The sequence below is a fragment of the Mus musculus genome, chromosome 7, assembly GCF_000001635.26.
Source record: "Mus musculus strain C57BL/6J chromosome 7, GRCm38.p6 C57BL/6J".
NCBI lineage: Eukaryota > Metazoa > Chordata > Mammalia > Rodentia > Muridae > Mus > Mus musculus.
In genome coordinates this window covers 126545619-126647902 of record NC_000073.6, presented here as the reverse complement: position 1 = coordinate 126647902, position 102284 = coordinate 126545619, and the positions used below count along the sequence as shown (strand labels likewise).

Genomic DNA, 102284 nt, shown 5'->3' with positions numbered 1-102284 from the left:
ACCTAGCTATAGGGAATTGTCTAATGGATTATATAGGATTATAGGAGTGCACTACCACGTTACCATGTTAATTCATACAGAAGGCCCAGCCACTGTAGGTAGCACCGTTCTCTGGGAAGGTGATCTTGGACTACATGGAAAAGCTAGTGGCATTTAGAAGACAGAGACAGGTAGATGTCTATGAATGAGGCTAGCTTGTTCTATATAGGGAGTTCAAGACACCAGTGAGACTAGTCTAGGAAGAAAGAAAGAGAGAAAGAAAGAAAAAGGAAGGAAGGAAAGAAGCTAGCCAGGCATGGTGGCACATGCCTTTGATTCCAGTGCTCAGGAAGGAGAGGTGGATTTCTATGACTTTGAGGCCAGCCTGGTCTACAACTCGAGTCCAGGACAGCCAAGGCTATCACACAGAGAAACAGTGTCTTGTTGTTGTTGTTACAAGTGGCAGGGGGCATCAAGACAGGGTTTCTCAGTGTAGTCTTGCCTGTCCTGGAACTCACTCTGCAGACCAGGCTATCCTTGAACACATAGAGATCCACCTGCCTCTGCCTCCCAAGTGCTGGGATTAAAGGTGTCCATCACCACTTGTAGTTCTTATCAAGGTGCAGTGAATGGCTCTATCACCCATCCTGTTTCAGTTCTACATCTGTGAGTTTGGGAAAATCATATTATGAAGAATTCCAGAGTCAAGTGTGATAGCTCACTCCCCAGCACTCAAGAGGCAGAGGCAGGAGGATATCTGTGAGTTTGAGGCCAGCCTGGTTATTCAGAGAGCTCCAGGACACCCTGGATATCCTAGAAAAGCAGGATACACTGGCTCAAACAATTACACAGTTTTTACGGTTTGGTATAGCAGGCCTTTCCACCTGCCAGTGGTATAAGTAATAACACAGAGGCTTTTTAATATTTTAAAGTTTAGGCCTTTTAGCTAGAGCAGTCCTCCAGCAAGCCATGTAGTTTATTTAACCCTACTAACCCTGGAACTCTGTCCTGACACCTGGCTAGCTCTGCCTCTCTGTTCTACTCTGATTTGTCCATTTACCTTTGTATACCTCTCGATTCTCAATTCTTTTCTCAGTGCCTCTGTGTCTGTCTCTGCCTCTGTCTGTCCCTCCCTCTCCCCACCCCTCCCTCTCTCTCTTTTTCTCTCTCAGAAGTTTCACCCTTTGCTTCCTGCCAGCAATTGGCCTGCCATCAGCTCTTTATTACAGGCAATAAGATTCAATCTAGATTGTCCGTAGCTACTGAGGAAGGATGAATATTTATAAAATATGAGGACTGTAATGGGCCATAGAAGTAACAATACCAAGATAGTGTCAGGGTTTAGCTCTCTTCAGGTACAACATCAACAATTGAATATTCAGAGGCACATCTTCACACAACGTGCCCTAACAGTTTCATTTGTTGTTTGTTTGTGTTTTGTTTTGTTTTGAAACAAAATTTCACTATGTAGTCTTGATTGGCCTGGACCTTGATCTGTAGATCAGGCTGGCCTTGAACTCAGAGACTTGCCTTTCTCTGCTACCTCCCTGTTTTGTTGCTTGAGGCAGGTGGGCCTTGCACTGGTGATCCCACTGCCTCTGCCTCCCCGTGCTGGGATAACAAACCTAGGGCACCATGCCCTCCTACAGATTTTCCATTTGCCAAGAGCAAAGCAACTGTCTTTCCTGAGTGTTAAATATGGACATAGCTGCTCATCCTGAGACATTTAGGGTTCATAATTGTGTTTTTTGTTACTTTTCCTGGTGCTGTGATTTAAAATATCCTTTAAAAGGTGATGTAAGGAAGAAAGTTTTATTGCGTTTAGTGTTTGGTCAGGACTGATCAAGGTGATGTGAAAAGAGACCTTCCTGCAAAGAAGCAGATTGCCTTTCATTAGCACGATGGAGGCAGCAGCAGTCTTGAGAGTGGAGATTGCACAGAAGCACAGGGGACTTGGGAGTTTCAGAAATGTTGGTACATGATTTCATATGCAGATTTCCCACCTATGTTGGCCTTCCTGTTTACTGGCTCGGAACTTCCTGCGGAAGCTATCTGCTGTCAACTTTTGGGTCAAGAATTTCTTAGCTCCCCTGAGGCTTTAAGTCATTAGCCATTAGCTACAGTTGGGGAAGTCCGAGCAGCAGGAGCCAGGGTCACAAGAACCTGGGTTAAGAAGCAGAGTTGCTTGCTGGTGTCATTAACCCTTCACTCTGGAGGCAGGGGCTCTCTGTAACTTTAAAGCCAGTGTGTAGCAAACCAGAAGCTACATTGCTATTAAGGAGCCACATTGTTATACATTGTTACTAAGTCTCCATACCTTACAAAAATAAGTTTCCATTTCCTAAACCTAAGTATCCTGCAAACTGATAGGTTATTTCTCCACCTCAGAATGTATGGATTATATTGGCAGGAGCCTCTGGGTCCCTGGGCTGGAAAGTTCAAGGTTAGGGGCAGAGACTGAGGGATGCTGGGAAAACCTGGAGGCCAGATCTGCTTTGATATGTAAAATATGCTCCTCCAATCTCTTTTCCCAGGTCAAAACCAAGCCATAATTTTCAACCTACCCTGAACCTGTAACCCCATGATGTGTGCCCACGCCTTTTTCTTGATAAACTCCTGAGCCTGTGATATGTGATCATCCTTTTGCTTTACTAAAGTGTGTCTTCCCAGGTACCTTGATGGCTCCCCTTTGACATAATGTGTTCTTGCTCTTATTTTTATTGCTTCCATTCTAGCAGCCTCATATCCTGACAGCTGTTTCCTGTCACAATTATCTACCCCAAGGCAGCCTTGAGCCCTGAGTGCCCCCATTCTCTGCCCAGTGCTAACAGCCAATTATCAAATTGCTAATTATCTAGCTGTTAATTAATAATTATCTAGCAGCTGTTTTTTTTTATCAACCCAATAAAAAGCCAGGGAGGGGCTTCTATCTGAAATACTGATTTGTGGTGAGGCAGCTGTCTGGTGGATCCCTTGTGCCTTTAATTCCTGATTTTCTATATATGTTAATGGTTTTGTTTGTTTGTTTGTTTGTTTTTATTATTGTTTTATTTAATCCTTATTGTTCACATCTGTAGTCCCAGCTACTTCTGAGGAAGAGGCAGGAGGATTATTTGTTTCTGTTTTTGTTTTTTGTTTGTTTTTAAAGATTTATTTATTTATTTATTATATGTAAGTACACTGTAGCTGTCTTCAGACACTCCACAAGAAGGTGTCAGATCTCATTACGGATGGTTGTGAGCCACCATGTGGTTACAGGGATTTGAACTCAGGACCTTCAGAAGAGCAGTCAGTGCTCTTAACCGCTGAGCTATTTCTCCAGCCCCCGGGAGGATCATTTGTACCTAGGGGTTAAAGGCCAGCTTAGAGGAAAGAGGTCAAGGAAGAGGGAGGAAGCAGTGTGTGTGTGTGGTTATAGAGTTTTCCTCCTCATGTGTCTCAAGACAGACAAACAAACTGGGCATGGTAGTGCATGTCCTTAGTCCCATAATCTGGGAGGCAGAAGCAGAAGGAACTCTGAGTTTGAGGTCAGCCTATCTACATAGCAAACTCCAGTACAGTCAGGACAATAGAGATCCTGTCACAAAACAACACAAAATACCATCCTATCCTCGGTTTTCATTTTGTTGCCTCTCACTTGACATGCTATCCAGAGCCAGAGCCTGGAGTTTGTCCTTAACATCCCCATTTCCCTCCAACCTTACAGTCAGCACACCAAGGGCCTGTAAAATAAAAACATGTTTGTCTGTCAGGCTTCTGGCCCTGCTGGAAATGCTTTGCATGTCTATTCAGTTGTAGAGCACAATTCTTCTACTTTCCATATCCATGGAGTCCACTGGCCTCTGCTGTTGCAACGACAGATTTTTCTAATGTCTCCAGCCTGGTGTGGTGGATGGAGCATACCTCTAATTCCAACACTCAGGAGTCTGCGCTGAGAGTCTGAGGAAGAGCAAGATGGTGCAGCAGGTACAGGCACTTGTCACCAAGTCTGACTGTGAGGCTTCGAGCTCTAGAACCCATATGGTGGAAAGAGAAGTCCAGCTCCTCCAAGATGTCCTCTGAGCTCCACACTCATGTCACAGCAGACATGCGTCTGTGCGTGCACACAATAAATAAACGTGACATGTGATAAAACTTGAACTAAGGCTGGGAGTGGGGGCACATACGTTAGTCCCTCAACTTAGAAGGCAGAGGCAGGCAGTTCTAGACCAGCCAAGGCCACATAGCCAGACCCTATCTTTGAAACACACACACACACACTAACTAGAAGAAGATGTTGTCCACCATAACAACTGCAGCACTCAAGTGCCTACATGCACAATATACACAAAGTAAAAATATATCACAAAATAATTTTTTAAAAATGTATTCTTAGAGGGTTAGAGAGATGGCTCTGGCTGCTCTTCCAGATATCCTGTGTTTAATTCCCAACAACCACATGGTGGCTCATAACCATCTGTAATGGGATCTGGTGCCCTCTTCTGGGCTGCAGGCATACATGCAGGCAGAATGTTGTATACATAATAAATAATCTAAAAAATTTTTAGGGCTGGTGAGATGGCTCAGTGGTTAAGAGCACCGACTGCTCTTCTGAAGGTCCTGAGTTCAAATCCCAGCAACCACATGGTGGCTCACAACCATCCGTAACAAGATCTGACACCCTCTTCCGGAGTGTCTGAAGACAGCTACAGTGTACACACATATAATAAAATAAAATAAATCTTTAAAAAAAAAAAAAAAGAATTTTTATTCTCCTTTCATATATCCCCACCGAAGTTTCCCTTCCCTCTTCGTCAGTCACAGTGATGCCTGTGTGGCATTCATCAGCCAGAGCGATGGAGCTGTGCTGAGATCACAGGAGAACCCGTGGGAGCAGAACCTCACTACCTTGTGGGTATTCAGATCAAATTTAGGTCAGCAGTCTTGGTAACAAATGTTCTACCTTCTACTCAATCTTGCTGATCCCATTATCTGGTTTTGATTAGTAAGACTGGCCTGGAATTCCAGGGCTAGAACCATCCTCCAACCTCAGACTCCTGAATAGCTGGGGTAGGGTGTAGAGGGTCACACCCAAGATTCCCAATTTGGGGATATATGAAAGAACAATAAAAATTTTTTAGATTATTTATTATGTATACAACATTCTGCCTGCATGTATTCCTGCAGCCCAGAAGAGGGCACCAGATTAACCCAGGTTGCTTGTTTGTTTAAGGCAAGGTCACTCTATATAGTCCTGGAGTTAAATATATAGTCCAGGTTGGTCTCAAACTCCTTCCACCTTTGCCTCCCCCGTGCTGGGACTAGCATGCACCAGCACACCTGGCTTCCTTATGTCTTTTTCATTTCTTTTGTTTCTAAACCTGTCCTTGTGTCTATATTTTTAAACTTTATTTTTAATTTTTATCTTATTTTATGTGTATGGGTATTTTGCCTTCACGTATGCCTATGTACTGCCACTCACATGCCTGGAGCCTACACAGGGCAGAAGTTGTCAGATCCTCTAGAATTGGAGTTATGTATGACTGTGAGCCACCACCTGAGTACTGGCATCAAACCTGGGCTGTCTGAAGAGTGCCCTTAGCCACCGAGTCATCTCTCCAGCCCTGTGACTTACAATTACTGTCATTTGTGTCTTAGAACAATTATTGCCATCCTTTTTTTTTTTTTTTTCTGTATTTTTAAGACAGATGAGCTAGGTAGTCCAGGCTGGCTTTGAATTTGCATTCTTTCTGCCTCCTGAATGCTGCTGTCACTGGCCTGTGCCACCAAGCTTAGTTTTGAAGTTATTTGGACCCCTGATAAAGGATAATTGTATCCAACTTTTGGAGGTCACACACACTGCCATGTTGAGCAACCTCATGCCTGTTCCCTTGTGGCCTGTAAGATTTCTCTAGAACGTATATCTACTAGTAAGAGAGAACAATAAGATCTTCAATAGTCTCAGAGTCTATCTCACCAGAGTGGTCTTTTTGAAATGCAGGAGTGTTCATGTCCTAGTATCCCTATTTCCTGTTCCACTTCCTTCTCTCCCAACCCAACCCTGATCCACATTAGCAGCTGCTCCAAGCAGCACACCAGCAGATTGGCTCTTCTTCAGCACTCCCCTCCCACAGAGCTTCTGTAAAGGCTCAGAGAGCATTTCTCTCCCTCCCTCTTTTCTTCTTCTTCTTCTTCTTTTTTTTTTTAAGATTTATTTATTTATTTATTTATTTATTTAATGTAAGTACACTGTAGCTGTCTTCAGACACTTGTTAAGGATGGTTGTGAGCCACCATGTGGTTGCTGAGATTTGAACTCAGGACCTTCTGAAGAGCAGTCAATGCTCTTAACCACTGAGCCATCTCTCCAGCCCCCCCCTTCTTTTCTTCTTATTCCTTCTCCTCAGCCCCCTTCTCCCTCTCCTCCTTTTTCTATGACTCATTTATTTTTAAATTTTTGTTTGTTTGTTTGTTTGTTGTTTTCAAGACAGGGTTTCTCTGTATAGCCCTGGCTGTCATGGAACTCACTCTGTAGACCAGGCTGGCCTCGAACTCAGAAATCCACCTGCCTCTGCCTCCCAAGTGCTGGGATTAAAGGCGTGTGCCACCACTGCCTGGCATTTTTTTTTTAATTTTTATGCACATGAGTAAACACATGTATGCACTCGTACATAGTTGAACAGCACCCAGAAGAGCACTTTGGATCATCTGGACCTGGAATTACAGATGGTTGTAAGTTGTCATATAGGTGCTGGGAACCCAAGCCAGGTTCTCTGAAAAAGCAGAGGATACTCTTAATTGCTAAGCCATCTCTCTCTCCAGCCCCATCTCTCCCTTCTTTACCTCCATGGCTCTTACACACTACAGATCCTCCTGACTGGGTCAACCTCTCTTCCAGTCTCTCACAATATTGTGTAGATCTGTCACTGTTTTAGGCAGTGGAAGCATAGGCCATGGTAGAGGTGTGTGTTTCTGGGAACTGAACTCAGGGCCTTGGACAAGCTAGGCAAATACTCCTAAGCAAGAAGTCATAGCTTCGCCAGGCATGGTGGTGCACGCCTTTAATCCCAGCACTTGGGAGGCAGAGGCAGGCGGATTTTTGAGTTCGAGGCCAGCCTGGTCTACAAAGTGAGTTCCAGGACAGCCAGGGCTATACAGAGAAACCCTGTCTCAAAAAAAAAAAAAAAAGTCATAGCTTCTGCCTAACAGTTACCGTATTTGATTCACGTCTGTCTATTATTCCTTGGATATTAAATTTGTGAAGGCTAGGCTCCTTTCTGCATTCTCAGCATGGCATTTATGAAAATATTTCGGTAAGCCAGGCAGTGGTGTACTTGGCAGGCAGAGGCAGGCCAGTCTCAGAGTCGAAGGCCAGCTTGGTCTACATAGTGAGAAATTTTCTTCTTACTTACTTATTTAATTTCTATGGGTACACTCCCATAGAAGTCAGACACACCAGAAGAGGGCATCGGATCCCTTTACAGATGGTTGTGAGCCACCATGTGGTTGCTGGGAATTGAACTCAGGATCTCTGGAAGAACAGCCGGCACTCTTAACCATTGAGCCATCTCTCCAGCCTGAGACATTTTCTTCTTAAATAAAAGAGCACATGAAGATGCGGTTCTTGCTTGGGAAGGCTGTGGCAAGCGGCGTTTTGGTGGAAGATCTGGTACAGACTTTGTTCTTCAGCTTTGCAGGACCAGGAATTGATTGCATTCTATCATCGATTTCTCAGGATAGATTCCCAGTAATGGGAGAGATTGAGTCCGCTGAGTCATTTGGGGAGAAGAGTGGAACTTACCAGAATATTCCCTTTTCCTGGAAAAGCCTCGGCATGTAAGGAAATCAGTTTCTCTGTGCAATCCTCTCAAATGTCACGGGCACAGAATGTTACATTCAAATCCTTCTCCAAAGAAACTTGAAACATCATAGAAAAGGCAGGCATGGCAGCCCATGTCTGTGATCTCAGCACAGGGGAGGCAACTTCAGGAGGACTGTGAGTTTGAGAATATCTGGGTTACACAGAAGATGCCAGGCAAGCATACGCTATGTTGCAAGACTGTCTCAAACATTGGGTGGGAAATAAAAATGTTGTACTGGAATGCAAAGACTTATGTTCACTCCTTAGCACAGTGGGCCTGGGGTTGGGAGTGGAGGTGTTACAGAGAAAGCGCACTGAGACATTCCAGAGCTGCTTTACAGAACCCCTCCTGTTGCTGAGTTCCACAGCAAAAGCTTTGCTCACAGCATCACTCTGCTTTCCTCTTACCGGGAAACGTCCTTACGCCTGAAGGCTGTGGGCATCTCTCAGTCTCTCCCTCACCATGACCACACAACACTCATTTCATCATATATGGCCTCCCTTGGCAGGCTGGTAGAGGAGAGTAATTTTAATTTAATGAGGTTGGAGCCTGGTGCACAGACAAAAGTCACATTATAACCAGAAGGTGTCATAGTATGCATGGAATCCAAGGACAGAAGGAAGGGGTGAAACAAGGAATTCATGACAGTTGCCTTATGTCTGCTTCTCCTTTACAAACTTGGACAAAGTCTGCAACCAACAATACATAGTGGAGAAAATAAACTTCTCCATAACCCAGCCTAGGCTATAGCCACTATAGAGAGTCTGGTATATAGTTTACCGCCTCTCCTTTTCATGCTCAGTAAATGAAAAAAACATTTTTTTTGTATAAAAACAAAACAAAACATTTCAAAGCCAGGTGTGGTGTCACATGCCCAGAATCAACCCCAACACTCTGGAAGCTAAGACAAGAAGATCAGAGTTCAAGTCAGCCTGGGCTACAAATCAAGACTGTTCAAAGACACAGACAGACAGACAGGTCTATGGAAGCCTGCTGGGTGTGTTGGGTAGTGTTTAGGACCAGGGTGTGGAGGCAGTGTTTAGGACAGGTTCCTCAATGCTACCCTGGGCATCCCTACCCTCCAGAAACACACCCTGGCAAAGCCGCTGCATTGTTAGCTTTTCCAAGAAGCCTTCACAAAAAAAATTAGCAGTGCCATGCTACCCACATACCTCTTGCCCTGGCACTGAGCACTTAAGTCTCCTCCAAGATGGGGCATGGTGGCACAGGACTGTAATCTCAGCATGCAGGAAGCCAAGGAGGATAGCCATTTAGAAGACAGGTTCAGTCTGGACATGGAGGTACATGCATTTAATTGTAGCACTCTGTAGCTAAAGGCAGAACAGTGCTCTGTAAGTTCCAGGCCAGCCTGGTCTACACAGTGAGTTTCAGGACAGCCAGACCTATATAATGGAGAGATGGTTTCTGAGAGGTATCGCACTGTATCTGTTTCTCAGTCCCCAAAGTGTAATCTAAAATCTAAATATAACCAAAAACTGCAGTGTCTTTCTGCCCATGTAAAACTAGTAGAACTAATTGCTCAGAAATGTAACTTGGCGTGGGAACCCGAGAATCCACCCTCAGAGGAATGCCTATGTAAGATTACAGCCTGATAAGCTATGGTGGATTTCTTTTTTTGTTTGTTTGGTTTGGTTTGGTTTTGGTTTTTGGTTTTTCAAGACAGGGTTTCTCTGTGTAGTCCTAGCTGTCCTGGAACTCACTCTGTAGACCAGGCTGGCCTTGAACTCAGAAATCCTCCTGTCTCTGTCTCCCGAGTTCTGGGATTAAAGGCATGTGCCACCACGCCCAGCCTATGGTGGATTTCTGTTTGTGGCTCACATCCCATAGCATTAGCCTGGCCCCAGATCATGATTTTATTAGAGTTCTCCTTATTAATCTCTAAGTGCATTGGAGTGATTTCTCACCTTAAAGTTGGCTACAGCTGGACATGGCTATAAAGCTGGAGCCAGATAGCATCATTTTAGGGAAATGAATATAATGTTCTCTCCTTTTCTTTTCTTTTCTTTTCTTTTCTTTCCTTTCATTCTTTCTTTCCCACAATTTATCTTATTTTTGTATGGGCATAATGGCATATACTTTTAATCCCCACAGAGGTAGGTGAGTTTCTGTGAGCTCAAGGCTAGCCTGGTCTACATAGTGAGTTCCAGACCAGCCAGGGCTTCAGAGTGAAACCTGCCCCATACAAAAGCAGAAAGAGGGGGGCTGGACAGATGGTTCAACTGTTAGACCATTTACTGCTCTTGCAGAGGACCCAGGTCCAGTCCATATAGCACCCACATCGCAGCTCACAACTATCCGTGACTCCAGTTCTAGGAGACCAATGCCCTGTTATGATTTCCTCAGGGACCAGGCACACACAATAAACATACACATATACAAAACTCCATAAAGCCAGAGTAACTGGCCATTGTGAGCTCTGAGAACCAAATTTGGGTTCTCAGAGCAACATGTACTCTGAGAGCCAGCCATCTCTCCTGCCTTTTGAGACAAGATCTCACCATGTAATTCATACTGGCTTCAAACTCGCCATCCTCCTGCCTCCACCTATAACGAATGCTGGGCGATCTGTTTTTTATTTTCCACCCCTATGCATGATTTTGAATCACCATGATTTGAAACACCACCATGTTTAGGTGTTTTTATTTATGTGTATGTGTGTGTGTTCCCTGGGGGGCCATGTAGGTACATGCATGAACCAGAACCAGGGGAAGTGTGATTGCAGATACCCTAGGAGGCCAGAAGAGGGCACAAGATGCCCTGGAACTGGAATTTCAGGTAGTGGTTCACTGCCTGAAATAAGTGTAGGACCTGAACTCTCCCTTGGAAGATCTTAACTTCTTAGCGATTGCTCTAGTCCTGGGGTCCCATTTTTTATTACTATGTAGATATGTACATTTTATTATGTGTATGTGTATGTATGTGTGTATATATAGATATTAAGGTCTATGGGAGCAGTTTGCCCTGGCAGAGAGCAAGAGAGCATACAGATCTTGTAGTGTCACTACTGAGCATTGAGAGCAGCTCCAGGCTGATTAGATCAGACTTATTAAATTCTTGCCAGGTGTGTGGTGACACAGGCCTGCAATACCAGTTTCTTCAGAGTCTGAGCCAAGTAGATCACCTGAGCCTAGAGATTCAAGGCCAACCTGGACAACATAGAGATATCCTGTTTCAAAATCAAACAAGGTTAAGTGCCTTATAAACAGCAACCTCTTTATTGACTGTAGCAGGCACCTGACACTGTTCCCACGTAGCCACAGTGTTTCTACAGGGAACAGACTTGATGAATACAAACATTTTTAGCTCAAGTAAAAGTCTATGCTATGAAGGAACTACTTCTCTAAAAATCATAACATTTAAAATAGAGGGCTTGCAAATCTCAGTATCTACTCCTGCGTAAGAGCCTGCATGTGCTGATCCTTGTCAGTGAGAGGAGAGAGATAGTACTTTTGTTATTGGTTATTGGGTTATTTATTATGTGAGTGTATGTGTAGTGTGTGTGTGTGTCAGGGGGTTTCAGGTCACAGTACACACATGTGGAGGACAGAGGACAAATTGCAGGAGCTGGTCCTTGCCCTCCACCTGAGATGGGTCCTGAGAATGGAAGTTAGGCTCTTAGGTTGGTGGCCCAGCACTTAGTTGTTGAGCCAACTTGCTGGCCTGGGCATGCATTCATTCATTCATTCATTCATTCATTAGACCTGGCTGGTCTCAAACTCCCAGAGATCCATCTGATTCTATCTGTGAGTGAAGGGATTGAATGTGTGCATCAGCATGCTCAGCCTACTTTTGTGTTTCTGAGACAGGGTTTTGTTAAGTTGACCAGGCTGGCCTTGAACTCATGATCTTTGTGCTTCAGCTTCCTGAGAGCTGGAATTACAGGTGTGTACCACTATAGTGAACTTGACAGGCTGAGTTTTTAGAGCTTCCCTGAACTGAGATTTCTGAGATTGGGTTATTGCCTCTGAATCCAGGATTAGAATTCCCTATACTAGGCTTCTTTGATTAACTAAACTCTTCTTAATTTCCTGAGACACTTCCTGGATGTTGTGGTCCAGCTGACTTGCACTGTCATTTTTTCCATGGCCTTCTCTGGGACAGGTGTATATCAAGCAGCCCATTACTCACTGTGCTGTGTGGTAATTTCCTCCCCGGACACTGTTCCCACCATCCAGTCTAGAAGCTCCTAGAGTACAAGGTACTGAGAGTTGCCCATTTTTTCTTTTTTGTTTTTGGTTTGTTTTCATATCCTCAGCACCAAGCAAGGGTCTTGCAATAGCCCATGCCCAAACACTCAAGCAGTAGAGAATGCCTCTCTGGATCTTATTTTCTTTTTCTGTGTCTTGCAGATCTAGACATTGACATCTGGTCTTCTCAAAGCTAAGGGCAGGCATGCTCTGGCCTTGAACTCCATGCTCAGCCCTAGTCCTTCCTTTCTTCTTCTTCTTCTGTTAAATGGGGTTTGATTTCTTTGTCTGATAAATGAGGCTGGGAGGGAGGGAGAGATGATGACTCAGCAGTTCAGAGCTCTTACTCTTTCAGAGGACCCAGGTTTGATTCCAGCACCCACCTGGTGGTTCACAATTGCCCACAATTCCAGGGTGCACATGATACAGACAAAATTCAAGCAAAATAGTCACACACACACATAAAATACACTAAATAAATCTTTTCTGAAAAGACTAAAAGGGAATTGTGATTGCTGGTCTCTTGGGCTACAGCCAGGAGCTGCATGTTTATTCTGTATTCTTCTAGTTTGTTGCTCTATTTGCCCACTATTTTTTTAGTTACCAGGAAAAATGTATGATAGCTATATTTTGCTGAAATATGTATAACGCATAGGCACTTGTTCTTAAATTTCATGCAAATAGTATTACCTGGTTGGTTGGTTGATTTGAGAAAGCCTTGATAATCATGTAGCCCACTCTGGCCTGGAACTTGCTATGTAGCTGTTGTGTCTGTCATTGTCCCAGCCAAGCAACTGCAGTCTTGAGGAGTTCAACTGTACCCCCTTGCAAGAAAAAAAAAAGTATCCTAAGCTGGGCTTTCTTGACTCTGTACACCTCCTCATGAAGGAGTGAGGAGGCTTGTGAGACCCTCACCTGTTCCTCCAGGTAATAAAACCCCAGTCCCTGTTGTTTGCAAGTCTGCCTTAATTGCACATGACCTGGGAGGAGGCTAGAGTATATAGGCCAGGGGAGCACAGAGGAAGGGGAGCCCATCCTTGTGGGATGGGTAGGAGAAGGAGCATCTATGCCCAGGTAGGTAACACCCCTTACCTCTCTGCTCTGGAAGGAAGCCCAAGAAATGCATTGTTTCCCTAGGGTGAGCTTTGGCAGAACCACGCCTTCCTTTGATGGGGGACCTTAAAAGAAGAAGTAGACTTTGTGTTTATGTCTCCAGGGAAGGAATTTTAACCAAAGTAGCTGGGATAAGCTTGAACTCAGGTGTGAACTACCACACCCAGTTTATGAAGTTCTGGAGATAGAACCAAGAGCTTCAGGTATGCGGGGCAGGAGCTCAGCCAAGTAAACTGCATCCACAGCCCTCGCCTCTTTACTTGCTGTGAGAAACTCTGCACGTAGAACAGAGTATCAGGGAGGTTTGTACAATTCGGGATCTCACCAGGATCCCCTAAGCACGTGTTAACAGCAGCATCCAGTCTCAGAACCAAGAGAAATTAATTCCCAGTGCAGCCCTGGGTTTAAGGGTTTTATGGACCAGGCACAAGCTGTAATTACTGGGCTGTGCTAGGTATTCCTGGCAACCACCTGGAAAGTTATAAAGGTGTAATGAGTGATAAATAGCAATCTCCCTCCCCCCAAACAAAACAAAATCCCAGAATGGACTACCTGGAGGCCACAGGATGTGGAAACTTAACTCTTCATTTCCCAATGAGTCACTTTTGAATTCCTACTGATCTGAGTGGAGTTTAAAATTTTTCCACAAATCCTTTTCTCAGGTTTCTATTCTTTCACCCAGCACCTACCCCTTTCTCCCTTCCCCTAGTGTTTACATTTCCTTTCTTTTATTCCTGCAAGTTCCCAGCCAGAAACCCTTACCCTTACTCCATCATCACAGAGTCTCCTAGGATCTTGGAGGTCCTCTGTGAGGTCTGCCTCTTCAGAGCAGAACATCTAAAAGTTGGACACACAATCCTGAGGCACCTTGTCAGAGTTTGTGTGTTTTGGGTTGTCATTTGCTGAGCTGGGTGTTCAAGACATGGAGATTAAGCAAATTGCCTGCCCTAGTGAATAACAATACTATCTTCAAGGCGCTGTGCTAATAAGCTCCCCTCACCCCCCAGTTTTTTCTTCTTAAGACGGAGTCTTAGCTGGGTGTAACGGCCTGTAATCCTAGCACAGAGGCGGTAGCAGAATCAGGAGTCCTAGATCGGCCTACGATACATAGTAACCCGAGTCTTAAAAGAAAAGAAAGCATGCTGAGTATGGTGGTGTATACCTTTAGTCCCAGCACCCCAGCACTATGGAAGTAGAAACAGTCAGATCTCTGTGAGTTTGAGGCCAGCCTGATCTATATAGTGGGTTTCAAGATAGTAAGGGATATGTAGAGAGAACTTGTTTCATATACATACCCACAAGCAAAGCCAGGCTAGGTGGTGACTGCCTTAAATGCCCCAGCACTCAGTGTTAGCTCAGGCTTAATGAGATGATGTGAAAATAAAAAGGGAGAGAAGGATGAGGAATGGGAGCTTCCCTTGCCAAGGAGACGCAGATCTGTTCCCTGCAGTCTCATGGTAAATAAAACTGAGGTTTGGTTTGGCTTTTCGAGACAGGGTTTCTCTGTGTAGCCCTGGCTGTCCTGGAACTCACTTTGTAGACCAGGCTGTCCTCAAACTCAGAAATCTGCCTGCCTCTGCCTCCCGAGTGCTGGGATTAAAGGCGTGCGCCACCACGCCCGGCACAACTAAGCTTAAGAGAGGTGGACTTCCTTGTCAGGCAGCTGTACTCATCAGAAGCTCAGGCCAGAGTTGCTCAGATCACCTGAGGCTCTTTGTTTCATGGACTCCTCACTCCAGGAAGCAGAGGATCTCTGTGACTTTAAAGCAGGTGTGAGACAAACCAGGAGCTATATTGTTATACATTGTTATTAAGTCTCCATTCCTTACAAGAATAAGTTTCTCTTTCCTAAACCTAAAGTATCCTGCAAACTGTTTTCAATCTACCCTGAACCGGGCCCACTCTTTTGTCTTGATAAACCCCTGAGCCTGTGATAAGTGATCACCCTTTTGCTTTATGAAAGTGTGTCTTCCCAGGTACCTGATGGCTCCCCTTTGACATAATGTGTTCTTGCTCTTATTTTTATTGCCTCCTTTCTAGCAGCCAGTAACCACAGCTGTTTCCTATTACACTTATCTACCCCAAGGCAGCCTTGAGCCCTGAGTGCCCCCATTCTCTGTCCAGTGCTAACAGCCATTATCTTTACCGCTGTCTTTTCTTTTCCTTTTCTTTTGTTGCCCCCCCCCCCCATTTTGTTTTGCTGGCCTTAAATTCAGAGACCTGCCTGTCTCTGCCTCTCATTATAGGCATGAGCCACCACTGCCCAGCATGGACAGCTGTGTCTATCAACCCTAACCCATTCCTCATAAAAGGGTTCCCAAAAGCCAGTGAGGGGCTGTTCTCTGAAACCCCAACTTAGGGTAAGGCAGCCATCTGGCCAGTCCCTTGTGCACTTCTCAATAAAGCTCTCTTAATCAGACAGTTGTGGAAATGGTTTTTTTCTCAGATCTAACACCAGTTGGTTCTACACAGTGAATTCCGTGCCAGCCAGGGCTACAAAGTGAGACTTTGTCTCAAAGCAAAAGAAAGAGAAAGAAAAAATAATGTGGAGAGGAGGAGACAAGATCTTGCTGTGTGTTCTAGGCCAGCCTCAAACTTGTGATCCCCTTCTTCAGCCTTCCAAACAGCTGAGATCACAGGCATGCACCACAGCACCAAACTAAGAGTTCTGCCCCTTGGAAGTTAGAGGGAGGGAGTATATATGCATGTGCATATGCATGTGTATGTTCAAGAGCGCCTTGGGGGCAGAGGGTTGGGGAAGAGGCACACAAGTATTTCACAGAGCTCGTATATAGGTTAGAAGACAATCTATGGGAATTGGTTTTCTCCTTCTGCCACGTGGGTCTTGGTAACTGACCTCAGATCCTCAGGGCTGACAGCAAGTGTTTTGATGTGATGAGCCATCTCATGAGCCCCAAGAATTATCCTTTTAAAGCTCCCAGAGACCCCACTGAAATCTACGAATGGGGAAACAAAGACACAGAGAGGTTAAATAACTTGTTTGATGACACACAGCCAACAAAGGATGGAACTAAAACCTTGGCTCCAGGCAGCCAGATTCCAGAACCTTCTCCTTTAACCACTGTCTAATCAATAATAGTTTGATTCTAATAAAGACAAATTTCTAAAAAGTGAAAAAGATACTTTATTTTGTTTGTTTTCCTCTGTGTAGCCCTGGCTGTCCTGGAACTGGTTTTGTAGAGCAGGCTGGGCTTGAACTTTGAGATCTACCTGCCTCTGCCTCCAGAATGCTGGGGTTACTGGCGTATATCATGCCTGGTAAGATACCTTGTTAATGCTAAGTGGATGCTGTGCAGATAGTAAACTAGAGCAAGGTGGCGCAGGACTACAGCTGCTGGTGTGTGTGGAGGTTTTGTGTTTGGCCTGGGTTTGTCTGTTATTTGTTTTTGATAAGGGTTCATTATGTGGCCCAGGCTGGTCTTAAACTTGAGATCCTCCCGCTTCAACCTCCTGAGTGCTTGGGCTACAGGCATGTGTTACCATGGTTGGCATATATGTGGTACTTTGAACAGGGGTGTGTACTGCTACATTGAGCATCTATCTCCCTACGTCATAGAGCTTTCAAAAGGTATATGATGTTCTCTGCAGGCTCTGTACAAGGCCTGGTCCAGGGAAGACTCAAATGCCTGGGAAGGAAGGGAGTGCAGAGGGAGAGGCCTGGCAGGTGACTCAGTGCAAACCCTTGTCAGTGTTTGCCCAGCTGGGGTCTGTGTGTAGATCATGGGTCCTGTGACTTTGAAACAGATACCCCTGGAGCCTCTTTGAGGAATAAGGAAATAACATGATGTCACATGTTGGCTCTGGGCTAAGCCCTGTCACACACATAGAGGTGTTCTCATTGTCCTGGAATTACACAGGAACAAACTGAAACTTGGAAGTTGACAGCATGGTGTGCCATGATGAAGCAGGGAGTTCTGTGTGCCTTTAGGAAGGAAAATAAAGGTAGGACAGTTGTGTGTCCATGTGTCCCACATCCTGACTGTCCTGCTGTCTTCCTGGACATTCAGGACACTAGTAAGCTTTTTTACAGTCTGTTTTCCTATAACCTGATGTCAATCTATTTCAAATGAGAGGAAATATTTTCTGTCATGATGATAAAGGACAGGTAACAAGGACATCATTTTCGGTACCTTTGTCTTGATACGTTAGCCCTGGGTTTTGTTTCTTTGCTTATTTTTTTTTTTTTTTTTTTTTTTTTTTTTTTTTTTTTTTTAAAGATTTATTTATTATATGTAAGTACACTGTAGCTGTCTTCAGACACTCCAGAAGAGGGAGTCAGATCTCGTTAAGGATGGTTGTGAGCCACCATGTGGTTGCTGGGATTTGAACTTTGGACCTTTGGAAGAGCAGTCAGGTGCTCTTACCCACTGAGCCATCTCACCAGCCCCTCTTTGCTTATTTTAACTTTTTTTTTTTAAATATTGATTTGAGGTCAGGGTCTCCCTGGGTAACCCAGGCTGGCCTTGTTAATCTTAGTATCACATTAAAGAACTTCACAAATCAGACATAATCCAGCAAAGCAATTTCTTTTTATAGAGTCGTGACCCAAACCAGGCTAGCAAGCACACCGGAGCAGGAAGTTCACTTAATTGTTATTCTAACGCAAGTATTGACTGAGTCACCTCTCATTGGTGCAGCTTGGCCTCATAATCTGAAAAGACTGGCTAATTTATAATCACACACAAAGGAATTGAAAGAACAGAGGGCTGTGTGTCATCACATTCTGGGACTTAGTGAGGTTTTGTATAATAAGAGTTTCAGTTGGGCATTTTACATTGTGGGGAGATTTATGGCACACTGGCTCTTGGTGGGCTAACCACATTAGGTGGAAAAAAAAAGATTCTCGGAGCCTTGGCTTTGAGATCTTGTGGTGGTGGGATTTCAAGCCGGCACCACCACACCCAGAGCTTTGTTTCAAGGTTTCTTCCCTTGTGTTTATTTCCACCTTGGGATTAGACCCAGAGCCTCAAACCTGCTACTCTCTACTCTCTGTCCCTAGCCTTCTTCTAACTTTCTGCCTTGGGACAGAGTCTCACCAGGTTTCCCAGGCTAGACTTCAACTCATTTTGTAGCCCAGTCAGGCTTTAAGTTTGCCTTGTTTCCTCAGTAACTGAGATCTCTCATTCTCAACACCAGAGTCAGGCTCCATAATGTTATCCTCTCTGGAGTCTCCTCATAAGGTTTCCAATTAGCCCAGTACTGCTCTGATTCAAGCAACTTGCTGGTTTTACTCTCATATCCTAGGTTTACATTTTGATTTACCCTATCTGTCTGTCTGTCTGTCTGCCTACTTACCATATGTTTGTGTGGGACTGTGATGTAAGCACTGCCTCTGTGGGCATCTGTGTGTTTGTACACATGTGTGTGTGTGTGTGTGTGTGCTTATGTATATGACTGTGTAATGTGCTTGCCTGTGTGTGCACACGTGTGCACCTGTGTGTATGCTCGTGTGTATACCTGTATGTGTGTGTGCCTGAGTGTGTACACCTGTGTGTGTGCATGCCTCTGTGTGTGTGCCTCTGTATGTGTGTGTATGTCATTAGTATTCTGTCTAAGCTCCACCCCACAGTTACCTGGCAACAGCCAGGTAGGCCTGACTCACTATAAAAGGGGCTGCTTGCCCCCTCCTCCTTCTCTTGCTCTTCCCTTCTTGCTCCTGCTGTCTTTCCTCCCTACCCCTCCAGTCCCTTCTCCCCTCTCTTTCCATGTGCTCATGGCCAGCCTCTACTCCTGTTCTCCTCTACTTCTCTCTCTCTACCTTTCTCTGCCTCTACTACCCTCTTAACCCCACCCCCACCCCATGCCCTGAATAAACTCTATTCTATACTATACCATCCTGTGGCTGGTTCCTCAGGGGGAAGTGCCTTAGCATGAGCCCACGGAGGCACCACTTCCCCCATACCTCACCACACCTCCATAGAACATATCTCCCTTTTCTTTATTTTTTGTTTTTGTTTTTATAAACATATCACACGTGGTAGCAGGAGGATGCTTTATTCCCTGAAACAGGGTCTGTCACTGAACTTGGAGCTAGGCAGCAGCTAATAAGCAGTCCTTCTGTCTGCTTCACTAGTGTCACAGTGCTGGGGGCAGAGGTGTGCACATGGCCGTGCCTGGCTTTTAACCTGAGTGCTGGGATCTTAGCGCGGGCCTTCTTGTGCAGCAGTGCTCTCACCCACAGGCCATCTCTCCAGGCCCTGGGCCGGAGCTTTAAAGCAGCGCTGACACAAGAATCTGGAAAACAGATGCTTGGTTTTGTTTATGTTCAGGGGAGAAAGCCGCAAACAGAAACACAGCCTCTTCTTAACCAGGGCAACCAGGGCCTGCAGCAGGCCTGGGGTCACATCCGAGCCTTGTGCTGACACGGAGGGAGGTTCACAGCCCGTGGACGTGGGCAGAGGACTTGATGTCTGGCCAGGGTTGAGAGGGTTTGGTTTTTCTGGAATCCAGTTTTGTTTTGTTTTTAGATGTGGAATGTTTTGTCTAACTCCCTGCCTGGAGACAGCAATGCAGATAGAATTGGTGTGGGCACCCTTTCTGGGCTAACATGACTCACAGGGTTCATATCCTTCCATCAAGAGTAGGAAATTCCCCTTTCCTCCGAGCTCAGCAGCTCTGTGGAAGAGGAGGTGGAAAGATTGTAAGAGCCGGGGAGTGTGGATACCACGAAGGAAACAGTGTCTTCCAGACACAACAGGACTGATTGATACACATATGAACTCAACACGCTGGCAGCCTGCCTGCGCCTGCCCAGGTTCAAGCCACATGGGGTCACAGCACTGAGAGGGGAAAGTGGACATGGACTCCCACCCCTAACCAAATTGACACCTGCTTACAAAGGAAAACTTAGTTTCCTCCAATAGAGTCTCACTGGCTGCATTAACCCCAGGTAAGGGTCAGCCCCATGGCCAGCAGGAGATGCCAACACAACAGTACTTTTATCGGCTTTCTTTTCTCACGGTGTTTTCATCAGACATGTTTTGGTCTTATTGGTCCTTTGTTTACATATTATAGTTTCTGATTTTGTGTTTTTATGGATTTGTGTGTGTGTGTGTTTTGTTAGGACTCAACCCCTGGACAAATGGCTAACTGAAGTGCCTATTAACATATCAGGGCAGATGCTGTCAGCCTGCCTCTCTCAGCATTGCCAGCACCTATTACGGAGCTGTCCTGGCTGGTATACCCCACATGCTACCCTAAACTCTCCCTTCCCACAGTTTCTCTGATTCCTAAATAAGATGACTATGCTAGTATCTTTGCCTTTTTATTACCTCTTGGTCTCTGGGTTCTCAGGTTTTTTTGTTTTTTTGTTTGTTTGTTTTTTGCCTCTTGGCCACTTGGTCCAAGGTTCCTCTGTCGACCCTCCTCTCTTCTCTTCCCCCTGTCTCTTTCTCTCTCTGTCTCCCACAGGCCCTGTTAAGTCTGCTGGCCATGTTCACTCTGGACTCTTGCAGATAGCTCTGCTTGTGCTCTCCCTCATGTCTACACTAAACCTTCTCCACCATACCCAGGAGCCGCATGGCCTCTGCTTTTTAATTTTTTCATTCATATTTCTGACGACGACGACGGTGACAATGATGATTCACCTGTTCGTTTCCTATAGAGTAAAATTTGGGGGCATGGGGAGGGTCTGGGAGGAGTTGGAGAAAAGAAACCTTGATCAGAATACATTGTATGAAAACTTTTTTTAAAATAAAAAAAAAGTAGAAAATTTCATTTCACATGCTTTTTATTTGAACTTAAAATTCATACTAATTCTTATCAAACAACCCAAGGGAAGCTAGTATGGACTGAAAAAGCTTACTATTAGTTCACACTTGATTCATACTGGCTGGGTGTGGTGATGCACACCTTTAAACCTGGCACTCAGGAGTCAAAGGCAGGTTGATCTCTGAGTTCAACACTAGACTCAAATCTGGCCTACAGAGCAAGTTCTTAGCCAGCCACAGCTAAAACAGTGAGACTGCCTAAAAAACAAGGCAGGGGGTATCAAAGCACAAATACCTGTTTATTTCATTCTGCCCTCAATATATTATTTAAATTTTAGAAGTCACACGTATTTATTGTGTGTGTACATGGATAGGAATGTGAGGGTCAGAGGACAATTTATGGGACATTTTTCTCTCCCATACTGTATGGGTCCTGGAAACCGATAAACTCAGGTTGTCAGGCTTGGTGGCAAGTACTTTACCCATTGAGTCATCTTGCCAACACACAATATTTTATTTTAAATTCCTTTTCTCCACCCTTTTTTTTTTTGAGGGGGGAGGGTCAAGGCAAGGGCACTGTATGGGAACCCATGGGAAGTTGTGACTAATCCTTACACTGTTCCCGCTTGTGAAGGTTTTCCAGGCCTCATGAGTCTGCAACCTCTCACCAACAGAGCCAGATAGAGTTATCCTCTGTTAAAGGGGGAACCTGAAGCAATCAGAGAGGGAAAGTGACGTGTCCAAGGTCACACAGCAGGAAACACTGGATCTGAGCTGACTTGTGATCCCAGCATTTAGGATGAGGAGGCCAGAGAATTGCAAGTTCAAGGGCTAACCTGGGCTCCATAGAAGGATTCTGTCAGAAAGAAAGGTAGAGGGAGGTGGATCAGGAATCAGAGTGTGGAATCCAGGGTATTTGCTGTCTCTACCAGCTAGCTATCCTCCATCTTGCATGAGGAAGAAGTCCCTGGGGACTCTGTTGAAGGGGACTTTTCACAAAAATAGAAGCCTTGGGTGTGACAGGAACTGCTGACCAAGCAAGAAGTGGGTCAGTGTCCCTCCTCCCTCCCTTTTCAGTATGTATGCTGCCACTACCTCCTGAATCTGAACCAGACTACAGTGTGTGTGTGTGTGTGTGTGTGTGTGTGTGTGTGTGTGTCTGTCTGTCTGTCTGTCTGTCTGTCTAACTATGACCCAGGCCCAGGAGGGGCTTGTGGCAGAGGCTGAAATGATAGGAAGGACTGGCCTATCTGAGGCCCTCTGCTCTCCCTGGCCAATATCCCAAAGACTGTGCCCAGATCCTGTCTGCTTCCTCCGCCCCTGAGGCGAGAGCTTTCCACGTGGAAAAACACAGCTGTGCTTGGGTGAGTCCTGTGAGGGAGGAGGGAGGGGAGGGTGCTCCTCTCTGCTCAGGACTGCTGTCTATGGGCCCAGTTCTGGGAAAGGGCCAGATTGCATCAGACAGGGCTTGGAGGGCGGGGGCCAACCCCGTGGTTTAGGGAGGAGACAGCGTTATAAGTAGGGTGAGAAACTGGGAGAGGGCAGACATTCAGACAAGGAGACACAGGCAAGACTTTGGAGAGAGCAGACTAGGCATAATGGCCACCTTGCCACCAACAGCCAACCCTTCCCAGCAACCTCTAAACCTAGAGGATGAAGATGGAATCCTGGATGAATATGATCAGTACAGCCTGGCCCATCCCTGTGTCGGTAAGGTTTTCGTGGTAGCTCCTTGGTCAGCCCATCTGCTTCTCACTGGGTACCCCGGTTTACCTTTCCTAGCTAATCTATTCCCAACTCCCAAGTAACCCCTTCTAGTCTCATCTACTGAGTTCTGTCTCCCTTAGCCCCAAGAACTCACAAGTGAGCATCTCTCATTCTATACTTGAGTAAACAGCAAGGATAGAGTGCTTCAGACGTGAAGACGTGACCGCCCCACTCTGGCCATTTATATGCCTGTCCTAACCTCACACACCTCCTCTACCTCCTGCTCCACCAGTCGGGGGAGGTCGGAAAGGTCGGACCAAGAGAGAAGCTGCTGCCAATACCAACCGCCCTAGCCCTGGCGGGCATGAGAGGAAGCTGCTGACCAAGTTCCAGAACTCTGAAAGGAAAAAAGCCTGGCGCTGAGACGGAGCTGGAGGTGAGTCGGGAGAGCCGGGCCTAAGTGTGCCGAGCGGGAAGCGGGGAGCCAAAAGCTGGTCCTGGTGAGATGGCGCTGCAGGTAGAGGCTCTTGCAGGCAAGCAGGACAACCTGTGCTTGATCTCTGGGACTCGAGTGATGAAAGGGGAGAGAACCAACTGCAAGCTGTGTTCCCAGGGAGCCCTGCAGATAGATGTCCAGGCAGGGAAGTGATAAGAATGAAAACCCCATTCAGACCGAATTCCATCAGCTTGGATCAGATTTCAGGGCATCTAACGCCAGGCGGTTCACTGTCAGCATATTTAAAACACAGTACAATTTGGGAAGAGGTTTCTAGGCAACAGTCAGGTCCATCAGTTCAATTCCAGGAGCACAATAAAGCTTGAGGTGTGACTACACTGAAACTCCATGAGGGTGGGTTCTAGAGCTAAAGGCCTAGAATCTAGAGTGGTCTCTGACCAATAGCATGGAGGTCATCAGGCAGATGTGACATCTCTCCTAAGAGTGGGTAATGGTCTAGGGAGGGGAGAGTCTGGGATTATCATTCTGGAGAACTTGAGTGAGGTCGGCTTCTATAGCAAAAGCTGGGGAGGTCTGACTCCACACAGAGCCAAAAGCTCACCAGGTTGTTAACAAAATCCACTCTCAGATTTCTGAGTGGAATGCAGGTATTTGACTTTATCTCCTGCATTGAGGAGACACACGGCATGATTAAAACTTCTGGTTCTTAGTGCTTCTCTTGAGTACAAGGACCTCTGTGCCCCCAATGTCCACCGACTTCCATATGCTCAAAGTAGCACACGAGAATACGCATGTGCGCACATGCATGCAAACACATTGGCATATCAATAAATGAAAAAAATAGTGTTGGCCGGACAGTGGTGGCACACGCCTTTAATCCCAGCACTTGGGAGGCAGAGGCAGATGGATTTCTGAGTTCAAGGACAGCCTGGTCTAAGAAGTGAGTTCCAGGACAGCCAGGGCTATACAGAGAAACCTGTCTCGAAAAAACAAAATACAAAAAACAAAAACCAAAACCAAAACAAAACAAAACAATAGTGTTGTGACACTATTTTTATTCTACATCTAAAATAATATGAGACCCGTATTTGACTGAGCTCCCTGGTAACCAGAGGTGGGGGGAGTTCCCATGGAGCCTTTCCAATGGAGAGGAAGTTTGGTTTATGGAAAGGGAAACTGAGGCAGATAGAGTCAAGTACTTCTCTAAGGTAATAGCAAATATGAGTAGGAAAGGTGGAAGTCAAACTCTGATCTCTGTCCCTTTCGTTGCCTGCTTTCCCTCTGCACAGATAAGGCCAGACCACAGACACCACACCCAGCAATGGATACAGGACATCACACCCAGCAATGGATACAGGACATCACACCCAGCAATGGATACAGGACCTTGGAGAAATTAGGAGTTGTAAGCAGGACCTAGGCCTGCTTGATTCTTTCCCACCTAAGTGAGGTTCTGGAGAGGGAGCCCTTCCACCCTTCCAGACCCAGCAAAAGGGCAAGATGGGAGCAAGAAGCAGAGGGTAGACGGGCAGAGCTAGGAAGACAGCCCCCAAAAGAACTGTGGGGGAAATAAATCGGATGCCCTTGGGTGGCAGCAACAATAAATCGTACAGCAGTGACAGCTTTGGCGTGTGTTGTGTGCCTTTGTTTTGTTTGGGTGTGTTGTGTCTGGCTGTGTCCATTGTGTGTCTCTCTAGGAGGCTGATCTGGAAAGGGAGCGTCCTTATTGCGTAGCATATGGGCTTGAACGGTTCTCCGTGATTGTTGCCTTGTTCTAATGTATGCAGATGCTTTGAGGAGCCTGTTTCTATGGTTTCTTCCAGGGAAGTTGCTTTGTTTCTTTGCAGTGCTGTCCCAGAGACAACCTGTGGCCAGTCCCCTACATATTCTTGAGCACCATGAGGTCCTATTATATAGAGCTGCTTTTGGAAGAGAATGTTTCTGTTAATACCATTTGCAAAATGAAAAAAAAAAAAAAAACCCCAGCATCCATGATTTAAAACATGCAGAGGATTTGTTTTAAGCAACCGAGGGCTCAAATTCAGTCATGAAATACCAGGCTGGCTTCCAGGATGGGGTGCTTGGTGAGCTGGTGAGAAAGCTCTCCCTAAGCATGGTGGGCCGATGGGTCTCAGGACCAGAATTCCAGGCAAATGTGAAGCAAATGAGAAGATGGTTGAACCAAGTGTAGAGTGGCCTGAGGTCTGAGTTTGGAATGTTGCAATTTTACTCAGACGAAACAATGTTCTTTCTCACACACAAGTTCTATGAGTAAATACTCCTAAGTAACACAGGTGGCAAGTCCATTTTCTTGAGGCTGGTCTCAAACTCCTGAACTCAAGTGGCCCTCTAAGCCTCAAATTCTAGGCACCCGTATCACCACTCCCACTTAGCCTATTCGTTCTTAAAAAGAATTATTTATTCATTTTCTGTATATGAGTACCTGGTAGCTGTCTTCAGACACACCAGAAGAGGGCATCAGATCCCATTACAGATGATTGTGAGCCACCATGTAGTTGCTGGGAGTTGAACTCAGGACCTCTGAAAAGCAGTCAATGCTCTTAACCGCTGAGCCATCTCTCCAGCTCAACCCTATTTATTTTTAAGGATACCATTTGATAGTAGAACGCATAGCACCTGCTCACAGTTTAGTCACATGCTTGAAGAGAGAGGCCGGGGAATGCCATTCTTGGCTGCCAGCCATTTGCTAACCCAAGCTGAGGTGAGGGCAGAGTTTTATTAGAGGAAGAAGATGGAGCATACTGGAAGAAATAAGCAGAAACATTACTCAACACTCAGACTCAGCCAAAGTGGGAGGAAAGAGCCCTTGCTCTAGCTCTGGGCTGAGCCTTTGTCCCTTCTCACTAACCCAGCTTGTAGAGCCTGGAGCCCATTGCACTTAGATGGAACCGGAAGCTAGGGTACTTACGGAATCAGTGGCCTCACAGCAGGCTGTGGGTCAGCTGCAACTCTCAGGGACATATCCAGCCACCTCCTGTGCAGCTGGGAACATTAGGACAATTTCTGGTCTGGCTGGGCATGGTAGCTCACATCCGTAGTCCCAGCATTCGGAAGACAGAGGCAGGCAGAGTTTATGAGTTTGAAGCCAGCCTAGTTTATGTAGTTCCAGGCCAGCCAGGACTCATAGCGACACCCTATCTAGAGAAGGGGGTTGGGGGCGGAGGGAGGGAGTAAAAGCTGCTTCTGGTCCTATCTCAGTACTCCAGGCCAACCAGGACTCAAAGTGACACCCAATAAATCAAGCAACCAAGCAAGCTTTTGGTCCTATCTCAGTGTTCTCAGGAATGTCTGGTTTCCTTAGTGCCAAGAAGAACAAGAAGAATAGGACTGGCTTCCTTGAAGGCTGTCCAATTCTACCTCAGGGCAACTGCTTTCTGTGGACTACCAGCCAACCACCTGCTCTGGAAGGTTCTGCTTCTCTGTTCAGGATGCCCGTGACGCCACCCAACCTGCAAGGCTGAGTCAAAGGCCTTGTCTTCAGCATTCCTCTGCTGGGCCCTCTCCCCTCCTTCTGTTGATCTCTCCTCTGGAATGCCACACCAGCTAACAGGCTCACGGATATTTCTTTTGGCAGGTGGTTTTGTGGAAATTGTCCTGGTGGCAATGGAGTGGGCCTTTTATTTTTAAATAGGATCTCACTCTGTAGCCTTGTCTGTGCAGGAATTCTGTAGACAAGTCAGGCCTTGAACTCATAGAGATCTGCCTGCCTCTGCCTCTCTTGAATGCTGATATTAAAAGTGTGAGCCACCCTACCTAGCCCAAATCATTCATTGCTTTGACATCTGTTAGTTGCTTGTTATTTTACCAGGGCAGGGCCGAAGCACAGACTTTGTAGAGAGGGACACATGGTACAGCTTTTAGCTTTAGAACCTAAAACAGCACCACCTCTGGGCAGCATGCTTGCAGCAGTATACATCTGGGTGTCCGGCTTCAGAAATGACAGCGCCCATATTTTGGGTGCCTGCCCTAGGACAGACAGGTGTGTTCATTTGTTTGTAGCGTTTGTTTTCTGCGGGGCATCAAACACAGGGTTACATGCTAAGATGACAGTCTGACCGTGGCATCTGTACCTGCCCTGCAATAGGATTTTACAGTTATGTCTCCATTTAATCTTTATAGTAACCCAATAGGACACACTACTAGTGTTCCTGTTTTTCCAAACAGAAATCTAAGGCCCAGAGATTTGCAAGTTCATACTAGACCACATATAGTAAGTTACATTGTATTTCATGGCTCATTTAGAGACACGCAGACTCAATCAATACCACATGAGACTCTGAGCTCAGGTTTTCCAACCTCTGACCTTTTCCCCTTTGATGGTGTGCCCAAGAAACACGGGGTTCTGGGCAATGAGCAACCCTAGATTGTAGATCTTCTAAGGATGGGTTCGAAAACAACCTTCCTTCCGTCAGACAGAAAATTAAGGTCAAGAACACCCGTCCTCAGTGTCAATGGCCAGTCCTAGCTGCTGGACCCTTGAGCACCTGCTTCTTAGGAGATGAACACGCCACCACTTACTCTTAACCTTTGATTGACAGCCCTCTGCCTCACCTGTCTCTGGCACAGCCTCTGTGCCAGGAACTGTTACAGCAATTCTTAGAACCTCGGAGATCTCAGATCAGGAAGGACCCTGGGCAGAATGTCCCTCTTTTCCACCCCGTTTTCATCTCGTGCATATAATGTCTGATTCTCTCAGTTTCGGGGATTCCTTAGTAGAACTAGAGAAATCACTGACAGAATCTTTCCCTTCAGGGCCTTCCAGAAACTTCTCAGATTTCCGTAGCTGAAAGGATTCCCAGCCTCTTGCAGAGAATTGAGAAACTCACTTTTTTTTTTTTTAACTCTTGTGGTTCCTTTCTCAAAAATTCAAGGCTTGACTGGCCATATATATGTGTGCCTGTGTGTATGTGTGTACATATATATGTATATGCATGCATTCATATAAATTTCAGGATGACTCAAAGTTAATTTTCAACTAATACCCCTTAAAGATAATGCTAGTGACAGTCATAGCCGTAGCAACTGCTATGCTGGGTGCCATGGGGATTCCCCAACGTCATCTCTCACACAGCGTTCCTTCCAGGTCTGTCCCCTGAGGCTCACGTGCTATATTGTATCTACTTGGCATTGAAAAACCACCCCTTTACCTGTTTTACTCAAGCGCATTTAAAAAGGAAACTATGTAACCACCCTAACTAGGAAGCCATGTGCTGCTCATAAGCACAAGTTCACTCTGGCCAAGTCCAGTGCTTGCCACTGTAAGCCTGACTTTAGGGGGATGGAGGCAGGGGGATTGCAATCTCAAAACACAAGACAAACAAAACTTATATACAAATTTAACTTCTTTTAAAAGTTCATCGAAGCCAGCCAGGATGGCTCATGACTTTAATCCCAAGCACTCAGGAGGCAGAGGCAGGCTGATTTTTGTGAGTTCAAGGGCACCCTGGTCTACATAGAGAGTTCCAGGCCAGTCAGGACTATATAGTGAGATCCTGTCTAAAAACAAACAAACAAACAAATACAAAAAACAAGAACAAAAAGTTTATGTGCCTTTCTACAATGACCAAGAGTCACAATTGTGCACACTAGGAAGACACAGTGCAATGTGGTACCAGAACAAGAAAAAGTATACTTGGTGTGACCATGGATGGATGTCCTCCAACTTACAATAGTTCAACTTGTTCATTTTGAGGCAAGGTCTCACTCACTACATAGCCCTAGCTGGCATCCTCCTGCCCCTGGCTCCAGAATGCTGGAATTAATGACACGTCAGGCCTCTGTTACGTTACAGTGGTGTAAAAGTCATTCACACTCAACAGAAAGTATACTCTTGTTTCTGTTTTTGTTCTTGTTTCTGTTTTTGAGACAGGGTTTCTTTGTGTATCCCTGGCTGTCCTGGAACTCACTTTGTAGACCAGGCTGGCCTCGAACTTGGAAATCCACTTGCCTCTGCCTCCCAAGTGCTGGATTAAAGGCATGCAACACCACTGCCCGGCGTGAAGACAGTCTCTTGGTACCCAGGCTGTGAACTTGATATTTTGTTGAGCATGACCTTGAACTTCTTTAAGTATCATTGTTGAGGGGAGGCCTAGATGTGTGTGTGTGACATCAGAGGACAACTTTGTGGGATCAGTTCTTTCATTATACTTTTACAAGTGTTCTAGAATTAACTAGGGTTAAAACTGCCTGGCACGTGCCTTTTATCCACTGAGTTGTCTTGCTGCTCCAAACTTTGGGCTTCTGAACTTTTTGCCTCCATCATCTGAGTGCTGGCATTATAAGTGAACAGGACTGGCCCAGAATGAGAACACACTCTTAATCCTAGCACGTGGGAGGCAGAGGCAGGTGGGTCTCCGTGAGTTCAAGGCCAGCCTGAACTACAGAGTGAGTTTGAGGACAACTGGGGCTATATAGAAAGATTCTGTCTCTCCCACCCACCCCAAAAAGGCACACACCACTGCTCCTCATTTTATTAGGCGATGAGATCAAACCCAGGGCTTCATGCACGCGAAGCAAGCACTCTATCAACTGAGCCATAGCCTCCAAGTCAGCATTTAAACTTTTTTTTTTTTTTTTTGGTTTTTCGAGACAGGGTTTCTCTGTGTAGCCCTGGCTGTCCTGGAACTCACTCTGTAGACCAGGCTGGCCTTGAACTCAGAAATCTGCCTGCCTCTGCCTCCCGAGTGCTGGGATTAAAGGCGTGTGCCACCACGCCTGGCAGCATTTTAACTTTTTAAAAATTACACTTATAATATATTGTGTGTATGGTACATGTGTGACAATCAGGACAACATTCAGAAGTCACTTCTTGCCTTCCACAATGTAGGTCCTGGGGGATTGAACTTGGGCTTGGCGGCAAGCACCTTTACTTGCTGAGCCATTTTGCTACCTCTCCCTAGTTTTTTTTTTTTTTTAGATTTATTTATTTATTATTATAAATAGGTATACTGTAGCTGTCTTCAGATGCACCAGAAGAGGGCATCAGATCTTATTACGGGTGGTTGTGATTGCTGGGATTTGAACTCAGGACCTCCGGAAGAGCAGTCAGTGCTCTTACCCAGCCAGATTTCTTTCTTTCTTCTCGGTTTAAACTTTGCCTGTGTGGCAGTGCACACGAGTGCAGGTGCCGAGTTGCTCCCCACTGGAGCTGGAGTTTAAAAGTGGCCACGAACTGCCTGATGTGGGTGCTGGAGTCTTCTGCAACCCAAGCTGGAGTCTTCTGCAACCCAAGCTGGAGTCTTCTGCAACAGTAATATGTGCTCTCAACCACTGAGCACAGTTCCCTCAGTCCCTCAGCCAGCTTGTGCAGCCTGGACTCACCTACTGAGGGATGCACTCACAGAGAGCTGCCCCCCCCCACATCAATCAGCAATCAAGAAAACAATCCACAGACACATCCACAGGCCAGTCTGATCCAGACACTTCCTCGGCTGATGTTCGCTCTTCCCAGGTTTGTGTCAAGTTGAAAATAGAACTAACCAGAGCACAGGTTTTACAGTGTAGCCCAGGTTGGCCAGGAATTCATGGTTCCCCTGCTTCAAGCTCCCCATGCTAAGGTTGCAGGTGTGTGATGACACCCCCAACTTTTGCATTTCCTATTTATATTTTCATCTTACAATGGACTCATTGAGGCATGAACCCATCATAAATTGGGGAGCACCTGAACCCAGTAAATGAAGTGTTGGGTGCTCCCATTGCCTCCCACTGTTCTCTATATTGACAGACAGCTTCTACCCCAAATCCATGCCAACAGTGTACACTTCTCTGTGGACACCTACAGCAGGTCGTGTGATTTAACCTGATACTGTTAGGATATGAATTTAGTGCAGACTCTACAGTATAGGTCAAATTCTACAAGAACATAGAAGCCAAGTCAAAGCCTAGGCCTTCCTTACTTCTGACCCACTGAGATAGGTCAGGGACTGCCACAAGAGGGCACAAAGGCAAACTGGCCCTGAGCCCTGTGCAAGGAAAGCATGATGTGTGGTTGCCTTCACCCTGGCACTCTCCAAAAGCTTTGCCATAAGACATTTGATTATGCCGGGTGGTGGTGGTGCATGCCTTTAATCCCAGCACTTGGGAGGCAGAGGCAGGCAGATTTCTGAGTTCGAGGCCAGTCTGGTCCACAGAGTGAGTTCCAGGATGGCCAGGGCTACACAGAAAAACCCTGTTTTCATCAGGACAGAATGCTTACAGTAGAGAAGCCGCTTGTGATGTACCCAAGCTAAAATTAGACGTAGCAATACAAATGACAAAGGCGGAAGAGAATTGTTATTGAGGAAAAACTTTGTCCCATAAAATATTCTTGGTAAACCCCCCAAATCAACTCAGATTTCCAGCAATCTGTCAGAGCAAAACCCACAAAGCCTCTGTGTGTGTGTGTGTGTGTGTGTGTGTGTGTGTGTGTGCATGCATGTGTGTGCTTCTGTGCATGTGTGCATGCATGTGTGTATTGGTGCTGGGGATGGGATTGAACCGAGGGTCTTGACACATGCTATAGTTATTCCACTGAGCTAAGCTCTCAATTCTTGTTTCCTCTTTTTTAATTCTTTTTTTTTTTAATTTATTTATTATATGTAAGTACACTGTAGCTGTCTTCAGATGCACCAGAAGAGGGCATCAGATCTCATTATGGGTGGTTGTGAGCCACCATGTGGTTGCTGGGATTTGAACTTCGGACCTTCGGAAGAGCAGTCGGGTGCTCTTACCCACTGAGCCATCTCACCAGCCCCTCTTGTTTCCTCTTAATTGACCTAAAAATCACTGTTTGGAGGTAACACAGCAAGGCAATGAATTGCTGACTCTGAATCCCGTTAGCCTTGACATCGCTAACTTGTGGCCTTGAGGACAGTTGCTTAGGTTCCTTTGCAAAAACTTAAAGGCTGCTTTTGCATTGGGATCGCGTGAGCCTGTAGATGGACCATAGACATGAGATAAGAAGCTCGGCTGGTCTCCTCTCCTGTTGTTCCTGCCCCTTTTGCTCTCTTACACTTGGAACTAAATTCTACTCTGCTTTGCAGATAGACAAGCTGCTTATGGGAGAAATGTTTAGTCCAAGACTATAAGAGAACTTGGGACCGGGCAGTGGTGGTGCATACCTTTAATCCCAGCACTTGGCCTATTTCCCATTGAATCATTTCTTTTTTTTTCACCCTTGGGCTTTCTCTGCAGTGCAGCAGCTAAAGACTGTACAGTCTTTCGGCCTTATCCTTAGGCTGAAACCAATCCTGAGGACAAAGCATTTATGGAAGAGGATGACATCAAGCCAGGTATGGTGGCCTGTGAGCTCTGCCATGGTAAGGTAGAGATGGGAAGATCCAGAACTCAAAGCCAGTCTTGGATATATAGTAAAGTCCAAGGCCAGGCTGAGTTGTCTGAGATGGGAGTGGGTAGAGGAGTGAATGGTGGTACATGCCTGCAATCTCAACTTTTAGGAGGCAGTGGCAGAAAGGTTGCAATATGTATAAAGCAAGCCAGGAGGAGACAAGGCAACTATATCAAGAAATCAAAGACAGAAACTGAGCTGTAGCTCTAGTGGCAGAGTGTTTACCTGGTATGCTCAAGGCCTTGTACTCTCTTCCCTGTATCCCAAAAAACAGAGATGTAGACGAGAGAGTTGGGAGTGCAGGGTCCTCTAGCTGTATAGTGAGTTCAAGGTCAGCCTAGAAACCATGAAACCCTGTCTCAATAATAATAATAATGACATCAACAACAGAAGCAGCTCAGCTTCTGGGGTTAAGCTACGGATTCCAGGTTAGGATGGTTGAGGTTGTGCAGAGCAAGGAAAAACTCCTTGACTTTCAAAATTCTGCCCTGACCACTGCTTTAGTTCAGTCTAGAAAACCAAATCTGTTGTCTTCACTAAGCGAGCAGCTTTTTCACGTATTTGGCTTATACCAGCTCCCTTCTACTCCAGAGCTGAAGTCCCTTCAGGAAGCCTTGTCACACAGCATGTCCTCATTTTGAAGGCCCCATGTCAGCAGAGCCTGCCTCCTGGTAGCGACAAGTCTGGCTGTATTCCCAGACTTCCCAGAAGCCTCTTCTTGAGCTCCATCCTTTGCTGAAAGGGTCCACAAAACTCAGGGACACATCTGCTTCTGAGGAGTGGTTTAGGCAAAGGTGAGCACTCAGAATCAGCCAGAGCACAGGGAAGATGAGGAGGTGAAGGCCCTCCTGTGTGACCCCTTCCCAGGCTCTCCATAGGGTCTCTACATCTCTTTTTCTGCTTCTATGATCAGTTCTACCTCAGAGATTAGCTCATTTGCCTTTGAAGATTAACTCACCTTCTGGTCCCTTCCACTCTCTGGAGGTTGGTGGGGAGGTGAGAACTAAGAGTTCAACCTTCTAGTGTAAGGGTCCATGATTTGCCGAAGAATGACACCCCAGACTCAAATAGTATGTAAACACAAAGAGTGTTTTATTCTGCAGAAGTCCAGCATGCTGGGACCTCCCATTACCAAGATAGAGAAACAACCAAGCGAGCTCGAAGGCCCAATTTAAAACACCTTAGGGGAATCGGGAGGCCGATGGGCTTTGTCTTACTCCGTCTCTAAGGTCATTCTGTCCCTGGGGCATGAGGGCTGGCTGGAAGCTGCTGACCTATTGTCCTCGTTTCAGGCCAGGTGATGGGGCAGTTTCTGACTAGCTGCCTGAAGTTTGGGTTTTTAGGTCTAGTCTCTTTAACTGCCAATTTGAGGCCTGTCTTGGAATCAGCCTAGCATTCTCACCAAGTCAGGATGGGTTCCACTGGTGGCCAGTCCCATTTTCCAGAAGCCACCCCAGTAGGATAAATGCAGCTATGACTGAAAAGGCTAAGAAAAGAACACTAGCCTCTGTTCTTATTGCTGGGGAGAAAACTCAAGGGTTTCAGGGGCTCTGTGCCCGGACCTTGGGAAAGAAGGCATGATTGCTTAGATTGAAAAGATCTGGCCGGGCGTGGTAGCACACGCCTTTAATCCCAGCATTGGGAGGCAGAGGCAGGCGAATTTCTGAGTTTGAGGTCAGCCTGGTCTACAAAGTGAGTTCTAAGAAAGCCAGGGCTACACAGAGAAACCCTGTCTTGAAAAACCAAAAAAAAAAAAAAAATCTGAAGGAGCTTCAGGCAAATAAGACAGACTTTATTCAGTCTGGCTGAAGGTTGCTGGGAAGGCAGTCACTAGTTGGCATTCTTTCAGCAAGCACCCAGGCACATGTACGAACTGCACACAGGCAGATACAACTACAGACAGATACTCACAGGCAGACAGTTGATGTTGGAGGAGAGGGACTATAGGTGTACTTGTGGGCTACTTCATTGGATTATTTTACTACCACCTTTCTCCTCCCCTGTTCCACCCTAATCCCTTCCAATCCCCCCAACACTAGGTAGATCTCTCTAGACTATTTCCTGCTGATTAAAGGCATCAAGTCCCTTGGGGCAAATCCAATCTTCATCCTCAGGATATCTCCAACCAGCAATCGCAAAAGCAGCAAATGCAACTGCAGGAATCGGCAGAGGCAGAGCTGAAGTAGTGGGAGTAGCAGCAGCCACCTCCACAAGCCCTCTCAGGGCTCTCACATTTATACCCTCTCAAGGGTTACCAGAATTCCAAATGTAAACTATCTGCTGCTGACAAAAATTACGCCCCTCCTAGAGCACAAGACAAATCATAGCGGCTGTCTGAGTTAGGGTTTCATTACTGTGAAGAGACACCGTGACCAAGGCAACTCTTATAAAGTGAAACATTTAACTGGGGCCTGGCTTACAGTTTCAGAGGGTCAGTCTATTATCCTCTTGGCGGGAAGCAAGGCAGCTTGCAGGCAGATGTGGAAGAGCCAAGAGTTCTACATCTTGATCCTGGCAGCCAGGAGGAAGGTCTCTTCTGTATTGGGCGGAGCTTGAGCACTAGGAGCCCTCAAAGTCCACCTACACTGTGACTCACTTCCTCCAACAAGGCCACACCTATTCCAACAAGGCCACACCTCCTAATAGTGCCACTTTTCATGGGCCAATCATATCAAACCGCCACAGTGGCTGTGGACAATCTGAAGCAGCCCCACATCCCACACCTGGGGTTAAAACAAAAACATAATCACATAACATAACTGTGTTTTTCAAGAAACCAAAATTTTCACTACAGTGAACTCCTACCTCAAGGCCATCATAAACCTGAACCTAGCCTCATCTGAGAGGCTTTATCCAGCAGCTGATGGAAACAGATGCAGAGATCCACAGTCAAACATTAGGCAGAGTTCATGGAATCCTGTGGAAGATGGAGAGGAAAGATTGTAGGAGCCAGAGGGGGTCAAGGACACCTTAAGAAAACAGACCACAGAATCACCTACCTGAGGCTCACAGAGGTTCACAGAGACTGAATTGACAACCAGGGAGGCTACACAGGTCTGACCTAGGTTCTCTGCATATATGTCATGATTCATAACTTGGTGTTCTTGTTATAACAGTGAAACTAGGGCCTATCTCTGACTCTTTTGCCTGTTTAGGGGACCCTTTTCCTCCTACTGGGTTACCTCATGCAGCCTTGATATGAGAGGAGGTGCCTATCTTATTGCAACTTGACATGCCATGTTTGGTTGATATCCCTGGGAGGCCTTTCCTATTCTGAAAGGAAATGGAGGAGGAATAGGTCTTGGAGAGAGAGAGGGTTGGAGAAAGGGGCTGGGAGGAAGGAACTGGAAAGAGTGGAGGGAAGGGAAACCACAGTCAGGGTGTAATGTATGAGAGAAGAATAAAGTTTAAAAAGTAGCACTCTGCCAAAATTAAGTAATAGCCTCCATTGTCACAAGCTGCCTGGTGACATTTCTTTATATATATATATTTTTTTATTAGGTATTTTCCTCATTTACATTTCCAATGCTATCCCAAAAGTCCCCCACTGGTGACATTTCTTGTCATGATATATTCTCAGCACTTAGGTAGAAGCAGAAGAGTCAGAAACTCAAGGCCAGCCTGGGCTACACAGACCTTGTTTCAAAATTTAAGGTAGAGAAGATTGGGTGTGGTGGTACATGTCTTTAATTCCAGCACTGAGAAGGCACAGGAAGGTGGACCGCTGTAAGTTACAGGCCAGCCTGGGCTAATCATATCTCTAAATAGTAAGGGTAATAATAAAGTGGAGAAAATTGAGGAAGATGCCCGACATCAACCTCTGACCTCTGAGCAGACACATACACAAGCAGATATGTGCACCTTTGCATACACAAACATGCATGGGCACCTACACATATACAAACATGTACACACACAATAGCAACAAAAGTCCAAGCATTGGGATGTAGCTCAATGGTCACTCCCTCAGCATGTGTGTTGGGAGAGTTTTCTCCAAGGGGAGAAAGGGATATATAACTTCAATCCTGCCCCCTTTTCCCATGCCCCAATAACAAACCAACTTTCAATGTACCGGCCCCCCTCCCCCGGGAAACCAATCATTTATTGGGTTTACATAGAGCTGTGAGAAGGGTTATGGGAGGAAACATGGTGATCCTAAAGCAACCTCTCTGGAAGGTCTGTAGTTGCCATAGATGGTAGTTGCCCCATAGTTACACATATGGAGCCTTTCCTAGTCTATAGACTCTAGCTCCTCCCCAAGACCCCAGGGAAATATACAACTAGGTCAGAATTATATAAAACTGGTTGGGAGAAGTGCCTGGATATTCAGGTGAAGGTCCCATGACCCTTTCCACTCTCCTGCTAAGAGAAAACTTCAGTAGTCAAGAAAAAGCCTGAGTGTGGTGTCAATGAAGATGGTGGCTTTCCAGAAGACCGTGCTGTGCCACACTGTAGAAGTTCTTAAGTTTGCTTCCTAGCACTGAGGAGATTAAAAAAAGGAGAGAAGGGCACCCCATGCATTCATTACCTTACACTCCAGGGTCCTTGAGACTTAGCTTCAGTCTAGTTTCATCCCAGCCGAAAACCACGGAGCCACTGTTAGCCTCCAGACTCGAGACTGAACAGAGAATGCAAGTGAGTTCAGTCCTGGCTGGGTAGTTACCTCCAACAACTGAAGATCTTCAGAGAAGGTCCAAGATATCTCAGGTCTAGTTTGCTCGGTTGTTTGGTGGGTTCTTCAAGACAGATTCTCTCTGTATAGCCTTGGCTGTCCTGGAACTCACTCTGCAGGCCAGGCTGGCCTCAAACTCACAGAGATCTACCTACCTCTGCCTCTTGAGTGCTGGAATTAAAGGCGTGCAGCACCACTGCCTAGTGGCGGGCCTAGTTCTTGACACACAGATCCATGCGTGTGATCAAGTGTTTGCATGCTGTATTACACTGCACTGGTTTAATTCCCCTGAAGAGCCATGGTGGTTTGAAGAATGGTCTCCATAGACTCATATTTGAAAGCTTATGGAGTGTCATTAGGAGGTGTGGAGTAGATGTACCCTATTGTTGGAGTATGTGTCCTTATTGTTGGAGTAGATATGTCCTTACTGGAGGAAGTGTGCACTTTGGGGTTTCAAATACTCAAGCTAGACCCAGTGTCACTCTCTCTTCCTGCTGTCTGTGGATCCAGATGTAGAACTCTAGTTTCTTCTCCAGCACCATGTCAGTCTGCATGCCCCCATGTTTTCCACCATGATGATAATGGACTAAACCTCTGAACCTGTAAGCCATTCCCAATTAAATATTTTCCTTATAAGCGTTGCCATGGTCATGGTATCTCTTCACAGCAATAAAAACCCTAAGTAAGACAAGACCCATATCCTCTGGGGTTGTTTTATCGTCAGAGGGTCTGAAAGCAGCTAACTTCCAGACATCCACATTGCTTGTCAGAGGCAGAGACATCTGTGGACAAGACATCTGTAGGTCTGAGCTGTCAGAGGATGAGCGCTCGCTCTTAGTTCCCTCCTCTGGTGAGGAGAGCTCTATGGACTGAGAGCCCTTCCGTCAGGTTGTGTATCTCTCCCCCCTGTATGCGTTCCCTTGAAGACTGGATGTAACATTTCCAGGTTCCATGTGTAGTCTTCAGAGGACTTCTCCAGTCACTCTGACCCAAGGGAGCAGTGGTATGTGGCATTATATAGTTATAGTTTGGTCCATTAACAGTGATTTGAGATTTTTTTTTTCAGTTTTTATTGATTCTTTGTGAATTTCACCACGCACCCTATTCAAGTCTGAACAGCATGCAGAAGTCCAAGCAGCAAGGGGGACACTACAGCAATCCTTAAAGAGAGGCCACAGATTATACACTCGTGGACTCTTGGATCTTAGCAAATGGTATTGCAATCTGGTCTTTAAAAATAGAAAGAAAAAGAAGAAAAGAAAAAGACCTTTGGCCTAAAGAGGACTGAATTTTTCTTCTTTTTGTTTATTTGTTTTTGTTTATTTGTTTTTGTTTTTTGTTTGTTTTGGTTTTTCATGGTTTCACTATGTAGCACTAGCTGTCCTGGAACTTGCTCAAATCTGTATCTGATACAGATTTAGTTCAAACCCTCTTAGTCCACCCACACAGCAAACAGCTCCTAAATACTAGCCCATATGAATGGCTTCTCTGTTCCTTTAACAGCTTGATGTCCTAGTGTACTATAATAAAACTATATCTGATAAAGACAAAGATCACACACAATCATATCTTAACCAAGAATGCATCCACTTAATTGGACCTTGGGAAATATATATTAATAGTTGTTATCAAATATCCCTTTTTCATTTGATATGTAACAGCACTGCTGAAACTTTAAGAGGCCATGACATCCCCAAATCACTTGAAAAAGTCCTACGACAAATCTCAAGTAGCCTAGAAGATGACTAAAAAGCAAGTCATAAAGCAGCTCAAACACACCATGAGAGCCTAAGTTCCTGTGCAGCCCAAACACATGGCTTTACCGCTGTGGTCCGTGTCCTCAATATAAAGGCTTAGCAGTTTGTTAAAGGCATCAGTGAACCGTGCCACTTAACTCTACGCCATCCATGACTCTCTGGACTTGCTTCTAATAAGGGCTCAGGCTTGGATTTCTCACCCAAGTTTGGTCTTGGCTTTGGAACACACAGACTGGTGACACTATAAAACTTCTGAGTTTTGCCATGTTATTGTTTGCATTTATTTATATGCAACGGTAGTAAGACATATTATTCCCAAACCCCTAAATGTTAGGGCATTCTGGGAGCCAGGGACATCACAGAAGACTATGGAGCATCTTAGATTGTAAGGTGTACCAAATTATCTTTTTGTTTTGTTTTGTTTTGCTTTGTGTTTTGAGAGAGTCTCTCTATGTAGTCCTGGATGTCCTGGAACTCTCTCTGCAGACCAAGCTTGCCTTGAGCTCACAGAGATCTGCCTGCCTCTGTCTCCCAGATGTTGCTATCAAAGGTGTGCACACCCCACCCAAGAAGACTGCATACACTATTCTGATACTTGCCTTGAGCAAGGCTATGTAGCTCAAGATAGTTATCAAGGGGATGGAAAGCAAGGAATATGACGTAAAACAGTATTGTGTGGCTCAAAAATCATTTGTTGTGACGTGGAATGATATAGTGCACACGAGATAAAAGTTTGCCACCAGAGGGCTCTGATAAGAGATAGGCCTTAGAAGCAAGCCCCTGGCAGGGCACCAGGCAGCTCAGATACCAGCCTAGCTCAGGGCAGAACCTTAATGTGCTAATGAACTAAACTACAGGTGACATTCATACGCTAGTGAACTAGTCCCAAACTGTGAGCCCTGGTAGTACAAAGCTACTCCCCAATGAAATGATACAGAAATCAGAACTTTGGGGATAGTCTTTAAAATCACATTGCCATACTCTGAGACATGGCTTCTCCAGCCTGTGTTGCTACCCATCTGCAACAAGATTTGAGACTGTGCACGGCCCTGGCCTCAGTGACCGTTGGACTTCATGTGCTGCCACAGGGCCCACACAGGCCGGTCTATCAGTACTAGCAATTAGCCCAGGTTTTCAAGGACTTCCTGGACCTCCAACAGTGCCATCCTCCCAGCCTGACATAGCTGAAGGACTGTGGGTTGACCCCAAAAGCTCCCCAAGAGCCCTGAGAAGATTCCCCAGGGGAACCCTGCAGCCAAATTTCTGCATAAGCAACCGTTCCTCTCTTGGTGAGACGTCTGCTTAACCTTTATATCAGCGGGGTAGTATGAGCAAAGTCTGTATGAATAAACCGAGGACACTGAAAGGCAAATCTTATGCTAGACATCCTAATTGCTGGATGCCTTTCAGCCCATGGGCTGTGAGCTCTGCATTCAGGCTGACCTTGAACTTCTAATCCTCCTATTGTACCTCCAAGTGCTGGAATTACAGGTTTATGGCTGTACACCTGATGACTGCTGGCCATTTTTCATCTGGTTTGTTTTGTTTTGTTTTCCCTACAAATCAACACTCAGTATGTAGCCTTGGCTGGCCTGGAACTTGATCTGTAGGCCAAAGCTGGCCTCGTAGAGATCCATCTGCCTCTGCCTTCTCAGTCCTGAGACTAAAGACGTGCACTACCATAGTCCAGGGCAGGTAGCAAAAGAGAGGTGCTACAGGAGTGCTCCCCATTCCCCCAACCCCAATGACCCAGAAAGCTGGTGCTACCAGTGGAGGCCACTCCCCAGGGCAGGGGCCCACAGCCGGCTCTGTCATCTGGACACATTCATTTTCCTTTTCTGACCACTAAGCTCATCTGGCTACAGATCACAAGGGAATCTCCAGGCTTTGGTCCAGCCTCTGTCCCTTGACTAAATGGGCCCTCCTCCCAGCTCTTGCAAAATACACTTCAATTATAAAGTTAACCCTCTGCAATCCCACCATGAAGCGTTCTAGCTCAGGGCAACCTTATCCTAGCTCTCTTTTCTGAAAAGCCATTTGGGAGGGTGTTGTTAGTTTGATTTTTAACTGTTTGGGGAAAATGAGCATTTATTATTTAATGCATCTCTCCTGAGTCCCTACAATATCATATGCACTATACTAGAAGCTACAGGCACAGCAGTAACTAGAGAAACACTTCCTTCTTCTTGGAACTTTCATGAACAGCTGAGGACAATTATGAAAGCGCAAACAGATAAGAATCTCAAGGCGCTATGCTTTTTACAGTACCTTGCTTAGCTAAGAGGAGTTTCATCGAGAAGCATTTAAGCAAGGCCGGAAGGAAGGCCTGTGGTGCAGCAATTCTTGTTTACGGCTTAAGAGGGTATTGGTATGCATCTGACACATCACACTACAATGTATTTATTGAGTGGCTGTTTTGTCCTCTACCATATCTTTGCTGCATGGACATAGTGATGCTTAATAAATATTCACTGACTAAATGAATAATGTTAGGCATTAAATGCCCAAAGCTGGTTGTTGTGGTTAATGCCTTTAATTCTAGCACTTGGGAGTGTGAGGCCAGCTTGGTCTACATAAACAGTTCAGGGACAGCCAGAACTGCATAATAGAGAGACTCTATGTCAAAAAGACAAAGACAAAGAATAAAATAAACAAAACAATGTGATTGATATTGATGGATGAAAGAAGAAGACAGAAAGTACTCTTTCTTTGGAGACACTGAGGCAGGAGGATTATGTGCTCTGGGTCAGCCTGGACAACACAGTGAGACCACTCATTTCAGACTGATGCAAACATAGCCGGGTGGGGGCGGTGCACATCTTTAATTCCAGCACTTGGGAAGCAGAAGGAGGTATGGTACGTGTCTGCGTTCTAGGACAGCCTGGTTGATAGAATGAGTTCCAGGACAGCCAGGGCCATACAGGAAACTCTGTCTTGAAAAAACAAACAAACAAAAAACCCTTAAACTAAACTAAAAGAATAATGCAAACAAACAAAATCAGAAAATTTTTATTTTGTGTTTTTAGTGCTGGGCGATATGTTATATGTCGACGGGCTAGGGTCTGTGTTGTATGGCTCTGTCTCCCAGTCCCTCACATCTCATAATCCTGCAATCAGGGTGCAAGGAGAGGGCTGAGGTCTTAAGGCTCAGTACTGGGGAATCTGTTCCCTTACTCTGTATAAGCAGCAGGCCTTGAAGCCCCATTTACTACAATCAGACATTTTGGTTTTGTTTTAAAGTTATTTATTTCTTCCTTCTCTGTTTGGGTGTTTTGCCTGAATGTGCCCTCAGAGGTCAGAAGAAAACAGATAACCCCCTGGAACTAGAGTGGCAGACAATTGTGAGCTGTCTGTGATATGGGTGCTGGAAGTCAAACCCAGGTCCTCTAAAAAAGCAACAAGTGCTCTTAGCTGCTGAACCATCTCTCCAGCCGCTACCGATCAGCTCTTAGTGTGTTGCTATTTAAAAACAAAACAAAAAGACTGGATATTTTAATTTAAGAAGGAGCTTAATCAGAGGAGAGGAAAAACCAATCAAAGTTTTTTATCTCTTAGGAAGCTGAGGAGGGAAGATCTGTTCAAGGACTAGATTACATACAGAGCAACTTCATTTAAGAAAAATTAGCACAATATACCCATGGAAGGAGTTACAGAGACCTAGTTCAGAGGAGACTGAAGGAATGACCATCCAGAAACTGTCCCACCTGGGGATCCATCCCATAAACAACCACCAAACCCAGACCCTATTGCAGATGCCAACAAGATTTTGCTGTCATAGCTGTCTCCTGAGAGGCTCTGCCAGTGCCTGGCAAATACAGAAGTGGATGCTCACAGTCATCTATAAGATGGAACTCCTTCCCAATGAAGGAGCTAGAGAAAGGACCCAAGGAGCTGAAGGGGTCCGAAGGAGGAACAATATGAACTAACCAGTACCCCCAGAGCTCCCTGGGACTAAACCCCCAATCAAAGAAAACACATGGTGGGACTTGTGTCTCTAGCTGCATATGTAGCAAAGGATAGCCTAGTCGGTCATCAATGGGAGGAGAGGCCCTTGGTCCTGTGAAGGTTCTATGCCCCAGTATAGGGGAATGCCAGGGCCAGGAAGCAGGAGTGGGTGGGTTGGTGAGGGGGGGGGGGATAGGGGATTTTCAGAGGGGAAACTAGGAAAGGGGATACCATTTGAAATGTAAATAAAGAAAATATCTATTTAAAAAAAAGAAAAATTAGCCAGCTATGAAGGATATGCCTTTAATCCCAATAATGGAGAACAGAGGTAGGCAGATCTCTGTGAGTTCAAGGCTAGCCTGGTCTACATGGTGAGTTGTTCTAGAACAGCCAGAGTTACATAGTGAGACCCTGCTTTGAAAAACCAATGAATAAGCAAACAAAAAAAATGTTTGTTTTCCAAATAAAAGAAAAAAGGATTATTTAGCTTGTGGTTTTTATGGCTGGGATATCAATCAGGGTGGGAGCAGTATCTGGTAGGGGACCTCAAGTTGTGTCACAACATGAAGGTTGACATCACGTGGGGCGGGCAGAGGTCTCACATGGTAAGAGAAGAGTCAAGGTGTGAGGTGTAGCCATGTAGCCCGCTCCCTCTTCCTCCTCCTTTGAAGATAAGATCGAACCATGCAGCTCTGGCTACCTGTGACCTCACAAGACACATTCCTACCTTACTCTCCTTGCCGGGCTTGTGGGCACCACTGGACCTGTGGACTTGCTATTATGTAACAATCACCCTACAAGAGACTCTCCCGTTCCTGGAGGACTGTCACAGCTCCCTTATTCTCTTTCTTAGACGTGAGTTACAACGTCTAGTCTGTCCCTGTCACTGTCTGCAATGTGCAGAGAGAACTGTAGCTTAGGCCTTATGGCCCTGTCACACTCAAGAGGACTGACTACAGTCAAAGGATGCAAATAAGCCGGGCGTGGTGGCACACGCCTTTAATCCCAGCACTTGGGAGGCAGAGGCAGGCGGATTTCTGAGTTCAAGGCCAGCCTGGTCTACAGAGTGACTTCCAGGACAGCCAGGGCTACACAGAGAAACCCTGTCTTGAAAAACCAAAAAAAAAAAAAAAAAAAAAAAAAGGATGCAAATAGCCTGGCTTCTGAGGTGGCACCAATGCTTAAATGAGGTGGGGAAAAGAGAGAGGAAGTCACCACACCACTATTTAGATAGGAATGAAGTTTGAAATGACTACTCTATAACACAGAAACAATGACTAATAAGCCAGTGAACATTGAAGCAATATCTGGCCAGCACAGGACATAACAGCCATTCAGGACGCTCTACCCCCACTCTGACAATGACCCATGTTTGTAGGCTGCAATGCAATTCACAGCAACAGACAATCCAGAATAGAGTGAGCTTAGTCTGTGCTGAGCCAAAGGTTAACTACAGATAAAAACCGAACTTGATTTCCCTCATCCCTCAACCTCCTGAGCACCGAGGTTATAAGCACGAGCCACAAGAACAGCTGGCCATGGAATTAAGGGATTCCCATGAAGTAGAGAACTTCCCCAGCCCAGGACTCTCTAGCAGTAGGCCAGTCCATGCCCTCTTGTACTACACAGTGGCCCCAGTTTATAGACTTCTTATAAACTTAGCAGACTGTTTCTGCAGATATTCCTGTATTCTAAGAGAGGATAGAGAAACAGAAGCTGTGGAGACATAGGCAGGAAAGGGGGCCTTCACTCCAGAGTCTGGTTGAAGCCTGCTGCCTCCTGAAAATCAAGTATTCTAACACAGTTAGCTGTGAATGCTGCTGGGATAGGGACAATATAGAGCTGACGAGACGCACAGTGTTACCCAGGTGCTTGCTGTGATGCTTGACAACCTGAGTTTGGTCCCCAAAACCTATGTGGTTTAAAGAGAGAACCAACTCCCATAATTCGTCCTCTGATGTCTACATGCACACCCGCCAATCAGTCAATCAATCAATCAATCAATATGACCAGACACTAGTTAGAACGGTAGGATAGATTTTGTTTGTTTTCAAAGTGCTGGGGCTTAAACCCAGAGCCTCACAGATCCCAGGGAAATGGTCTGTTACTTAGGCACATCCCAGGCCTGATAGGGACAGATCTGGATCAGTAATAAACTGTTGCAATTGAGTTCAGAATGACTTGAAATCAACTCTGGTTTCTGCAGAGCAGAGTGAGGGGACCGGGAAGAGACCCATGGTGAGCTCAGCAGAAGTGAACATTACAAATGCTGGAAAGGAAGTATTGGTTCATGTGAAACCCACTGGGGTTTGGTTAAGTGGTGATGATCCTTCAAGGCTGGGGAACAGACGTCAGATTGTAGCTGGAACAAACAACATTGTTCTCATGTCCACACATGCTCACATGCTCATATCCTTATGTAGCTCAGGATAGCCTTGAACTTGCAATCCTCCTGCTGGGTTTATAGGAATGTTCGTCTATGTACCTGAATGTGCCTGACTTCAACAAGTCAGACAGGCAGGTGACTGACCAAACGTAAGTGTGTATATGTGATGTACACTCGCACATATACGCATGCACATGCATGCACACGCACACGCAGAGAGAGAGAGAGAGAGAGAGAGAGAGAGAGAGGAGGAAGGGGGTGGCTTTTTGTGTCAAAGTCTTACATGGAGCCAAAGTGAACCTGGAACTAGCCATCCTCCTGCCCCAGCCTCCTGGGTGATAGCATCCCAGGTGGGTGCCTCCATGCTCAGTAACAGTAAATTCTTTGGCTGCCTGGAGTTTTCTGGGGCAGGCACTGTAAGTGGAGATGGGGGAACATTAGGGATCATAACCTGAGCTGCTAGAAGCTTAGTGTTGGCTCAGATCTTTGTAAGTTGGGTTCCAGTGGAGAAATGGCTCAGAGGCTGGGATTTGGTTTCCTCCCAGCTCAGGTGAAAAGATCAGAGGTCAGGGTCACTCCTCCGAGTGCTCCATCCTCTCACTGAACTCCAGGTCTGTGCCCTCTTTGTTCAGGACAGCCTATATTAGGGTGTTTGTGTCCACATCTGCCCTGTGAAGGAAGTAAGAAGTGGTATCAGAATGACTTTGTGGTTTCTATTGGAGTTGGCAGGGCCTGCTCTATTCTCCTCCCGGAACAAGGGGTCTTCTGGGCTCACACCAGCAAGGATGGCAAGAGGCCACTGAAGACCTAACTAACCAGTCGGGGAGGGGGGGGGCGGGGGGGGACGACAAAACCAGTTTATCCACAAGACCTACACCCTGCAGAGCAAGTGAGACTCAGGATGGGCAGGGAGGGACCTTGATGTAGCTCCCTGGCGGAAGAATGCATCGGCCCCCAGGGGGCTGGGAGACATCAGAGCTTCCACGCTGTCTCCTTTGCCAAGCTGTGCTTCTCAGTCCCCCCTCTGACTTCTGCTGGGCACAGTCATCACAAACACATCTTCAGTGGCAAGGAACACCACCACCTACTGTGGGACCGTGAAAGGCAGCCTGTTTTCTGTTCGAGCTAGGTTCAAACCCGGGAGACCCAGGAAATTAATCTGCAAGAGACAGAAAGTTCCTTTGCCATGCTCCCAGACACTAGGTTCCTGACAGAGGACCCAGCTCCATCACTCTGTGGCCATCAGTCATGTAGGCTGTCCATATTCCACCCCCACAATTAACTGGCAATATATTGCCAGGTATGCTCCTCCCAACAGTTACTGGGCAACAACAATGTAGCCCAGCCTATCACAAAAGGGGCTGCTTGGCCCCTCCTCTCTCTTGTCTCTTCTCTCTCCCTTTAGCTCTTCTTGCTCTTACTCTCACCTTTCGACCTCCTTCTTCCACCCTCTTCTCGCCTCTCTCCACATGGCCATGGCTGCCCTCTACTTCTCTACTCTTCTCTCTCTCTGCCTTTCTACAATAAACACCTTGAAACCATGGACCGTCTCTTCTCATCAGGATCCCCTGGGCTGGAGAAATGGAACAGGTTTCCCTCTAACAAGCAGCGCATTTAACCTCCAACCGTGAGGCCTTCCTGTGCTCTAGCCACGGCTGCCAGCCAACCCAAGCTGTCCACCGAGCTAGCAGCCTGAGCTAACCAGACTCTCACCTGCCCAGAAACCACCGAACGCCTTCCCCACTGCCCTGTCTCCCTTCAGCCCCCAGGCTGACCAAGCTACCCATCGGGCCTCCACTTTGTTCTCAGCTCTTCCGTGACATCCAGCAGCATCTGGGATGTCCAAGACTGAGAACCTGTTGTCTCTGGCCTCAGTGAGGCCCAGAGACCCCAGAGCCAACTCTTCGGTACCCAGCAGTCTGTGGTGCCTGAGAATCTGAGCTGAGACTGCGCTCGCCCCGCCTATGCCTTCCAAGTGCTGGGATTAAAGGCGTGTGCCACCACCACCCGGCCCTTTCTCCTTTTCAGTGTGTGAGATTATAGGGTGGTTCTGGAGGTGCCACAGACAAAATTGTAATTAGATAAAATAAAACATGGAACAGAAGGGTCCCATGAAGGAGTTAAATGTCTTTTCCTATCAGTGGGTTTTCTTGTGATAGTCCTAGGAAAGTGCAGGCTTATAGCTAGGAAAGGAGAAAGGCCACAGGTGCTTAGTCCATAAGCAGGATTCTTTAATATTTTCAACATTCATTTGAAATATCTCTATGTGGGAAAAAAAAACTGTTTCTACATAGGCAATCTCCATAACAAACATCATTAATTCTAGTGGAATTTTAAAAACATTAGGCTTATTTTATGTGTATGAGTATTTTGTTTGTGTGTATGTTGGTGTGCCATGTGCATGCAGTACCCATGGAGGTCAGAAGGCTTCCTGATATCCTAGAACTAGTTACAGGTAGCTGTGAATTATATGTGTACTGGAAATCGAACCCGGTCCTCTGAAAGTGCAACAACTGTTGAGCCATCTCTCCAGCCTCAAATATTGAAAGTCTTGACAATTAAACCGGATTCTCAGGTTCCCCCACCCCGCCCCCTTCTGCTCTGCATCTGACATTTATTCCCAGTCGCCATCACCCATTTCCATTTTTCCACTCTGCCTGCCACCTAAGCATACCTCCGTGTGTCACACTGATCAAAATATTAGAAAACTTGTGGTGTGTTTTTGTTTTTTTTGTTTTTCGAGACAGGGTTTCTCTGTATAGCCCTGGCTGTCCTGGAACTCACTCTGTAGACCAGGCTGGCCTTGAACTCAGAAATCCGCCTGCCTTTGCCTCCCAAGTGCTGGGATTAAAGGCGTGTGCCACCACCACCACCCAGTTAAGAGTCCTTTTTTATTGCTTTTGTGTGTATGGGTGAGCATTTTGCTTGCGAGTGTGTCTGAGTGGATGCCTGATATCTGGGGAAGGCCAGACGAGGGCATAGGCTCATCTGGAACTGGAGTTCCAAACAGCTGAGGAGTGAATGTCTGGGTGGGTGCTAAGAATCACTCCGGGGGCCCCTGGAAGAGCAGCAAATACTTTTAACCAAATACTTTTAATACTTTTCTCTCCAGCCTCCACTGAGCTATCTCAGCAGACTCAATCCAATCTTTTGAGTGCCAACATGATGTCACCGTGGGAAGTTCCACACTTGACCTTATGTGACTCCACAGAAAGCATGAGAGGACTGAAAATACATAACGTTACTACTTCTTGGCCTTGTGGATCAAGATAAAGGATGTAGCATTCCTTCTGAGTGTGTGTATCAGGCACATAGGAAAGAAAGAAATGTATTTGGGCTTTTGACCTTTTCTCAGGAGTCTCCTTGTGCAGTGGTCTCTGCTCCTCCCAGCCCCCTGTTCCTCTGAGAAGGAAGCTTCTGCTTGCTGGGCCCATTCTTCAAGGGAAGAAACGAAGACCAGAGAGTGATTTTCAAGGGTTTCCCAGAAAGTTGCAAGCTGCGTGCCTTGTTTGGCTCGCCTCTCAGATTAGCAACAACTGGTATTTCTTGCTGCTTCCTGTGAGTCAGGCCTTGTAATACCTACTAATAGCTGAACCCCAGTCTTACCAATGCAGGGCCCCTGCTTAGTGTTTCATACTCAGTAGTGTGGTGAACCCCTAATGCTCTGGCAGTTTGCATTCTCTATCTCACACACAGATGGGGAAGCCGACAGATAAGTCGGGAACCTGCTACCCAGTAGCAGTGCTGACTTGCTCTATTCATTCATTTATTTCTGAGACACTCACCATGCGTCCTTGGCTGTCCTGGAGCTCACTATGTGACTTCCATCCTAGGCCTAAACATAGTGTCATTGAACAAATCACCTTGGAGGGCAGGAGGTAAAGCCTCCATTTTTCCCAGTAAAGGGGCTTTGTAAAGTTAGGTCTAGGAATGCAGGTCTGTTTAGGTACAGGATGCCGGGGTGGTGGGGAGGGGTGTGGGAGCATTGGGGAGGGCTGGACAGTGAAGTCCCCTGCTTTTTCAGTGAGTAGACACGGTGAGGCCGCATTTCTCCCTATGGACAGAAAGTGTAGCTAAGTGGTAGAATGAGGAAAAAAAAGAATCCTAGCTAGGCGTTAGTGTTATATGCCTAGAACCCCAGACCAGATGGGAAGTTCCAGACCAGTGTAGGTTATATGGCAAAATCCTATATTTAAAAAAAAGTTGTGTGTGTGTGTGTCTGGCATAGTGGCAAATGCCTTTCATTTCAGCACTCAAAAGTTAGAGGCAGGTCACTGTGAGTTCTAGGCCAACTTGATCTACATAGACAGCCATGACTACACAGTGAGACTCTGTCTGAGTGGTAGCTGGAGAGCTGTCTCAGCAGTTAAGGGAGCCTTCTGATCTTTCAGAGGACACTAGTTCAGTTCCCAGCACCTATGTTAGAGAGTGCAATTGCCTATAATCCTGGTTCCAGGGGATTGAATACATTCAGCTTCTGTGAGTACACACATGATATATACAAACCCTGATACACACACACACACACACACACACACACACAGCACAAAAAAAAAAAAATAAAACAGATATTTAAATCAAAAACAAAACAAAGAGATGGCATGTGGCCTGATGCGGCCTCACCTTCTTCCTGTCCGAGGGAGGGAGGGCTACGCTGGCATCAGGGGCTCTCCGCCTGGCTCAAAGCCTCCAGGTAAGGTTCAGTGCCTCCCTCACAGGCCATCTTAGTGGCACCACGGGGCTAGTTCTGAGCTTTGGCACTGACATCACGGAACCTAGGGATTCCCCGGTAAAGCCCAAACTGGAAACGTGGAGGCTGAGTTCCATTCTCCATTCTGTTACTGCTCTCCACGTGCCTCCGCTAAGACTTCTCTCCCATGGCTCCACTGAAGTCAGCAGATGCTGCCCCCAAGCTCTGGAGAACCCGGAGGGTGTGGGAAAGAACTAGAAACTTGGTGGGCAGTTCTTTCGATCTTGCTCTAGGTTTTCATTTCTTTTGTAAGTGCAGTGGCTACCGGTGAAACTAGCTGTCAAGTCACAGTGAGGAAACTGAGATCCAAGATAGGCAAGTCACGCCCCAACCTTCCTAGTTTCCATTTCTCACCTCTTACCACATCCCTTACATTTCCTGTTGGCTCCAGCCTAAGCCATAGCACTCGGGATACTGAAGCAGGAAGAATTCAAGTTTGAGGCTGCTCTGGGCTACATAATAAGACTGTGTATTTTTATTTTTATTTCATTTTTTCTTTACATTTTAGTATATATGTGTGTGTGCATGTGCGCATATATGCATGTGTGTGTGTGTGTATGTAAGTGTATATATATATATATATATATATATTTGGAGACAGGGTCTCACTGTGTAGCAGTCCAGGGCAACCTCATAGAGATCTGCCTGCCTCTGTTCCCAAGTACTGGGATTAAGTGTGTGTGCTGCCATGCCTGGCTTAAGGTCTGGTCTTGCAAAACATTGATGGATGAATAGATAGATAGATAGATAGATAGATAGATAGATAGATAGGCAGGCAGACAGACAGACAGACAGACAGGTGAAACTGAGAACTATAGCAGGGAGGGCTAGTAAGGTGGTTTAGTGAGTAAAGCATTTGCCATATAAACTTAAGGATCTGGACTGGACCCCTGAGACTCTCATAAAGGTGGAAAAAGATAACTGATGCCACAAAATTGTCCTCTGAATTACACACACACACACACACTAATCAGGAAAAGGATAGAATCTGCAGAGATAAGTGGGTGCTTTTGGTTGGGTTTCAAGGGGCATGGTGTAGCTCCCACCTGAGGGGGTACTGTATTGGGTGAGCCATCTGAGGTGAGGCAGAAGGCAGGGATCTTTTGAAGAGTAAACTCTTCAGCATCTGAAGAAGGGAAGAAGGAACAGCCAGGGTAAAGGCCCGAGGACCTGGTGTTCTAAAAGCAACAGAAGACTAATGTGTTGGAAGCGTGTGCACAGGAGCAGAGTGAGCAAGCTATAAGAACTTCGAAGGATCCAATAGAGATAAGACTTGTGTGAGGAGGGGATGAGCCATCCCCCAGAGAAACCGACAGCAGAGGGAACTGGTATAGGGCTCGGCTGCTCATAGGTGGAGCTGCTTGCACAACACTTCAAACAGCACTGCAGTTTCTGAGCCCGGACATATGAGGGTGCCTCCAACTAAAGGTTAAGAGAAGTGCTGAAGGCCAGAGGAACTGGGAGGGGAGGCCAGGGGCCCAGAAGGCTGTTCGTTTGCAGAGGGACAGACAGTGGGAGGACAGTGGACAGAACTGAGGGAGTACCAAGGATTGAGTGCTTTGTGGTGAGGAGAGGGGTGGTGTGCAGAAGAGTAGGCTGACCAGTGTGCTTATCCTCACCACACACACACACACACACACACACACACACACACGCACACGCACATGCACATGCACACACGCATGCTTATTGGCAGTGGGTGGAGGAGCTGCTGCTCCTGGGACTGATGCAGCAAACGCCTGCATGGACCAGGGCGTTCTGCTCCAGCTTCCCTCTCCTTCCCTGAAGCTCTCTAATAGCTTCCAGGACTTGCTATTTCCCTGGCACTGTGGCTCAAGAATCCTTAGATGGGCAGTTCCTAGGCAGGGATGAAGAGGTGCAATACCCGAAGGGGAAACCCCCTTAGTTTCTATCTCACAGCAAGAACCCAGTAGGGAAACCCCACAAGTCCCAAAAGGAAAGCAGGACTTTGGGGAAGAGCAAGAAACCCCCATGCTCTCTCCGAAGATGGGAAACCAAGGGTGTGGCTGAGAGCAGGTTGTGATGGAAGGAATGCTATAGTCAGGCCCCAGCCCTGAGAAGATCATAGGTTTCTGTGATCTTCATGGTGCTGAAGCGCTGGGATTACTGCAGGTTTTGGCTGAGCCTTGACCTGACCTCATGCAACCCCAAGCTGGCCACAGGCTGAACCTCAATTCTCCTTGGTTGAGTGCTTACCCTAGTGTAAGCCTTCACCTTACCTGAATCACAGCTTCAGTCAGAGACTGCACAGCTCTGTCCCTGATGAAGCTCTAAGCCTAACCCTGACCAGCCACAGCAGAAGGTTCATTGATAGTTCTGGCCCCAAACACGGAGAGACCACATACACTGGCCTCAGGCTAGCCGTGGAGTTTAACCTTAGATCAAGTTCTGACTCTTTCATATGGACTGACCCCTAATCCTATGTGACTCTGTTCATAGACGGAGCCATTGTCTGAATGAGGCTGATCATGAAACCGTGGCCTTGAGATGGGTCTCCTTCATCCATGATACTTACTTACAGACACCTGAATGACAGCTCTCAATGCAACAAACCAGTTCCTGCCCCACCCCACCCCCACCACAGACTCATCCAGCACCATGGAACTACAACTTCCCGCACACTCTTCAGCCATCTGGTAAACCAAATGAGGGTATGGATGAGTCACCTCCACTGAGTCCCCTCTTACGGGTAATTCCCTTACCTGGCCATCTGTCATTCACTGGACAATGGACTGCCATGGCCCTTGGATGCTCGTGACTGTGGAGAAGCACAAGGAGGTCGGGTCTTTTGAGTCCCACCAGTGGACAGTGCTGTGTGAGTGGCCAGAGTCTCAGGGGTGGGGAGGGGAGGGAAGGGCTGGACCTGGGTCTGGAGCTCAGATGGGCTGAAACCCCAGCTTCCTGCCACCCCCATGCTTCCCCCTCTGGGAAGGGAAATTACGTTTCCCCATTTTAGCCAGGGAAGACTTAGTGAACACAAAGCTGAAAGTACAAGTAGGACAGAAAGTGAAACTGGGCGCAGCCCCCAGTATAAGACCCCCCTACCCAGGAGATGGCTGCACACAGAGGCTGGGCCCTGACATGGGCCAGGTGACAGGAGACCTTGGCTGGCGTGAGTTGGAAGCGGCGACTGGGCTGAGGGCTGGGAGGTTTGGTGGAGCCCAGGAGAGGTTGGGAAAGTTTGACAGGTAGGGTTGGGGCAGAAAGTTGAGGGGCAACACGTTGGCCACGTAGACAGGCATGGCTAGCTGACCACGGGAATGAGACTAGTGTAAGTGGGCAGGGGTTAGAGCAGTGGAATTATGGTTGGCTGGGTAAGTGATAGCAGTGTCTGGGATGTGTCAGGAGGACTGGACAGGCAACCTGGCCAGGAGCAGGACTAAACAGACAAATGAAGAGTGTAGAGGGAAGAGGCTGAGAACCGAGGACAGTCAGAGGAACGGCACAGGGGAGCTGGTAAGAGCGGTGACTGGGACCAAGGGGGCAACCTCTCTGGGTAAAGGTCTCTAACTTACCCAAGGTCTGGAACTTAGAAGGTTGCCCAGTCTGCAGCTGGGAGCTGAAGGACTCGGAACAGAGTTGTAGGAAGAGGGGCAAGTTGTAGGCTGGGTAGGCTCAAGGGCTGGAGCATGAGGGCGGGATTCTCTACAAAGGGGTCTTGGGGTGTCTAGAATTTTGAGAGGTGGTAAGTGGGTATGAGCTGGCACACCTTAGTCTGGGATGTAATATTTACCAAGGCCTAAGGGTTCATGCCTTCTCCCCATCCTAGAGCTAGGAAGAATTCTATTTAGTCTCCAGGATATTAGGGAGTCAGAATGGTTCTCAAGCCAAGAAACCTGAATGCCAGAGATCTCAATCACTGCCCACTTCTGAAAGTACATGGGGAAAATAGATGTCGTCCCCCACGCCCCCAAGCTTTCATTAACTACTGCTGAGGGCACTTTAGGGAGGTTTATAGATTATGAATGGATAGAAGGGACCTGGAGAGGAGCAAGGGTGGGGAGAGACTTGGGGATAGTTTTGGTTTGGGTTTCGGGGAGAATTGTGTAACTCCCGCTTGAGAGAGAAACCACTGAAGATTGCCTTCTTCCCAGAGCTCCCACTTCACAGCCCTGCTCCCTCTTACTACAAATTGCAGGGCTTGAAGTCCCCTGAAAAGTCAGATAGCATGACTCTCACTCCACAGCTGGGAGCCTGGGACACAAAAATAAGAGGTGACCTGCTCAAGGCAGGATGAAGACACTAGCCTCCCCCTCCATCAGTGCCATCCCCACCACATGTCCCTTCCAGGACCATACTGCTAATTTACCCTAGAAGGGCTCAGTGCACAGTGGCATATTTTCCATATGAGTCCCTAGAATAGAACCACTGGCTTTGCCAGGTCTTCCCTAGGGCCCTAGGTCTGTTTAAAGCCTCAGGGCTGTCTGGGTGAACCCAAGGAATCCTTGGCAGAACACAGTGTTGCCACCTCTGGAGCAGGTGGGTTCTTCCTCTGAGTTCCCTGGGGATAGAGTACTGGCCTGTGTTTGGGTGGATCTGGAGTCCAACCCTGCCTCCCTGACCTCTCACTGACTAACCGTGGCTAGTCACTTTACCCAGTCTCAAGGGCTAGGGCACACACATGCAGTTATGTAGGCTGGGCACTGGAAAAGGCAATTGACTAAGGGATCTAGTTGGAGTGTGTGTATTAAGATCCTGCTTTTGGGGCTTGGAGGTGGTAGCACACACCTTTAATCCCAGCACTTGGGAGGCAGAGGCAGGCAGATTTCTGAGTACAAGGCCAGCCTGGTCTACAGAGTGAGTTCCAGGACAGCCATGGCTACACAGAGAAACCCTGTCTAGAAAACAAAACGAAACAACAACAACAACAACAAAGATCCTGCCTTTGGTGTTCTTACAACAGTGTGCAGAGTGACATGGGGGTAGCCTCTGTGGTCCAAATGATGGTTCTAAGAGGGTAGCTTGAAGATGCCAAAGAGACTCAGTGCTTGTATAGATCGGTTTCTTCCTTCTCCAGGGTTCTCCAGCCTTTATCTTGTCACCTTTCCTCCTTTCTCCAGGGCTCAGCCTGTTGCTGCTACCCTTGCTTCTGGTACAAGCTGGTTCCTGGGGGTTCCCAACAGACCCCCTGAGCCTTCAAGAGCTGCGCAGGGAATTCACAGTCAGCCTGTACCTTGCCAGGAAGCTGCTCTCTGAGGTTCAGGGCTATGTCCACAGCTTTGTGAGTCTCCTTAGCGCAATTGGGTCTGGAGGTGAGGACACCCCCAAGTCCCACTGGCCCTCACTAACAGAATTTAACCCTCAGGCTGAATCTCGATTGCCAGGAGTGAACCTGGACCTCCTGCCCCTGGGATACCATCTTCCCAATGTTTCCCTGACTTTCCAGGCATGGCATCACCTCTCTGTAAGTGAACGGCAAGGGGATGGGGAGACTGGCAGTAAAGTATGGTACATAGACAAGTGTTTGAGCAGATGTGGATCTGCAGGTTTGTATGGCTAATATGTCTCTGTATGTAAAGGTGAAGCTGGAAGCTGAGGGTAGTGGTACACATCTGTAATCCCAATACTTGGGAGGCAGAGACTAGGATTTGAGGAAGATAGAGGAACAAAGGAGAGGGAGCTGGGATTTGAAAGTGGGGACCGCAAGATGGTGAGCATGACACTGGGGGAAGAGGTGGGACTGGGAATGGAGGTAGCTATGGGAAAGAGATGGGCTGACGACTGTGATGGGAGTGGGGTCAAGTCAGAGAGAAGACAGCTGTGGATATGGGTGAAAATTGGGTTGGAGATGAAAGAAGGAAGTTCAATGGGCACGCTGAATTTGAGCCTGTGGAGCGAGGTGGATTTGGGTTAAGAATAAGAATGAGGGCTGGAGAGATGGCTCAGCGGTTAAGGGCACTGACTGCTCTGCCAGAGGCAGTGAGTTCAATTCCCAGCTGGTGGCTCACAACCATCTGTGATGGGATCCAGTGCATGAATGGGAATGAGGCGGGAAAGCTGGTGGCTCACAACCATCTGTGATGGGATCCAGTGCATGAATGGGAATGAGGCGGGAAAGCTGGTGGAGATGCCAGCACAAGATGTGACTGACAGGTTGTATGGATGGCAACGGAAGGGACAGAATGAAGCTGTGGGTGGAGGGAGTGGGTTGAGGAGATGAGTATGGGGCCAAGGAGACAGGACTGACCTCACAATGATAGAAGAAGGCAAGAATAAATCCAAGGAGCCTAGTGATATGGCTCAGGAGAGAAAGGCTCTTGCTGCCAAAGCTAACAACCTGAGTTAAATCCCTGGAGCCCACACGGTAGGAGAGAACCAATTTCAGGAAGTCGTCCTCTGATGTTCATAGACATGTGCACAGGTACACACATACACATGCTATAAATAGATGTGACATAATACTTTTTGTTGTTGTTTTGGCTCTTTGAGACAAGCATCACTATTTGCCCTGGCTGTTCTGGAACTCCCTAAGTAGACCAGGCTGACCTCTGACTCACAGAGGTCCTCCTATATCTGCCTGCTGAGTGCTGGGATTAGATGTGTGTGCTGCCATGCATGAGGTAATAAAAAATTTAGCTGGTAGTGGTGGCACACACCGGTAGGATTTGCTGAAGGAGGCAGAGGCAGGAGGATCACGAGTTCGAGGCCAGCCTAGGCTACAGAGTGAGTTCCAGGACAGCCAGGGCTACACAGAGAAACCCTGTCTCAAAAAAAAAAAAAAAAAAAAAAAAAAAAAAAAAAATTTAAAGTGTAAACTTGTGAATGAAATGGAAGCTAGAATAAAAAAGAGACCCATATAAAGATGGCACTCAATTTGGTGTTTTTCCCCTTCTCTTCAATAGGACTCTGAGAGACTCTGCTTCCTCGCTACCACACTTCGGCCCTTCCCTGCCATGCTGGGAGGGCTGGGGACCCAGGGGACCTGGACCAGCTCAGAGAGGGAGCAGCTGTGGGCCATGAGGCTGGATCTCCGGGACCTGCACAGGCACCTCCGCTTTCAGGTAGAGTGCGCACTGTACCCTTGACCCCGGGGATCTACAAGCAAACTGGACTCACTGGCTCTCTTTTGAAACACCTCCCAGAATCAGGTTGAAGAAGCCTAGTGAGACACTTCAGCTTCTGTGAGTGAGTAGCGGCCCTAGAGCCTGGCTCTGCCCAAAGTCTCTGCCTGCTCTTGAGGGCTGGACTCCAGTGAAAGAATAGCCATGGGACACCAGGGCAGCCCCTGTCGTCATCGGGCCCAGTATCCGTCCCTTCTCCCTCCAGTTCCGACTTCACTCGGATTCTCCGAGGCGGGTCAAAGGGCAATAGAAATTTTACCTTAGTAAAAAGAAAATTGAAAATGCAAAACAGGAACTACCTGTGTCACCCCCTCTGATCCTGAAAAATCCTTAACAGCAGAGAATTTCCTGACCAGTGATCCCCAGAGCAAAGCAGTCCCACCCAGTTTGGAGCATCTTGCTCTACCACGACCATTTTTAAAAATAGATAGACAGACAGACAGACAGACAGGTAAGGGGGCTGGAGAGAAAGTCCCGTCGTTTACAGCACTGGCTGCTCTTCCCGAGGACTTGGGTCCAATCCCCAGCAACTCAACCATTTCACAACCATCTGTAACTCCAGTTCTAGGGTATCTGACGCCTTTTCTCTGCTCCTTGGCACTTGGTAAGTGGTGCACATACACACAGGCAGAACACTCATACACATAAAATAAATTTAATAGTTTTTTTTTTTTAAATCTAGTACGCCAAGTGTGGTGATGCATTCCTGTCGTCTCAAACACTTGGTTGGTTGAGGCAGGAGAATTGTGATTTCAAGGCCACACTGTAACTATAGAGGAAGATTCTGTAAAATAAACAAACACAAGAAACAGAGCTGGAGAGATGGCAAGAGCAGCACTTGCTGGTCTTGCAGAGGATAAATGCTAACACCCAGCACTCTCTCTGGCCTTGAAGAACACCAGTCATACAGGCAGTGCACATACATACATGCAGACAAAGGGCTCGTATATACGAAATAAAAAAATAAATCATATATATATATGACAGCTCAGCAGTCAAGAACACAGTTTGTCTTACAAAAGACCCAAGTTTGAGTCCCAGCATCCACATAGTGACTCACAACCATCCTCAAATCCAGTTCCAGGGGACCTGATGTCTCGTCTCACCCCCTTAAGCACTGCACACATGTGGTACACACCCATACACATTAAATAAATAAATAAATAAATAATAGGAATGTTAAAGGGAAAAGAAATAAAATGCAAGATTTAAATAAAGACATGACTAGATTAGATAAAGACTTTGACCCTGTAAGTCTGAGGGAGAGGCTACCAGAGCAACCAGGGCCTGTGGTTACTGATGTCACTGGAGGTGATGGGCAGCAGAAGGAATGGAGACTCTCTCTGGTTCTTGATGTGGCCCTGTGTGTCTTTCCTCATAGGTGCTGGCTGCAGGATTCAAATGTTCAAAGGAGGAGGAGGACAAGGAGGAAGAGGAAGAGGAGGAAGAAGAAGAAAAGAAGCTGCCCCTAGGGGCTCTGGGTGGCCCCAATCAGGTGTCATCCCAAGTGTCCTGGCCCCAGCTGCTCTATACCTACCAGCTCCTTCACTCCCTGGAGCTTGTCCTGTCTCGGGCTGTTCGGGACCTGCTGCTGCTGTCCCTGCCCAGGCGCCCAGGCTCAGCCTGGGATTCCTAACACCTAGCTTCAAGCCCTATGGAGTGACCTTCCAGCTCCCTCCCTCGCCCGTTAAGACTCTAAGGCTGGAGTCTGGCCAATCACAGGACAGGCTCTAGCTCGTTTGCCTTAGACCAGGCAGGGCTTCACTAGCTCCCAGCCCTGACCCAATAATTTAAAAGCCCTCCAGTCCTTACCAGATATTTATTTCTTGGATATTTATTTATTTTTAAGAAATGGTTTATTTATTGTTTCACTCTTGAGTTAGGCCACCATGCTGGGTGCCTAATAAAGCCATCCAGCCCGGTTTGTGTTTCCACATCTTTTCACAGGAAGGTCTGACACCCAAGGAACAGGCCGGTTTGGGATGGAGTTGGGGGGAGGGGGAAGCTTCCAGCCACACAGAACCCCTCTCTACTCCTATGTGCTTGGAGTTCCTGGGCAACGTTCCCCAACTCTGGCATGGAGGTTAGCATAGTAACCTGCAGAGCTGTGATACCGAGCCGTCATTTTGGAAACTCAAAGCAACTGATCTGTTGCCGGTGGCCGTGGACTCCAAGTGGTGTCCCTTGCTCAGCCCCTTGAACCTCTTTCCTTTGGGCTGGTTTCCACCCCAGAAGTGTGCTATCTTACACGCAAGCACACTTACACTTGCTGGTCTTATCTCACATTGGGTGGCAGGTGAGCATACTGGGGAAATTTAGGGGAAAATAGTTTCCCCAGCCCAGTCTTCCGGGTAGCCTTCCGAGTAGCTGAGACAGATGTGAAAGGGCACCGGGAAAGGAATCCATGATCGATGCCAGTGGAGCAGGTTCCTCACTGGCTTAATCAGACTCCTAGATTCAAGGTCTTCATAAATATCCAGTTTAGCTGAGGCCGGGAGGGTGAAAAGATATATTCCAGTGGCCGAGGGACTCAAGAGTAACCAGGGTCCAGAAGAGCCTTCGGACTCTCTTGGGAGGTCTCTCTCTCTAGGGCTCTAGGCCCTGTCACTGTGGCTTTGGCTGGCTCAGTCGGGCTTGCAGCTCCTGCATCATGCCAGGATGAGCAAAGCCAAACCTGTAGAAGGAACAGATCCATAAGAGCTCTGGGAGGTGGACCCCAGCTTCCCGCAGCCTCCTCACCATCCCAAGCATAGCGCCCCTGTGCCTACCCACGCCCCAGCATTTTTCTTCTGGCTGGCACTGGAGTCCCCTCGGGCTTTGTGGCACTTAGCTCTGGAGTTTCCTCTAGCTGAAGAGAGGATTGCTCAGGGACCGGCCGCTCCGCCTGGGGTTGGGGGCTGGGAGGGTCACACTGTGGCTCAGGAACAGAGATTCGATGGAAAGAGGGCCTCGAGCGCCGCCGTGAGGAGCTTCGAGAGAGGAGCACACGACTCCGAGGGACAGAGACATCCAGGCGGGACCCAGGGAGCAGGGCCTGCAGGATAAGGGACATAGAGGACTGTGGAGAACTGACTTCCAGATTCTGCCTGTCCCTCTCGGGGCCCTGCTGAAGCCCTCACCTCATTCCAGTTGCTGTGAACATCCCCTGGGGCACCTGCCGTGGCCTCAGCCGATTCCAAGGGCCCAGGCACAGCTACTGTGGGGATTTGGTGTGTCTGCTGCCCCTCCTGGTCTGAAGAGTCGTCCAGCGTTTGGATCTCGCCCTCTGAGTTGTGGACCTTCTGCTCTCGCGACTGCCCTCCCCCAGCCTCTTCTTCCAACAGCATCTGATCTCTTAGGAGCCCCTCAGTCTCCATGGGGGTTATGGACCCCTCTGCTCTCTCTGCCTGGGAGCCTAAAGTCACACCATCCGTCCCCCTTATGTCTTCTGCCATTACAGATGTCTCCATCTCTGCCTGCTCCCCCTCTTCAGTCCCATCAATTTCTTGGATATCATAGCCAGACACCTTCTCTGCTGAGCCCACCAAGCCAACTTCCTGTCCACTTTGCTTCTCTGTAGTCTCCTCCAGCTCCGTGCCTCTCCCAGCCTCCCCTCTGCCCTCGGAACACCAGGCTTTCCCAAGCTCTGTTTCTGGAGCCAACCCAGCTTCCCATTTTGGCCCTTCCTCGGTATCCACGGCCCTGATACCCACAATAATCTCCTCAGCCAAATAACTGGTCTCTGTGTCCTCACTGTCTTGCAGGCTCAGAGTCACCTCCTCCAGCCTCCTCTTCCTGCAAGTTCCATCTGCCTCCCAAGGCACTACAGCCTCCTCCTCAGCAGCCTCGTTTTCTGTGGGCTTGGATTCCTCCACTGACTCTTCTGTCCCCGCCTCTGCTCCTTGGCTTCCCTCCAGCTCCGGGTTAAGTGCTACGGAGGTCAGTGCCTCCTCTCCTCCTGACCCGAAGACCTCTGGCTGTTGGGCCTCCTGGCCTCCTTCAGCCCGGATCTCCACTGCCTGCTCGGTTGCAGTCTGTTCCTTGCCTGCTTCAGCATCTGCTTTTACCTCCTGGCTATTTCTGCGGTCCACACCCCTACTCCAGTTTCCCCAGGCTTCTAGCTCAGGGCCTGCAAACCCCACAGGCCCAGGATATTCCTTCAAGCTTAGCACCCGCTCTGGGCTCAGGTCTGGAGCTCCACTAGTCTCTTCCTGACCCTTCTGTCCTTCCTCAAGTTGTTTAGTTAAAGCCTGGGAATGTCTCACCAGCTCAGGGTCCTGTCCTTCAGTGACCTTTACTCTCAATACCTCTGGTGTCATCTGGGCGGCTTCACTCCTCTCTCCCACAAACAACTCCTCAGTGCTGACTTCTGGAGAGTCTTCCCAGTCAGGTTCATCTTTAGCCTCCGTGTCTAGGACTAGCGTAGGCTCTGTGGCCCAGGAGTTCCTTTTCTCCCTGGAGGATTCTTCTGCCCGTACCTCTTCTTCTAGACTCACTCCATTATCCCTGATGGCTAAGTCTTGCCTCTCCTCATCCTCAAAGCTGCCCTCTGTTTCCTGTTCTCCCATAGCCTCCTCTTCAGCTATGTGGCCTTCAGTCATCTCTCCAGTTCTCTCAGCCTCCAGGGTCTGGATCGGAAACCTAACTTCAGCCTCTCTCTTCTCGTCGACCTCATCCTGCTGGTCTCCCTTGTCAGCCTCTTCTAGGACCCAGACTCTCCCAGTAGTTCCTGGGAAGTTGTCTCCTGGGTCTGACCCGTATTCTGTTCCCTGAACTCCTAGGCTATCAGCCCCCTCCCTGTCTGAGACTGTCCAGGCCTCTCTACTCAACATGGCCTGGTCCTCAGACTCGGCCCCGGGGCATTGTGTCCCCTGTGCCCTTGCCCTTTCACCATCCCTCATTGGGACCATCCTCTCCTCTTCCTTGTCAATCCCTTTGGCACCAAACCATTCGATTTCTGCAACCATGTCTTTGGCCACCCAGTCTATCTCTTTGCTGTCCTCTGTCACATGCTGCCCCTCAGTGCCAGCATTCCCCCCAGGCTCGCTGTGCCAGGTTGGCTGTGACTCCACCCCCTCGGCCATCCCTGACTCTGCTGCTCTGACCACCTCCTCCTCTTCTTCCTTCTGTTCACAGGTTCTCAGAGGCTCCCCACTGCTTGCTTCCTCTTCACCGTGCTCCCAGATCTCCTGGGCTGTATTACTGCTCCTGTCTCTGTGAGTCCCAGGCTCTGCCTCAGGCTTCAGTGGGACACTTGGCTCCTGGCCCCTGGCATCCTCAGCTGCCTTCCAGGACCCAGTGTCCTGCCTTTCTGCTTGGGGCCTTGCAGAGCTATCTGCTCTCCACCCCCAGGTCTGTTCACCAGCTAAACTTCCTTCTTGGCATCTTCTAGTCTCTTCGGGTGCTTCTACCCCCTCACTCTGGCCACTTCTAAGTCCCTCCAGTACCTCCTGGGCTTCCTCTCCTACAACCTTCCCCTCAGTCACCTCTCCCAGTTCCTCAGCTGCCTGTGTCTGCCTCTCTACTGTGGGGACTGTGTCTCCTACGAGGTAGGACACAAACGCACTGAAGGAGTCCTAGAAGAGAAGAAAGAAGAGTGAAGGCACTCAGGGGAGGTCTAACCACTTCCCCAGGAGTACACTGTTAACAAAGCCCAGGTAAGAATCAGGGATCTGGACGTCTGCTAAGGGACCCCGACAAGGCCTAGCTTGAATAAGTGGGTACACTTGTAGAGGCAGGAGATTGAAACCCAGGAAGGACTGGGCTAGGAGTCTGGCTGACTGTAGGAAAGGGAGCTCAGGCTTCAGGAGAGGCTGTAAGGGAGAGGAAAGGTGAGACTACGAGGAATGGTGGAAGTTTCGGGTATCTCTCTGCCCCTCTCACCAGTGCTCCCCTCAAAGCCTGATGTAGCCCAGGGAGACGAAGCCGGAGAAAATCCATCCTGCAGGTCTCTGTGTGTCCAGAAAGCTCACAATGACCATCCGTCCCCACCCACGAAGTCCTCCCCAGCACCCAAGACACTTCCTCTTCCCCTGACTCTCCCTGACAAATCTCCACCCCAGGCCCTGTGCACCTCCCCCCTGCTCATGGATGACTTCATGACAGGCAGGGGGATGGCTTAACAGTGTCCAGGTGACTCAGACTCGGGTGCACATCTGGAACTAAAGGGCAGAGGATCGGGCCAGAAAGGGGAAAGGGAAAAAAAAAGTGGAAACAGGAGACCTCAGAATTGGGTATGGGGGAGGGGGCATTCGGCAAGTGCAGCCTGAGTGACTCAGGTCTTGTATTCGCACCTCAGCCATTTCCGCCTCCTCCAAGCCACAGCCTTCAGTGAGAGGAAGCTAGGGTTTGTGGTTCCTGATTTATTTGGGGGAGAAGCTGTAGAAGTGAGGATAAGGCCACTGGAAGTTCTGGGTTCCCATTTTCAACGCCATTAAGATTTTTCTGGGGATGAAAGGTCTGGATTGGTGCTCAATGCCCACACCCTCACCTATGGTTATTCTTGTACTGTGGTCATGTGTCCTCACAGCTTACTGTGAGTTCCTTAAGGACAGAGGCTGCAGAATTTCTAGAGACTCGTTTGGGTAGGAGGATCCTTTTTCTCACTGTTTGAGTGATCTAGGAAGAACACCACAGGAGGGCATATTTCAAACGGCAAATCTTAATGACAGGTGGTTGAAAAGACCCGGGAGAAGTGGGCAGAGGCTGCTGGAATCCATAGCAGAGGAATAGGCTTGATGAAGAATGGTCAAGATGCTGCCCTGCCATCGAGTGGAAGGTAAGGGAAGGACTCCTTATTTGGAACTGTGAGGTGACACATTCCAACTATCCTCTCAGCCTCATTCTCCTAACTTCCAATTAGGACAAACGGCTGACATCACAGACCAGGAAAAACACCCATAGCAGCTTTCTCAGTGAACTTAGCACCTTTGCTCTATTTCTTACTGCTGAGTCTCTGAAGTCAGCTAAAAGTCTAGCCTCTGTTGCACAGTGGGGCGGAGGGACCTTGGTTTTCTCTTGTAAAACCAGGGGTTGGACAACTTTCGTGGTATTTGTTGTTCTAGGATAGTAAGGCAAAGGGGATTTAACCGTAACATCGTGAATATTGCCACAGATAATTCATAGAATGCTGTTTTGTGGGTGTTTATTTTTAATCGATCTACTCTCAGCTACTTCCCAGATGCTTATTATAGGTCTTTACAATAGGTCTGTAAGGACAACAGATAACACTTGAGGCTGGTCGCCTTTGCGCTCAAGCAGAACTTGTCCTTGGGACGTTGGGTGGGGTAGTGGGACATCCGCAGCAAAGTAGCCATAATTGTTTCAGGCAAGTAAGAGCTGCAGGAAAGAAGCTGAAGCCTTCCGCGCCATGACTAGTACTGGCAGATTTGGTCGGCGTCTAGAGCGCCGCTTTTCATGGCTCTACTTGTGGCTCCCTTCGACTCCAATTCAAAATCAGTGCTTCCAGCGTTCTCTCGAACTCTCCTTCTTTTATTCTCCGAAGTTTGAGAAGTCCAAAGGCGAAAAAGAGAAAAAAGGACCCGGAAGTAAGAAGCAACCCTCAAGCACGTGATGGAAGGCTCACGGGTACTGTCACGTGACCCCCAACCTGCTCGTCTACCTTGCGGAGAGTTCAGCTGCTCTTAAAGGTACAGGCCTGGGGGCGGGGGCTTTGCTTTAGAGGGGCAGGGGGCGGGGTCAGGCGGGTGGGGCGTGGGTGAACACGAGCTGGAGATCTGGGGATCCTTCGACGGACATGTCGTGTATAGCAGACAGCGGAACCTGGGACTGACCGCGGGGCATTGATCCTTCGCACCCACCTGTCCCAGACTTTAATCTGTTTTCTTGAAGCTAGCTCGGAACACACGCTGACTTTGGGCCCTTTGGGGGACCCGAACTCAATGTTATGGGAAGTTCTGCGGGCTCGTGGAGGCGCCTTGAGGATTCTGAGAGTGAGTGCTCTCATCGGTTGCCTTGGGAATGACCACCTCTGCCCGCGGCTCTCCCGAGGAGTTGGGATGCTGGCCCTGCCCCCTCAACACCATGCGGGATAGGCGGGGCCTTCGTGTACCCGAGTGAGTGGGGGGTCATGCTTTCTCTACCTCCCAGGGGAGGAGACCGACTCAGAGCCCCAGGCCCCTCGGTTGGATAGTCGGAGTGTCCTTTGGAAGAATGCAGTGGGTTTCTGGTAAGTGGTCTGAGAGTTGTGCAAAAGTAAAATGCCAGCTGGGCGTGGTGGCACACGCCTTTAATCCCAGCATTTGGGAGGCAGAGGCAGGCGGATTTCTGAGTTCGAGGCCAGCCTGGTCTACAGAGTGAGTTCCAGGACAGCCAGGGCTACACAGAGAAACCCTGTCTCGAAAAACAAACAAACAAACAAACAAACAAAGTAAAGTGCGATTGGAGCAAAGATGAGAGCCAAGTTGTGAAAAGCAGTTGAATACACAGATACTTAATCAACTGTGAACTTTCCAAGTTCCATTAAATTCCCACCTTCACCTATTGATCAGATCTTAGTATCTGTAGAGTTATTTATTAAATGTTTTCCTCCAGCTAACTTTGTTTTTTTTCCTCTTCCTTCCTTTCTTTCTTTCTTTCTTTCTTCCTCTTCCTCCTCCTCCTCTTCCTCTTCTTTTTCTTCTTTTTTTTGGAAAGGTCTTTAAACCCTACAAGCAGTAAGGGCTTACTTTGACCTTTCTAATCCTGCTTTTGCCTTCCAGGTGCTGCAGTTACAGGCCCTACTGTAGCACAATGCCCAGAACACCCATTGTTTCTGTTTGCAGTGCAGGGTATTAAAAGCAGGTCCTTCCCGGGCTCACGCACTGTTGTACAAGTGAGCTCTGTCTCCAGCCAATTTGCTTTTGCCAAGTTCTGAGCACAGCTCTGGGAGATGAAAATAAGAACAATATGCCCTGCTATTATTTTGGTTCCCTTGAGATCAGCAGGTGAAAATTTGTCTCCGTTTTGCACAGGAATACGCTAGATATTTGCATTGTACCACAGTGTTTCCGTTGATGAGAAATGCCCAGGGATCAGAATCTTAGTGTAAGCGTGGGAGAAATAGTGCTTAGGAGGACTTGGCACTTGGCCATGAGCTGGTCTAATCTCAAGGCCTGTTTTGATAGTGGAGAAGGAAAAAAAAAAGGTGTATCTTTAAGGACTGTAAGTGGATAGAAAGCCAGACAGTGAAGATGTGTCCTCATTTCTAGGATCTTGGGTCTTTGCAACAATTTCTCATATGTGGTGATGCTGAGCGCTGCCCATGACATCCTCAAGCAGGAGCAGGCGTCTGGAAACCAGAGCCATGTAAGTAAGCCCCTCTTCACCACCACCATAGGTCAGTAAGTGAGCCCCTCTGTACCACTACCATAGGTCAGTCCGCATGGGGAATACTAAGAACCCACTCAGGGCCAGAGGACCCCTGAAAAACTCCTAGAGTAGCTCTGGGTGGGATTGGGGAGCTAAAGGTCTTAGTCTCCCACATCCTCATGGCAGGAGGGATCTTAAAGAGAGCAACGGGTACCAGGTTGGTGAACTCACATAACTGGCTGGGTAAGACCTTATTTTGTGGTGTGTTTTGTCATTGTACCCTGTTGACATTTGAGGTCAGGTGACTGTTGTGAGTCTGTCCTGCATGTTGTAGATGTTTAGTAGCATCCCATGCCCCTTGTCAACCAAAAGTGACAGCCAAAAATGTCTCCAGATGTTACAAATGCTCCTGCCAGGTAACATTACCCAGGTGGAGAGCCTTTGGCGGCAGTGAGCTAGAGCACGCAGGCCCTAAGAGGCGCAGCCTCCACTTTGCAGGTTCACTAGGAAATTTGACCCAAGCTGATATTTTCCAGAAACCCAGATTTCTATATGAATGCTCTTAAACATGGTGCATCCATCTTGGGGGGCTGTCTTTGGCCTCTGGCCCAAAGTTTGAGATGCTTATAAACACTCTCTTCATTGTGGACATTGAAAAACTAAGGCCCCCTAGAAGCCTTGCCTACCCACAGCCATTTGTGAAGTTAGGACAGAACTGGACCTGGGCCTTGGTTAGCCTCCTGCCGCTTTGTCGGAAAGACCCTCTTCTCTCCCATAGGTGGAACCAGGCCCAACACCCACACCCCACAACAGCTCATCTCGATTTGACTGCAACTCCATCTCCACAGCTGTGAGTGTCCATGTGGGGACCCCACGATCCTTGCCTTTGCAATCTCGTTTCCCCACCCCCACCCCCATCCAGTTGGGAATGTTGGGATTGCAGTGATGAATATAAATATGTAAATAGTAATTATTAGTTCAGGTGCCCCCCTTCCCCCAGCTTTGTGAGTGAAACACTGTAAGTTTCCCTCTTTGGATGAGGAAACTGAAGGTCAGAGTGTATAAATATGCCCTGACAGCCATTTGAGGAGCCCCAGAGCAGGGAATGAATGGAGATCTATCTAACTCCAGAGCCTAACTTACAGCAGGTCTCACTGGCCGGCTCCCCGGCTGGGTTGGGAAGGTTGTCTCCGGGAAGGTCTAGGCTCTCACTGTGTTCTCCTGTCTCAGGCGGTGCTCCTAGCAGACATCCTTCCCACCCTTGTCATCAAACTCCTGGCGCCTCTTGGCCTTCACTTGCTGCCTTACAGGTCTGGGTCGGGGTGGCAGGAGGGAGGCAGGGTGGGAGGAAGCGGGAGTCTGGAGAGTCTCGCATGGAGGTGGCCTTCTGAGTTCCTCCTCATCTCTTCTCAGCCCCCGGGTGCTCGTCAGTGGAGTTTGTTCTGCTGGGAGCTTTGTTCTGGTTGCCTTCTCTCAGTCAGTGGGGTTAAGCCTGTGTGGTGAGTACGAAGCTGGGAGAGGTTGATGGACTCAACAGAGTGATGTGCTGTAGTCTCCCCAGCTTCCTGTGTGTGTGTGTGTGTGTGTGTGTGTGTGTGTGTGTGTGTGTGTGTGAGAGAGAGAGAGAGAGAGAGAGAGAGAGACACACACTTGGGAGATTGTGAATTTGAGATTAGTTGGGGCCACATAGTGAATTCAAGCCTATCCTAAGCTGCACAGCAAAACCCTATCTCAAAAAACAAAGACAAAAAAAAACCAAAAAAACAAGGAGAGGGCCAGTCCAGGCTGATTTACATAGCAAGTTCCAGGCCAGCCTGGACTACATCCCCGAGACTTTGTCTCAAAGACAAACCTCCTAGAGCTTCCCTAACCAGAAGTGAGCTCTAGGAACAATTGGAGGGTGTCAATAGGAAGGAATGGGGAGACTGAGTATAGGTGGGGATGAGCAGGGTTGAATAATTGGGAATTATTAACTGAATGAAGATGGGGGTACAGTCTCGGAGAGGACATGTGGAGGAGGGTGTGGCTTTTCAGATGAGACCCTAGCCTGTCTGTTCAGTGACAGATCTGTTCTTAGCCCTGCTGAGCTGATGGAGTTGAGGCTGTAAACAAACCACCGGGGACTGCGGCTTTCAGTTAAAGGTCACTGTTTGCTGTTTGTCCTCCCAGGAGTGGTTTTGGCCAGCATCTCCTCAGGGCTAGGGGAGGTCACCTTCCTCTCACTGACTGCCTTCTACCCCAGGTAAGCGGCCTGGGCCAGGAGGACTGGGAGACGAGTGCCCCCTGCTGGCTTCCATCTTCCTCAGTGCTCTTGTCTTCTTTTCAGTGCTGTGATCTCATGGTGGTCTTCGGGTACCGGGGGTGCAGGGCTTCTTGGATCGCTGTCTTACCTGGGACTCACCCAGGCTGGCCTCTCCCCGCAGCACACCCTACTTTCTATGTTGGGGATCCCTGTTCTGCTGCTAGCCAGGTGAGTGTCCTTAGGCCCAAAGGATGAAAGATGGAAGGAGGAGCTTGATGCTAATCCAATCTTCAGAGCTCTTCAGCCTTGTTGTGAAGGGGTGTGGACTCTGGACTCTCGACACCCCTCAGGTGGAATCTCAGAGTGGGGCTGTGTTAGCTGTGCGACTCTGGACAACTTCATTCCTGACCTTCAGTTGTCTCTGTCTCAGGCTGGTTCTGTCTCATCCGCACAGGTCGGCTCCTGAGACTGGGGCTGGGACTGAGTGCACCCCGGTTTATTTCTTCTGTGTGTATTTGTATATTTTAGAAAACATTATTAAGCCAGGTGTAGTGGTACATGCCTTTCATCCCAGCACTCTGGAGGCATCATGTTATAGCTTAGGGCTATTGTGGGGTATCCACCAGAAAGACGGCTCAGACATGGGTTTAAACCCAGTGGAAAGCCGATTAGTCACCTGGTAACTACACACTGCATGTTCAGTGGCATTTCCATTGGAGTCAGTTGTCCTAAGGTCCGGTGGCCTGTTACAAGGCTATCTTGAAGAAAAGGAGTCAGTATGTGTGTAATGCTGAACACCCACAGTCCTGGCTCTTGGGAGGTGATGGAAAAGGCTCATGTGTTTGAAGCCTACCTGGGATACACGTGGAGACCCTGGCTCAAAAGCTAACTGAGATAATTGAACATATGGCAAATGCCTCTAATCCAAGCCCTCAGGAGGCAGGAGGATCTCTGTGAGTTTGGGGTCAGCCTGGTCTACATCTTGAGCTCCAGGCCAGCCAGAGCTGCATAGTTAAGACCCTGTCTCAAAAAAAAAAAAAAAGAAAGAAAGAAATAAAGCAATCCCATGATCATACAGACCCTGGGTAAACTCAGTCACAACACGAAACAAAAAGACACTGAGTATGAGAAAGGGACCTGTGATGTGGGAAAGGTCACAGGGTGTGGGGACCCGAGGGGGTGGGGAGAGTCACCAGAGGGCAGTATATATGTGAATAAAAATGTCAAGAAACACATTTAGTAAGAATCTCTGTGAAGTGGTGAATAGATGAGAAGTACTGAGAACAGGGAAACGAGCAGGTGCTGTGACTGAGTCAAATGAGGTCCCTGGGTAGAAACAAAGAAGCTTTTCCAGCACAGGGTACCTAGAGGCTGGGAGCACCCCATGCAAGTGTGAAGGGCCTGGAGGGGCGGGCCTGCAGGACCTCTGGGGCCTTTCCCGACAAGAGCCCCCTGACTCGCTTCTCCATTCCATCCCAGCTATTTCTTGTTGCTCACGTCTCCTGAACCCCTGGACCCTGGAGGGGAAAACGAGGCAGAGACTGCTGCCCGGCAGCCTCTCATAGGCACCGAGACCCCAGAGTCAAAGCCAGGTAGGATGCAAAGGCCCTCCCATCCCAGGGCCACTTTCCGCCTTGGGGTTTTGGTCTCAACAGTGGACACAGTTGAGGGAAACAGGCTGCTAGGTGTACAGGTCTGGGTCAAAGCAGTCATGTATACTTACTAACTACTGACTGGATGCCAGACATTCCGATTGCTGGGAATGGTAGTGCTCCAGATGAAGGAATGAGAGCATTTTCACAGGACATAAAACTGCGATGGGGCCCAGAGGGGTGGCGCACACCTTGAATCCCAACACTCCGGAGGCAGCCACAATCAGATCTCTATGATTTCAAGGCCGGTTGGGCTACATAGTAAGACCCTGCACAGACCCAGAAAGTAACGGTTAAGGAAATGGGGTGGGGATGGCTAAGGGAGCTGCTTTACAGGAGGTTCCAAGTGTGGGGGTTTTGTTGTTGTTTTGTTTTTTCTTCAAGTTTTTGCTTATTGGTTTTTAAATAGTCTCTCTGTATAGCCCTAGCTGGCCTAGAAATCACTGTGTACTCTCGAATGGCCTCAACCTCACAAATCCACCTGCCTCTGCCTCTCAAATGCTAGGAGTAAACGCATATGCCACCATACACCTGGCTAGGATTTATTTTTCTATTTATTGATGTGTATGTGTATTTGTGAACTTATACCGCGGATGACCAGCAGAGGGCATCAGATGCCTTGGAGTTGCAGTTACAGGCAGTTGGGAGCTGGCCGATGTTGCCAGGATTCAAACGTGGACCCCCTCATGGTTGAGCAACCAGTGCTCGCTCGCTCTTTCTTTCCTTTTCTCTCTTTCTTTCTTTCTTTCTTTCTTTCTTTCTTTCTTTCTTTCTTTCTTTCTTTCTTTCTTTCTTTCTTTCTTTCTTCCTTCCTTCCTTCCTTCCTTTCTTTCTTTCTTTCTTTCGGATTTATTTATTTATTTAATGTATATGAGCACAATGTAGTTGTCTTCAGACACACCAGAAGAGGGCAAGAGGGCATCAGATCTCATAACAGATGGTTGTGAGCCACCATGTGGTTGCTGGGAATTGAACTCAGGACCTCTGGAAGAGCAGTCAGTGCTCTTAACCACTGAGCCATCTCTCCAGCCCCTCTTTCTTTTTTTTTTATTGTTTGTTTGTTTTGTTTTTGTTTTGTTTTTTGTTTTTTTGTTGTTGTTGTTGAGGCAGAGCTTCTCTGTGTAGCTCTGGCTGTCCTGGAACTCACTCTCTAGACCAGAAGTCAAAAATTCTCCTGCCTCTGCTTTCCATGCGCTGGGATTCAGGGCGTGTGCCGCCACTTAACCCCAAGCCACCTCTCCAACTCTGAGAAAGGCTCTACTTATTTATTTAATTTTGTAATTATTTGTTTGTTTGTTTGCTTGCTTTTCGAGGAAGGGTTTCTCTGTGTAGCCCTGGCTGTCCTGGAACTCACACTGTATGTAATCCAGGCTGCCCTCAAACTTTCAGAGATCCACCTGCCTCAGCCTCCCAAGTGGGGATTAAAGGCATGCGCCACCACTGCCCAGCGATTTGTCTATTTTTATTTTATGTGCATTGGTGTTTTGCCTGTGTGCATGTCTATGGGAGGGTGTTGGATCCCCTGGAACTGGAGTTACAGACAGTTGTGAGCTGCCACGTGGGTGCTGGGAATTGAGGTCCGCTGGAAGAGCAGCCATTACTCTTAACCACTGAGCCATCTCTTGAGCCCCCGAGAGAACCCCCAACAACAAACCTTTTATTTTTGAGAATGGAGCTGTCTGGGCAAGAGCGTGTGCACAAGTGTGAGGTCTGACGTTCTGAGGATTGAGCTCTGCTCATTCAGACTCGGCAGTGAGTGCCCTCATCCACCGAGCATCCATCAGCCCAAGACAGCCTTTTGAAGGATATCTCTGGGCTGAAACTTGGCTGTCAAGGTGTCAGCTTTGCAAATGCCTAGGTGATCATGTTCCAGGCACAGGAAACAGCTCAGGGTGAGGCCTTATGTGAGAAAAGGAGCCTGGTTGTTCTAGAAATGAAAGGCTTAGCCAGAGTCTGGGATGGAGTCGGTAGATAAAAGCTGTACCCTGATCTATAGTCTTGCTCATTAAAAAAAAAAAAAAAAAGTTTTATAAGTATATGTGTGTATATACATATGTATACAGCGCGAAGTTTACCATTTTAGCGACTACTAAGTGTGCACTAAGTGGCATTTAAATCCACACACTGCTGTGCTGGCTGGTTGCTTGCTGCATGCTGGCACCTTAGCTAAGCGTTCAGCGTGCAACCTCCTCCCCTTCCCCCTGCTCTGTAGGTGCCAGCTGGGACCTCTCCCTCCAGGAAAGGTGGACAGTGTTCAAGGTTTGAATGGTGGCTGCGGGTGCCCCGTGAGGATCCTCTGCCTCTTGCCTTCCACTTACATCTCCCGACTCTTCCAGGGTCTCTTGTGGTACATCATCCCTCTGGTGCTGGTCTACTTTGCAGAATACTTTATCAACCAGGGACTTGTGAGTGAGGGGCGCCGGGGAGGGATGTGGGAGGAGAGATAGGGCTGAGGTTCCGCCATCTCCATCTGTCTGGTCTTCGCTGCAGTTCGAGCTCCTGTTTTTCCGGAACACTTCCCTAAGCCATGCTCAGCAGTACCGATGGTGAGAGAAGTTGGCAGGTGGGCAGTAGGCTGGGAGGATCCCTGATGTTGGGGTCCTGGGGTTGACCCCAAAAAGTGCCCTGAGAGCCTCTTCCTCTTCTCTGCCCCAACCTTAGGTACCAGATGCTATACCAGGCTGGTGTGTTCGCCTCCCGCTCTTCTCTCCAATGTTGCCGAATACGGTTCACCTGGGTCCTAGCCCTGCTCCAGGTACTGAGTGCTGCCCTGTTTGTTCACACCCACCTCGGCCTCCTGAGTTTCTTACATTAGTGTACTCCAGCGTTCCTAAGTACAGCACTAAAGGCCAGCTGGACTCCATATAAAATGTGTGGTGGCACCAGGAGGAACCAGTCATACTTGTGGGTAAATTCCAGTTTCTGTTCTCAAGAGCTGTGTGACTCAGAGCAGTCTCTGAACCTCTATTGAGCCTCAGTTTTCCTATCAGGAAGTCAGATGGGGTGGAGCAGGATTGTGCACCTAGCCTGTCTGAGGCTGTGGGTCCCATCCCTAGTACTGCAAAAATTAAAATATTTAATAGCTGTGGGCAACACCTATTTCTCAGTGTTTGTATAGCAATGTTGAGAAAAAAAAGGAAGAACAAGATATTGTTTTGATTTATTTTGGTTTTGTTCTTGTCTGCTTTATTTTTTTTTCTTTGTTTGTTTTTAAGGTAGGGTCTCACTGTGTAGTCCTGGGTGGCCTGGAATCCGATATGTAGACTAGGCTAGCCTGAAGCTCACAGATCTGCTTCATGAATGCGGGCGTTGAGGGCCTGTGCCTCGTGCCTGGCCGTCGTGCTTTGTTCTCACAGTCGTTCTGACTGCACCTGGGGCCTTGTTCCTGCTGGTCCATGCTGATTGTTACGAAACTTCTTAAGCCCTCAAGCTTGCTTTCATTTACTTACTTATTTACTTTAAAGATTTGTTTGTTTATATATAAACAAACTGTAGCTGTGTTCAGACACACCAGAAGAGGGCATCAGCTAGCCGGGCGTGGTGGCGCACGCCTTTAATCCCAGCACTCGGGAGGCAGAGGCAGGCGGATTTCTGAGTTCGAGGCCAGCCTGGTCTGAAAAGTGAGCTCCAGGACAGCCAGGGCTACACAGAGAAACCCTGTCTCGAACCCCCCCCCAAAAAAAAAAAACAAAAAAAAACAAAAAAAAAAAACAGAAGAGGGCATCAGATCCCATCATAGATGGTTGTGAGCCACCATGTGGTTGCTGGGAATCGAACTCAGGACCTCTGGCAGAGCAGTCAGTGCTCTTAACCGCTGAGCCATCGCTCTAGCCCTATTTATTTATTTTATACAATTTAAATAAACACACTTATATTTATATTTATTTATTGGTGGGAGGGAGACACTTGCCAAGCCGTGTGTATGGAGGTCAGAGGACAGCGTGCAGGATTGGTTCCCTTCTTCAACGTGTGGGTTCTGGTGATCAAACTCAGGTCATACAGGCAAGTACCTGTAGCTGAGCCATCTCTTCAGCCCAAACAGGGTTTCTCTGTATAGCCCTGGCTGTCCTGGAACTCACTCTGTGGACCAGGCTGGCCTCGAACTCAGAAATCTGCCTGCCTCTGCCTCCCAAGTGCTGGGTTTAAAGGCGTGCGCCACCACTGCCCAGCTCAGCCCAAACTTTTTATTTGGAGGCAAAGTCTTCAAAGCTGGCCTTGAACCTACATCTGAGGCCCACATAAGCCTTGACCATTGTTTAGTTTATATATACACAAACCTTTGTCTATGTGTATATATGTGAACCACCTGTGTGCCTGGTGCCCATGGAGGCCAGAGAGGGTATCAGATCCCTGGAACTGGAACTACAGATAGGTGTGGACCGCCCTGTGGGTGCTGTGGAAGAACAGCGGGTGCCTTTAACTACTGAGCCATCTTTCCAGTCCAAAATTTTGTACTCTTGACATTTGCAGCTAGATCATTCTGATGTGTTACTTGCTGTAGGTGTTTAGCAGTATCCCTAGCTGGTGAGACGGCAAGTAGGTCTCCAGACATTGTCAAATGACCCATTGATTTCAGTGCAGTAATTAGGGGAGAACAGGTGATGTTCAGGGGGTCCTTGGGTGCTGAGGATAGGACTCTGGTAGAGCATTTGCCTCTGAATCACAAGCTCTCGTGTTAGCTCTGCAGTGTATGTGTGTGTGTGTGTGTGTGTGTGTGTGTGTGTGTGTGTGTGTGTTTGTGTGTGTGATACACATGGTAGGGGTGTCTAGGTGTTAGGATTCATGCCATTAAAAAAGAAACAAAAAGGCAAGAAGGAGAGGAGGTGACTGATGACCACAGTGGAATGACCCTGGTCCAACTGAGAGCTCACCAGTGATGGGAAGTTGAGGAACATTACAGGCTAAGAGTGACAGGGACAAGTCAAGGAAGGGGAGAAACCCACAAGGCATGTGAGGATGAGGATGGGGTCATCGAGGGCCTACCAAGATGTCGGGGTCCCACAGGCCCAGCTGGGCACTGGGACCCTACACAGCCCTCTGCTTCAGCGGCATCTCCTATAACCTGGCAGCTCTGAGACCTGCTGCCTCCCTGCCGTATTGTTGCCCAGTCTCACGCCTCCCTTCCCTCTGCCCACAGTGCCTCAACCTGGCCCTCCTGCTGGCAGATGTCTGCTTGAACTTCTTGCCCAGCATCTACCTCATCTTCATCATCATTCTGTACGAAGGGCTCCTGGGTGGGGCCGCTTACGTGAATACCTTCCACAACATTGCTCTGGAGGTCTGTGCCAGTTGGACAAGGGCTGTGGGTGGCCTTAGGAGCCTTGTGGATGGAAGCCCTAACCCTTGTTCTTTGCTCTCCCAGACCAGTGACAAGCACCGAGAGTTTGCCATGGAAGCTGCCTGTATCTCTGACACCTTGGGAATCTCCCTGTCGGGGGTCCTGGCCCTGCCTCTGCATGACTTCCTCTGTCACCTCCCTTGACAGGAGTTGCTCGACACACACTGATCTGCAGGCACATGAGCAGATCACACATCTTCGAGCTCTGCCACAGCCTTTCCCTGCCCCACTGCAGCAAGGAGCCCCTGATGTTTCCCACTCCTGAGCTGGCCTCAGAGTTTTCTCCTACCCTCTGCCCTTCTAATAAATGCTTATTTTAACAGTTTCCTTTTTGTGCAGTCTCTGAAACGGAAAGTTTACATAAGCCCACTGTGAAAGATATATGTATTTATGAATGTATAAAGTATTTCAGACAAGGTGTGGCACACACCTGTAATTCCAGCACTCAGCAGACTGGAGAATCCAAGTTCACGTCTGACTGGGATATACGGTGAGACCCTGAGGACTAGGGCTATAGTTCAGTGGTAGAGTACTTGCCCAGGATGTCCTGGGCTCTCAGTTTTATCCCTGGAAAACAATTCAAAAGCAGCGTATGCTAATATAAGCCTGTAGTCCCAGGATTGGGGAGGTAGAGACAGGAGGATCCAGAGTTCATGGTCCTCAGCTACATAGGAAACCAAGGTCAGCCTGGCCTACATAAGATCTTGTTTTACAATAATTACATTGTGTATTTCTGGCTTCTTTATAAAAAAAAATCAAATGTCCATAGGTATGTAGATTTATATCTGGGTCTTCGATTCCATTGATCAACTTGTCTGTTTTTATGCCAATACTGTGTGGGTTTTATTACTATAACTCTGTAGTAGTGCTTGAAATAAGGATGGTGATACCTCCAGGAGTTCTATTACTGTACAGAGTTGTTTTAGCAATCCTGTGTTTCTTGTTTTTTTCATATGAAATTGAGTATTGTTCTTTCAAGGTCTATAAAGAATTGTGTTGGAATTTTGATGGACAACTGATTTCTTTCTTCAATGTCTTAAAGTTTTTATCATATAACTCTTTGACTTGCTTGGTTAGATTGACCCTACAATATTCATAGAAGACGAAGTGGGTAGTAGCCCTGAACGAATGTCACAGGAGACAACTTCCTGAACAGAACACCAATAGTTCAGGCACTAAAATTGACAATAAACCAGATCTCATGAAACTGAAAAGCTTTTGTGAGGCAAATGATATTGTCATCTGGCAGCCTACAGAATAGAAAAAGATTTCTACCAACTCAATATCTGATAGAAGGCTAATATCCGTAATATATAAAGAACTCAAAGCCGGGCGGTGGTGGCGCACGCCTTTAATCCTAGCACTCAGGAGGCAGAGGCAGGTGGATTTCTGAGTTCAAGGCCAGCCTGGTCTACAAAGTGAGTTCCAGGACAGCCAGAGCTACACAGAGAAACCCTGTCTCGAAAAAAAAACAAAGAACAAAAAACACGAGGGAGAGAGAAAGAGAAAGAGAACTCAAGAAGCTAGACATCAATAAGGCAAATAGCCCAAATAAAAAATGGGGTACAGAGCTGAACAGAGACTTCTCAACAGGAATCTCAAATGGCTGAGAAACACTTAGAACTTCATCATCCTTATCCAGCAGGGAAATGCAAATCAAAACCACTCTGAGATTCCATCTTTAACACCTGTCAGGATGGCTAAGATCAAAACTCAAGTAACAGCTCATGCTGGCGAGGATGTGGAGAAAGGGGAGCACTTGGGAGCAAGGGGAGCACTCTTCGGTTGTTGGTGAGAATGCAAATTTGTACAGCCACTTTGGAGATCAATATGGTAGTTTCTTAGAAAATTGGAACCTCCAGACCCAGCTATACCACTTCTGGGGATATACCCAAAGGATGTCCCATCCTACCACAGGGACACTTGCTCAATTATGTTCACAGCAGCTTTATTTATAATAACCAGAAACTGGAAACAACCTCGATGTCCCTTAACTAAGGAATGGATAAGAAAATGTACATTTACATAATGTTTTACTCAGCTGTTAAAAAATAAGATCATGAAATTTTGCAGGCAAATAAATGGAACTAGAAAAAAAAATCATCCTGAGTGAAGTAACCCAGACCCAGAAAGATAAACATGATATGTACTCATAAGTGGATATTAGCTATAAAGAATTATCATGCTACAATCCACAGACTCACAGAGGCCAGTAATGAGGAGGGCTCAAGCGGAGATGCATGGCTCTCTCTGGGAAGAAGAGATTTCGAGGGTGGACTGGGAGCAGGTAGGGATGGGAACAAGAGGGATCGGGTGGGGGCAGGATGGAGGGAGAGAGTACTGGAAGAGATAACTGGAATGGGGGGGGCATTTCAGGGGTAAAGTAGAAACCTAGTGCAATGGAAACTCCCAGAAATCTATGAGGGTGACCCTAGTGAAGACTCCTAGTAATAGAAGATCAGAGCCTGAACTGGCCATCCTCTGTAACCAGGCAAGACCTCAGGTGGAAGGAGTGGGGCACCAACCCAGCCACAAAACCTTCAACCTACAATTCGTCCTGTGTTGTTGTAAATGCTATTAATGAACTTTATTATTTCTTAATATGCCCCAGCCAGTCCCCCAGTAACCAAGGCAGTGTCTTATCGATTTATTTAATCAGTTTTAGCACAATTACTGGGTGACTATTCCTAAACTTTTTTCTTCACTAGTCTGGCTATTTCCCAGATGCACTCACCAAGTACTTGCTGTTTGAGTCTCCCTGGTGTCATTTTTGCTCCATTAATCTGTCTCAGGGGACACTTCTCTAAGCCACGTGCTCCTGTTCTCTGGCGTGTGCCAGACTCAACCAGCAAGAACGACGCTGCAACAGGATCCTTCTGCACACGTTTATTGGGAGAGCTTGATTGCAGAGGCGAAGAGACCCCGAGCCCAGAACTGGTGCTGCTTATATAGGCCTAGGAGAGGCGGGTCTCACACCCGGATTGGTTATGCACTATACCTCATTTGCATGTTCCTCATCTGATTGGTTATACTTGCAGAACCTCATTATCGTGCCCGGGCCAGGCAGTGTCTTGGCAAAAAACTTTACTGCATATGTACACATTGGTTGTTTGCCCAAACTTATGCGTGGTGGCCAGCAGTAGCCAGCGCCACTCTGCAACGGCACATGTGGCTTCCCACACTGTTCCATCTGGTCTAATGGAGACCTCCTACTGTCTTCTTTCTTCTTCTCTTTCCTTCCTTCTTCCTCTTATGGCCCCTACCTGGGAACCCTGCGTGGTAACGGAACGCTCCCCCCTCCCATCTCTATGCTTCCTAGGGGCTGGCTGTAGCCACTTTAATTTAACCAGTCAGAAAAGATTGGTGAGTAAAATTCATAAGACATCATTGGGTGTGAGAATGTGCTCATCAGACTGCCACCTGTGGGCCAAGATTTAGCATTTGAATACGTAGCAGCACCAGACCAACCCCCACCAGTCTAGCCAGCAATATGTGCTGGGGCAAAGGTGGCACAGAACTCATGGAAGTGACCAACCAATTCCTGGTCCAACTTGAGACCCATGCCATGAGAGGAAGCCCAAAGGCTTGGAACCAGACACTGGAAAGCCAGAGACCTATGATAGAACCAAACATAATTGGAAGAAAAATAAAATGTCAATGAAATGATTCCTAATGATATTCTGCTACACTTGTAGACAGGAGCTTAGCATAATCGTCATCTGAGAGGCTTCATCCAGCAACTGATAGGAGCAGATGCAGAGATCTACGGCCAAACATTAGGAGATGCTCAAGGAATCCAACAAAAGAAAGGGTGGAAGGATTGTAGGAGCCAAAGGATCAAGGGTACCACAAGAAAACAGCCCACGGAATCAACTAAGCAGGGCTCATAGGGGTTCACAGTACTGGCTATTCTCCATGTGTGTGTGTGTGTGTGTGTGTGTGTGTGTGTGTGTGTGTGTGTGTATGTGTGTGTGTAGGGGGGGTTGGTTTGGTTTTGTCTTGGTATAGCCATAGTGAGTGTGGCATCTCCTTCTGGTTTTGATTTGCATTTCCTCTATTAGTAAAGATATCGGACATTTAAAACTGTTGTTGTGTGTAGAGTTCACAACATAATCACATGTGTGAAGGATTTAGAGGTGTGACCTTGCCAGGCTTGATGGTGCATGCCTTTAACCCCAGCACTCCAGAGGGAGAAGTTGGAGGTTTTCAGAGCTCAAAGCTAACCTGGTTATGAGGCAAATTCCACTAGGACAGCTGAGGTTATAAAGAGAAACCCTGTCTTGGAAAAAAAGAAAACAGAAAAAAATAGGTGTGGCCTTGGAGGAGGTGTATGTCTGGATCCCACACTCTTCCCAGTTCTCTCTGTGTGTCTCTCCCCCTCTGCCTCTTTCTGTGTCATCTCTCAGCTTCTGCTCTGGCGCCATGGCTGCTGTCATGTCCCTGCCCGGTTGATCATGGACTCATCCTCTGAAACTGTAATCCCCAGTGAGGTCTTTCTTCTATACGTTGCTTTGCTTTTGCATGGTTTCTTCATAGCAACAAAAACGGACCTAATCCTGGAAGCTGAACTCTGGCAGGCAACATGCATACACAAGAGACTGGCACTGGGGCCACGCTGAGGTAGGCACACAGACATGCATACACTGCCAGCAGGCTAGCAGGCTAAGGTGAAGCCTCAGGCCTCTGACCTCAAGGCCGTCTTTATATAAAACCCACCCAACAGTGCCATTTTGCTAGAATTATACTTCACTGTTTATTTTTGGGCACCCCAGACATCAGTTGGTGAAATGCTTGCCTAGTATGGATCTAGACCCTGGGTTCCATACCCAGTACTACAAAAATCTAGGCCTTGTATGTTGCAAAGGCCACTAGGAATTGGGGGAGGTGGGAGGTGGTAGGGTGGTAGTCAGGGGAGGTGGTCAGAAGACAACTATCAGGAGTTGTTTTTTCTATTCTGTGGCCATAGGGAACTAACTCAAGTTCTTACGCTTGGTGACAAGTGCTTTTTCATCTGAAACACCTCGTGGGTCCAGTGGCTAGCTAGTATATGCTCATTCTGCACAAGGTACTGTCCCACACACATCATATGTTCTCATTTTATTTTCCTAATATCAAATGAACAAGTGCTATTATTCCCCTTTGTTTGTAGCACAGGGAGAAGAGCAGAGAGAGATTAGAAGTTAGAAAGTTTGCCTAAGAAAACGGTAAAGACAGGATTCCAACACTCAAGATCTATGAAGTTTGCTTAAACCTGAGAAACCATGCTCTCTTCTGAAGCATATATATTAAAATTGGAAAGATAAGGTAAGATTAGTATGGCCCCTGCACAAAGATGTCACACAAATTTGTAAAGCGTTCCGTATTTTTAAAATCCTTTTCTAAAACAAAACAAAACAAAACAAAATGACAACAACGACACTCCTCCAAAACCTCGCAGGACATCGGCATCAAGCTGACACCAGCCCTTAGATTCTTACTCTGAAGTTAAGATGGGCGGCCAGAATACTTTTTGTTTTTTTGTTTTTTTTTTTTGTTTTTTGTTTTTTTTTTCGAGACATAGTTTCTCTTGGCTGTCCTGGAACTCGCTCTGGAGACCAGGCTGGCCTCGAACTCAGAGATCCACTTGTTTCTGCCTCCTGAGCGCTGGGATTAAAGGTGTTGAGCCACCTCCGCAGGCTTCAGAGCTTAGCTTTTTTTTTTTTTTTTTTTTTTTTTCTTTTTTTTTGGCCCAGTCTGGCCTTGAACCCATGATCCTCCTGCTTCACCCTTTCTAGTGTAGGGAATTACAGACGTGCACCATGGGGCGGTTACTAAATTCTATATTGTCAGTCTTGCAGCCTAGTCCGGGCGGTCCTAGTGAGCAGCCAGTCAGTCTTAGTTTAGATAAGATTTAGAACCTCGGCTACTAATTCGTCCCAGGCCGTGTATAGCGCAAAGGCCACTGGGAATTGTAGTTATTTAGCGCATTCTTTGGTGCTTCCGGGAAGTGACGCCCCCCCAACCTTTTCCTCTTCCGGCGTCGTGCCTGTCTCACCTGCTCAGAGGGACTCGGCAGCTTAGCTGGTTCGTGTCTCTTGGGCCTCGTGCTCCGTGGAGGGCAAGGGGGAGGCCGTGCAGGCGGGAACGGGGGTCCGGGTCGGGAGATGGTAGCCGCGGTTGCCCCCAAACCCTGACGCCGCGGGTTTCCTCAGGTTCCGGCCGCGAGCGCCTCAGCCCTTCAGCGCCGTCGCCATGTCGCGATTCTTCACCACCGGCTCGGACAGTGAGTCGGAGTCGTCCCTGTCCGGGGAGGAGCTCGTCACCAAACCGGTCTCCGGGAACTACGGCAAACAGTGAGCTGGGGGCGCGGAGGGGACGGGTTTGGCGGGCTGCGGGGGCTCGGGTGGGCGAGCGGAGCCATGGGCTGGGCGCGTCTGAGAAAGGAGCTCTCGCAGCGAGCTGGGGGAGCCCTCGGCGTCCTCGGTACCGAGGAGGAGGAGAGGTTTTCCGTTGCTTAGTATTGCATCAGCTCTTAAGGCCTCCAAGTCTGCAGCCTCGTAACTCCTGCCCACATTCCATCTCTCGCATCCCTTCCCGCCCCTTGACTGTGGCTTTCGGAAACTCCCCGTATCGTAAATCTTCCCACTAAGCTTAGTCGTTATGATTTGTACTCATGGAGGGAAACCCTCAGTGCTTGGTTAGTTTGGCCCTGAAATCCGGTCGTTTGGCTCTGCGTGCCAAATGCTAAACACTGCTGTGTTCATCTTTATTTACTGTCTTTTTCTCGATCTCTGTAAATTAAAACTTTTTGAACTTTGAAACAGTTCTCAAAACAACATTGTTTTTGCTGTGTACCTGAAGGGTTTTAAGACATACTTACCTCCACAGAGACTTTTTTTTTTTTTTTTTTTTTTTGGTTTTTCAAGACAGGGTTTCTCTGTGTAGCCCTGGCTGTCCTGGCACTCACTTTGTAGACCAGGCTGGCCTCGAACTCAGAAATCCGCCTGCCTCTGCCTCCCGAGTGCTGGGATTAAAGGCGTGCGCCACCACGCCCGGCGCTCCACAGAGACTTGTAGAGAATTGTAGATGAATATCCAGACATATCCATGTGACTGCGATAGCATAACACTGTCCAAAGTGGAAAAACTATCACTTGTCCCATATTAAAAAAAAATTGTCAGGAAAAGTTAATACCATGGAAAGAAAATAATAGAGACACTGTTGCTAACTGAATGCTTTCACCCATTATTGAAAAAAATACAATCAAAGAGAGTGTTAGAATTCACCAAAACTAGTGGCCTCTCCTATTTTGGGAAATGTTTCTTTTTAGAATCTGGCTAGGTACCAGCTCCTTGGAGCTTTTCCCATTTGTTAGAGTTAGGGGGCCTTTTGTCTGCTGCTTTCTTAGGTACTTGTAGCCATATGTGCTGTTAGACAGTTGTCTCATACAGTCTATAAGCCTTCTGTTACTTGTTCTTGGGGACATTCTTGTAGATACTGTCAGGGTTTACAAGAGACCTCATTTAGAGTTGCAGCTGCTTAAGATGAGTATGAAGAACAAGGATCAGAGAAGAAGATGGTATGCATGCCTCGGTTCTCATCTGATAAGAGAAATAACACTAGCTAAGACTGAAGGGTAATGGTCTCTGTTCCTTTCATACAGGCCTTTGTTACTGAGCGAGGATGAGGAGGATACAAAGAGAGTTGTCCGAAGCGCCAAGGACAAGAGGTGAGGCTGTCGTAGGTTAGGGGTTAGGGGGAGTGATGGTATTGTTTTCTCCATGATAGACAGACACAGCCAATCTGGTATTGAACTTCCTACCCAGGTTTGAGGAGCTGACCAACCTCATACGAACCATCCGTAATGCCATGAAGATTCGAGATGTCACCAAGTGTCTAGAAGAGTTTGAGCTCCTGGGAAAGGCCTATGGGAAAGCCAAGAGTATTGTGGATAAGGAAGGTGTCCCCCGATTCTACATCCGAATACTGGCTGACCTGGAGGACTATCTTAATGAGGTGTGACTCTGAGCATGCAGAGGGGTGTGGGCCTGGCTGTGCTGCTTGCCTGCTGCCAGGGCTCTCCTCAGGGCTCTTTGCCTTCTTATCTACAGTGGTGCCTAGAAAATAGAAAATGAGATAAAGCAAGGAGAAAAACTTATTTTTGGGCAAAAGCTTGACTATATTTATTGGGGTTTGGCTGTTTTTTGTTGTTCTTGTCGTTACTTTGTTTTTTTTTTTTTTTTTTTTTTCCAGGACAGGGATTTTCTGTATAGTCTTGGCCAACCTGGAACTTACTTTACTCTGTAGACCAGGCTGGCCTCGAGCTCAGAGATCTGCCCACCCCTGCCTTCCTAGTCCTGGGTTGGAGTGTAGGTCAGCTGTAGGCTGCTTGCCTCCATTGAGTCCCCAGCGCTGCTTAGTTAACAGTCTTGGTTAATAGTGGTACAGATTGTGCTCGCTTCGGCAGCACATATACTAAAATTGGAACGATACAGAGAAGATTAGCATGGCCCCTGCGCAAGGATGACACGCAAATTCGTGAAGCTTAAAAAGAAAAAAAAATAGTGGTACAGATGGTGTCTAGATAGCAAGATCCCGGGAGGGGAGGGGATTTTAAAGCCTACATTTTGAAAATGCCACTTAGCCTCGGGTCCCTATTCTTCCTTTTACCCCTGATAGCTTTGGGAAGATAAAGAAGGAAAGAAGAAGATGAATAAAAACAACGCCAAGGCTCTGAGTACCTTGCGCCAGAAGATCCGGAAATACAACCGAGATTTCGAGTCACACATCACCAACTACAAGCAGGTGAGTTGGCCAGAGGCTAAGGTTTGAACTAGGAGGAGTTTGATCCTCCGACAAAACTCCAGAGCATGGGTAGATGACACATGGCTAAGGAGAGAACCATAACAAACTGACGGGTTCAGAAGGAGGAGGCTTGTATGTGGCAGACGTTTTGTTCTTTTGTGATTGATGAGTTGGAGGTCTCACTGTAGCAAACTCACTGTGTAGACCAGGCTGGCCTTGAACTCCCAATGATCTCCTACCTCTGCCTCCTGAGTGGTGGGATTCAAGGCATGGGCCACCATCCTTGGCTTATGGTAGGCATCTTAGTTCTCTGATTTTCCTCAATGCAGAACCCTGAGCAGTCTGCAGATGAAGATGCAGAAAAGAATGAGGAAGACTCCGAAGGTGAGAGAAGACCTTTATTGAAGATAGTTAGAAGGCCCAATGCTATGCCATGCCATGGGTTCTCTTGATCTCATTTCTGTTTTCAGTCTTGGCCTTCAGTGTCTGGCTTTTTTTCCTCCCACTTCCTACCAGGCTCTTCAGATGAGGATGAGGACGAGGACGGAGTCGGTAATACGACTTTCTTGAAGAAGAAGCAAGAATCTTCTGGAGAGAGTCGGAAGTTCCACAAAAAGATGGAAGTAAGCGATCCCAGGTGTATCCTGGGTGATTTCCTCTCAGGATGTTTAGGTCTTGGGAAGAAGAAATGTAATCTTATGGTGCCCTTGGGTTCAGAGAGTGAGTTAGACACTAGGTGAACTGGGATCCAACTGCCAGGCTCCCCACTGTGCTGGGGAGCTGTGGGGACTCCCCTGGGTGATTTGTAATCCAGAGTTACATGGACTGTTTGCTCTGATGCCCTGACTCCATATTCTGTCAGGGGTAATGCCTGGAATGTGTGTCGGGGAGGAGCACAGAGTGCCTTGCCTTCCTCCTGATCCTCTTCCCTCACAGGATGATGATGAGGACTCTGAAGATTCTGAAGATGAAGAATGGGACACCAGCTCCACATCTTCTGATTCAGACTCTGAGGAAGAAGAAGGAAAACAAACTGTTCTGGCCTCAAAGTTCCTTAAAAAGTAAGGAGGTAATGGGTTTGGAGGCTACATGGGAGGGCGTGAAAGCCTTTAATCATCCGGACACTGTTGCCCTTCGCTTCCACAGAGGCTTTAGGTTGAAGCCCCTGCTCCCCTTTCACAGCAGGGCTTTAGAACCAAGTACCAGATTGCAAAGCTAGTGTGGCTTGAATATAGATAGGGTTTGAAGGCTCCAGAGTTCAAATATTTAACCATACACTCAGTAAAAATCTCACTGTGGCATCTATGGTTATGTGATAGTCAGCAAGCCATGTCTTTCAGTCTTTAGGTTCTTGCATCTGAAATGGACAGGGGCATTACCACCCAGGAGAGCTGTTCCAGGTAGCGTAGGGAACCAGTTCAGTATAGGACTGGCATGTGGAGGGCACTCAGTGATAGCTGCTAGCTATTGTGTTTGCCCTTCCTGATAATCTTGCTTCTTGGTGCATGGTACGTGCAGTGCAGCAAGCCTTTGTAAACTTAACTGCAGTGGTCAGAGGTTGCTCTGTGACCAGTCTTAGCTGGTTGGGCTAGGGAAGATAGGCGGGGAAGAGCTCAATGAGAAAGAATAATGCCTTTAAAGGAATACACTGCATGGTTGGTGCTCATTGGGATGCTCTGCTGGTTTTAGAAGTTTGAATTGCATTGCTACAGGGAACAGTAAATTCCTCGACATTAGAAAGGGCTAGATATAAGCTAAAGAGCGTTGGTAGGCATTTTGTTCAGAAACATTTTTCATCACGTGCTTCAGAGAGACAAGACTGATCAGAGTTTGCTCAAACATCGTCTGCTATGTCTCTTTGGAGGGTTTACAGACTTTTTTTTTTTTTTTTTTTTTTGGTTTTTCAAGACAGGGTTTTTCTGTATAGTCCCTGACTGTCCTGGAGCTCACTTTGTAGACCAGGTTGGCCTCGAACTCTGAAATCCGCCTGCCTCTGCCTCCTGAGTGCTGGGGTTAAAGGCGTGAGCCACCATGCCTGGCTGGGTTTACAGACTTTTACTACTGAGAAGTTTTACAGAAATAGACATATTTAATGTTCTTCAACTTTTTTTTTAAAAAAGATTTATTTATTTTATATATGTGAGTATACTGTTGCTGTCTTTAGACACACGAGAAGAGGGCATCAGATTTTGTTATGGATGGTTGTGAGCCACCATGTGGTTGTTGGGAATTAAACTCAGTACCTCTGGAAGAGCAGTCAGTGCTCTTAACCACTGAGCCATCTCTCCAGCTCTATCTTTAACTTTAAAGTTTACTAATCATATTATTTTGTTTCCATACATGGCTTTGCACCACATTTGTGCCATGTCCCTGCAAGCCAAAAGGTGGTTTTGGATTCCCCGAGACTGGAATTCCAGACTGTTGTGAACCACCATGTGGGTGCTGGGGTTTAAACTTAACCACTGAGTCATTTCTTCAGCCCCTCAAAATTTTATTTGTGTGTGTGTGTGTGTGTGTGTGTGTGTGTGTGTATGTGGAAGTCATGGGGTATATTTTGGGTGGTATTCCTAAGGAGCCATCCAACTTGGTAAAATTTTTGTTTATTTTTGAGACAGAATCTCACTGTACAGGTCAAGGTACCCTGGAACTCATAGAGATCTGTCTGTATCTGCCTCCTAAGTGCTGTGATTGAAGGCTAACAGTGTGTGGTACCATGCCTAACCTTGCCTTATTTTTTTAAGACAGGGTTCTTCCACTCTCCTGTAGCTTACTGAGTGTTTAGGCTGCCTGGGCTGTGAGCTCCAGGATCCTGTGTCTCAGAGACCTGATTACAAGCAGATGCTACCACGCCTGGCTTTTCTGTGCATGGGGCAGGGACGCAGATTTATAATATATTATTTCCCCCTTCCTTTCCTTCCAAACCCTCAGGTATCATTCTTCTCTTTTAAATTCTTATCTTTTGCCCATTAATTGTAACAGGTATGGGGGTGGGGGGAGTGTCTGTGCTTGTTTGTGTTAGGAATCAAACCCAGATCTTATTTACATAACAAGCATGTTAATGAGTTTTTTCTATTTCTCCAACCCTCAAAAAGTAAGTAAAAATTAGAGAAGAATTCAGTGTAGGACATCATAAACATGATCTTTCAGTCATGTGCAATTGTGTCTTTGAGGTTTTTTTTCTTTTTTGTGTTTTTAACATAAAATTCACCACTTTCAACATTGTTGTGTATTTATGTTGCTATTAATTACATTTTCATGATTGTTCAACCATCACCCTGTCTCCAGAACTTGCTCTCTCTTTTTCTCCCCCACCCACTTTGGGTTTCAAGACAGGGTTTTTGTGTGAGACTAGGCTGGCCTTGAATTCAGAGATGTGCCTACCTCTGGGGTGCACCACCACTGCCTGCCCTTCATCTCTGTTTTTCATCTGGCAAGTTTACTTACACCTTTTTGTAGTTATTAGTGTATTTGGGTTTGTTACTGTTTGTTTATGTGTTGTGTTTTCTGTTTGGCCTTGTTTTGGTTTGTTGGGGCAGGGTCAGCTGTATCCAGGTTGGCCTTGAACCCTTGAAATGCTTTCACCTTCCATACCTGGATTATAGGGATGTTTCTCCACGCTTGACTCTTGACATCTTTGAAGTTTTTAATAGCTTTGCTCAAGTATAATTGTATGTGTGTGTATATAAACGTTCGGGGAGGGGTTGTTTGTATTTCTATGAGTTCAAGGTCAGCCTATCCATAAAATGAGCCAGAAGGGCTGGGAAGTTCCCTTGCTGGTTCAGAGCACTTGTTGCTATTGAAGAGGACCTAGCTTCAATTCTCAGCATCCACATAATTGTTCACAACCATATGTAATGCCAGTCCCAGGAGGGTCTGATGCCCTCGTCCTGACTTCAGCAAGTAGTAGGCATGCATATGACGTACAAACGTGTGGAAGCAAGGCATTTAGATACATAAAATAACTTAAAAACAAAAAAGATACTGAGATATGATGTGTCTTAAGAAATGTCAAACCCGGGGCTGGGGAGATGGCTCATTGGTTAAGAGCACCGACTGCTCTTGCGAAGGTCCTGAGTTCAAATCCCAGCAACCACATGGTGGCTCACAACCATCTGTAATGGAATCTGATGACCTCTTCTGGAGTGTCTGAAGACAGTGATAGTGTACTCACATACATAAAATAAATAATTCAAAAAAAAAAAAGTTAAAATGAGATTAAAAAAAAGAAAGAAATGTCAAACCCAAGTCTTTTGACTTTGAATTCATAGAGTGAATTCTTTTTACTTTTTTAAGTATGAATCACAATATCCTTAGTACTAACTAAAACTTGAATGCTGGAAAAAGGAAGTTGATTGGAAGCACTGATGATAAGTAGTAGCTCAAGCTCCTTTAATCTCAACCGTGAGCATGGTGTATCGTCTCTGTGGACCAAAAGAAGTCAACTTACTGAGGATAATTGGCCTATTTGCAAATGTGAAATGTGAGTTTGGGCCTAGGGATGTAGCTCAGTTGATTGAATGCTCGCCTAGCATGCATGAGGCCCTGGGTTTGATCTCTAAGCTCTGTGTGAATTAAGTGTTGGTGGTTCATTTTCTCCCTCATCTCCTCTGTCAGGGCACCCACTACAGAGGAGGACAAAAAAGCAGCTGAAAAGAAACGGGAAGACAAAGCCAAGAAGAAGCACGATAGGAAGTCTAAGCGCCTGGATGAGGAAGAGGAGGACAATGAGGGCGGGGAGTGGGAACGGGTCCGAGGTGGCGTACCACTTGTTAAGGTGAGCATGGTAAAGGGATTGGTATAGAGGTGCCCACCTGGTTGGAGTGGGAGGCGCCTAAAGCAAGAACAGGTTCCTGTTGACATTTGTGTAACAGGAAATGTTTTTAACCAGGAAAAGCCAAAAATGTTTGCCAAGGGAACTGAGATCACTCATGCTGTTGTCATCAAGAAACTGAATGAGATTCTACAGGTCAGAGGCAAGAAGGGAACAGACCGGTAAGATGTGCACACTGGGGCATTGCTACTTTTTATAGTTTGAAAGCTTTCTTTACAGCACTGTTCAACGTTGATGTGCGTGGACATCACTCTATTTAGGGAGAATATCATCTGTGCTTGTATACTGGGGACCTGCCTGTCTATTTCCTGTTGCAGTCTGTTACCATATGTCTGTGGTTCTTAGGTAATCAGCTAGGATGGAGAGAATGAAGAAGACCTTTTATAAATAGCATGTAAGGATGGCTAGCATTACTATTGTTTCTGTTGGGAGTGTAAAAGAGAAGCAAGGGTTGTGGATGTAGTTTAATTGGTAGAGTGTTTGCCTAACATACTTGAAACCCTGGGTTTGAGTCCTGGCATCACATAAAACCAGGTGTGGTGGTACACAGCTATAATCCCAGCACTTGGGTGGTGAAGGTAAGAGAATCAGAAGTTGCAGGGCCTCCTTAGCTGCATAACATGCTCAAGGCCTGCCTAGAGCACATGGAACCTTGTCTCAAGGGAAAGCATAAATAAGAAACGCATGCCAGGCGTGGTGGCGCAGGCCTTTAATCCTAGCACTCAGGAGGCAGAGGCAGGCAGATTTCTGAGTTCGAGGCCAGCCTGGTCTACAAAGTGAGTTTCAGGACAGCCAGGGCTTTACAGAGAAACCAGAAAAGCCAAACCCCCCAAAAAATAAGAAACACATACGCAGATAGTAAAGACATGTGGAGTCAGCTTCTTTGCTGGTCTTAAGAGGATATCCTGCATAGCAGGGTGAGACTGGCTGGTTTATCTCCAAAACCTTACCCAGTTCTGTGTCTCTCCAGTGCCACTCAGATTGAATTGCTCCAGCTGCTGGTTCAGATTGCTGCTGAAAACAACCTGGGGGTGGGCGTCATTGTCAAGATCAAGTTCAATATCATTGCCTCTCTCTACGATTACAACCCTAACCTGGCCACGTACATGAAGGTGAGAACAGCAGAAGAGTACTGGGGTTGAGTTGGGGGTGGTCAGGAGGAGGTACCTATTGTTTGAAGGCCTGCCTGGGGCCTACAGCAGCCTTGTGTATTGAAGGTCCTGTGATTCTTGGTGAAAGGGTTCTTTAGAAACGTCACTGACTACATCCTCTAACTTTGTCATTTCATCCCTCGACAGCCAGAGATGTGGCAGATGTGCCTAGACTGCATCAATGAACTGATGGATACGTTGGTTGCACATTCCAACATCTTTGTTGGAGAGAACATTTTGGAAGAGAGTGAGAACTTACACAACTTTGATCAGGTAAAGAGAGGGATTGGTGGGCTAACTGGGAAGGTGGTAGAGATAGGAGTTTGAGATTAGGATACAAACCTGGATTAACTGTTCCTTCTTTGCATAATTCTTTAGCCACTGCGTGTACGAGGCTGCATCCTAACTTTGGTGGAGCGAATGGATGAAGAATTTACCAAAATAATGCAAAATACTGATCCTCACTCCCAAGGTAAACTTAAGCAAGTGGGGACTTGGTGACAGGAAAAGTACTGGAGCTAATACTATTAACATTATATAAAGTCAGAAGCAAGTGCTAGAGTTACAGGCTCTGTTGGTATTTCAGATACTCCCCTAACAGTGAGATGATAAGCTCCTGGGAGAGGGTGCTGGTTTTAGGGTATAAATGAAGAGGGGAAACCAAAATGGTTGGATTGCTGGAGATGGAAGGTTGGGGAAGGCAGTACTTATGTTTGAGATGAGGATGGGTGTCCTCCTTCCCAGAGTATGTGGAGCACCTGAAGGATGAGGCACAAGTGTGTGCCATCATTGAGCGAGTGCAGCGCTACCTGGAGGAGAAAGGTACCACTGAGGAGATCTGCCAGATCTACTTAAGGCGCATCCTGCACACGTACTACAAGTTTGACTACAAGGCCCATCAGCGGCAGCTTACTCCTCCTGAAGGATCCTCAAAGGTGAGAGTACTTGGTAATCTTGAGGAGCAAGAGAAGTGTGAATTTATCCTCCTTATCTATTAGGCCTTGATGATAAGTCTTCTACCCCCAGGGGCCTTTTGAAGTAGAAGGGGGCAGGGTCGGAGGGGTTGCAGTGAGATTGGAAAGAGCCTCTGGTAGTCTTTGCTGGGTAGCCATTACTAACAACTTCCCATTCCTCTAGTCTGAGCAAGACCAGGCAGAAAATGAGGGTGAGGACTCAGCTGTGCTAATGGAAAGACTGTGCAAGTACATCTATGCCAAGGACCGTACAGACCGGATCCGTACCTGTGCCATCCTCTGCCATATCTACCATCATGCGCTCCACTCCCGCTGGTATCAGGCCCGTGACCTCATGCTCATGAGCCACCTACAGGACAACATTCAGCACGCAGACCCGCCGGTGCAGGTAGGTAGGTGGGTGGAGGAGACGGCTGGCCTCCATTAGGTAAATGGACTCAACAGGAATTAGCACGTTTAGCTAGTGTGGACCCAGACAGGTTTGGGTCTTTTCCAACCTCTGTTTGTTTTCTTCTTGTTTGCTTTTTGTTTATTTTCCTAACTACCTAGGATTGGGTTCAGAACATTAGGAGCTGATCTTACTTTTCTAAAAAGATAAAAAGGGTCTTTGAAGTAGTTGTTAAATTAGGAGGAAAGGGGTCCTAGATAACTGGACTGTATTGGGATATGCTAGAGCGAAATTAGCAGGATTCATGACAGTAGGAGAGCCAGCAACATCTTGAGGACCTTTTTATATATAGAGAAAAAATACAAATAGCTATATCTGAGGTGTAGATCCCTCTCATGTATATTTAAGACAAGTGGCAATTTATATTTGGTGAACCTGTCTAATATGGTGTGCGTGTGCCATGGCACACATGTAGAGGTCGGAAGACAATCTGTGTGTCCTCACCTACCTTGTTTGATGGAAAGAGAGTGTTCTGTTATTTGCTGACCTATGGCTTCCCAGGAGTCTCCTGTCTCCCATCTTCTTGTAGTAGCAGTGTGATTATAGGTGCACTCTCTGCATCAGATATTAATGTAGTTTCTGGGGAGTTCAAACTCTGATCTTTATGCTTATATAAGTGAACCGTACCCAACTATGAAATTTCCCTAGACCAATAGCAGTGGTTTAGGCAATACCTTCTCTTTATTCTTTTATTTCATTAATGAAAAGCCAAGTCTCTTATTGTTTTACATTTGAGTATTTGTGTTTTAATTATGCAATTGTAGGGATTCTTAATATTATTTTGGATGACCACTCATAATCAGGCTTCAGATAATTTATTCTAGGCTGTAGTTTGCCTCTTGTCTTAGTTGTGCCTTTTTGGTCAGAGTACTTTATTATTATTTAATATATTTTCTGAGTCCTGTCTAAATAAACCTTTGCTTAAAATTCATGAAGATAGAGACTGGAGAGATGGTTCAGTAGTAAAGAGCACTTGCTTTTCCAGAGGACCCAAATTCAGTTCTCAGCATTCATACCAGGCAGCTCATAACCATCAGTAACTCTAGTTCCAGGGAACCTTACACATCAGCTTTAAAAGCACCTGCACTCATACGCACATATCCAAATGCAGGCACAGACCTGCACATAGTTTAATAAAATAGGGGCTGGAAAGATGGCCCATCAGTTAAGAGCACTTGTACTCTAAGCTCAACTCCCACCAGAATGGTTCATAACCATGATCTGATAGCCTCTGCTGACCTCTGCTGGCACCAGGTGTGCATGTGGGTACACACATACATACATGTAGGCAAAACACACACATAAAAAATATATTTTAAAAGTTTTGAGGCAAGGTCTCAACTATGTAGCCCTGCCTGTCCTGGAACTCACTATGGAGACCCACAGAGATCTGCCTGTCTCTGCCTCCTGGATTCTAGGATTAAAGGCATGTGCCACCAAGCCCAAGTTAAGTTTTGTTTTGTTTTTGGTTTTTCAAGATAGGGTTTCTTTCTTTGTGTAGCCCTAGCTATCCTAGAACAGACTTTGTAGACCAGACCAGCCTCAGAGATGCCTCTGCTGCCTCCGCCTCCGCCTCCACCGCTTCTACCTCTGCCGCCTCTCCTGCCTCTGCCTGAGTGCTTGGATTAAAGGCGTGCACCACTGCCCAACTCTGGCTTAAGTTTTTTAAAGAATAAAAATAAAATTCATGAGAGTATTTTTCACCTCTTTTCTTTTTTGATAAGCTTTTATAGTTATTGAATGTTCACATTTAGATTTACACTTTATCTTGACTTAACATTCTCATGTAGTGTGAGGCTCAGAGTCATAGATTGGCTGATTGATAGTGATGAAGGTACCCACCACCAAAAAATTCTGGCTTTTGATCTCTTACAGCCTGGCCTGGAACTTTTGCCAGTTCTCCTGTTCTGTGCCTGGATTCATGTTTCTCTTAAACACACAAATTGTTATTGTGGGTGTGCACAAGCACATACATGAGACGTCAGAAGACAGCTTTCAAGAGTTGGTTCCGCATTTTTACCACGTGGGTCATGGGGATCAAACTCAGGTCATCAGGGTTGGTGGCAATGCCTGTCCCTTCTGAGTACTCTCTGTGGCTAGTATTTCTTTATTTTCTCCACCCCATTTGCTAAGGCTTTTTTCTTCTGACTTCAAACTTGCTGTGTAGCCAAGAATGACCTTGAACTTTGACCTGAGTTCTGGGATTGTGGTCACACATGACTATGCTACTTGATGTGATCCTGGGAATCAGACCCAGGGCCTTGTACATATTAGTCAAGCGCTATTTTTTTTTAAATAATTTTTAAAATAATGTCTGTGTGTGTGTGTCTGTAGGCATGTGCGCACTAAGTTCATGTGCCCACAGAAGCTAGAAGCATTGGGTTTCCTGGGGCTGAATTTAGAGATGGTTGTGAGCCACCTGATGTGGGTGCTGGGAACCAAATTCAGGGCCTCTGCAAGAGTACTGTGTGCTCTTAGCCACTGAGCCATTTCTCCAGCCCTGGTAGTATGGTTTTTTTGTTCTTGATGTTGTTTTATAGTCTTGATCTCTAGTATTTTTATTACTGTATAAATGCTATGTATTGTACAATACATAGCATTTATATGAAATTATAGTATATACTAAATAGTGTATGTAATAAACTTAGCCTTGGCCTGTGTGTCCCAGAGGCTGGTAATAGAAGACTTGCCAGTATGGCACTGCATAGCAAAACTCTGACTCAAATGAGAAACCTTAATCTCTGCCTCCCAGTTTTCTTCTGTTCATAATCTTGTGTGTCTTAATTAGTGGCAAATCTGCACATTCTTCATCTAATTAGCCCAGAAATCCCAGTGCTGTGTTTGGCAGTGCTGGTTCTTTTCATTCTGGGTCACTCAGACCCAACTGCCTCTGCCTCCTGAGGGCTAAGATTGCCAGGGTGTGCCACCTTGCCTGGCCCATGCCTGGGTCCTCTCTTTCATGTTACATCTGATTCTTAGCCATTTTTCTTTGTAGTCTATGTCTGGTCACTTCTTTCTATACCATCCTCTCCCTTTTCCTAAGAGATCATCAACCCATCTCCTTCCTCCAGATCTTGCCTTTGTGTGTGTGTGTTTTGAGACAGGGCTTCTCTGGGTAGTCTTTCTTGGCTGTCCTGCAACTCATTCTGTATATCAGACTGGCCTGGAACTCAGAGCTCCACCTGCCTCTGCCTGAGTACTGGGACTGCTCAGCCCTCGCTCTGTTTTTGCTTCATGTCCCTTTGTCTTTCTGTGCATTCTTACTATGATAGCCAGAGTAAGGTTTTAGTATCTACTTGTTCAGAACTTTCCCATGGTTTCCCATCTTTACATCCGGCTTTATGTGTGCCTACTTCCTAGTTTACGGTAAGGTCTTTGACCAGTCTCAGCTACATCACTGTCGTTCTTCAAGTATACTTAGGTTATTCATCTGACCCACCCCATTCCCTTTTCCTATGTGGACCTTATCCTGATTTATCTGTGTGACTTTAGTTCTTAGCTATTCTTCATAATGAAGCCTTTACCAAGCCTCCATCACCATACATACATACATACTTCCACATTTTCCCCTCATTTATTTTTTCTCTGTTCCTGTAGTAATTTTTTTAAAGATTTATTTATTATTATTCATAAGTACACTGTAGCTGTCTTCAGACACACCAGAAGAGGGTATCAGATCTCATTATGGGTGGTTGTGAGCCACCATGTAGTTGCTGGGATTTGAACTCAGAACCTTTGGAAGAGCAGTCGGTGCTCTTAACTGCTGAACCATCTCTCCAGCTCCTCTTGTAGTAATTTTGTCCTGCACATTCCATGTCTAGAATGGTAGACAGACCTAGGTAAACAGTTTGCCTGTGGCTATCACCTCTGTCCTTTGTGCTTAGATCCTGTATAACCGTACTATGGTGCAACTGGGCATCTGTGCTTTCCGCCAAGGCCTGACAAAGGATGCACACAATGCACTTCTGGATATTCAGTCAAGTGGTCGTGCCAAGGAGCTTCTAGGTCAGGGTCTGCTGCTGCGCAGCCTGCAGGAGCGAAATCAGGAACAGGAAAAGGTAGAGCGACGCCGGCAGGTGCCCTTTCACCTGCACATCAACCTGGAGCTGCTGGAGTGTGTCTATCTGGTGTCAGCTATGCTCCTGGAGATCCCCTACATGGCTGCCCATGAGAGCGATGCCCGCCGACGCATGATCAGCAAGCAGTTCCACCACCAACTGCGGGTGGGCGAGCGGCAGCCCCTGCTAGGTGAGTGTGGACCTCTGTGGTCCTGTACACATCTTGAATCTTTGTTTGCCCATAAGCATTAAAAGAAGTTCATGGAATAACTTCCTCACAAGATGACCCCTCCTCTTCCTGGCACAGTCTCTGAGAAATAATTCATTATTCAAGACACAATGAGTTTGAGGTCAGCCTGCTCTACCAAATTTCCAGGTTATCCAGGGCTACTTAGTAATCCTGACTTTTTTTCTTAGATTTATTTATGTAATTTATGCATATGAGTGCTCTACTTGCATGTGTGTTTACACCTCAGAAAAGGGTGGAAGAATCCCAGATGTTCCTGAGAGGACTTAGGCCCTCTGGAAGAATGGTCAGTGCTCTTAACCACTGAGCCATCTCTCCAGCCCAGTAATCTTGTCTTAATTAGACAAAATTCATTAAATTTGTATTGATAAAGCACGTGATGTGTGAGTACTCTGATGGTAAGACAGACTGCAATACAGAGAATTTAAATGGCTTGTCCTCCATTAGTGAGGTTCATGTGTGCCTCTCTCCTTTTCAACTTCACAAACGTTATATTTCAGCCAAAACAACCACAATAGAGTTTTATCATTCAAGAATTTTAACATTGGTCTCTTTTATAACCACTGTTTTGTTTTAAGGCAGGGTCTTAACTGTGTGACCCTGGCCTTCCATGTAAACCATGCTGGCCTTAAACTCATAAAGATTTACCTGCCTTTCTCTCCCCAGTGTTGGGATTAAAGTTGCTGTGTATCAAGCTGATTTTTTTTTTTTAAGTGTTGCTAGGGTGCTGGAGGTGGCTCAGTGGTTAAAAGTGCTTGCTCTTTATTCATGAGGACCAGAGTTGGATCCCAGCACCCATGGAACAAGCTGGGTGTCCCTGTAACTCCAACTTCAGGTGGGCAGAGAGATATGGGGATCGATAAGGCTTGCTGGCTTTCCAGCCTGGCCAGGAGGGAGCTCCAGGGTCAGGATGAGAGCCTCCTTCAAGGGAGTGAGTAGAGTGAAGAAACCATCTCCCTCTCACGTGCTGGGCTTAAGCACACCACAGCAGACACAAAGACAGAACACATGAAATGGTGCTAAGGATGCAATTCAGGGTTTCTCAGGTGCCAAGCAAGCGCTCTACCATGCTTTTTATTTTTATTTTTATTTTTTTAGTTCAGAAACAATGGTAACTCAATCTCTGGGCACAACAACTAGAATCCTAATCTTGTAAGCCATGTTAAATCTAATTTCTCTGGTGGATTCACCACCAGCCAAGAGAAACTTAGCTGCTTCTTGTCCTCACACTATTCCCATCCAGAAGACCCTCTCTCTCGCCTTCTCCTCTCTTCCCCTCCTCTGCTGTGCTTTTGAAAGGCTCTCATTTGGGGGCTGAGTAACCGAGTCACTGGGAAAGGAAGTGACTGCACCTTCCTACACAGTGGTTCCTGGGAGGCCTGGAGGGAGCCAGGCTCACTCTTCACAGTCACCTCCCGCTCCGTGTTGTTTCTTTGTTGCTCTTGCTTAAATGGCCATGCTCAAGTGCAGGTGCCACTTAGTCAGTTCTTATGTGGCTTACATAGCCATGTTTTATCTTCTGAGGAAACTTCTAGTTTTTGCATCTTAGGCCTGCCTTCCCATGGAGCTCACTTTGAGAGCTAAAGGAGCAGCAGTAAGGAAGGGCTTTCTGGTTCATCACAGTCCTCACTCTGTGTGATGCATAATGGAGTCAAGTGCCAGTGTCTGCGTCAGGCCTGATTACACACACTTTTAATCTTAGTGCTTGGGAAACTTAAACAGGAGGACCTCAAATTCGAGGCTCTCCTTGGCTACACAACCAGACTGCCTCAGGGGAAAAAAAAAGCCAGTATGTCTTCCAGCTTTGAACTGTTCTTTGTTTGACTTAGAGAGGTACTCTTTGAGTCTCTAACCTCGTTTAAATACTTTACACTGGTTTATGTATTGTTTGTGTGCACATACACTTGGTTTCAGAGGACAGCTTGTAGGAATAAATTCTGACAGATTGTCATGTATAGAACAGGTTGGTCTTGAACTCAGGGATCTGCCTCCCCGGTGCTGTGTTCAAAGGCATGTTGTCACCATGCCTGGCTAACCTTATCTTTTTTAAAGTGGTAAAGTGTGGGGCAATGGGCTATGCACAAGACAGTCTTGTCTCCAGTATAGCTGAGGTCTTGAACCCCAGTGGGACCCAATGGGTGGTAATTTCCACCTACTTGGGATGGTGGCGTTCGATCATGTCTCCTGGACCCTTGGCTCCTGTTGAAGATACTGTCCCCACAGCCCCCACTAGAGAGGCGTGTAGCTAGCAGTCATGTAGACAATGGCGTTCTGGCTAGACTACTCCCCACAGTTACCTAGCAACAACAAGATAGCAGCCCACTATAAGAGGGGCTGCTTGGCCCCTCCTTGCTCTCTTAAGCTTTCACTTACTCTCTTTAAGCTTTCTTACTCTCTAGCATTTCCTCTCTCTCACCCTTCTCCCATCTCTCCTCATGGCCAGCCTCTTCCTCTCTCTTTCTACCTTCTCTCTTTCCCCCTGCCTTTCTACAATAAAGCTCTAAAACCATAGACTGTCTCTGATCATGAAGACCCGCTGTGCTTGAATGATGGGATAGGCCTTCTCCTAACTAGCAGAGTCTAACCTCCCGCCAGGAGGCCTTCCTACGCTGCAGCCACAGACCAGACTAAGGACTCTTGCCTGTGTGGGAACCACACAGTGCCCCCCCCCTCACCGCTCTTCCTTTTCCCTCCAGGGCAGAGGGCCACCACAGGGCCCCTATTTTGTTTTCAGCTCCTCCGCTGGATATGGGATGCCGGAGGCTGAGAACCTGGTACCTGGGGCTGCCCCTTGTCCACCACCTGTCTTATGGGGTCAGTGGCTTAACACAGCCAAATGCCCACCTGGGGCTGTGTGGAAAGTGTTCCGGCAGTCCTCCTGCATCTGCCCGCCCAGAGCCCAGGAACTCTGGGGGGACATGGACTCTCTCTCCTACTCCTCTTCCCTTACACCCACAGCCCCGCAGTAAACACCCTGGTGTCTACCATATCCATGTAAGCTACACGATCCCAAACTTGGAACTTTTGTGCTTTGTCTCTAAATGCCAGTTACATTCCGGCTTGTCCTGAGTCCCTAATTAACACCTACAACCCCGTGGTTTCATAGACATTTTAGGTTGATCTGCCTGCTTCTGCCTCCGGAGTTATGGGATTAACGGTGTACACCACCATACCTGGCTCAAACTTTTAAATTTTGTGTGCTTGCCCATGTGTGTTTACGTGCAGCATATGGTGTGGGTGCTTGGCAAGGCCAGAATAGTGTGTCAGGTTTTCCAGAACTACAGTTATAAGTACCTGTGGATGCTGACAACTGAACCTAGGTTCCCTTCAAGAGCAAGAAGGTCTCTTCAGTTGCTACAGTCATCTGTGCCCACAGGAGCAAAAAGAAGGTCTGTTGAAACTGGAGTACAGAGGGTTGTGAGCCGCCTCCTTGTAGAGCCACCACTGACCCATCTCTCCAGTCCCTAATCTTTTTGTTGTTGTTTTGTGTGTGTGTGTATTTTTAAGAGAGGATTTCCTGTGTAGCTCTGGAGGTTCTAGGATTCCGTCTGTAGATCAGGCTGGTCTTGAACTCAGAGTAATCTGCCAGTCTCTGATGGACTTAAAGGCATGCTCCACTGCTGCTCGGTGACTTTTGTTTGTTTGTTTGGTTTGGTTTGGTTTGGTTTGGTTTTTTTTTTAAGGTCAAGGAACTTTAAGAGAATCTAATGAAAGTTGTGGACCTTTTCCTAGGAAAATGTCCATGAGTGTGTACACACAACCATTGTCAACAGTTTCAGGGGGTTGAAGTGTGCTGGTAGACTGATTTAGTTCAACACAAAGTGTCTTCAGCTGTAAGTGACTTTTACAGTCCTGAGGCTGGCTACCCAGTGGAGAGCTGGGGAAGACTCTAGTCTAGTTGTTTGCCCTTCTGGCCTCTGCTTCTCCTTAAGCAGTGATCCTGAAGGCAGGAGCCTCGAGCTTGTTTCCATCCTGCCGTATTCTCACCCTTTCAGGTCCTCCCGAGTCAATGAGGGAGCATGTGGTCGCTGCCTCCAAGGCCATGAAGATGGGCGACTGGAAGACCTGCCACAGTTTCATCATTAATGAAAAGATGAATGGGAAAGTGTGGGACCTTTTCCCTGAGGCTGACAAAGTTCGCACCATGCTAGTTCGGTGAGCAGTAAAGGAGCCATGGTGGGTGGATGAGAAACAATCTGCCAGGCTCCTTCCTTTAGGAACTCACGCTTTTTTGTACTCCTCACAGGAAGATCCAGGAAGAGTCTCTGAGGACCTACCTTTTTACCTACAGCAGTGTCTATGACTCAATCAGGTAAGATGAGCTCAGAGGCACAGAGGGCCCCAGCTTTGTGAGCAGTGTTCCTAATGGTCCTGTTTCCTGCCTTTTTTCCTCAGTATGGAGACACTATCAGATATGTTTGAGCTGGATCTACCCACTGTTCACTCCATCATCAGCAAGATGATCATTAACGAAGAATTGATGGTGAGGGCCAGAGGTGGTAGATTGAGTAGGTACAGCTATAGAGAAGCCAGTATAGTCTGACCTGACTCTCCCTCTCACTCCCATCAGGCTTCCCTGGACCAGCCGACACAGACTGTGGTGATGCACCGTACTGAGCCCACTGCCCAGCAGAACTTGGCTCTGCAGCTGGCTGAGAAGCTTGGCAGCCTAGTGGAGAATAATGAACGGGTGTTTGACCATAAGCAGGGAACCTATGGTGGCTATTTCCGAGGTGAGTGAGTGGTTCTGTCGCTCATTCTCCCACAATCCTTATGCCTTTGTCTGTCTCCAGGAGCTCACTCCCAATCTTTTTCATATCCACCTTTTTACCTGCAGACCAAAAGGATGGCTACCGAAAAAATGAAGGCTATATGCGCCGTGGTGGCTACCGCCAGCAGCAGTCTCAGACAGCCTACTGAGTTCTCCACTTCAGTCACCCTGTGAACAGACCATCTAGCCTTTTGCTCCTAACTCACCCCAGTCATTAAAGATCTGTTGAGAATTTATATAGTTGCTTGTTGTCTGCTCGCTGCCAGAGAGCTGCCTTGGACCCATTTGCCAATTATGTTCCTGAGTTTCCACCACAGGACAGATACAAGGTTCAGATGCACGATGCACTGGACATGCCCCTCACTTCAAAGAGTTGCTGCTCTTTGACATCAGCAGGAAAATGTCATAACATGTTACAACAAGAATATGAAGGAGATAGGTATATTGAACAATATGGCTGCAGATGTACAGAAGGTATAATGGGCCCAGAGTTGGGTAGGTGGTGATTTATCAGGCAGGAAGAATTAGTTCAGACCACTGGTATCAGATTCACTGTTAACTAGTGTAGGCCACGTACCATAATCACAAGTAAGCATTGAGAAATTATTACCGATTTGTCGGAGCCTCTTCTAGTGTGTCTGAAGACAGTGACAGTGTACTCACCTATGTGAAATAAATATTAAAAAAAAAAAGACTTGGAGTTTCTAAAGGTTATGGCACTCTAGGAAAACTATTTGGGGTATAAATTATAAAGGTCTAAGGATATAAAACCTCTCCTACCCTCCTCCTCTACCCCTGCTTTCCCTGGGAAAACTAAACAAAGCAATGGCACCAGAAGCCCAGCTCCACAGTTCTGGCAGCCAGTACAGCCCATCTTCCTGGGCTTAGCTTTTGATATACCTGGGCGCAGTCACAGCTCCTGGCTGACACATCACCCCTTGCCTAAGATCTCTAAAACCTCCCTGCCTTTGCTCCAGCATGACTTTCCTGGCCTCATTCTTTCCAACTGGTTAACCCACCCAAGTACAGCCAAATGAAATTATTTGTTGTAGAAAATATTTAATCTCAATTCCAGGTTTCTACCCCACCTTTGATCATTCACTTCCTCAATAAAAGACACAACTTTTATATTTATAGTAAGCTTTAATCAGCACTGGAGCCGGGCAGATATCAACCCTCCCTCTGGGCTTTAGAATCTACTTCTCCATCATTAACTCCATTCTGTAGTTTGCCATGTTCCATTTGGGCAGCTCTTAACTCCCATTGGCCAGCCCTTATGACCATATTTTTATGACTCACCTACCCCATGGCGGCTTCCTCCTTTTTCAACCTTCTCTGCTCATGGTCTCCTCAGACCTCAAGCTTGCTAACTCAAGAACCCTGCCTGTCTCTCTTCTGCCCAGCTGTTGGCAGTAGGCATCTTTATTCACCAATCAGGGATAACTTGGGGCTTAGGGGAGGTTACATACTGTCACTTAGGTAACCTGTCACTTGGGTACAAGAAGACTTTCTTGCACGGAGGGCAACC

The 102284-nt window shown here is 47.1% G+C and overlaps 5 protein-coding genes, 2 long non-coding RNA genes and 3 other non-coding genes across 25 annotated transcripts; 8 read left to right on the top strand and 2 right to left on the bottom strand.

Moving 5' to 3' along the window:
• Window positions 1-12723: 12723 nt before the first annotated feature.
• On the bottom strand, window positions 12724-26134 carry Gm39087. Its single transcript, XR_869941.1, has 3 exons — window positions 25964-26134; window positions 13120-13205; window positions 12724-12851 (listed from the first exon to the last, which is right to left on the bottom strand). It is a non-coding gene; the product is annotated as a predicted gene, 39087 (long non-coding RNA).
• On the top strand, window positions 22433-24657 carry Nupr1 (nuclear protein transcription regulator 1). The gene is made up of 3 exons (NM_019738.1): window positions 22433-22580; window positions 22870-23013; window positions 24324-24657. The coding sequence occupies exons 1-2, from the start codon at window positions 22469-22471 to the stop codon at window positions 22998-23000; spliced, it is 243 nt and encodes an 80-aa protein (NP_062712.1). The 5' UTR covers window positions 22433-22468; the 3' UTR covers window positions 23001-23013; window positions 24324-24657.
• A 3287-nt stretch (window positions 26135-29421) lies between the features above and the next one.
• Window positions 29422-32318, top strand: Gm39086. The gene is made up of 3 exons (XR_869940.1): window positions 29422-29439; window positions 30164-30505; window positions 32227-32318. It is a non-coding gene; the product is annotated as a predicted gene, 39086 (long non-coding RNA).
• A 20549-nt stretch (window positions 32319-52867) lies between these two features.
• On the top strand, window positions 52868-58894 carry Il27 (interleukin 27). 2 transcript variants are annotated; one of them, NM_145636.2, is made up of 5 exons: window positions 52881-53023; window positions 54972-55132; window positions 55217-55315; window positions 56754-56912; window positions 58354-58894. In NM_145636.2, the coding sequence occupies exons 1-5, from the start codon at window positions 52993-52995 to the stop codon at window positions 58606-58608; spliced, it is 705 nt and encodes a 234-aa protein (NP_663611.1). In that variant the 5' UTR covers window positions 52881-52992; the 3' UTR covers window positions 58609-58894. The 2 variants fall into 2 exon arrangements, with proteins under 2 accessions (XP_006507920.1, NP_663611.1); XM_006507857.2 differs by having other exon boundaries at window positions 52868-53023; window positions 54972-55315.
• On the bottom strand, window positions 58778-62985 carry Apobr (apolipoprotein B receptor). Of its 4 annotated transcripts, none has more exons than XM_006507399.4 (4): window positions 62835-62985; window positions 60665-62527; window positions 59741-60006; window positions 58778-59646 (listed from the first exon to the last, which is right to left on the bottom strand). In XM_006507399.4, exons 1-4 carry the CDS (start codon window positions 62889-62891, stop codon window positions 59577-59579), a joined length of 2256 nt encoding a protein of 751 aa, XP_006507462.1. In that variant the 5' UTR covers window positions 62892-62985; the 3' UTR covers window positions 58778-59576. The 4 variants fall into 4 exon arrangements, with proteins under 4 accessions (XP_006507462.1, XP_006507463.1, XP_006507464.1 ...); XM_006507400.4 differs by having other exon boundaries at window positions 61217-62527; window positions 62835-62984; XM_006507401.4 differs by having other exon boundaries at window positions 61259-62527; window positions 62835-62984.
• Cln3 (ceroid lipofuscinosis, neuronal 3, juvenile (Batten, Spielmeyer-Vogt disease)) lies at window positions 62086-76696 on the top strand. 12 transcript variants are annotated; one of them, NM_001146311.2, is made up of 18 exons: window positions 62086-62608; window positions 63623-63729; window positions 64456-64600; window positions 64807-64903; window positions 65061-65139; window positions 66161-66257; window positions 67039-67110; window positions 67491-67570; window positions 67674-67759; window positions 68430-68502; window positions 68587-68730; window positions 69982-70094; window positions 72367-72413; window positions 72491-72559; window positions 72645-72700; window positions 72816-72909; window positions 75292-75432; window positions 75517-76696. In NM_001146311.2, exons 4-18 carry the CDS (start codon window positions 64858-64860, stop codon window positions 75634-75636), a joined length of 1317 nt encoding a protein of 438 aa, NP_001139783.1. In that variant the 5' UTR covers window positions 62086-62608; window positions 63623-63729; window positions 64456-64600; window positions 64807-64857; the 3' UTR covers window positions 75637-76696. The 12 variants fall into 12 exon arrangements, 11 of the variants coding, with proteins under 11 accessions (NP_001139783.1, XP_006507352.1, XP_006507355.1 ...); XM_006507289.2 differs by lacking the exon at window positions 62086-62608 and adding an exon at window positions 63122-63297 and having other exon boundaries at window positions 75517-75817; XR_378213.4 differs by lacking the exon at window positions 62086-62608 and adding an exon at window positions 63318-63535 and having other exon boundaries at window positions 72645-72717; window positions 75517-75817.
• Mir7059 (microRNA 7059) lies at window positions 68371-68429 on the top strand. Its single transcript, NR_106026.1, has one exon. It is a non-coding gene; the product is annotated as a microRNA 7059 (primary transcript).
• Window positions 76697-80753: 4057 nt separating the features above from the next.
• Gm25579 lies at window positions 80754-80859 on the top strand. Its single transcript, XR_003946920.1, has one exon. It is a non-coding gene; the product is annotated as a U6 spliceosomal RNA (small nuclear RNA).
• A 677-nt stretch (window positions 80860-81536) lies between these two features.
• Window positions 81537-100992, top strand: Eif3c (eukaryotic translation initiation factor 3, subunit C). The gene is made up of 21 exons (NM_146200.1): window positions 81537-81555; window positions 81684-81824; window positions 83135-83200; window positions 83298-83487; window positions 84151-84276; window positions 84606-84660; window positions 84793-84899; window positions 85213-85337; window positions 88891-89050; window positions 89165-89268; window positions 90078-90219; window positions 90406-90531; window positions 90637-90730; window positions 91003-91193; window positions 91396-91620; window positions 95565-95928; window positions 99981-100140; window positions 100232-100297; window positions 100381-100468; window positions 100556-100718; window positions 100823-100992. The coding sequence occupies exons 2-21, from the start codon at window positions 81724-81726 to the stop codon at window positions 100903-100905; spliced, it is 2736 nt and encodes a 911-aa protein (NP_666312.1). The 5' UTR covers window positions 81537-81555; window positions 81684-81723; the 3' UTR covers window positions 100906-100992.
• Window positions 83923-84029, top strand: Gm24596. The gene has a single exon (XR_003947201.1). It is a non-coding gene; the product is annotated as a U6 spliceosomal RNA (small nuclear RNA).
• Window positions 100993-102284: the final 1292 nt, after the last annotated feature.

What these genes read in the sequence shown, in the direction of transcription:
- Cln3 (NM_001146311.2), top strand. Translation starts at nt 64,858, where the DNA reads ATGGGAAGTTCTGCGGGCTCGTGGAGGCGCCTTGAGGATTCTGAGA. An exon ending in GACCCCAGAGTCAAAGCCAG is followed by an intron (nt 70,095 to 72,366) that starts GTAGGATGCAAA and finishes CCTGCTCTGTAG; the next exon opens with GTGCCAGCTGGGACCTCTCC. An exon ending in TCCACAACATTGCTCTGGAG is followed by an intron (nt 75,433 to 75,516) that starts GTCTGTGCCAGT and finishes TTGCTCTCCCAG; the next exon opens with ACCAGTGACAAGCACCGAGA.
- Il27 (XM_006507857.2), top strand. Translation starts at nt 52,993, where the DNA reads ATGGGCCAGGTGACAGGAGACCTTGGCTGGC. An exon ending in GACAGGAGACCTTGGCTGGC is followed by an intron (nt 53,024 to 54,971) that starts GTGAGTTGGAAG and finishes TCCTTTCTCCAG; the next exon opens with GGCTCAGCCTGTTGCTGCTA. An exon ending in ACAGGCACCTCCGCTTTCAG is followed by an intron (nt 56,913 to 58,353) that starts GTAGAGTGCGCA and finishes CTTTCCTCATAG; the next exon opens with GTGCTGGCTGCAGGATTCAA.
- Nupr1 (NM_019738.1), top strand. Translation starts at nt 22,469, where the DNA reads ATGGCCACCTTGCCACCAACAGCCAACCCTTCCCAGCAACCTCTAAAC. An exon ending in CCTGGCCCATCCCTGTGTCG is followed by an intron (nt 22,581 to 22,869) that starts GTAAGGTTTTCG and finishes CTGCTCCACCAG; the next exon opens with TCGGGGGAGGTCGGAAAGGT.
- Apobr (NM_138310.1), bottom strand. Translation starts at nt 62,891, where the DNA reads ATGGATTTTCTCCGGCTTCGTCTCCCTGGGCTACATCAGGCTTTGAGG. An exon ending in AGGCTTTGAGGGGAGCACTG is followed by an intron (nt 62,528 to 62,834) that starts GTGAGAGGGGCA and finishes CTTCTCTTCTAG; the next exon opens with GACTCCTTCAGTGCGTTTGT. An exon ending in AGAAAAATGCTGGGGCGTGG is followed by an intron (nt 59,647 to 59,740) that starts GTAGGCACAGGG and finishes TTCCTTCTACAG; the next exon opens with GTTTGGCTTTGCTCATCCTG.
- Eif3c (NM_146200.1), top strand. Translation starts at nt 81,724, where the DNA reads ATGTCGCGATTCTTCACCACCGGCTCGGACAGTGAGTCGGAGTCGTCC. An exon ending in ACCTGGCCACGTACATGAAG is followed by an intron (nt 90,220 to 90,405) that starts GTGAGAACAGCA and finishes ATCCCTCGACAG; the next exon opens with CCAGAGATGTGGCAGATGTG. An exon ending in AGTGTCTATGACTCAATCAG is followed by an intron (nt 100,298 to 100,380) that starts GTAAGATGAGCT and finishes TTTTTTCCTCAG; the next exon opens with TATGGAGACACTATCAGATA.